We start from the raw sequence: 144,179 nt of genomic DNA, 5'->3' as shown, positions 1-144,179 counted from the left end.
GATGCAGACAGGTCACAGGGGGTGGAACGAAAACAAATTACAAACATTTAGAAAAACGTCCAGTAATTAAGTGTCATAGCAGTTACAGCAAGACATAGCTGGACAAGGTACCTACATGAAATAATGGTTTCTCTCTTTGTGAGAAATGATAGAAGCAATGGACTATAGTCCTTTTTGTATTTTTTTCCTTGATGAATATTTCCAACACCTGCATAAGCATACATGTAATTCTGCCTTTCTGTTATCTCCTTGCATCTTATTCCACCCTCCACCTGCACTGCTCTACTCATTTTAAGGTTAGAGCATAGCTTCACTGCATGAGAGATCTCAGGTTTAACTTCTGCTCCTTCTCCAGGTTCTCATTCATCTTTGCCAGTTTACAGCTCCTCATATTCATGTATCCTGAACAGAGCTGCCTTGCAAAACATTTGTTAAAAACACTACTAGGCAATGCCGATTCCTGATAACGATGTGGGATAAACAGATATTCTCTGTTAAAGAATCACTTGTTTAATATAAAAAATACATAGATTTATATAGTATCTTATATAGAATAAAGAAGCAAACAAGAAAAAAATAATACAGCAGTGAACTGAGGTTAAAAAAAAAGTTTCATTCTGAACTGGAAAGTGGGCTTACTAATTCCTGAATTCAGACTAACTTCATGCAACCTTTTTTTCTAAAGAATAAATCAGTGAGTCTTTAAAGGCTAAGTAAATCAAGGAGTTTCTTTTTTCAAGTGGCGTTATTTTAAGAGTACTGCACTTTTTGTTTTCTTAATACAAACCAATAAGCTGTAGTAAAAGCCTTTGTGCATAGCTAAAGTAGAAGCTTTTTTCACAGAATAGAAAAAAAAATAGATGGAAGTGTTGATCCTGGCAACCGAGAATATGCATTTAATCTGTGAACTTTCAGGCAGTCACCTTTTCAGGTTCAAAAGTACATTTGTTGCCCAGTCAGCGACCATGCAGATTTTTCTAAGGTCCTTCATCTTTGGAGGCCTTTGTCATGAAGACTGTTTTATTTTTCTTCTCTTTCTAACAAATATTTGTTTTATTATAAAACAATAAAACAATGCATATTAGAAAAGGCAACAAAACTTTGTTATTCTTCAATGACTGAACAACTCTCAATCCCAAGGAAGTTGTCTAAACTTAAAATCTTAAATGTAAACCAACAGGCACATGAGCATCTCTGAGACAAAAGACATTATGAGAAAAAGAAAATATTTTGATAGAATCATCTCTGAACCAGAAGATCTACTGTGGTTTTGCAGGAGGGCTAAAAAGGCCATGCATCCTTAGATACATGAATTTGGGTTGACAAAGTCATAAGAACGAGTCATGTGAAGCAGAGGAAGATGCTAATAGGGACAGGTCAAACATGAGGATAAATTCTGTACCAAGTTTCTTTTACAAACATCTGACCGAGTGAAAGATGCTGCAACAGAAAAAGGCTACTTGGGTGGTTTTTGAGGTGATTGCTTAAAGGATGGGGAGAGGAAATCCTGCCTCAAGACTGGCTGTCTCAGGAACTCATCTAAGTAACTATGGGGTTTACTCAGACTTAAGTAGAGTAAATTATAAATGGTAACCTAATAGAAATGAAAGTGTCCTACAAGCTTATTATGCAAATATCATTAATATGGAGTTAAGATAATGGTCATTGACTGTAAAGTATCTAGAACTGGAAACAGCACAGTGCCAAAATACTGTATTATAAGACTGACCTCTGAATTTATTAGCACAAAGATTTACCTAGTCCTGTTGACATATTTGTACAACTTGCATTACTTCTAGTTTTTTTGCATGACACTAAAACATAAAAATGATGACCCACAAACTGACAGAGTTAACTACCACTACATTTCCGACTAACTTGGGAAAATTAACCATCTGCCTATCTGAGCATCATCGTGTTCCATGACCTAGAAGTAGTTCAGATACCACAAAATCACCTGGAACTCCTGTTTATCTGCAAAGGGTATTGGTCATTGGTCTGAATACAAATTACAAATTTGTATTACATAGTACTAGAAAGCAACAGATGGTAGCATTTGTAAATGCCAATGTGTATTCCATGTTGAAGTGTGTAATTCCTGCCTTACACACTGAAATAAGGAATCACGTAGCCTGTATCTATTTTGCAGTACATGTGCTGACTCTCCAAGTGCCCACAAGTTAGGAAATGTATCCTGTGTCACTCTTAGAAGACTAGAGTACACTCTGCATTTCTAGATACTAAACTGTGAAGCAAATATCAAAAGATAAATTATTATCTCATTTCAGCAACAAAGAAAACAGAGGAAAGATATTGCGTGTAATCTGGAGCAACCGAAAAAATCAGGACTGAGACTGAATTTTAATAAACTTGAATCAAATATTTATATAAGAAAATTTCATCATCTCTGTCTCACTGAATTCAGAGAGTATTCAACAACTGGAGTGGAGGTAGACAAAAAGAATCAGATGCGAGTGGCTTGTACTGCTTGTAGCCAAGCTGGTCAGTACACACTGTGTGCACCACCACTGGTGGGGGCTGGCACTGACTCTCTGCAGTCAGAGGGACGAACCTTCTGTTATTGGTAACAGTTTTTGCACTTTTAGTGCTAACTGAAAGAAACAGATGTGGCAGTACCTGATGGCAGGTATATGGCTCTCTGCTAGGGCACCGGAAAAAGCCCATTACTGTTTGTTGTTCATTTTCACCCAAATGCCTTGAAGGCTTTTGCCCTGTCTGAGTATTCAGAATAGTAATACCGGTTTTGTGCTTGAACTAGGCAATAGTACCCTATAGAGACAGGCAACAAATAGGAAAGAGTAACAATACGGGAACAGAGGGCCATGAAACTTCTCTACAAAAAGAGAGTCCTCTTTTCTTCAAAGTAGTGTTTCAAGATGCATTTAGCTTTTTGATGCTGTCCAGTCACACAAAATGTGTGTGTTTAGCCTTTTTCTGTTTCTCAAATTTATTATACTTTGCAGTTTTACAGGTTGTTTCCTCGCAGTGATACTAGCTTGTAGAAAATGTTTTGGACAATACAGGTAATGAGACCTACAATTAAAATTATCCAGTGTTTTCCATTACAATTCCCTGTTACCAGTACAGATTTTAACTTTACTATATTTCTGTGGATTGTATAGTGATTAATTATGCAGAGTATTAATGAAACTAAAAGTGGTGCTTTCTCTTGGAATTATGTTAGATATCTAAGTGATGCTATTGGTGATAAAAGTTTATCCCTTGTATTGGTTCATTTTCTTATTTGGAATCTTTTGGATACATCAAAGTAATAAGAACTGAATAAAAGTGCAGTAGGTACTTATATATTAATTCACTGGCAGGCACTGTGAGGTGCCTCATGGAAAAAATGTACTCAGCAACTGGGGAAACTAAAGCTGCTTTTTTTTTTTTTTGCTGATGGCAGCAAAACTGAATCAGCTAATTGACTCAATCTATATTTTTACAGTTGGCTTCTAACATATTCTGAAATTGTTTTTTACGCTGCTTTTTTGAATTTCTGTTTCTGCTTCAAGACTGCACTGCCTTTGAAAATGGTCTGAAAGCTGTTGTGCTACAAGTAATAATCAATTTACTCTAGGATAGAAACACAAACACAGTCTAAATATACTCTGCAGAATATGAGAGTTCTTTAACCTGGACAGTTTCTCTGCCTCGAACTGAGAAATAACACACAAAAAAAAGAAACTGCAAACAGATGGGATTTGGCATGCCTTTAAATATAAAGATGAAGTAAACACAAGTCATTCATGTGTAAACCAGTGTGAAACTGGGAGATTTGACATTTATAAAGTATTATCTTTGAAATCAGGGTGGGTTTTTTTAATACTTTCATTTTAAGTATTTTTGGTTCAAAACTACAGCAAACAAATGTAATGGCATGCCAGATTTTCTATTTTTTTTTTTTTTGTCGGAGCATTAAAATGACTCCTCAGAGATTCCAGGAAATTATTTATTCACTATAAATTAGAGCTGCTGAAACTGCCAGCCAGACTGTCTGCAGCAAAACTTACAAATGTTTTATTGTCTAGCATCATTGAAGTCTGCCAATAAAATCGGGCTTCTTTCTACAGTCAGTGAAATATTGTACTCCCTGTCTATAGGGCTGTTTCTTTAGTATCCACTCACATTGTGTGTTTGTGTGTGTGTGTGCATGTGCACCTACAAATGTGTTACCTTATAAAGAGGAAAATCAAAACAGTCATAGCTGAAAACAGAGTAAAAGGAACTTATATTAACCTATTTTAATTCTGAATCTTGTTCAGAGACCCAGTAATAGACATTCTTTTCCAGCATTTAGGGTTTACAAACATTCATAGCCTTCACAAAGGTATAGTGGGCTAGTAAGCTGTACAAATTGGCTTTCAATTAAGCCTTTTATTGTCTTCATGCTTTTAACTCCGCTTTCAAATAATGAAAAATCTATTTAGAAAAATAATTTGCAGAGTTCACAGATGAATAAAGAGTGACACCCACAGTATGCCCCCACATATTCTTTGGACAGAAGTACAGGCCTCATCTATATGGTGTTTGTTTCAATATTTATCTGGACATATTGCTCAAAGATTGAAAGAAAGATGTTTTCTAAGTCTTCAAAATAAAAAATATTGACAAGGCACGGAAATCATAATAGAAGTAACTTAACAAGCACACATATCAAGTTTTATTTGATGTGCTTATCCTTCAGCGAGGAAGCAGACTGAAAACAACTCATCAGACACTGGAGATTTTTAACAGTTATAGAGGCTTCTTCAAAAACGCCCCTTGAAATCAACTGGAATCTTTCAACTGGCCACATCAAAGTAGATCAAGCATCCATAGAATTCCCATAATTGCCCCATTCAGACCCAGAGCACAGAGGGAAAAGGTCCATGCAGTGTCTTCTACTGTACCACTGCTTCTGATGAATTGCTTTCCTTTTAGACATTCCTTCTTACTACAAAATTCTCTGAACTCTTTGTAGCTTTTCCTCTTGAAAGTTGAGTCGAAGAACTGTACCAATTTCACTTTTTAATCCAAACATTAAAAATAGGTGAACCTCCAAGCCTGAGTTACAGATTTACCATCTCTGTCAGTGAAGTTGCATTTCCATCACCTCGCTTTGTGCAGAGACAAGTAGATAATCAGCAATGCATTCATGGCAGTGTGAGGATAGAAGTGAGACTTTTGCTCAATTAAGCCCTTTATTACACTGCGTAGCAAAATCTGTGGTTTCTTTAATTTAGGCATATGACTTTCATAAACTGAATTAAGCAGAGGAGGAGACAAAGGTGGAAAGGAGCCTATAAAATATTTATTTTAAGGGAGTGCTCTGATCCTGTCAATGTCAATCAACACTTCTGTCTCCCAGATACCAGAACTTGGTGCAGCTTTGCTGCAGTGTTGTCACAGAATCCTCTAAAAGCCCAGCTGTGAACTTGATAGAGGAAAAGGAGCCTGAATCCTTCTACAACTTGAGCTGCCCGCAGAGTGCTCACTGAAGGTAATTCTATGTGGGACACATCAAAAAGTAATACCTCTCAGAGAATTAGCTCTATTTTCCCCTACAGGTTTAGAGAGGAGTGAATCCAGATAAGCTTGTTTGATTTCCCATTTCAGTGGACCTTCGCAAAAGGTTCCTGAAGGGACTTTGCAAAACCTGGGCAGGCTGGGGGGTGGGAATCAGGCTACAATTCTAGGAAAATAGGGTTTAGCTTCCCCTCCTGGGATGGGGGACTGCTATACACCTGTGAAGAAGAGAGAAAGGGAATGATTAACAGGCTACCCAAATTCCTCTAGTCCTCACTCAATTGAAACCTATTGCCTGGCACTTGTTGCTTAATTTCATACTTCAAAGGATTGAAGCCAACAGTCCCACTTGTTTCAGAGGTCAAACAGACTTCCAGTTGCTTCCCTTTGCCCACTCCTTTTTTTTGTTCCTTTCTCTTTTTTTAAGTTGGACCTTATTGCCTTAGTCAATTTTCAAAGTGAATGAGACCAAAGCTTTTAGGTAGGTGCTTTTTTAGGTAGGTGCAGTTTTCAATGGCTCTTAAGGTGATGCCAAAGCATGATCTGAAAAGTCCCATTACTTTGAGATTAAAATACCGTGTTTTCTGGGGTTCAAAAGCAAGGTGGATGCTTAAAATATATCTGACAGCATATTTTCAGTAATCAGTTTTTTTACCAGTGGCAGTGGGCATAAATATGGTCCTAAGGCTAGAATGACAGTGTGTTTTCTTTCAAATGTGTTGTGTTGAAGCCTCTCTATTTCCTTTTTTGTTAAAAGACATGCATTAAGTTCTTACTTGCTATGCGCTATGATGTTCAGTTCTTTGCCACTCTCATAGTTGGAATTATCTAGTAGTGCAAGTAATCCACCCTGTATGGACTTAGTGACGAGTCAAAAGAACATCCACAATGACAGCAGATTTTGGATTAGGATCTTTCAAAAAGCTTGCTTTGTACATACACCATTGGGAACTTGAGAGATAATGTAATCAAAACAGGACTGATGTGAGTCAGAAGAAACTCCAAGCCTTATTTTGCATTCCTGATCTGTAGAATGCCAGAAGGTACATCCCAGAGTTGCACTACATGTCCACTCCTCAACACAATGTTACCTTTAAAAGGTGTCATTCATGACTAGGTAAGTACAGCAACCTTCCAAAGTAGTATTAACATAATAACAACAACTACTCAAGAGCAGTGTTAATTGTTCATTCATAGCTGATGTTCTAAATTTCGTGTTCTTTGTCATATAAAACACAGCTGAAATTCCATGAAAATACAATTATAGAAAGCTCAGCGAACAGATACACTACACAGAAAAAACCTCATCTGAACACTCTGATTACATTATACTTCTTGTTCAGGAGAAGGTCAAAAACAGTTGCCACCCCCATTATTTTACTAAAGCGTCATAAAACCTTATTGCAGTACAGAGTTATTATTTAACCACAGATTTAAACAAGAATATTGGATAAAACCTTTGTTTTGTGAGTATTTGTCACTCCTCTTAAATGAGTCTTCACACTCCAAAATCATTAATCTGGGATGCTAAATGGACTGCCTTTAACCCACATCATGAATGGTTTTAGAGAAACATATGACTTGCATAATGACTTTGCACAAATTGAATTAGGTGTAACTCTGATAATTTCTGTGGAATTACTTCTATTTTACAAAGCATAAATGAAGGAGATGCCCACTATAGCAATTGGAATTTTTTTGCGTGTTTCTTAACTCTTTACTGTTCAACCTTACTGTTCAACTTTCGAAAGAGGTTACTTGTTTGTTTTTGACAAACAAAATTATCAATATTAGGATCATATTTGACAATTAATATGATGGAAATTACAGATCTCTATAATTCAGTGCTGGACATCTCATAATGGGAGATCAATAAAGTACCTTTGCATTCTTTGGAAAGTATACTACTTGTTCTGTGAAGCTAGCAAGAAATGTAGTATTTGATTGTCATTTGCTAAGCCATTACCAGTATATTCCAACTAAAAACATGACTGACAGTATAATAAGAATTCTAAATAGTTTTTTTCTTGGACAGTAATGCAACTTTCCTTGTAGTTTCATTATAATGAATTTTTATACTAGCTGTTTTGAAAAGAGAGACACTCCAATACTTAACTAATCATGACGCAGTTTCTACTCTTGACAAAGAATGAAGTTCAGTCAAAATGTCCTTGGGCTTTTCGAATAAAGTGAGGCTGTTTTACATCTGAAAATGATTTGGAGATTGTTTATGTATTAATATTTCATTCCTGCAGAGGGATAAGAGGATTTTAGTCTGATGTTGTTTGATGAAAATTGCTCTGTGGATCAGCTGTGTCCTGCTAGTTCTTTCTAGGCCTATTGTCTGGGCAGGGTGTAATTGCTCTAACAGATTTCCCAGTGTTACCAACAGCTCAGAATTAACGAATGCTTTTTTTACCCCTTCTTTTCTTTCCAGTTTGTTGTTTTCTGAGAGGGATGTTTTTGCAAGGCTTCATATCTAAGCCTGACGTAGGAGATAGGTACCACTTGTAGGGTACCAGTGCAAATCTGAATGGGAATTAGTCAACAAAGCAAAAATACTCACTCCTGATGAAAAGCTGTATGAAAAGCAGATCTGTACGTGTTAGATAACACCTACCCTGGTTCTCTGCTGAGGATGTGGCAGGAAGGAAGCATTTATTTCCCTTCCCTTCTTCTTCCTTCCTTGCTAAAGGCTGCTTCACTTGGTTCATTTAGCACTCGCTCAAGGACACACCATACATTTCCTTACCTCTCCCACCCACTACCATGTCGGGTTACAAGTACAGAATTTGCTGAGGAGGCTACTACTATCACTTGTCTGAAGAAACATTTTCTGAACCAGAGCAATTACTCTACACAACAACTTTGAAAGAAAACCTCCAATCCTGTATTTTCTGCTACAGATTGTCTAGAATCCAGTTTTCTAAGAGCTGAAGATACCCAGCAAAATTGGTAAACATTAACAGGACCATAATTACTGTGCTCCCTGCCTTATCATCAGTGTTGATTTCATGTATGGCTTCCAATGAGGAAAGGAAGTAAAGAATGAGGACAGGAAAAGTAAGGGAAAAATAGAAAGGTATTTTAAGCTTTAAAGCATCTCAGTAAGAAGAGAGCCGGTCTTGTGAGCAGAACACGTTTTTGTTTGCTTATGGCCAAAGTGTTATCCACATGTAAGTTGAATAATAGGCTTTGGATGATACAATCTTAGACTAGACACTTCTCCAGGACAGTGTTATTAAAATTTTTACTGTTGCTCAGATTAAGCCTATCTCTGCCTACATACACATGCAGGCAGACACTATCCCATGATGCAAAGAGCCTTTAGATTAACACATTAAATAATACACAAAGAGAAAGAAGGACTGACAATGTAAGTACAGGGTGATGATGGAATATATAGTGCAATGTTTGAAAAATGCCTATGTATGTTTAAGCTCTAAGACACGACTGGAGAAATCTAATGGCAACTAGATCCAATGGGAGTTTTGCCACTGACTTTAAGCTTCATGGAAGGATAAAAAGTAATATACAGTAAAAAGGGTGCCAGTTTGCACATGTAGGGTATGGCTTTTTCATCATTAGCATGGTGGTTAGCACTGTAGGAGGTATCATTACATAGTGGGAGTTTTTTATAACTTTCAGAATTCTTTCTGTCTCCGTTGTATGAATAGCCCTATTTACTCCACCAAGAGCTGGGGAAAGCTGGGGTGGGAGGTGGGGAAAGGAGGGCATATTTCAGGTTTGAGCAGCAAACACTCAGCCCCAGCATTTTGAGGTTCTGTACAGGTCATATTTCATGTGGCTATTTTGGTACTCTTTAAAGGTAATGGGTACTACAAATTTAGTCCATCTCTAGTGGTTGGCACTCAAAAGTGAGAATAGCTGCTCCTGGGTAGCCCAGTGAAGGAAAATATCCAAAGTATTTGCTAACACACAGGAATTGTGTGTCTCACTGAGAATGCTAATATACAGTAAATTCTTTCAAAGCCAGTACTGATATCATTGATGATATTTGTCTTACTCTTCCTAGTTATAATTCCTAAAAAACTTGAACATAGCCTTTTCAGTGTTTAAAACTATTTCTCCTTCTTTTAAGGAAACAAACAAAACAACACTCTTTTCTATTACGGAAAAGGAAAAGGAAAAGGAAAAGGAAACCTGTTTGCAGTAAGCCGCTTTCTAAAATAGTGAGGATTTCATTCTCTAATTGATGAGCCTTACTAAAACATATAGCATTGACAAGATATATAATCTGTCCCATGCTTCTGCAGTAGTGGGAACTTGTGAAAACAATAAAAATAAGGAGATAAATATGTTCCTTTAAGCAAAGTTCAGCATAATCTTTCCAGTTAGTCTTGCCTGTAAGAAGGAGCCAATTAGAGTTTAGCTGCTAATCAGGAAGATATATCATGGGAGTTTTTAAAAGCATCCTATGGTGTTTGTTTTCCCTGAAAAGAGTAGACTACAGTGAACCTTCTATTTCTGTTTTATCCATTTCTGAACCTACATTTGTTCTAATAAAAAGTATAATGCTGCCAGCTCAAATAGCAGTGTGGGAAACAGAGCTCCAGTAAACAAGCAAAAACCAGCTTCCACAGTACAAATCAAGAAACTGAATGGGACTAATGATACTCCAAATAGCAAGGTACTCCTCCTCCTGCTTTCTACAGAGTCACAAGCCATCAACAGCTCAAACTCAGTACTGAAACAGAACCTTGTAGAAAAACTGAAAGGGAATTCCAAGGTGTGACGATGGAAAGATTTTGAGGATTTCTTGTGGTGAAGCAAGACCAAGGCTGCCAAAAGAGCTGCTCAGGTTATTCTAAACCCCTTTGTTCTACCCAATATCATAGTTATTAAATTCAGTTCTCTAACAAAAAGAGACAGTATTCCAACACCATTCTTTGCCTCACATACCTCTGCAAGTGCTTCCAGCCTTTTCAGTCAGACTTGCCCCAAGGAGAGCTGACCACCAACTAGTCCTTCCCTGTGCCAATAAGCCCCATTTCTCTGCCAGTATGGGTGGAGCACCCGGGTAGAACAATCTTCTCCCTGCAGGAGACTGCACCAGTCATTGTGAGGGTGGCATGATTAACCCACTTTCTTTGGAAAGCACCTCAGCGTAAGTCCTGTGAGCACATTCCAGAGCTCCCTTGTTCCCTGTTCACCCAAGAAGCAACTCCTTGGCAGCTTTCTCCACGCTTCAGCCTGCCCACACTGACTGTCTCTCTCGGGGCCTCCTTCTGAGTATGCTGCTGCTAAGCCTAATGATCTGGAGGCCACGGTCAGTAATGGCAAAAGAAGCCTGGGGTGTGATTTTCAGCATTTTGGTGTCCAAGAAATTAGGCAGGAAGGCAGATATATTTTTCCAGTAACAGCCAAGTATGCTGAGAAGAGCTCAAGGAATACAAGATCAAATATAATAATTGTCCGGGTACTCAGCAATGGTAACGTACGCACCACTGATGATGTTGCTGGTATCCTCACAACAGCAAAACTAACTGCTGAGAATGTGCGGCGTAGGTCTAGCAACATTTTAACCTGCACTATCAGGCCTGAGGTAGGGCAGTATGCCTATCCCATGTTTACCGAAATGTATATTCTTTACATAGCAATGAGCACCAATGAACACCTCTTCCCCACCGATTTTGTCTAAAAGGATCAAAAAAGGCCATACGCATGTATGCCGTGTGAGAAGAGGAAATGAAGGATGGAAATAGGAAACAGTAAGTTATAGAAGTTTTGCTTCCCTTCAGAAATTCTTCTTGGTAGTTACAGTGCATCTCGGTGAAATGCCTGTAAGTAGTTATGATGTAAAACCAATATGGACTTAAAATGGAAAAATATCCTCCACATGTTAAGTACAAAACTGTTCCTAATTCCTATGAGTTACACAAGCTAATGGCTTCTCATCTTAGTCACATGAATTGCCTCAGGTTTTCTCTTTAACTATTCCTGGATTGGATAACCTATGAACTTTTTCCTGAGGAGAAAAGGGAATTATTCTGTTAAGCACATGGACTGGGAAAATGAAGAGCTAGACCTTCGTTTTGTTGAAGAGCAAAATTTAGACTCAAGATGGAAATGCAGGTTGTCCATAGTGTTAAAATGACTTTTAGTTAAGCTAATAATTTTTCATTTTTCTTTACACTTGAGAAAATGGGTTTCTTTATTGATTCTCACAAAGAACCGTTAGGTAAGAATCTGTTCCCTGGCAGTAAGTTGAATTTTTTTATAGCAGAAAAGCAATGAAATACTAGTTTTCATTATGGTACAAAGACAGAAAGTGAGGGCAAATCTGAAGGAAGTTTTCCTTGTAATACTAGGAAATAGCCAAATCAAAATTAAAATTGAATAAAACCAAGGCAATGTTCCCCTGCCTGGATGAGTTGGTTCAGAGGCATGTATGAAATATCGGTCTCCTACTTACTAGTCAATTATTATTTGGCTTGTCTCAAGAATGTATATTGCCCCCTTGCTGGTACTTCTGCTTATCAAATGACCTGGTTAACTCACCTGGGTTTGCTCTCAGAAAGGAGTTCAAATTTGAACTCTTTAATGAGTTTCAGTATCCAAGTAACCTTCAAGTTCTCCTTAAAGAAGATCAAGAAGCACAGTATTCCCTATAACATGCTGTAGGCAGAGAGTGAATATGTTATCTGGATTTTAGAGGCAAAATACTTCTCAGTATAACAATTGCTAAACTGAGTAGACGTGTTTTTTTTCTGTTCGTTTTTTAGACTATGGGAAGAAAAGAATCTCCTGTAACATAAATTGTTGAAACATTCCTGCTTAAGAACTGCTAATTCTAGATATTTGCCTCCTATCCCTCAAATCATCCGGGAGGCTTCTGTAATTCTGCTGTTCTCCTCACAGAACGGAGAGCCCTTGTGTCCCATCAGAATACTGTATTTGGATGTTTGGAGTACAGGGGGTCTGCAAATCTAATATTTTTGGAACTACTGTGATATGCTTGTCTTTCTGAAATAAGGCCACTAAAGAACATTTCAAAGCCTGAATTTGTGTATTTGTAAGTGTTCTCCATGTGCAATACTGTATCCCAGCAATGGCTTCCTTTAATTTGTACTTTCCCAAAATGAAGTTCTGGCTAAAGGAAGCATAAAAGCTGCCACTCCAAAGCATGTGATACAATTTAGAAACCTGTCTCCTGAGCTCCGTAGGCTGTATAACCCATGCTTGAAAAAAGTTTGAGAAAGAAGTTGTAGCGTGAGGTAAAAGACAAACTGATTTATGCTTCACAGGGGTCTCCTAAGCTGTGGGTCTAGGTTGCCTTTTTCTGTCACTAACTAGTTTTGCCAGTGCTTCGATGATAGACTCTGTCTTCTCTTTTTAAAATGCTAACAGGCTCCTTGTGGATGGGATCAAGTGACTGCCCTGTTCCCTTCACCTGTGAAATTTCAGAGAGGATTTGAAAAGCACCATTGTTTCCAGGAATGCCAGGCCTAGTCCAGGAAAGAAAGTCTTCATTTCAGTAGGAATTTTGAGTCTGCTTGAGAAGGCCTTGCAGTTAGTAGGTGAAAGCTATGGCACATTCATTAAACAGCTGAACGCTTACAGTGACTGGGCCTCACCTTTTCTGGGTTCTTTTGCTCACCCCTGCTGAGTGGGTGGGAAGGAGAAGGAAGGCTTCACCACTAAAACCATTAGGCTTGAACTATGATTAGCTCTCCACACACAGGTTTCTCTGTTCTTGGCTCTATCCTAAGCATTTATAGCACTTGTGTGCTTTCATGTGAATAAGCCTGTATGTTTAATGAGCATTTTGAAAAACATTTCTAATAGAATATATCTGTTATTGAATACAAGGAAAAGATACAGTGAGTATATTCAAGTTCAGACAGAGGATGCTTGATTCAACAAATTAAAAGTCACTTCTAGGGTGAAAACTGGGAATAGAAGCTGTGAGAATACTCTGGTATTTTTAAAACCATTTGAAATACAAGCACATAGACAAACCACTTTTACGAGAACATTCTGGGACTGGCCACCAGTTTTACTATCTAAGAGTCCTACTTGTCGAATTTCTCAGGTGTTTTCTAGAGAATGAGTTGACAGTGTTGCCAGGATGGACTGACGATGCTAATAAGGTGTATACATTTTCATAATTCTTATTAAGAGTATTTGATTTACTGTCATGAAATCTTTAATGCATTGCACAGTAGATGCAGAACATGCAAATACAAAACACAAAGTAATGATGAATACTACTAGTAAATTTGTAACCAAACGGGTAAGAGGAAGATGGGAGAAGTCTTCAAAAGGGTTTTCAACCTGTTTTTCAAAGGAAGGAGGAATCTGACCTGAATATGAACTGATGATAAGTACTGTGCTCAGTGAGCTGAAGTGCTGGAAATTTTATTTTTTGTACAAATACATTTCTTCTCTGTGTCAGCTTCAGACCTCATTTAATCTCCAAATGGTAGCACTCTATTGACATTAAATACTCAGATTATAATAAACTGACTGTGACTGCTTTCTGAAGGTACAGACCAGGATGTAATAATAAAGCTAATAAATAACGTATCTGAAAAATGCTCAGGAATGTAATTTATGACATTTTTGATTTTATTTCTTTTCTTTTTAAAGATGTTTCCTGTGATCTAGCTGGGGAAAGGGAAAAAAAAAAGCAAAACCAAACGTTGTAGCACTGTGTGTCCTTAGACCCTGGTATGGATGGCACACAAAAGGAAGCTTGTCCTTTTGGGACCTGGCTCTGAATCAATTACAGACGACAGAGAAATACTCTTTTGTGGCTGCTAAAGTTCAGGAATGAATTCTGGCAGGCTTAGCCAATTCCCTAATGTAGCATCCACATTACCAACATCAAATTGGCAGCTTTTGCTTGTCCCAATGGGGACAGGGTAATGAATGGATTTAGTTAAGGTGTCCTGACTCATCTACAAAGTGCCTGGTATATGCACCAAGGCTCTCCTGTATAACTTCCAAAAAGCTGTCATTCAAAGAAAGTTTGCTGGCTAGCACTAGTATAGCACACGACTGGGTTCCAGTCTGCTCTGAGCGCCTTAGAAAAAGCTACTGTTCATTCTCCTTTTAACTGGTAGATACTAAGGCACTATAAGAGAAATAAATTTTTCATAATCTGTGATTTTTTTTGCTACATTTTTAATAATATACACTACGCCAAAAGACTGCTTGGCCTAATGATAATTTTAAGTGATTTTCCCTGGAATAAGATGCTGTCATTCTTGAGTCCCCAGGCAGTGTGTTTATGAACTTCCAGAGAGTGACACAAATATACTTTCCTGTCAGGCTCTCACCCCTACCAGACTATGCAGTAATAGTTGACAGTGAATCCAAAAGTAAACACATCAGAAGGACAAATGAAATCCAGATTCTACAGGCATAATCTGCCTCTTCTTCTATTTTCTTTCCATGAGTATCTCTTTTTTTTTTTTTTTTTCTAAGAGCATATTCCTAAAATGCCATTACGTTTATTTTTAATGCAAACACCAAGAAATTGGGAATTTTTAAACTCCATTTGTATTTCAGTTTTTCTGTCCTCACCCATGTCCCTAAAACCCATGCTAATGTTCAGGAGAAAAAAGTTAATAAAACAAGAGTAAGAATTTGGCCTCCTTATACACACTTTGCTATTTAACCTTTTTCTTCGCTGAGAAAAATGAAAGAGAATAAAATAACCAAGGTTAAGTTCAAGTTTCCTTGTTTATTTTGTTGCTTCAGCAAAGACTGGTAACATTCATGGACTCTGAAGGTACAGGTGATCAAGTGCAATAGAAAGATATTTTTTTAAAAAACCCTAATTTGAGTCATTTGGATGATTTATTTGACTGCTCATTCAATATGAAATTGCACTCTGACTTTTTGAAGGGCTTGTGTCAGACAGAAATGAATTCTCATCTCCACACTGCTGTAAATTAGGTTATATTTCACTGCACAAAATTGCATTGGACCGGAGTCTAACATGTTAGGAACTGAGCCCATGTGCACGATTATAAATATGTATATATATGTATGTATCCTTTCTATAGGGTTTGTTTGTTCTTTCAGTACTTCCAAATTAGTAATTGGTTTGCTGCCATGCATAAGTTCCCCAATGAATTACATCAGAAAATAATTTAAAATATTTGCAGAACCTCCCAAGCAGAACATGCTATAAATGTTAAATGCATAGAGAGATATCACCCATTTTTCACCCTGGCTATGATAAGCAACATGGAAAAGAAAAAAAAAAAAAAGAGAGAGGGAGAGAGAAGTCTCAATAACAAAATCCACACTGAAAAGTTAGGCACTTTGAACTTTCCCATCACCTTACCAGTGTTTCCCCACAGGCTGTCTAAAAGACAACTCAGCAATGTCTGAATGGAACTGCACACAATAGCTCCTTCACAAGTAGGTCTTTAATTGATTACGGCTGTGTTTATAGAAGCAGAAGAGAATTTACTCAAAATGACAGATTGCCTTTAGTGTTAAAATAGTTTAGTAATGTTAATGGTAAAAGAGGTCCCCGCTACCTCCTCTTCAGCTGCATGACGTCCTAAAGATGAGTTCTTTGTTACTTCAGCCTCCAATTGCTTTTTTTCTTTCCCTCCTCCCCTACCCACTTTTTGCGTCCTTTCAAAGCAGTGATATTCCTAACCTCACGGAATGCATGAGCTGTGCAGTTTTACATAGAGAGTAGCAACTGACTGCCTTTCGCACAGTTGAAATCCTCCAAAATTGCAGATTCAAATTTTAAATATGAGAAAGTAGAAGAATAAACAATACAAACCTACGGGAACTCATCCCCACTGCACCCCTGCCTGTGTCAATTTGCTCAGATAATCACAAAGGCAGTGTTTGAGAGTACAGTCAAAAGGTTAATCCAAATCAAGTAGTGGGAGTAAATTCCTTTTTTCCTATTTATATTAAAAGCTCCCGCCTAACGAGCTGGCGGAGCAGCGGGCGGAGGAGGCGGTGAAGGGCGCGGGGGAGGCGCTGGCGCAGCCCCCGCCACCCGCCGGGCTCCGGGGCCAGGCGCATTTCCCTGCCAACACTGACCTCTGATGGCTGCCGCTGGGACGGCACGGGCCTGGCCAGCCAACAGGATTGGCCCGATAGAAAAGATGATCGTGCTTTTGGAACACGGGGTTTAGCGTCAAGACAGATGTCTAGTTTCAGAACTGCAAAACTTCTCCAAGCCTTATCACGCCTTCCAAGCCTGGAGAATCCTTACTTTTATTCACTTTATTTAATACAGTATATTCTGTAGAGCTGACTCAGGGTACCTGTAGGATAAGAGCTGGTGCGATTTTTCTGAAACAGTCATTTTGTCACATTAAAGTTATCAAAGGCAGTAAACCTTAATATAGATACAAAACCTAGGAATTTAAAAAATAAATTTATTATATCTTATTCAGATAAATAACATCTTTAAGATATATATCTCACATATACCTTATATATGAGAGATATATGTTTAAATATCTTATTTAAATGAATTTACTAGACTGTATTTATTGATTTTTAGGTAAAATATTTATTTTTTATTGTAACGCTTGTAAAACACAATAGCACACAACTTTAATTTCTTTTTTTGAGGAAAAGTATATTGTAAATTGTTTCTACTCAATATACAATAAAGCATCATAATTGCAGAAATTCCAAGGACATGTCTGCAGCTGATTAAACTAGTAACAGACTGTAAACAGATCAGAGGTCGGTGCTTCTGTGGGCATATTTGGTACCTGAATTTCTGTTTTGTCAGTCAGTCCTGAAAGCACCATTATATCTTGTCTTTAACATTCTGTGCTGTTCTCTTTTAAACTGTGCTTTGGAAGACATCTGGATGTGCTAGTCATTATGATCTGTGCTTTTTGTAGAATATTGAATAAGAATCTTTAGCAATGAATTGTAAATGAACTTAAATTACAAGTTGTAGATGCAGGAATAATTTGCTCTAAAGAGAAACTATTATGAGATAATGTTATAGAACATAGCACTTCTGTACTTTGTACCCAACTTCGTAGGATAATTTTGAGGTTTCGGTGCTTCAGAAATAAACTGCTTACATTAAGGCATATTATTGGTTATATTACTCAATAGAAACAATACTTGGTCTTGAATATGGCTTCATTTTACACATATTCCTTACTCAAACAAAACCTTTAGTTTTAAACTTTATTACAAATTAATTTCAGACTCTTAAAAAAAGCTCTGAAATATTTTTCATTTAAAGAACAGGGAGGCCATTTGTGACTTTAAGACCTAGCTCATATGAAAATTGAAAAGCAAAGCTTTTCTCCCCACACAAAATGTTAGATGAAAGACAGATGTTATTTGGCTTTGGTCTTGGTTGGTGCATAGTACCTAGTTCAAGAGGTGCCAGTGTGGGAGCCAGTCTATAATAATGGCCACAATACAATAAGATTCAACATGGTAGCAGGAGAGAGCAAACTGCATAAATCTGTTCAGTCACTGGAAAGGAACTAGGTCAAATGAGGTAATTAGTCAAAAAATCTACAAGACATCCAGAAATCAATAATTCAAGTCAGAAGGCTGTTATAAATGTTGTATATAGAAGAACAGATAAAATATATATCACAATTTAAAATCGTATCAAATGGATCAAACTTTTGCCTTAACATATGGATCAATATAAAATTAAAGGTGGCTAATGCAGGAAAAAAGTTGGCATTCTCACAGCTTTGTTGCAGTCAGCAGACCATTTTGAAGTAAATAATCTCAGCGCAAATATATAAATTAGAAATTGATAGATAAGCAGGACTTAATGGCACTCATGTAGGAGTATTGAAGGAATCCAGATATGAAATTGCAGACCAGCTGACCAAAGTGCATAACCTGTTATTAAAAGTTGCCACCACACCAGAGGAGTGGAAGGCTGTCAGCACAACTTCCATTTGCAGAAAGAGCTCTTTGAAAGGTTTGCAAGAGCTACAGACAGATGAGACTGGTTCTCTCCCCAGTGAAGTGTCAAGTTAATTAAGATGAGTAGGAACAGTGAATGTACAGATTAACATAGTCTATTGGGGAAAGCCAGCATGCCTTCTGTAAGGGAAAATCCTGCCTCAATAACCTGCTGTTGTTCAATGACAGTGTCAAAGGCATATGCGCAAGGGAGGTCCAGTGGATATAACACACTTTGATTTTTCAGAAAGCCTTTGATAAAGTTCATTGGCAAAGATTATTAGGGAAATTAGGTGGCCAGAGGAAGGGCAACACCTTTTATAGATGTTAACGGACAGAGGGGGCTTAATGGTCACTTGCCAGGATAGAGAATAGTCAGCAGTGGAGTTTTCTATGGATCACTGCTGACACTGGTTCTGTTCGATGCCTTCACTGATAATCGAAGGAGAGTGCATAACTGAATCTCCACATCTGTAGATGACAGTATGCTACAAAGGAGTTGGGTAGAAACTGTGCTGCTGGTGAGTCACTCCACACAAACGTCACAAAAGTGATTGCATGGATAAAACAGCCCATGTGGTTCAATATGTGTAAAGGGAAAGTAAAGAAAAAATAACTTAGACTGTGGTTATGGGCTGTTGATTGTAGAAATGGTAATTACAGTTCAGGAAAGAAGTCTCAGTTATCACTGTCAGCTGCCTGAAATCATTGAATCAGTGTGAAAGAGAAGTCAACAAATGTTGGCTTCACTTTGAATAGGACAGATCTATGTATTTTGGCTCTAAGTAAGCCTTTGCTGTATCTGCATCTTGTGATAGTGCGTGCAGATCTTATGTCTACTCCAGAGAGGCATAAAGAAGCTAAGAAGGTACAGAGAAAGGCACCTAAAGGGATCAAGAATAGGTCAGCAGATACTTAAGGAGAAACACTAACAGAAGTGCAGCTTCTCAGTGTGCAGAATATAAAGCTGAGGGTGCAAGAACAAGGTTTGCAAAACCATGACAGTGCTGAATAAGGTGAATAAAACCTGTTTTTTTTACCAAATGCCACAATACATGATAAAAAATACTAGCAGACTAAAGAAAACACTTCTCAATGTACTGGGTAGTAACTTCTTGTTACTATTTTAGAATATTGACACCTCTTTTTTGATTAATCAACGTATTCTTGGAAATGAAGACTAAATTGATCTTAGTAATCACAGAAAATACAAATATTTTTATGAATTTGCTTTCTTCAAGGTGGCTCTTCAAAAGCCTCTTATAAGCAAGAGATGAAACTATTTCCTCTGATTTCATAGCATTACTAATATTTTTGTCTTTGCCCACCTATAGTATTCCTGGTGTTAGGAAAAAACAGCCTGCTACTGAACTTCTTTTCCTACCCATACACTGGTTAGCACCCTGACACAGGACTCATCCTGGTTGGAGAATAAAATGATTTGGTACTTTCTTAACTTGAAGATACAGTATCTAATAAATGTTCTCAGAGCAGACCTCTCTGAAAAGTATCTGAATGAAGAGATACAGGAAAAACCCTTCTTTCTGCCTGATTCCATTCTCATGGTCTCGTTTTTATTTTTTTTTGTTCTTTTAATAAAAAACAGGTAGCAATCACAATTGTTTTGCCTTTACTTATTGCACGACAACAGTTTCAGTTGATTAGTATGGCTGAATTTAAAGGCTGAATTTTGAACATACTTATTGAAAAAATATCCCCAGATCCTGCTAAATTTTAGGGATTTTAAACTCAGAAGGGCATCAACAATCTTAAAGACTCACTTTAGATTAACACACTTCCATTACACTAACTTACATTTAGTCTTTGAGGTACCTTCAAATTTTAATTTGTCTCTCCCAAAGAAAGGCTTAATAGTATTTACAAATAGGTTTGTCATTAAAAAATGTGTAATAACTAGTGAAATATGGATACTTGCTGTTATCTCATTTAGCAGGATATGACCAATCAAATTTTTTTTGGTGACAGATTGAGCTTCTTGTCTTAACAAAAGTAATATACTAAATATACTAAAAATAACACAACTTTGGGTATGTCTGTTAATTAGTCTCAATTTAAAACCAGGAAACCAGGACATATTCAGCAATTATGTACTTACACAGTACTTCATTTTCATTGCAACTTTACATCTTGAGTGCACCTGCTGTTGGAGTTCCCTGAAAGGAAAAAGATGAAAGACAAAAACATACCATAAGTGTAGTAGAGCCAGATCTTCTGGCAGTATTAAGTTGGCACAGATCCATTGACAAAACAATTTCAATACATACCAGCATTGTAAATCAGCTGAGTAACCAAGATTTTAAAGTAAAACCAATAAACCACAATACAATTGTGTTTCAATAAATAATCCTTTTCTGTTTTGCTACGGTTAACAAACACTATAAGATTAATATTCATGAAACACAACAGAAATATTGACTGGCAACATACCTTATATATTTATATATGTCTAATTGGTAGCTGCTGTGCATAAAAATAATTTCCTTTTTCTTCCAAACTGCTAGTATACTTTTATCATTATTATTAGAAATCTGTTTCAAAGCTTTATAGGATACACGGAGTGAAGACATAGAAAGCAGGAAACTTTACATGTTACAGGATGATTGAATTTTGTTTGCACATTGTGAAACAATTCAATTTACTAGATTGGCACTAGCTTTAAATAATTTGATCTGGTGATTACACATCTGCAGTCAGTACTTCAACTTGTGAAATTATAATACAACTATGTTTTAATCTAAACAGTTAGAAAATAATTACATAGTAAAATTTTAATCACAGTTCATTAGGTTTTCAAATTCTATGAACAGTCCTGTGAAAACATCAAGATGCAACTTCAGAATAGCAAACAGCAATCACCTGAAGCCAAAAAGTTGAATACAGATGTATTTTTTTTTGTATTTTGTATTTTTTTCTTCCTATAGCTCATGAAACAAGATCTCCCAGTGCTCAAATCAAGCCCATAAGAATTTTACTGTTTGAATAAAATGGTATAGATGTTCTGGCCTCAAATGCAGAATTATATCCTGAACACAGAGAAGACTATAGGCTTCCCTTTGGACATGAGGGAACAAGTGGGTTTGCCATGCATCTCTTCAGCTACTTATACAGACAAAAGAGTCGCCTCCCAAAAGATGGGGAGGTAAACAAAGAGAAATCAGCATTTTTTGAAAGATCAAAAATCATTCTGAAGAAAAAATACTGAGCATATAAATATATTAGAATGGTTGTACAGATTAGTCTGCTAGTGGTAAATTAGCAGTGAAAAGTGTTACAGAACTCATTGCTATAAAATCACATATTTTGTTCTAAGAATACATGATAGTTGTCTGATGCAGATGTTAATTCAGATAGTATCTTTAATAATGAGGCTATTTTGGATTAAAATCCAACAGCATGGTCTTCGTTCCAGTGTAGCAGATTAAATAAACTGGACAGTTCTCTGTGTGAGTTTTCAGGTGATACACAAAACAACCTTGCAGAATGTATAGTTACTTGTCCTCTGCCATCACAGTTGATGATACTGAAGAAAACAGGTTTGTTTTTTTTTTATTTCTCTGCCAAATGTATGTATCTGCTTGACTGGTTGTTCTAGGCTTAAAGCAGAACTGAGAAAAAAAATAACAGGAAGACTTCTTTTCCCAGTCAGCACTTTTGCATACTTGAGGTAAAACTGTATTTCACAAAAGCTCTGATAAAGTTGCTAAGATACTTTCTTAAATCTTCCAGAGAGTCAAGATTAACTTGCTTTAGGTCCCTCAGGTTATTTAATTGTATTAGAAATTAGCTGAAACATTTAATCCATATTTACACTAGTCTTTTATAAAGGCTGAATCTTCTTCTTGTTAGGTGCTTATGTAATGCAAAGGTGATGAAAGTAGGAATAATTCTGTCTTCTATAGATGGTGGGTGTCCTGGAACACAGGCAGCATCCTTCAGTTTGCCCAGCAATATGTAAAGTGATGGTGCTCAGTAAATATTTTTCATTAGTAATGTTTGATTGGTCGGTTGATAGAAAACCAGTTGCTGTCATAGACTATGTGGAATACTTTTTATAGTCATATAAAGCCAATGACTGTTTGTTGGGTTTTTTGTTTGGTTGGTTGTTTTTTTCTTTTCCTTCCATTTCTCTGTCTTTTGCAGTAAGAGAACTTGTACGAAGAGTGCTGCAAACCCTTCAGGGATTGAGGTCTCCCATCCCACAGACATTAGTTTCCCTATGAAACAAGTCTTATTGGTCCTATAAAATTTACTGTTTATTTTGTTGCCTACAAAGAGTCCTAAGCTCCCAATGTAAGTACCTAAGATAGATTCATAAACACAAGTGATAATGATCCCAAAGTGTGTCTCTAATAACAGAAGCTATTCCTTAGTTGGAATCTTTATTCACGTAATTACTTGGTGTTTTCATAGTTTGAGATACTAATTTTAAACACCAGAGCAGTTTAGGTACATCACTGGACACAGATGTTTTCCATTCTACACATCCTCTGCAGGCTTTATTAAATTGTCTGTACTGAACAGTAGGACTGAGACTCCTAGTTGTGTCAGGCTTTTTGTTTGCTTGTTCTGACTGGTGTATCTTGGTGGTACGCCTCAGGTAGACACACTTTGGGCAAACCTGGAACACAGGGAAGCCTGATGTGGTCCCATCCCCTCCCAACCCCCTCCCCCATTTTCTTTCTACTTGCTACACACCATGGAGGAAACTTCAGGGCTGAGAATTCATATCCCAATGCGCACAATGGCTAGTCTTTTTTCCATATAATAGTTATGTAACCTGTATGAGCATCAGAATCCTGTTGTGCACACAGCCCTAATTAAAATAAAAGCTTGCTGTTGGCTTATAGCTGGCTTGTGATCTCCTCGCATATCCATTGACCTACCTTCTGTATTTTGTTTTTATTTGCCACTTCTTGCACATTCTGCTTTGCCAATAGATGCCACTGGTAGGTTGCCAAAATGCTACTTGGAAATTGCATTTGCATTTTCCAAATTATATGTTAGGTTTTGTAATGTCTTAAATAGACCAATGTTTGAAGAAAATCCAAACAATATGTTCTTTATAATTTCCTGCCTAATGAGGTAATTTTGCCAAGTAAACTGGGAAAATACAAGGGTTTTGGATACAAATCAGATCTTTGTCATTTACATAACTAATGTCCTTGGTCCGCTTTTTCATGTAAAACTGTTGTGGTTTAACCCAGCAGGCAGCTAAACACCACACAGCTGTTCACTCACTCCCCCACAGTGGGATGGGGGAGAGAATCAGAAAAGAAAGGTAAAACTCACGGGTTAAGAGAAAGTTTAATAAGACAGAAAGGGAAAAACAACAACAACAAACAAAACCATACAATGTAATTGCTCACCACTCACTGACCGATGCCCAGCCAGTTCCTGAGCAGCGGCTCTCTGGCTACCTTTTCCCCTAGTTTATATACTGAGCATGACATCATATGGTATGGACCATCCCTTTGGTCAGTTGGGGTCAGCTGTCCCAGCTGTGTCCCCTCCCAACTCCTTGTGCATTCCCAGCCTCCTTGCTGGAGGGGCAGTATGGGAAGCTAAAAAGTCCCTGATTTAGTGTGAGCACTGCTTAGCAACAAGTAAAACATCAGTGTGTTATCATCACATCATAGTAAATACGAAACACACACTATGACAGCTACTAGGAAGAAAATTAACTCTATCCCAGATAAAACCAGGACAAATGCCTAAAGTTATGCAGGCATAAAAAAATAAAGACAATATATTTCAGTGGAAACATGCCTAATCCCAAGCATATTTCCAATGTGATGACATTTTGTACATGGAAGAAAGGGAAAGCTCATTTACCAACAATATTTTACTTACATGAATCTATCTATACACTGTATTAATTGGAAATCTACTGACTTCAATATGAATATCATCAGATGCAGTAAAGCCATGTCAATTATAGGAAGATTAGGACTGTAATAAATTTGCTAAGAAGTGTTAAAATGAGAAATTTTGGTTCATCATAATGAATGCAGTCGTTTATGTCCTGATTTGATGCTACCAAAAATCACTGAGAAAGAGGTCATTCATGGTCAGAAAATTCAAAGATTATTTTCTCCTTCTGTGGCTTATAAGCCTTTCATTTTTGGATCAGGAAAACCACTTCTGACAGCTTCTCAGTCCAAATACTCTAGGTAAAGAAATTTAATTTCTCTTTTGTCATTTTGACAGGAAAATTATTTTCTGTGGTTCTCAAAGTCCTACTCTAGTGAGTTGAATAGCATAAAATGTGAAGATATTACAGTTTGTCCTAATGGGACTGACTGTTCTCTTGCTACCACGGGTATGTGATATGAGTCTTAATAAAAGGGAACTGGAGTATATAAATTATAACAACATTTCTCTATGTTTCTCTATAAAAGAGTGAAAAAATTCATAATGGGAAACAATGGCTATTTTTTTCAAAACAAAATGAGCAGAGAAAAACACCTTTATGTCACCTGCTTAGATGACTGCAGATATGCTCATGTTTTTAATGCACCATTATAAGTGTGTCAGGATGTCTTTTATCTCTTAAACCTTTATAGCTCAGTTTTAACTGCAGAAGCTTTGAGCTTTGTGAATGTGGATGAACATGAATCATCCATATACAAGACTCATGTATATGTTCTTGTGAAAGATTATATCACAGATATAAACTGATAATGAACCTGAACGAATAAGTGAAGTCAAACAAACAATGCAGGATTCTACAGTGAGTAGAACAGAGACGTACTGTTAATTGAGAAAACCACTGGGAATTCTCAGAACTGGACCACCCTGCTGTGGATAGATTTAGATACTTGTCTCAGTACCAACTGTATTGGATTGGATGGATAAGTGTTATTTGCAGTAGCTCAAGACATCTTTGGTCTTTATCACTATGTACCTGGTCAGCAAAAGAGAAGCATCAGCAAGACACAACTTTCCTCGCAGACTTTTTGGCTGATGCTACATTTTAGAAAATGGTATCTGTTCTGTCTGGTTTCACTCAGATAACTGCTTCCTGATGCCTTCCTTAGCTCTCAGATGTAATGTTACTTTAGGCAAGGCCACAGACCCAATATCCTGTCATTTCTGGATGCCTGCAGCATAAAGGAAGGGAAAACCAGCTTTTTTTCCTGGACGAACTAGAAAATATTGTTTAATTGTATTTTTGATGCAAAAGCAGCAAAGTTCAATGATGATTCAGTCCTGTATTAAAGCAAGATGAAGACCTATTCTAGACTACTTGGTGACTTGTTAGTTGTAGCATGCTTTTGCTGAAGAACGCAAACAGAGACCGTTTTCTGAGTGTTTTAAAATTAAATTATAAAAGCACAGCCCATACTAGACACTTTTCAGGAGAACAGCTTAGCACAATCTAATGATCAGGGAAAGCACAGCTGTCCAAGATAATTAAGAAAATCCTAGCAGATCTGCAGCACGGTCAGTCTGGTGTACGCTCAGGACTTTACAGCACTGCTTCTAAAGGTTAATCATGTTCACACTCTTGTCCTCACACTTCCCATTTAAATAGTAATCAGGAGGCGGAAGAGTTTATTAGAAAGTTGGAAATCAAATTATTTCTGTTCCTCTGTTTTCTAGTAATATAGCACCAACGTGAGACATAATGCTTTCTAGACTCCTGCTTTTCTCTAATTTTCTGTACTATTAGCTTTTACTGTAGAAAATAATAGGGAACTACACCATTTTTACTTAACTGACTGTTAGGCTTCTGTGAATTACTTTTATTTCTCTCATTGAATGAATTTGCAGTGTGTACAATATAAGTAATAAAAGAAATACTTTTCTATATCAAGCTATTTGAAAGATCTTAATTTTGGATTTCCTTTTTATTTAAACATAATCATATCATAAAAATAATAATAAAAAAAAAATCCTGTAACTCATTTCCATGTTGTATTTTTAAGCCAAGCAAACTTGTCATATTATACTTACCAAAAATTTTTGTTCAATGGTAACTTCCACAGTTAGCAAGTTCATTCCTGCTGTTGCATAGAACTATAGTGTTAAGTGCCAATGACAGAATTATTTCACAGTATAATACACCAGGCAATTACTCTAGTTCGGTGATATTCACTGGGAATTACCCTTCTTCAGTGGTGAAGGATTAAGACCATGTATTATGCCATGTTAATGAATAAGATTGTTCCTAACTAGCTAATGTCATAAGATGTGCTATACCAATATACTCCTCAAGGAAAATATACATTTTCTTAACTTGAAAACTACTGTTTGAATTTAAAAGATACAACTTCTTCTAAGCCTTACAATGTCTGTGGCATAGTAAGCTTTTTCTGTTTTTCCAACTAGATGTTTTTATAATACTACAATAAAACAAGCCAAATTAACGGATTCATAATAGGAAGGTACAAATTTGTCTATAGAGAGTGCTGGCATGAAATAAAAATTAAGCTAACAGAGACTTTTTTTCACTGCATAGTTTTCTGAAACTCAACGTTAATGGATGTGGATCATCTATCTCCACTGGTATTTTCTGGGCTTTTTGGCTTACATTGTGTATGCACTGTTCTGAGAGATTTTTGGTTTTGTTTCTGTTTTTTTCACTGAGACTAATATAGCTTGTAAAAATACACCCGGTGAACCAGCAAACACATTTGAATATATTTGGTAAAATCTATGTGGTCACTTCCTGAAATATTAATCTCTTAAAGGCTGTGGGGATGGCTGAAAGCAAGGACACAACATGAACTGTTTTTAGTTTTTTCCAAGGTAAGGGGACATAGTGCTATAAGAAATTCAGACAGATTTGCAACAAAAATGTTGAGCTATTGTCTACTGTAATCAAACACCAGGTCACAAAATTCATAAGTGGGTCTTATTCTTATCCACAGTTATGCACAGAATCCAAGCAACTTGATCAGTGTTTTATTATTCACTGTTTGCTATTTATTAAAAAACAATTGTTCAGAGGTAGAAGGTTACCTCAGCTTTTTACATTTGTACTGTAGGATATGTTCCCTGTCTGGGAGATATTACAGCTTAACAGATGTCTCCCAGATGGTCATCTGATACAAAGTCATACACAGAAGTCAGGTCAGCAACTTTGGAAATAAAATCCAACTCACAGGAAATATTTATAGTTGATTCAGCAGGCAGCAATATGACCTTTATTAATGTTTAAGGAAAAACAAGAGAAAAAGTTCACATACTTAGACTAGAAAACTTTCGGTAAAATATCGGTTTAACATACTTAGAATGGCAAACTTTTCAGTAAAAATATTAGTGAAACCTTTAGTTTGCTATCCTGAGGCCTACTCAATGTAAAATAAACAAAAACCACAAACCAAAACCAAAACAAACCAACAAACAAAAAAACCCCAAACAAGCAAAAACCCAAACCCAAACAAAACCACCTCACAATATAATATCATGACATCTGCTCAAAACAGATGGATTAAATGGATTGTAGAAAACTTATGAATTGGAAACAAAATACATTTTCTTTCACATACTCTAAGTAGCTGCCCATAGTTATCCAATTATTTCTCCAAAAGCCATTCAAGCCATTTGGAGTTCTGATACACAATGACCTATTATTTCTATCAGTTAATAGCCAAATAATCATCTTTCTTCATGAGCAGACGCAAAGGCTTACAGCAGGAGGAGAACATATGATTTGTCTGTTCAACTTTCATGGAAAACTGAAACAACTGCCAAGGGACAAACAACATTAACATGGAATAATTTTATCTCAGAAGAGTTCTGTCTGCTTTTTAACATGTAGACACCTCACTTAGGCACTCTGCAAACACCATATTCAAAATGAAAATAAATATTAATATTCACAGTTATCTATATTAGGGGTTATTTGCAATGACTAACATTATGATGCCTAAAGCCAATGTAGAAAAAAGCTACTAACTTAAAATGGTCTGCATTACCCCAAGAGGGGTTATACATCTCTTCTTGGACAGGGAAGCTTTTTTCATAGCAAAAGCATCTCAGGCGCATGTCTAAAGTTAAACAATTCTGGTCTTGTTGGGTTAGCTTTCAGCCAGATCAGCGGGCAGAAATATCCAGTGGTATGATGGTACCAGCAGTCTGCCAGCACAGGGGAGACAGCAGAACATGTACCTGAGGGGGAGGGAACGCCACTTCTGACAGCAGCATTAGTCAGCTCTGGCTGATTATGACACTACAATCCTTTCTTGCCAGCCTGCCAAAACAATCATCTAAATTGCACTAGAGTACTTCCAGATATTACACTGGAACTCTCCTTTCAACATCAGAGATCCAGCCAGACAACAGCTATAACAGCTATATCAGCTATAACAGCTATAACAGTTCCTTTACTCTGCTTTGGATTGCATAGGAAGTTTCTATTTTTCTCCTGGCAGTTGCATGTCACTAATTTGTGTAGAATATTTCATTCACAAAACCAAAACTATATGATGACTTCACAGATTTGAAAAAGTACTTGAAGAATGAAAAATGTGGATTATAAGTGATTTCCAAGTCTGATTCTCACACTAGTTTTCACAGTTTGTTATTCTGCACACAGTATATTTTGCTTCAGTCTTCTATAAGTGCTCAGAAAAGCATTTATCAGGAGACTGCTGTAACACCATTTCAGGTGACATAACTTCTTACTGTGATCAGCATGCTGGTTTTAAGGCAGGTTTACACTATACTGCAGTAACCTCCTTGACTACAACAGCCAGGGGGGCTGAATGTCATCTGGGCACTCCCAGAAACCTGGAGAAAAACTCTTAGGGCTTTCAACACTTTATCAATTCTAAATTGGTCTTAGTCCTGTTTAGAGTTTGAAATAATTTATTTAACACAATTTTTGAATTACGGTGCCTGGTAAGGTGCTTCTGTTTCACACAACTTTAGTGCTCTCTATCTGCCTTTATAAAAGGGACTACAGGATTTCAGGCACAAGAGGCCGTTTCTCAGTTTATTCTTGTGTAAGGTGCAGTGATCTGTTTTCTAGGATCTGGATGAAGAATTTATTTTGGTTCTGGTTTTGTTTTTTATTGCTATTTGTCAAATACACAGGATGCAAAGCCAAAGTGTCTTCTACTTTCCCTGGGGGACCATCTGTGGTTCGTGGCAGTCCATAGTTAATGGAAGAACAGCATGAAGCACAGACCAGACACCTGGGTTGTGCCATGACTTTTACATTCTTTCTACTTATAAAGATTTCAGAATAGAATAGAATAGAATAGAATAGAATAGAATAGAATAGAATAGAATAGAATAGAATAGAATAGAATAATATTTCAGTTGGAAAGGACCTACAAAAATCATCTAGTCCAACTGCCTGACCACTTAGAATTAAATAATCTAGTTTTACCATACAGACTCAAACCCCATTAAGAAATATATTTGCCCCAGATTCACACATTTCAGGTCCAGTTCCACTGTCATTACGTGCTCTCAGTGGGAATACTGCCCGAGCAAGGAGAGAAGTCTTCCGCTTTCAATGATATGCTTGCAACATAAACAATAAAGACACAGAAGAAAACAGATGACTAAAACTTGCACTTGTATACAGTTTCAGTCACTATCACTAGTATATTAATTTCAATGCCATTTGATATGTGTCCCAGTTTTTAGGATGCTTTGAAGCATTCTTGCTAAACACCAAATTCATTTTAAATTGGCTAGAGTGGTGCCTATTAGTGCCTAATGTAAAAATTAGTTCTAAAATGGATTTTTATATCCTAAGGGTAGACGGTACATTTTAAAGGGTTTGTAAATGTCAAGGTCACTGTAGCTTTTTATTTGTCAAAGTCAGTTTGGGAAGTAGAACATGTTTTCCTGGAGGTGTTCCAGCTTTTTGTAACAGTATTTTTGAATAGAAATTTAGCTTTGATGTTACAAGATTCTATAAAATAGAAAGGAAAGGAAAGTAAGATTACTTCTTGACAGCAGAAGCGTTACTTGGGAGTTTTGCTATGCTACATCAGTTTAAATTAATCTTTCTTAGAACAAATGTTGCTTGAAATTTAAAACAGATTGAAACAAAAATCAAATGGAATAATCCTTAGAAAAACGGACATATTCCATAACTAAGAGTCATGTTATTTTTTACTCTGTTATCATTAAGGGGCAAAGAGTTATTTGTACAGCATTCAAATATAAGCATATTATATAACCAAACAACACAATGCCAATTCCATTTCCCTACTGTAGCCTGCAACTTTTTCAGTTGGTCCAGTTCTCCTTCAATGTGTAGTATATTTAAATTGCAGTTTTACCCATGGGTTTCAAGTTCCAACTATATTGAATACTTAGACCTCAATCCAGCCAGTAATTAATGAGACTGATGTGCTTACAGCTTCTGCTTGAAGTGCTTTACTTGAGGCAGAGTGCTCAGCACCAGGCATGTAGAAGCTTTTGGCAAAGTGAGCAATCCATGGGTGACACTTCCTGCAACTACTAGGATTCAGTGAAACTGCAGGGAATGGTCTTGGCCTAAGGTAGCTTGGTCTGAAAATTATTAAACTTATAGGAAAAAAGGTCTAGTAAGACAATGATCTTTCACTTGAAGACCTCTGACAGCTCATTCTGAAAGCATACAGATGAAGGCATTGTGATGCTTTGCTGCACAGATTTATCAAAGTTGCACTACAAAATTATTGTTCTAAATGTATAAAATGTTTTGTTAGCCCTATAGCTTTTTCAGCTATTGTGCAAAAAGTAAAAAAAAATGTTTATCTCAAGGGGAGAATTAATACTTAAATATCATCATACATGTAAAAAAAATTTGCTTTCTAAAAGCCAGAAAAAAACAAGCGTACTTAGGAGAGAGTGTGTACTCGAAAGCCTTCCACAACAGTCAAGCTCTTATTCAGTAGAGTCAGAACAATAACGCACTGGATAAAAATTCTAATTAGGGTACAAGGAGAAGAACCTAGAGGGAATTACAGCCTTTTATAGCTGTGTCTTAAATGAAGCAGAGCTGCAAAAGAACTTTTATAGACACTACACTGGAAGGAATGTAACCACTACTGAATATTCCTTATGTTTTGCAGTTTGGCTTAAGATAGTGTTCTCTCATTCTTCTCTGTTCCTGCCTTTAAACATGACCTGACTCCAATCTCAGGCTGACTTTGGTACTAATACATAAAGTAAATGTACACATCTAATATTAATGGGTGAAATCCACTATATTCCTATATGAAATCTGTCATCCACTTCTGTGATTTACACAAAGCCTTAGTAACAAGTGAGCTGCTGTAATTCAAGTCAATAAATCTCCAGATGACTTGTTAAAGTTATCAAAGAAAATTGTTTTGGCAGCAGGGAGGCTTTTTCTGACCAATAAAGTTCTGCCAGACTGGAAACATATACACCTACTAGCATCTAAAAACAGAGTTGAAACACAAAAAAAAAAAAATAAAAAAAAAAGGTAAAAAAAAAATCACTCTTAAACCAAATAGGAGTGTGTTACAACCCAAGACTCTTCAGTGTCTGGGAAATACATACATTTATTTGAATGGATGAAGCCTTTTGTAACAGTTTCAAACCTTACAGTTGTACATCAATAGTTTTAAGACCAGGTAAAGTCCAGTTATAATGCTGATATCCTCACTAATACTGAATAAATACTTCATGCAGTACCTGGATATCAGTGGGACCACCAGTGAAATACGGGTCTAAGCTTCCCAGTCACGGAGTGGAAAAAGAAAAACAAGTGGCTTTGTCATTCTCTAGAACGTAACACTAGCTTCCACTTAAGCCAGAAGAAAGCCTTATGATTCTCTGCCATGCTGTCTCATTAGAAAGTGTTATTGCATGCACACTGCAAGTGTGTAAGCATACTCTGTAGATTTGAGGTCCCTAACACTGTCATTCCAGTGGCACAGAATTTTCAACAAATTTTAATGGTGAATATTTCACTTAAGGACTTCTACTTCATGTATTTGTTGCCTATATAAGTATATAAGGACTTTTTTGAAGGCAATTTTAGGTGTCTTTGAAGGTGCCAGTAAGCTTATACCTGGAAGTATAAAGAGGAATATCCTATATATTTAGCATAACTACTACAACTTGCTGTCCTTTACATGAGCCTACCTCCAAGTAATTTAGTAGAAACACGCACCAAAACAAGATTTAGCACACTTATGTGACAGGAGCTCAGGTCCAGTATAATCGTTAATGACTTTGCGAAAAGGAAGCTCACTTTTAAAATGAATGTTGAATATACCTCAACTCAGAGCCTGCTGTGGAGATAATGTCACAGTGAAGCTGGCATTGCAGTAGAATGTGGTCATTTCCTGACTAGACCCCAGTGTGACCAGCAGATGCTATTTCAGTGAGGGCAAAATAGACTTTACATACTACTTATTGCTCAAAGAGTGTAGTTTCCTTGCTTACAAATTGAAAACAGGACCCAGATCTCTGACTGGTGGAAGTATACTACATTCATGCCTGGAAGTGTGAAAGGCTAACCAATATTAGGCTAGTTCCAAACCTCTTTTATGCTGGAACTGACCTAACTTACAGGCTTTCTGAACTGTATAACCTGTTTTCATTCCTGCACTGGTTTTGACATATGGGGCTCACCTGAATGGAGCTGCGCCTTTAACACCTATACAGGAGGCAGCTAGTTGAGTATGTATGTTTTGTCTGCTGCAATGAATTTAACCTTATTGTAGTTAACATTTCCCATAAGAAGATTAAAGAATTACTGAAGAAATTAAAAAGTGTTTGTAGGGGTTCACAGAAATGACAAATGGTGAAAAACAATTAGCTCACGTGAAAGAATTATGTTATTCTGAAATCACTTTGAGGAGACCATCAGTAAAACGGTGTCATCTTTGAAAGTCTAATGGAGCTCTTGGCTACAGAGACCCAACAGTGAGGATCAAAACACCACACTTTTTGATATACAAAGGGGAAATGCCTTATGGCAACAGAAATCAGAAATAATGCCTATGGAAATAAGTAAGATAATCTCATTTTTTTAACAATATTTGCAAAATAGAAATGTCACTCTTAATTCTAGATGCAGTGACAGCACAGGAAAAAAGAATAAACTGAAACTAAAAGGATCATTCTAACTAATGACATAGGAGACACAAACAGAATGAAATATAAATATAAATCTGAATTAAATATATCAAATCTCTTCTCAGTATACTTTCGAATTTCTGCAAAAATCTTTACTCAAAGGACCATGCATCTGCATATATGGAGAATATCTATATATGTACATCTCCTAGAATAGTGATGTTTTCAGTACTAGAAGAAAGAGCTACTGCTAAGACGTGATCTACACGGGTTTGTGTAAAATATAACTAGTCTATATATGGTAACAGCTATAATGCATGTAAGAACAAGAAAGAAAATACCAATTTTTCATGTAAGAAAACGCTGCAGCTGTATAAAATGAAAGAATAACAACAAAATGTTAACAGTACAGTATCATCTGCAACTGAGTCACAGCATCATCTAGTGGCCAAATATGAAAAGCAGAATTCTAAGTGAATTATCCATTGTTTCATCTGTTTATTCAAATAAAAACAATCAAAAGCATGAAGAAAATGGCTCCTTACACTTCAGGGAGCATTGTAGGCAAAAGCCAGGAAAGCAGTGAACTGATTTAGGGCTTTTAAAAGGGCTACTTTCTCTTTTCTTTTCACAGAAAAGAAATTTAATAAAGCACACTAACAGAGTAATGTACTCTTACTTGCTTTTTCTTTAACTGTATTCAGATATACTCCAAATTGAACTAAAATCCTCCACAAAATGTACAAGTCAAATAAATGACATTTAGCAATCATTTTTCAGTCTCTTTGAGCTTATATATATATGCTTACATGGTACCTAAAAAAATACAGCTCTTGTCCATGCCTGAAGCTTTTGTAACATCTATACAGGATGCTAATAGTCACAGATATTGTCAGCGGTATCCTGGTCCTCTGTGACCTTATTTCTAAGGCTATTTTGTTACACTACACTATTCATATTAATATGAAGAAAGTTATAGAACTACCACCATGATAATCAGATTTTCCCCATCCGTTTTGCCTTTTATGTCTCAAAGCTGCTCTTGTAGTTTTCTTTTTTACGTTAATAATTAAAACACTTTGTCCTGAGGCTTCTAAAACTTAAAAAATGCCTTGCTAGCCTTCTCTAGCTCACAAGAAATTTGTCAGAAAAAATATTTTTGGGAAGTGAATCTGAAAAACATGTAATGCCACCTTTACCTCCTATAATTTTGATCTACAGAGTTGTTACTGCAATAACGACCTGGTAATAGAGGATGTTACCCTGTAGGCCAATAAATACAGTATTGGCATTACTAATAATAAGCCACAGGGTTTCAGAGTTTGCAAAGCCTCAGGACTGAGGCACATCAGACTTGCTTTGCTTGAATCCACCTAGCATCCTACACAGTATTTGTAACCTGTATTTTTAATCTATTGAGAAAAGTAAAAGCAGACTTCACTCAGAAAACCAGTCAATCAAGTCCTGGCTGCACATTACACAGTTCTGCAAGTCACTGTATAGTTACAGATCAGCTGTTGCATGTGGAGTTTGAGAGCTAAGATGGAACTTGTACTTTGAAGTTATATCAGTCTTTCTTCAACACTAGTCCCAAGAATAAGGCTGAGTACCCTAGCATTGGATATGGTTTGACAGAGAGACTTGTGATGAAGGCATCTTTGAGAACTACATGGTTTATTTTCCCATGAGGTACTCCTGCCTTTCCATAGAGGAAATCTATTTACTTATCAGCCAGTTGATGGAATCTACGCTGTGCCATGATCCACAAACTGAGAAGTTCTGCTTTAAAGGATGCAACTGCAGAAACAGCAAAGTCAACATTTATCACCCTAAAGTACAGCTAATGCTGAACAGGTCAACATTTTTGGTATTTTGAGAAAATCCACATATCAACATACAAATGGAATGCAATGAAATTTATGTATAGCTTTGAATGTCTTGTGCCAAATACTCGGCATACAAATATTAATCACTAGACACTTCTAACACTGAAGTCAGAGTAATGATGTCACCAAATCCTTTATGGTGTATTAATTCTGATTCACAGGTAACAAATGCCCTATAATAGACAATCTTTCATTAAATCAAGTCTCTTTTAATAACTTTTTGAAGTAAGGCAGAAAATACATGAATTAAAAACCCAGGATGAGAGTAAAAAAGTGAATTTTGACAAATGCCAAATTTGTAGCTATGGAGAACTAAAATATTCCTGTGGAATAAGCCATTTGCTTGTTACACATTCCTCTTTCTGAAGGAAAGCAAAGATTCTTCCTTCCCTAGATATTTTTTTTCACTTATAACGATTTCTCACATAGCTACAGATATCATTCCACAGAGCAGGAGGAACAGAAGTAAGAGAAATTGCAGATTGCAATTGCGAGATCTTTCAGTGTCAAACGGCTTGCTGAAAGTAACATGTCAGCTACTTCTGGAATGACAGTGTATAACTGAGTGTCCAGGCTCTTCATCTCAATGTAAAGCAGCATGTCTGAAGCCCCATAGCCCAATGATCTAGAGTGAAGTTGTACTTGCGTATAAAGTATTGATTTAGTGGAAAAGACACTGTCTTACATAGAAGTATAACATGCAGTAAGGCATTGGTCCTGAACCTGACACTCTGTGGGTAAAAAAAGCAGGCTCTCAGCTTATGTAGAGGTGGATTTTATGCTTTCACCTGAAAGGTTCTTGACACTTGCTTTAAGATATGAAATCCATCTCCTTACCATTAGACATATTACCTGAGAACTAACTTTGAAAACAGATGAAATGTAGCGTGTAGTTCTTCCCCTCAACACACTGAGTGACAGGTAATTTGTTTTGATTGACACTTCACTTTAACAGTAGCACTTCATAATAAAGTGTTAACACTACATGGTTTCTTACTCTTATGCTGCAAGACGCGCTTTAATGTGCAGATGCTGTTAAAATAAATTTATTCAAAGGCTTGGAGGAAAAGCAACCAGAACCTAACTGCATAAGGAAAGAAAGGCAAAAAGCACCACTGTTAGAACAAACTCTGTGAACTTTGTTTAAAAGGTTAAAGAAATTATTAGAACTTGCTGCTGAGGCTTCTCAGTGTGCAGGGACAACTCTTTCCTTATTCTGATACTGGAGTTCCAGTTGTCACAGTCTGAGTAATGTACAGAATATATGGAGAGTAACAAAAGTCTTTCAAGCGCTTCATTAAAGGCAGAAAAAGCAAGCAAACAAACAAACAAACAAAACAAAACCTGAAAAAAAACAAGAACAAGGAAAGCAATTTTTCTTCCCTTTAGTGAAGAGATTGTTTTATTTTAAAAAGCTTTTCTGACAGCCTTTCAAATTATATTAAAAGTTCTGACTGTTCTTTCAGTGGGAAGGAACTTGAATTAAGGTTATTTGGAACTGCTGCTGTTGTAATCCGAAGGTTTTTTCTTGTGTCAGTAGAGGCTGAATGCAAAACCAGAAGAGTCAATAAATTCAAATGTACAGTCTTTCTGTAGTGCTAACTATAACATGCAATTTCATTAATGAAAGAATGTGACCCCATTATGCTGTGTTATTTATTCTGTGGACTATGCAACCAGTTTGGGGAGCTATTTAAAACCCTGCTTCTGGTGGCCTTCTGGTCCTAGCCATGCAAGAGAGTTCAAAACTGTTAGGTTGCTCTTGGAAAGTAATTTAAGTACATGGCTATACAGTATTTTGTAGACAAGGTAAAACAAGGAATACTACCTTGGGCTTATCTTCTTGCTAACACAGCGATTTACCTCCTCAAGTAGAGCTTGATTGTGTACAGTCAAGTGGAACATCTACTGGAGACAACAGAAAATACCTAGAGGTGTATATTAAAAAAAAAAAAAATAAAAAAAGACAATCAATAATGATAAGAGCAAAGTCTAGAAATCACACACTGAAGCTTTTCTTCAATGTTTAGCCTCATTCTAGTCTCACTTTATCAGGATGATGATCTAACAGAATCTTTGTGTATCTTAATTGTTCCAAGAAACAGTAGCATTGCTGCTTTCATAATAAAGCTCGTCTTTCCCTGTCTAAGGATGCAACAAAATTGTGAGCCTCCCTACTCACACCATCCAAAAGTAAACTGAACTGTTTCAAGTGGACCCTTACATACTTTTAAAATCAATTTAAATAAACCAGTTTATTTTTCAGTGTATCACAGATTTGATACTTCCATTAATAACTGTAAAGGACAGGCTTAGTTGGGTTTCTGTTACTTTGGACAACTATATCTGCCCCTGGCTACTGCTGATTTGATGTCACTAATGTCAACCTTATGGGGTGGGTAATGAATGGTGTGCAAAACGTCAGGATATTCTGCAAAGCTGGCTCTCTTGATCTTTTTCAAAAGTGTTCTCTTTACCAACTCAAAAGATTTTAATTGAGAATTTGGAATTTTGTCTTCATTAAGTTACACACATTTATACAGTCACTTCCAAGTGGATAAAATGGGAAAAAGAATCGCTGGGAGGTTAATTAATGAGTAGAAAAGCTTGTATGTCAAAGCTTTAGAACCTTCACTCTTAGTGCCTTAGGCTGGAGAAGGTCCCCAGTGATGTGGTTGGAATTCGGTGTTGACCCTGCTTTGAGCAGGAGCCTGTACTAGAGATCTCTACATAAGGTTCTCCTTCCTCTCCAACCTGATCGAGTCTGTATTTCTGACTCATAGGGATATTACTAAAACACTTGAAGTTGCATTGACATTTCCCTCTGTGTAAGCAAAGAACCCCTAAACCTAGAATTTCAACAAAACATGATGCACTTGTGTTGTTTGAGTATCTCCAAATTTAACATCGTGGAAAAGAAAAATTAAAAAAAAAAAAAAAATTAGTCTCCTATTTTGAATGTGAAGATGAGGGAGAAAGGATTTTTTTTTCTTATTTTTTTCTTTATGCATCTTAGAGAAGAAAATCCTGTGCATTTGTATCACCCTGACTTGCATGATACTCTGTTAACCTTCTGCTCTAGGGATGTTCAGCTTCAGTTCCGTGGTCCAACAGGGTGACCAGACTTTAAAAAAATTATCTTTCTTTGTGCTGAGAAGGAGAGGTGGGTTGAACAGCCATGAGATATTAGGGTTGTTTCTAGTGAAACTGGTCTTGTCACTTTAGTGTCCAATGTCACTAAGAAAATACATGTTTTTCTCAGCCTACTCTGATTGGAATTGAGAACAGTGTTTCTTAGTTCTGAGGGAAAAACATATTTGAAGTTATATCATTATTTCACCATCTGGTGACTGATGTGCAGATTAATAATGGGAATGTACGAGAGAGGTATAAAGGAAACAGAGAAGTTTGTTTTGCCTACAAGTTTCACAGACCTGCTGCACAAAATGTTCTCCTGTGTCATTAGCAAGGAGTGAACTGAAAGTCAGGCCAATTGAAACAGGATGCAGCAGCAAAGCCACCACAGCCTTGCTTTGCAATCCTGATGCTCCCATCTGCTACAATTGCATGTTGACTAGCATATTCCATGAAGTCTAGACTTTATACAAATGACAGGCACACATGGAACTTACTAGGCTGGATGGTGTCACTTCTAAAGTTCAACAGGCTCAGAAAAAAAACAGTACCACTGGTATCATCAAGAGAGAAAGAACACTGTCATATTTGCATACTGTGGCAATTCTTCCACCTGTTTCCAAGTTCATAGATATTTCCTAGCTTATACAAATGACAACAACGAAAAAAGCAGTAATGGATCCTGTAAGAAATTGTTGCTAAATTGCTGCTTTTCTCTGAGATCGTTCTTGAACATCCTGTGTTCCCACAGTCTTTTTTCTCAACTCCTTCCCAAGCCCATCTGGATGAACTTGGACTGTCATGTGATCTACCCAGCGAGACCACTGCGACCACCCATGATGGCCAGATCCTTCCCCAAATTATCAGTGTTCAGTCACCAAATGAGCACAGCCCAAGAGCCTTCATGTGTACTGCCGTACAGCACCAGGTCCATCATGACTCTTCAAGGAAAAGCAGCGGTCTTGAGGACTTTATGGACTGAAGGACTTATTTGTTCTGTTGAAAGATTCAATAAACATTCCTATTCACCAGGTACACTGCACAGCCTACAGAACATGTTTTCTCTGAGGCTGGCCTCGGTGCACCCTGGCAGTCCCAGCCCCTGGGTGTCACTCAGGGGTCTGCTGCCTAGGGGCAGGGCAGGTCCCGCAGGCTCTGTGGCTCCTCTGTCTGGCCCAGAGCCCATGGCAATTGGGATACAGGCAGGTGGTGGATCTACCAGCCAGCAAACAGCTAATTAGATTCGGTAAAACCTGAGATTTCAGCAGTCATGTGTGGAGATAACTTTTCCCCCTTTTGAGTCCATGGCCTGTGGCCTCAGAAAAAGCACCTGGCTCTGGATTATTCTGTCTGGTTTGGATAGCAGCTGGCTGGTGGCTGGCTCTGTGCTCACTGCTCATGCTGCAGAATCCCGCTCAGGCCCACTATTACAGTTTGTAACTAGGGCTGTGCCTCAGCCCTGCTGCTTGCCTTTGCCACTCAGCAGCTGCTACCCCGAAGCAGCATGTTCAGGTGAAGTGGCAATTTGAAAAGAGAAGCCTCTTGAGCTAAATGCTTACGAGAATGGTATTTTGAAAGCAATAAAACTTGTTACAATTTAGCCAGAAAGCAAGCGCATAACTGCCGACGAACAAGCGCGCAACCGCCGCCTGCGCGCGCACTTCCCAGCCCAGACACCCCATCCCCAAGCCTCGCCAGTCTCGCGAGACTTGAAGCCCAAGCGGCTGCCTCAACTCTCGCGACATTTGTCCTTTTGCTTCCGGGTGCGCGCGGCGGTCGCGCGGGCTCGGCGGGCTGTCATGGCGGCGCCGGGCTGTGAGGAGACACGGGCAGCCGGTCCGGGGCTAGGGGTGGTCCCGCCTCACCCCGGCGTCCCGCCTCACCCCGGCGTGGCTCGGCGGCGGGGCCGGACGCTGCTGGTGCGGCACCTGCCCGCTGAGCTGACGGCGGCAGAGAAGGAGGATCTGTTGAAGCACTTCGGGGCGGTGTCCGTGCGCGTCCTGTCGGACCACGGGCGGCTGGTGAGGGCCGGGACCTGAGGAGGCTCCGGGCGGTGGGACGGGAGTAGAGATTTGCCGCTGGCACGGGCCGTTTGTCGCCCCCCAGAAGCGCGAAGTGGCCGCAGGGTCAGCGTTCTTCCTTCTCCCCGGCCGGTCCGGAGCGCGCTGCGGCGCGGTGGCCCCGCGGGCGGGAATGCACCGCCGGGCCGAGGGGAGCGGTCGGGAGGGGTCTGACACGGGGGCCCGTCTCCCGCTGGCTGCCCGTTCCGTGCCCTTGGCCGCAGCTTTGGCCTTGCCTGTCGTTGGCAGTAAGGCTGTGGAAAAGCAATGTGGGAGGGTCTGTTGGTAGGTGTTGGGATGCAGTTTCACAGGTCTGTCTCTTGAAATCTTTATTTTTCTTTCTCAAAATCACAAAAACGTGTGAATGTCTGTCAGGCAACAGATGCTGTTTGGAAAGAGCTTGGGATTACTCCGGATAAATGATGTCCACATCCCATGTCAGGGCCATGCTTTCTTTTATAGGTATTAAAAATACAGACTTCATTACAATGATTTTCCTGTTGGCTGCTCTTATAAAAGTGTTATGGTTTGGGTTTTTAATACCAAATCATGTGGTGGCAAAATGAAGTAACAAAGTTTGTTAAAACAAATTGAAGTGTAAGATGAACTATGTATTCTGTGAGGATTTGGTCTAACTTGGAAAGTAAGAGAAAATGTTAGTTAGAAACCTTCTGAACTTTCATAGCACTACAATAGTTATGACTTGTGTAGCGGGAAAAGTACTACTAGGAGTTGCTTTGATGAAAATCTTCTGCCGAGAGGTGCTGAAATAAATTTCCTTTTTTTGAAAAGAGGATTAAACTATTTTATTGATATGTTCTTTCTTGCAGTTTAGGATGGGTTTTGTTAACTAGAAAAGAAATACTGTTTTCCTGTGTTTCTCAAACTGCTGAGTTTCTATCTCGACAATTTTTGTTTTGTTTGTTTTCTAGAAACATACTGCTTTTGCTACCTTTCCCGGTGAAAATGCAGCTGTGAAGGTTTGTATTGGGTTTTGAATGTTTTAGCAAAGCACTTTTCCGAATTGCCAGTTGTTCTCTAAATATTTTACACGACATCTAGTAGTCAGTGTTGGGGAAAAAAATGCAGAGCAATGTAATATTACAGTTCTGTTTCAGTAGGTTCTTGAAGGATTTGATAAAATGAACACTTCTGTAGAGTCATAAGAAAGGTGGGTTGGAAGTGGCTTGTGAAAGTCATTTGCTCCAACCTGTCACTTAGAGCATGGCAAACTTACATGAATTGAGACTGATCAGAGCCCTGCCTAGTGTGTGTGCAAGTTTATGCATAAACTATAAATCAAATGTAATTTACTTGTCTCCTGCTTAATTGCATATTTGCCATAAAATTCAGACATACTGATGTACTGAATTCGAGACTGCCTTGAATGCCCAGCTTTTATAAGAAAAAGAAAACTACCATGTTAATGTAGGACATGAATGCTGAAAAGATGATACTAATAATACTTTTAAAATATTAATCTAGTAAAAAGCTTGTGTTCTGAATTTCTCTATTATGCTCTGTTGTTTTTTTTTTTTTTTTTGGTGTGGCTTTTTTTTTTTTAGGCCGTGCTGTAAAGTACTGCTCAGAAAGTTACAAAGACTACACAAGTTGAACAACGTTGAATTTAGGTTGCTTTGTGTCAGTTGTTAGCAACCTATGAGGATCTGGACTTGCAAAATGCTCCTAGTGTCACTGTTCAGAATCTTGATTTCAAAATTCCCAGCTGTTACTAGTGGACTTTGTTAAGGCTGCAGTCCTGCTACTGTGTTCCGATGACCTAAGTCTCTGCAATGATTCTAGCTGTGCAGCCTCATCTTTTTCCTTTCTGCTAACCCAAAAGAGGCTGCTGAAAGCAGGGCTGTGAAGGCAGGTGCAGAACCACCTCTGTCTTTAGTGGCCCACACTTCACAGAAAGCAGTTGGGACTGCTTTGTCTGGCTAGTTTACAAACCAAAGAAAGTTACACTTTGAAGTAATTCTCATGTTTTTCTTCTTCACTTTCTTTATTTTCTCCATTATAATTATTTGAAGGCTTTGTCAAGACTGCATCAGCTGAAACTTTTAGGTCACACCTTAGTTGTTGAATTTGCGAAGGAGCAAGATAGTGTGCAAGTACTTAGCCAGCCTTCTGTCTCAGAGAATTGTAAAAGGTATGTGCATTATAATTTAGTTTCTATGTTTGTGGCCAAGGAAAGGAAATTCTGTATTCATGATACTTTACTGTTGAGTCAAAGGATAACCATTTAGAAGTGTTAACAAGGAGGTTCAGTTTTACAGATGAGTGGCTACATTCCTCTCATTAGTATTGTTTCATTCAGTATCGTCGTGAAATAATTCCCATCTTTATTCCTGCAGTTATTAACATCTTTAATCAGCAGATGGTCCTGTTTGTTCTCATTTACAGAGCAAGACTACAATGTGTGTAAGCTGACCTCTGTTGCACAGGTTCCCTGTGTTTAAAAAAAGACTATTCTACTTTTTTTGGTGTGTGTCAGGATTATACTTGTCTTTTGCTGTTAAGACCAGGAAAGCATTGCATGCACTGTTTTCTTTCTAATCTAATCAAGAGTCAGGCAGGATTGACACCTAGCATAACTGTAAGACTGTACTATTATAGCCACTGGCTTCTAGGCTGGAACTGATTTTCATCTATCTAGCTTGAAGCATGAGGAGAACAAACATAAAACCATCCAAGTCTCTCTTCAAATAATTAAAGGATATGTAATATTTAAAACTAAATTAATGCGTCTGAATGCTAGTGTGACCAAGAACTGCGATAGTTTGGATTTCAATTGTCTGTCAAATACTTAATTAAAAAATTAAGTTGCATAGTTAGGCTTCAAGTTTACCTGAGTAATATGTAACTAAGTGATAGAAACTATGTGGTAGTCTTTAATTAAAATCAGCTACCAAGGTTTTAAGTTATTTATTCCATTCTGAATATTAACAAAACCATTATTTAATACCTTTGATTTTTTTACAGTCTCTGAACAGAGAGTAACATGAAATAATTTTAGTTCTTTTCCTGTGAGTAGATTTAAGTCAGGAGTGTTTGAATACAGGGATAGTTACTTAAATCTGAATAAAGATTTATTTTAGTCTGGCTACTATAATTATCCACATGCATTAATTCTTAAGAATTAATAATGGCTGTAGTAATGTCTTGGATAAAAGACTTATATATTTATTTTATTTTAAATAGATGAGGTTAAACATATTGCATATGTTAGGCACTTAAATTTTGCCCTGTTTTAATTAATGCTAAATTAATTTTCAGTTCAGAAGAACCAGTGAAAGAAGAAGAGAAGAAAGAACCAAGCTGTGTTAAAATAGAGAATGGAATTGCACCCAACCATGGGTTAGTGTGTTTTTTTTGGTCTTAATTATTTTATTCTGTTACAGTTCATTTTGAAGGAAGTGTTATGCAGTGTTCTGTTTCATACCATACTGCTTTTCCGCGTGCATATCTATAGTAATTGCGATAAAAATGACATTTCAGTTCTTCGAGTTTAGAACCCTTGTAGTGCCTGGTGTTTTGAGCTGTGAAGTTGTGGGCTGCAGAATAGCCTTCTAGCACTATACATTGCTTTCTCAGGAGGAGCGTGAGGACTGGGTAGGTTGTCCCAGTGTTAACAACAGAATACTGTTAACTTCTGTCTTTCCAGACGTTTCTTGTTCTTTTTTCCCTCATTTGCATTTTTGCATACATGAAGAATAAATTTATTTTGGGTCTAGTAAATCCAGCACTTTGAGCATTTAATTTATGATGGTTGTACAGCATGCTATGCTGTGGTTTTATTTTTGGACATGTTGATTGTTTCTGTATGCTGTAGGCTTTCTGCATGTGTTGGTACTTTCCTTGTGCCCAAGCCCAGTAAGTGTGTCATGCATTAGGGGACTGTTCCCTGATGTTAGAGACATGATGTAAGTGGCCCAAAACTGTTCAAGGGGAAACAATATTTCAGTGATACTTTTGATGTAATGAATACTTAAACCTCTAGTAATCATCAATTGTTATCAGTCATTGTGGCAGTGGTGCTAAGATGTCTTGGTTTTCATCTTTTTTTCCTCAGCCTCACCTTTCCCATCAATTCTTGCCTTAAATACTTGTATCCACCACCTTCAAGTACAATTCTAGCAAATATAGCAAATGCCTTGGCAAGTGTGCCCAAATTTTACGTCCAGGTAAGTGGAAAATGGCAAAAAAAAAAAAAAGTATAAAAATAAGAACATCTCCTTTTTCCTCTTTTAGTTATCTACAGAAATAATTTTTGTTGTAGTAAATACTAAGTTAGCTTTGCTGTGATACTGTTAAAATGTTAGATTTTTATTATGTTGAGAAAGTAAGATTTCATTAATACTGAAGACTTAACTGGCTATGATCTTCCTAATTAGATGTGAACTGGGTACTTGAAATTTCGTTCTGAGAAGATGCTTTACTTTTTTTGATTAGCCTTTTTAGGGTGTTTGGGATATTTGCTATTAGTGTTGGATCTCCAGTGCAGACTTTCACATTGTTTAGTAACCAATGTAGTTATGTCTTCATTAAAACTATGCAAAAAGTTATCAGCTATGATACCTAGCATATTTTCATTTATATATTTAGGTATTTATTTATTTGAAGGAAATCTTAATTATCTTGCATAATTTCAGGTACTTCATCTTATGAATAAAATGAATCTTCCTCCACCTTTTGGACCAATTACTGCTCGCCCTCCCATGGTAACTTTTTAAAATATATGTTTTAAGTACTGTAAAATGGATTCACAATTTAAAATGTTAGCAACATGGTGGGAGATCAAAGTTAAACTTCTCAAAGTTGGAGAAATCTCTAGAGGATAGCAAATACTGCTGCATTTCATTGCGTAAGATGCACATGTTAATCTTATAAAGAAATCTTTTTCACTGTACATACAACAAAGAAATATGGCCGCATGACAGCAGCACTGGAATATGTCAAGCTGTTGGATATTAAAAAAAGAAGAGGGAGGTTATAACATCATATTACTGACGCAGGAAATAAAGAATACCATTAGCCCATTGCCTTACAAAGATGTACTAAGTTCTTTTATTTGTGTGTTTGTTTGGAGTTCTCATTAGATTCAGATTGATAGTGAGATCATACAACACTTTTGTACTTAACTTGCTCTGTCTCCAGGATGTTTTTTCAATGAGGCAGGGCTGAGGGAAACTGACAGAGGCTTATGGGGAGCTCTTTCTGAAGGGAAATAGAAATACCAGCTCTGTGGTCTGAGTTGTCTGTTGCAGTGATAGAGTAGTTTGACTGCCAGCAGTAAACAGAGCAAGTGAGGACTTAAATGAGTAGTGCTGTCTACAGTATTTGAATATAGCGAAGTTGTGCTCCACTGCACTTGGTGTTTGCCCTAACAAAACACTTACTTCTAATAAGAGGGAAGCTGACTGGTAAAGAAAACTATGAAATAAGTCTGTCAAATAAGTGAATTCACACTGATTTTCTGGGAATAATTTTATTTGTTGCCTGGTATTGGGACAGGTTAAGCACTGTGAATTTAATGGTCACGCAAAAAAGAGTAGTAAGGTGAGAAACCTCAGAATTCTTGGAGCAGTTTCTAAAAGGCACAGAGCATTTCTAAAACCAGAAGGCATCAGTGCCTAATGGAACTGATGGTGCATAGAAGTAGCTGTTAAGTGTAGTTAAGACTGTTGAAAGTGAGGCTGGACGTGATATTGTACATAGGGAATTCCTAATATGTGTTTTTTGCAGTCTGGGTGAAAAAAAGATTCATTTCATGAAATCCTCTCTCCTTACAGAAATAGAACTGTAGCTTGGATAGGTTCAGTGTAGAAACTGAGATGGCTTGGGAGCTTAGGCCACCTACCGTATGTTTTGACCATATTCTTCTCAGGAACGTCCTTAAAGCTGAATGCAAAGTAAAAACCCAGGGCTGTGGTTGCTTTTTTGTTTTAAACTCCTCAAGTTAGAATGAGAATATTCAGTGTTACACTTTCTTGTGGCAAGTTTTCGGTAGTGATGTAGTTTAGCAAAGTAGCATCTAGATCCCTAAAAACATACTTTAAAAAACCCTGCTTCTTGTCATCTTCTGATTTAGTGATTTGGCTATTTTTATTATGGAGAGGAAAAAATGTTTAATTACCTTTTTAAAACTTTTTCCCCTTAATTAGTATGAGGAGTATTTATCGGTGCCTGTGCCACCTCCCCCAGTCCCACCTCTGCCTCCTGAAGAGCCTCCTTTGCCTGATGAGGAAGAAGAGCAACTATCTAGTGGAGATGAATCAGAATATGAAAGTGATGATGAGGAGGAAAAGGAGAGGTATGCATTTTACAGCCATTTGTGAGAATTTTGGCTTTTTTAAAGTGGTGTTTTTACTTTTCTACCTTCTAGTTCAGCAAATGGTAGAGGCTGTTAATATTTGCAGTACATAGATAATCTTTCCAGGTGCTTAGGGAAGCTCCAGTGACTGAAAAGCGGGAGGGCAATGCTGTTCTGAATCATAGAAAGAGAAGGAAAATGGCCAAATGGTATGCGAATCGTCGTTTGTTCCCATGTCCAAAAACCTAACAAAACAAAAACTCAGAATGAAGATAGAGTGCAGATATAAGGAATTAATAATTAGCTTGTTTTTGGGAGTCTTCATTTTTTTGCAACCTGAATCATACGTGCATTCTGACTTCCAAAGCGTTCTTTGTACATCAGTGTGTGTTGCTAGGAGTAGTAATAATGAGAGATTTCATGTGCTGAGGATTCCCTTGCAGTTTTGAGACTGAGTTACATTGTAGCTGTTGTTTTTTGTTGTGTGTGATTTTGTTTTATTTTTTTAAGCTTTATATTCATACTAAATGAAGAAGTGATTTTCTTTGTTTGCTATTTAAACTGAAAAGTCTATCAGAAAGTCCCTATGCTATATTCAGAAAAATACATGCGTGTGGAAATAGTATTATGAAAAAAGAATCATAGAACACCTTGAGTTGGAAGGGACCAACAAGGATCATCGAGTCCAACTCCTGTCCCTGCATATGACAACTCCACAGTTCACCTCATGTGTCTGAGGGTGTTGTCCAGTCTCTTCTTGAACACTGTCAGGCTTGGGGCTGTGACACCTCCCTGGGCAGCTTGTTCCAGTGCTCCACCACCCTCTGGGTGAAGAACCTTTTCCTGATGTTCAACCTCAGCCTCCCCTGGGACATCTTCCTGCCATTCCCTTGGATTCTGTCATGGGTCTCTCTGCCCTCAAGAGTGTTGACAGCTCTCCCCAATTTTGTGTCATCAGCAAACTTACTAAGCAATCCCTTAAGTCCTGAGTCCAAGTTGTTTATAAAGTCACTGAAGAATGCTGGCCCCAAGATGGATCCCTCCAGAACCCTGCTAGTGACTGGTCACCAGCCCAACATTACCCCATTTACTAGAACCCTTTGAGCCTGGCGTGTCAGCCAGTTGCTCACCCACTGCATTGTGTGCTTACCCAGCTGTGTGCTGGACATCTTATCCAGGAGGATACTGTGAGAACCAGTATCAAAGGCTTTACTGAATCCAAAAGATCACATCGACAGGCTTCCCTTGGTCAACTAGGTGGGTAACCTTGTCGTAGAATAAAATGAAGTTTGTCAAGCAAGACTTTCTCCTCATGAACCTGTGTTGGCTGAGACCAATGACTGCATTTTCATTCAGATGTTTTTCAATAACTCCCAGAGCAATCTTTTCCATGATTTTACCAGCAACAGAAGTGAGGCTGACAGGCCTGTAGTTGCCAGGGTCATCCGTGTTGCCCTTGTTGTAGGCTGGGACGATGTTTGCCAGCTTCCTGTCATCCAGGACTTCTCCAGATACCCAGAAGCATTGAAAAATCACAGAGAAAGGTCTCGCTATGATGTCAGCCAGCTCTTTAAGCACCCTTGGATGAATCCCGTCAGACCCCATTGACTTGTAGGGATCTAGCTGGAGTAGCAAATCCCGTACAAATTCTGGATTGATTGGGAGTTTATCGTTCTCACAGCCATGATTTTCCAGCCCAAGGTTATGGGAGCCCCCAAGTCCATTATCGGTGTTGGAGACTGAGACGAATAAACCATTAAACATCTCAGCTTTGTCTGTGTCCCTGTTAGTAAGGTGACCAAGCTCATCAAGCAATGTGCCAATGTTATTTCTAGTTTGCCTTTTGCAATTAATATATTTTAAAAAGCCTTTTTTATTGTCCTTCACAGTACTGGCCAGCTTCAATTCTGATTGAGCTTTGACAGCATGTATTTCCTCCGTACAGTGGCGAGCAGCATCTCTGTAGTCCTTCCATGTTGCCTGACCTTGCTTCCACTGACCATGGAATTTCTTTGTTCGCTGTATTTCAAGCTGTCGTTTTGCCTCATCTGCTATATTTTCGGCATTTTGGAATTGCCTGGTCCTGTGCTCTTAGTAGGTGGTACTTCAAAAACAACCAACACTGGGGGACCCCAACACCTTCGAAAGCTTCTTCCCCGAAAGGTTCAGCTTCTTAGCATTCCTACAGCTTCAGTGTCCTAATTAGGTGCATGCTTGGGAAAGGAAAGGGCATCATGGAACTCATTATAATTTTGATTGTCACTTAAGTGTTTTGTGTATATTGGTTTGCTGTGTTATAGTTTATTAATGTAGTGTCAGTCTTAAGGCAGCTTTATTTATAACCATATTTGGAAAAGTTGTATTTCAAGGGCTTTAAAGAAGAGGGAAAGTTTTTCAAAATTGGTATTTTCAAATAAACTGTAAACCACTTTGGTTCTTTTTTAAATGTTGTTTTAAACAGAATGACCAAGTTGATGGAATTAGCAACACTTCAGCCTAAAAGACCAATAAACACAAAGAAGCGTGGTGTTAGAAAAAGGCAAAGAATTAAAGACTTATTGAATGTTCCAGTGTGTACTCCTCACAGGTTTGTATTATTTCTGTGGGTTTTGAACTTTTTCAGAAGATTATTCCTTTTACTACATGGTGTTCTCCATATCATGTTGCTTCATTGTTGCTGTTTTAAAACAAGTATTCTTCACTGATATGTAAATTTGGTAGTGGAGTTGATCTTCCCTTATCCTCATGCTTGGTTGTATTGCTTTAAAGGTCAAAACTTTCATGTGATTTGTACTCAAGTCTGCTCAAAAACCTTTATCTGTAAAGTGTAGCTGGTTCAAGCTCTGTGTTTCTCTCTCTATCACACTGATAAAAATCCCTTTTTCATAAAAAAAGAAAAACAATTTTCATATCACAACCCTGACAGAAGCCATCTGGGTTTGTTGTCTGAGATACTTCTTAAAATAAAAATCTAAAATAAAAATAGGATGATTTGGTTTAAAATAAGTTTTTGGATTTTGAAACTGCAGTACTGTAGCACAGCAGGCACCAGTGTAGTATTTCTTTGTAGTGATGATCTATAGTGAATGCATTTTTGCTAATAGCTGCATTCTTTCTCCATGTGATTTGCTATATTTTTTGAACACTTTGTATATTTTCTACACTACCTGAGAGCAGCAGCAAGGCCAGTTCTTTTTCATATTCAAGTTAGTGTGGTATGTCTTTTTTTTTTTTAGCTCTGATTGTCAGCCTTCTGTATTTGCAATGTTTTAATCAACCTGAACTGTATTCGGTGAAATTTATGAAACAGAGAACTTACATATTTGTGGTAAACAACAGCATAAAATTACCTGGAAAAAATCATGTACACTATGCATTCATTAGTGTCTGAATCTTAATTAACATTGTTGTTTTAAACAGTAATTTGCACCCTACACTGTCACCTTCAGATGTCTTTGATCAGCCACAGCATGTAGGTCATAAGAAAATCGAGTTCCATATTACTACTGACATCCCAGCTGTTCTTCAGATAAACTCAGAAAAAGAAGAAAAAAATGGTAAGAGTGTTCATACTTCAAATGTATTTGATACTGAATTCATGTGGTTTCAGTGTGTAGGAGGCTGCTGAAATTTAGGTCTGGGAATAATTTTCTTCTTTTGTATTGGAACTTTTGTAAATAGTATACATCAGGGTTTAAGAACACCCACTTGTGTCTTGTCTGCATTTGCTGTTTTTCCCATGTTAAAGCACAGAGCTCTGTGCTTTGGTATAGTAAAGGATCCAGAGGATCTTAAAGGTCTCTTTCTCTCTGACATGATCTGTGGGTTTATGGTGAATTGCACTCTCTTTTAAATGTTAAGGTTATTTTAGCAAATATGTTGCAAATGCATTCTCGGTATTATATAGTGCAATTGAATATATCAGGCTAATTTCCGATTTTCCTTTTCTAGCTTTTAAAAAGCATAGTTCAGGTGATTGCCAGCTCCTTCTCTGGGATGCTCTAAAAATGCTGGGTCATAATAGCAATGAGGTGTGATCGTTTCTTATAGGTTTATGGTCAGTCTGTGTTTCTTGGTACTTTACAGGTCTATACAGCTTCTTTGAATGAAAGTGAGATAAACTATTGAAATGGATGGAGGCTTGAACAGCAAGGCTAGCTTTACCTTAACTGGCATGTGCAATGGCTTTTCTTTGTACTACAGTTGATTTTGTAGGCCTATATAGAGCAGTTGTGTTTGTCAGACCAGGGATTAAGATGCACTTCTTTAAGGATATGTCCAAATTGCTTCACAAAGTAAAACTATAACTATATTAAAATGTTACTGAAAGGAGTATAATTTTTTGCTTGCTGTTGATCCTCTTGTGAATAACATATAAATCACTTCCATAATGTGTTGAAATTTCAGACCTTTATGCAACCACAGAAGAAATCAATAATACAGGCTTTGGAAGGATTTTCCCAGCTCCTAGCTCAAATGATAAAATGGAAACTGAAGAGGAGGAAGATGAAATACCATCAGAATTTATTTCTAGAAGGGATCTAGAAAAAAACAGGCTTTCTAGAGAAGGTATAACTGTGAGAATATATTATCTAATAATAGTTCTTTGATTTGTTGCAAGAAATATTAAAATCAGTATTTCCTTTGTTAATTGATCATATATTAAATGTATTTATTTTATACTGAGCAAAAATAAAAAGTAACTAAGCTAAAACAGTCTGTTTTTCTGTCTTCTTCAAGAAATGGAAAAATTTTCTGTTTTCAAAAACTACGAGCCAGGTGATCCAAATTGCAGGATATATGTGAAGAATTTAGCTAAACAAGTTCAAGAAAAGGTAGGTAAACAAGCAAATGAAATATTTATCAAAAGGGCTTTTTATCAGCTTTCATCTTATACCTACCATTTAATTTCAGGATCTCAAGTTCATTTTTGGAAGATACGTTAACTTCCAGTCAGAAGAGGAACGAAATATGTAAGTTAATTTGGTCCCTGGTTAAAATTAAGCCTTTTAGGTTAAATTCTATAATACTGTTGAAAATTGTGATTTGAATCTAGTCATCTGTACTTTCTTCTTTATGCTCCTGCATAAAGAAAAGTGTGTTCCATCTGAAAACCTTAGTTTATCACAAGTACAGAAATAGAGTTATTTTTTGAACAGTGTCTGAAAACCCTATTTTGCCCTTATATTTTTTTTGTTGCCAAATATACAGTTCATCGGCTGAGCAACACAGAATGAACAGTGTAGATGATTGTTTGTTTCTGATTATTTTGCATATGTCATACTTACCATAGTTGCACACCAATTTGCTGTCCTGCAGTCTAATGTCACTTTTTATTAAATGGTTTCCCCAGGCAAAATGGTCTACAATGACATAATTCCTGCTTGTAGGCTCTGCTCCTGTTTCTGCTATTTCTCCAACTGGAAGCATTAGAATTACATTTGTACTGTGAAATACGAAAGTGCGGTTAAACATGAGTCATTCCCCATTCTCAATTTTGCCTCTAGGTTTGATATACGTTTGATGAAAGAAGGTCGTATGAAGGGACAGGCTTTCATTGGACTTCCTAATGAAAAAGCAGCTGCTAAAGCTTTAAAAGAAGCAAATGGATATGTCTTATTTGAAAAACCCATGGTGGTTGTATCTTTTTCTTCAAACATTTACATTATATTATTTGTAATCTGTCTGTCAATCTGTAGTTTTGCTGTCATAATGTTCTACCAATTGGAAATCTATAGAAAGAGGAAATACCTTAAAACCAGGCAGCATAGCACAATGTGCTATTGTCAAGTTTAAGATAACTGAAAAATGTATAGAAGCACCTCTTCTGATATAGGGAAGTAAATGTGCTTTATTTAAGACAATAAAATTGTCTCTTCTGGTGTTAGCTCTTTGATCCTGCACGCACAGTATACAAGACAATTTAGCTTGTATGACCATTGTATTTAAATTAAGTAGGCTTTTGACTTAGTTAAGCCTGTGTTTGCAGAAATAATAATACAAAGAAGTGGTTCCTCTCAGTGGTCTCTGTTTAGACTGCTTCTCCAGCTGGAACTGTCAGTTACCTTTTGGGCCTGTGTAATATGTTGGGATTTCTACACTTTTTAATTACATTGCCCTGTTTTGTGTCTGTGAGTCCTTTTTTATTTTTCACTTAAATGTTTCATAGTTTATTTCTTTGTACTGTTGTTCATTCCGACCTCTGTTCCTTTTAGCTTTTTTTTTTCTCTCAACTACCTACTGAGACATCAAAGTTATGGAATTAACATGCTGGGGTGGAGGATTGTAAATATCAAGCATTTATCCTATAGTTGCTCTGCTTGCACCCAACCCATTCCCACTTAGTCCTCCTTATTTATCAGTATTGTAAACTCTTGGACAGGGTCTCTTAAAATTGTTTTGTACTTCAAATTAGTGTAGACTTAATCTTTGACTAATAGACACTATTGTTATAATATTGAATACTGTAGTGGAACTGATTCACAGATAAAGGCCACTTTTTAAACTCTTGCTTAAATAATACTTGTCTTTTACTTCTGATTGACGTCCTTTTATCATTGACACTTTTAGTCCTTAACAGAATCTTAGCAATTTGCTCGTTCAGCTAGACCAAAACAGGATGCCAATGAAGGGAAAAGAAAAAAGTAGAACACTGCACAAGGTATGGATTCTCTGCCTGAAAATACAAATAAACAAATTGTTCATTTGTTTTGTTGGGGTTTTTTCGTTTGGTTTTATTTATTATATTTTTAGTGGCATCTTTAGGAATAGTGATGGTTGGGGGGGAAATGTTCCATACAATTTTTTTTCCTTAAATGTGCAGTCACATCAGAATACCAGAATGCAAGGTATATAGTTGGTGTAAGTTTAAGATGTTGCATCCTCCTCTGTTTAGAAAATTGGAGACTGCCATTTCCCTAATCCTGATATCCAAGGGTAGTTGTCAGTTTCTCTAATCCTTAATGTGGGGAATTTAATGAGAATAATTCTGTGTAATCGGACCACTTACCTTTTAGTAATCTGGGGCTTTGGCTTTGAAAAAACTTGTTCCTTTCTCCTTCCCTTCTGTCCCTACTGTTGTAAAGTGAACCTTCAGAACTGTTTCCAGGAATTAACCCACTTTTGCTAGCTCTGTAAATGGACCCGTGGCTTTGCTAACTTTGGAAAAATGAGATTTTAGTGCTGTTGCAGTGTGCCTTAGACTTGTGTGATTTAGGAAAGGTTATTGTGTCAGAAAGTGCTATTTAATAATTAATCATTTGATCGAGGCTTCCTTTGCTGTGGAATGCATAGGTCTTGATTTTTTCCATTTTTGTCTAAACTTGATGGGAAAGTAACTGTTAGCAGAAAGTAGCCACCATTTAACTATTCCTGTTATATAGCTTTACTTCATTGCTGCTTACTCTAGGTATTTGCTTTATACGAGAGTAACTCAAGCCAAATCAGCTCTGCTTTAACTGTGAGGGGTTTCATGGACTAAAAACATTTGAGTAGTGAACTGTCTCAAATTATTGTGTGAAATAACTGGTGCAAGAATTAGAAGCACTTATTTCTTATTCTGCACCTTCTGATAGATCAGCTCAAATTTAAAGGGCATTTAACTTAATTATGGATTACAATTCGGCATCACTCTGGTTATGCCTCCACGTAAGACCAAATGAACTCAAAGTTTAGGCTGAACGCTTCTGAAACATTCTACTTAATCCATTATGTGTTTTTATTCTGGATGTTTTGATCATTGTTTGGAAAAAAAAAACCCTGAAGTTTGTAATAAAGAATGTGAACAGCTAGTTTTTATTTTCAGAAATTTGTTGGAGACCCCACAGTATGGCTATTGTGAGGGTAGTACTTTTCTGTATAATAACTAATTCAATTGTAGGATTCTTGTTCTGCCAGTTGTCTAAGGATTTTTTCTTCAGATATGTTTGAGATGGTTTCCTTCATTTCTGAGATGCTGTTTGGTTTTACCAGTTCCTATTTTGAGTTATTGATTTGTGGTTTGCAAAAATCTTTATTTTATCAAATTAAAGATCAGGTTTTTTACAGGCATTCTTCTGTATTGGTTGTTAAAAAAGACAAATGAGCCTTGGCTAAAGTATTGCATAAGGAACAAGGATTTATAAGAATGTTTGTCTTGTTTCTTACTCCTTCCGTGTTAGAAATAACCTTGCATTTATATTATCTAGTATCTCATAAGAAGAAATTAGTAAGGTTTCTTTAAATGCAAAAAAGAAACTTGAAGTATTTTAGCTGTTGGAAAGGCTTATAAATGAACTCTGGACACTTTTAGGAGTTCCATGTCCTTCCAGCTAGTTTTCTACATTAAATCTAATTCTGACTTTACTAAACATGCTAAATAATACTTGAATTACATAAAGAAAATAATGAGGTGTTTAGTTGGTTATTAATCATGTTGGTGGTCAACTCGGAAGCTTTTTTTGAGTGAGCAAACACATACTTGTGCAAGACTTGTGAACTTGAAAGTCTTCATGAGTTACCTTGGTGTCACTGGTTTAATGTGTCATGGGGTAGAACTTCTTCCTTACCTTGATCATTTATATGTAAAGATCACAATATGTGCCATAGACTAATAGAGATCTCTAGGGATACATGAGGTTTAATTAAAAATACTTATTTCCCAAATAATGATGAAACTGAACCCTCTGTCTGCATGACTATGTTTTCCTGCTCCTGATGGAATATTGTGATGGATGTTGATTTATGATGCAAAATTCCATGATAGAAATCTGAGTCTATAAGGAAGAACAGTGACAGAAGAATCGCATTGAAAAATAAATATGCCTATAGACAAGTTAATGCAAACATTTGAGGGACTTAAAATTGATCTGTATCCTGTGTCTCAATTTTTTTTGTTGTTTGATTGGGGTTTTTTAACAACTAATTTGACAAAAGTTAAACAACTGGTTATTTTTAAACAGGAAGAAGCTGTGTTAAATTAATGAATGTTGTTATTTTTAGTATTTTCTCTACAAAGGTTTCATCCTTTTTAGAGACAATAATATATATGGTTTATAAAAATACTGTGTAACTCCTTGCTGGCTGAAATAGCTTTTTCTTGATGGACTAGCAAAAATTTCAGTTAGTATTTGGGGTGCCTGTTTTTTCTGTAGCTAAAAATACAGCTTTTTGGGAGAAAGGTTATGTAGAAGAAACTGATGTTGAGAGGTCTCCAGCTTCTTCATAGGGAAGAAGTGACTTGAAAGCCTGCATTGAGTGGAAACGCGATTGGGTTTTGGACCTGGTGGAAAAAGTGAGTCTGTAAAATGGCAGACTTGAAGGAGAATTAATGAGACAGAAAAATCTGGTGTTGTCCTAGTAGTTCAAGTTATCAAAAATGTATTTACTTTTGGATATGGAGTTTAGTGTTGGTGGACTCATCAGCCCTCATGAAATCTCTTAAGGGGTCAAAACTGTATCTTGTCGAAGAAGCATATTTACTTTTGGTAGGTAGCATAAAGTTGTGTATGCAATACTGAGAATCAAGTAAAATTAAACCACATTCTGCTGTTCTTCTTTAGAAACATTCCTGCGTAAATACTGCAGTAATACTGTCATGCAGAGTGTATCCTTTCTTGTTGTATCCTTTTTTTGCGCGATGTTTCCCATAGCACTCAACTACATCTAAGTTTTCATATAGAGTAGGTGTGGGGAGGAGTTTACATATTTTAGAACTCGAACTAACCCAGTAATTTTAAAAGCAAAGGGCACTTTTTGGGGGGCGGGGGGAAAGAAAGTCAATGAGTTATCTGTCTTGTGTGAATAGACACAAAGAAGTTTCCTTGTTTTGAAATGTGGCCTCTACCTCGTTTGTCAAAGGTCATATAACTTGCTAATTTGTGGTCCAATTCTCTAGCTTGTATGAGCTAGAAGTGTTCCACTGATATGTGTGGAGCTGTGCTGAGCATACACGGAGGATGTCTTTTTCTTTAAATAAATATAATAATAATACATTGGTTAAAATATGTTGCAGAGCAATTCTTAATAATATGAAAGGTTTGACTGGTAATTTAGATCTCTTGATGATTACTGTTGTCCTGATATATGAGAAACAATCTGTAGTTGACTTAGATTGTACATTCCTTACTCTTACCTTTTTTATTAGAGGAGAAAATCTAACAATATCTTGCAATGAAGTAATTGGAATTGAACTAATAATCAACTATTAATCAATCCTACCTTTTTGCTGGTTCTTTTTTTTAGACTGTTCTTGTTCTCTGTACTGCAATAGTGTTAGCTTATTGTAACATAAAATTAATAATATCTGTTGTCAGATTTTTTTCAGACATTCTGCACTTTTCTAAATACTAAGGATTTTTCAATTTAGTTGTCAAAAAGAAAGCGTAACAGTACTATTTTTCTAGTTGTTCTTACTTTTAACATGCCTTTGTGATGTTCCAGGTCCCTTTTGTGTTCCATCTCTTTCAAGTATTATCAAGCTGGGGAAGAAGCAGTGTAATCATCGGGACTCTTGAACTGTGCGTAGTAGCAGTTCTAAAGTATTTAAGGCAGAGTATGAATTTTCTCATCTTAAAAATTCCAGGTATCTTTAAACTGTCACAAGACTTACATGATGAATGTATGTTACTTTGCTTGTAAAATCTCTAATAAATTATTTCCATGGTCTTCATTTTGCCTTTTTTCTTCGTTTTGACTTTTGTCGTGGGATTTGGGAGGGGGAAGGTGGAGGAAGACACTGTATTTTTTTAAAAGATGAACAGTCCAATTATAACTGTGCAGCATGTTCTAGATGATTCAGAATGTATACTCATGTGCACCTACTTGAGTGTGATGTTTAGCTGTTAGCTGTTACCTGTTTCAAGGTAAAAAGATAAGAAAATCTAAGAATAATCTCATTTTAGTGTAAATATTTTTCTTGTTTTGGAAACTAAGCAGGAGGACTAGTGCACTGGCATGAATTTGTACTGTGAAATTAGGCACTTTTTTCCTCAGTGATAACTTCCATTGTTCAGCCACATCTTCAAAAATATCACTACTGAGACTAAAGTAATTAAAACAAGAGTAGCAGTTAAAACTGTTAAACCAGTGTAGGTGTAGTCCTTGCCCTTTTGAACTGTGTGTAGTAAAAATCAATGCTGTGGAGGTCACATAGTAAGATTTGTTACATCCTAGGAAGATCAGCATAACTTCCTAAAACCACATGGGAAACGTTGCAGTGATGTTTACTTTGCAAGAGAGTCCAATTGATTTAAGGAGAAAATTGTTCCATAAAATATTAATTCATGTTTGAGGGTGTGGTAACAGGATGGTTTAAAGACCTTTGTCATCATTCCAGCTGCAAACAGCCTAAATCACTAGTATTGATTGCTGACCAAAATAAGTATATCTTTGCTGTTTTTTCAATATGAACTGGTTTAGCAGATTACTTTTAAATGCTTTTACTGGAATTCTTCTTATTTGCTGCATTCCCATGTGGACTGTGTATTTGTTCATTAGTTTATCTTGTCTGCATTTGTAGTAGGCCAAGAAAAATACACTGAGGATGTTTTATGAGAACTTCTGAGAAGTTTATGATGCTTGGAAGAGAAAAAAGTGGCTTAAAAAAATGACTGTTCTGTGGCTGTTCATTATGATTAAAGCTGAGCTGTGTTCTTGGTGGGGTTATATTATTAAAGAATAAATAAAGCATACTCCCCACCATCATGTACTAAGTATCTGTCAAGGAAGCTGCTTTTGCAGTCTAGTTGGTAGAACTTGCTTAAAATGGGAAGGCAAAGCTTTTGTTCCCTTGAATCAACTGGTTTTATGTTTTGTTTTGGGTTGGTGGTGTGGGTTTTCTTGTTTGGTGGTTGATTAGTTTGTTTGGAGTTTGCTTGTTTTGTATGTGTTTTTTGTTGTTGTTCTTCTTGTGGGTTTTTTGGTTTTGTTTTCCCCTCAGAACCTTTGGTCTGATATTTCAGGTCAAATGACCTCTATTTTTTAAGAAGTCACTAGGGCTGGCTTTTGAGATTGCCTATAAGCAGTGAGTGCAGGCGTATTTCACAAATTTTCTTCATTAGCTAATGACATATAGAGACAGCAACCTTTCTCATTTAATAAAATGTTGAACATACATCACTATAATTTTCAAGGTGAGGCTGACTCAGATAATCTAAATAATGAATTTTACTATAGGGCTGTCATATAAATTGACTCCTTGATATAGCAAAGATCTTGTGATAGCAGAAGCTAAATTAACTTTATTTTCTACCTGTAAATGTGAGTTGTGTGCCTTGTTGGAATTCTCTGTGAAAGCCAAATTCAGGTCGTTGTAATATGCTTTTAATTCTAAAGAGATGGATTTTAAAAAGCATGCACATTTCTCCAGTGTCCCTGCTATGAGTTTGATACATAAGGCTCATCTCTAGTTCGAGTCTTTGGAGTGGTTTTTGGTTTGTTTTTTATTTTTTTTCCTCCACAAAAACTGTGAATTTTGTGGACTTCAGTATATGGTAGTGAAAAGAAATTTTGGGGTTGAGAGGGTAAAAATAAAATAATGTGGAGTTAACATGCATTTACTAATGGGCTGTTTCTGGCTAATTTATCCTTATGACACTAGTGACTTGAAAAATTCACTAGAGACATTCCACATGTTACATAGTTTGCATCTTTGTTATCCCTTCATGTTGTTGGAAGCTGGCACCTAAAGGGATCTGATCTGAAACTGGGAATCACTTTTTCCTTTATTATTTTCTAGGACATTTCCAACTGCTTCCAGTTTATTCATTAAATGTATCTTCCTACTGGATACAAGGCTGCAGGGAACAGCCTTGTCGTTGTCAATACACAGGTTATGTTCAGTAGCTGGAGAGTTGCCTCTGTTGCTGTTGTAGGACAAACACTTGAGTCCTAGAGCTCGTACCTGAATCTTTTACTCCAGCCTAGCAAGCAGCTTCTGGTGTGAGATCCTCTTATATTTTGTATAGGGAAACATATACTGTAGCTGTGTTTTTGACTGGTCCCAGAGAATAAAAACATTCTGATAATGCAAACTCTATTTGTTGTCTAGCAAAGCCACTCTAGCAACATTAAAGTAGAAAACTTGAGTTAATTCATGGTAGCCTTCAAAGATGCAGAACCCTTCCTTGTGCTACTGTATTTTTACTCTGTATAGGGACGGAGACACTTTACAAACCTTTGTGACTCAGTTTATTGCACATAAAGAGGTATATAATAGAGGAAATGCGCAGTATGTCCTAACATCCACAATGAGTTACAAGTACGGAACCAAGCTATTGAAACATTACATAGAAGGCCACAAAGTAGATTTGCAAAGCAGTGAAGTAGCGTGACAGCAGGGTGGTGCTATACTCAAAAGACAAATATCCTTTAACAATAGAAAAAAAGAGATAAATGCACTTGCAGAGATCTTTCTCAAGTCTCGAGCCTCAGTGTCTTCCAGAATGTAATTTTATCTTGATTCGACATGATCTCGTGTGCTGCGAAGCTGTTAGACGAGCCCGTTCCCCTTAAGCTAACGCAGGCGGAAGGGGCGGGGCTGCCGGCGCCGCCGCGGCGCTGGGCGGGCGGCGGCCACTGCTGGAGCCGTTGGAGCTGGCGCGGGGGCCCCGAAACGTGCGTGTTGCGTTCCCTGCTCGCTCTCGGGGTGTTCGTGGCCTGTCTGTGCTCAAGAGGCGCGGCAGGACGTGGGGAGGTAGAGCGATTCACGGCGAGGGTTGTGCGAGGGGTAGTGTTGCGTCTCTAAAGGAGGCGCCGAAGCAGAGTTGCTTCGTCTGCATGAAATATGCAGCTGCTGAGCGGACTTGTGTGGGCGGTGACTACAACTGCTTTCCTATATCAGCCTTTTACCACCTGCGGATTCAACAGGCCTGCCTCAAACTTCTCGCGAATTTAAATAGTGTTGCCAGTATTCTGTAGATAGCAGCTGAGTGTCATACCACGGACTAACTCAGCAGAAGACGAGCTGACCTGAGCTCTCAGGTTGCCCAAGACAGCAATAGTGTTCTCCAGAAACAGTTCTCTCCCATGGTCTTTGACTTGCAATCAGCGGTGCTTTCTTCCATACAGGAATATGGGCCTAATCCTTTTTTCCAAGTTTCAAAAGCGTTTTGAAGCTAGAGCCTTCAGAGTGCATTGAGCATTTCAACATCTCCGTTCTCTTACCATGGCTTCTGCTGAAGCCAAAGCAGCAATAAACCTGTTTCAAATACATTAAAAACTATGTTGAGTTGTCTCTTCAAGCCCTAGGCCTTGGAGCTGGTTAGGTCAACATGTATTATTCTTACTGCTTTGTGTACTTACTGCTGTAAGTAAAAATTGCCAATCTGATAAATGACTTCCCTCACGAGGGAAGACTGAACTTTTTTAGCTTGTTTTCTGTTAATTTGTGTTCTTCCTATCAGGGCAAATAAGCATTCTTCCATGAAAATGAAAGCGCACAGAACAGCTGCTTACAGCTGAAATTTATCTGTATATTCTGCCAAAGAGCTACAAGTAAATAAGTTAATTAAAATAGTTTTGTTCACAAGCAGAAAAACAATCTAAAATTATCAAATGATTCGTTCTAAATAACTCTGGCGGCGTGTGAAGTGCGGTGACAGATGATATTAACAGGCTGTGGAAGGCAGGCTCCATACTTTATAAACTGGCATAGTTTTGTGCTTTAATTAGCTCCAAAGAGTGCAGCTTGACCGACTGAGAGATAGGGATCGTACATTTCCTAAAATAAAAATGAGAGAAGGAGGGTAGTTTTGTAGAAATCATTAAGATATTATATAAACTTTTGTTTGTTTGTTTTTTGTATCGGTGTGATAGCAGGTTGGAGTGTTCAGAAGTGCACTCCTAAATGTGTATTGAATCAGGAAAGGTTGCATGTTTATTTCATGTAACAAACCTGAAGACACATGTATTCATGTTTAAACCTTCACTGAGGTGTTTGCTGTCCCCTGTGACAGCACTTGGGAATCTTCTTATTCCCTCCTTGTCCTGTGTTGTTTTTGTGTTACGATAGATTTTTTTCTTTTTTGCAACATGTAGAGACTTAGAGGAAAGAAAGAGGATTCTATATTTTGTTATTCAGGGGAAGCAATCATTCAGCCTTTTGTTTGCAAAAGATGTTCTTCTAGGACTTCTTTGTATCTCAGGCTCTCTAAATCAACTTCTGAACATAAGGAATGCAGAGTGGCATCCTAAATAGTGTAGTGTAAACTTTAATCATTGTTTAACTTCTGGTTTGTTATATCTCTCTTTAGATGAGAAAAAGGAGAGGCAATTTCAATAGGCCTGTCATCTGTGTTGGTATATAAGTAAGTACAAATACGATATGAATTGCGAAGTATAGTTCCTAGCCTGGCTTGTCAGAAGGTAAGGCAGCTGTTTTTCTTCCTTCGGAAAGCTCCTTCAGTGCCTTTGCAGAACTCTGTACCTGGGCACTGAGGAGAGTTCTTGGCTATGGAGCTTCACGGCACCTCTAACCTCTGCATGCCATTGGGCTGTGTCCTTGGGGAGAAGAATACCTCCACACAAATTGCACAGGTCTACAGAGATTAACCATTTAGCGTTTCTGGTTTTGGGTCAGTATGGTCACTTCTGTACCTGAGAGATCTTCCAAGATTAGGGCTGTTGTTTGAATGGTAGATGTCATGCGTATCACAAATGACAGACTCACATATGTTACACCTCCAAAGTATCTGGGGTTTCATGGCAACTCATGATGAGAAACATGCTTCTTCTCCAAGTCCTTGTCTAAATATGCACAAGTCATAGTAACACAGATTGGAAGATGACTCTCAAGGATAAATAGGAATGTAAAGTATTATACATTAAAATGAGACATAAAATGTCCATTTCAATCTATATAATTACTCCTTTGCCATTTGGGGTTATTCACGCACTAGAGAGAGCCTGTATTAGACAACGTCTGAATTTTAACTTCAGAAAAACACAGTTACCGTTAGTATGGGAGGCTGGTATGGCTTAAGTAGAATCCAATTCTCAAACAAAATGACAATCAAGTAAAGTTAAATAAATATGATGCCAGAGTTGGGCATTTATTTTTTAATGTGTATTTTGTAATGTGTACTTTACCCTCTTGCAGGTAGACAAATAGGCAGTAAGAAGAATGCAACCAATCACAGAGCACAGGATGGGTATCTATTTTCTTCTGCTAATTGTAGGCTTTTGCTGGGCACAGTACAACCCTAACGCTCTCTCTGGAAGGACGTCTATTGTACATCTCTTTGAATGGCGCTGGGCTGATATTGCTCTTGAGTGTGAACGCTATTTAGCTCCTAATGGATTTGGAGGAGTTCAGGTATGTCTATTCCTATCAGTAGGTAGTGAAATTGCTACACAGATGATAATTTGTTTTCCAGAGAAAATGTTCAATTTACTAAAGGACAGGTACTGAGAAAGAAAAATAGAAATTGGTAATGGAAGTAGTAAATGATGACAAATATATTCTTCAGCCATCATCGTGTAAGCCTGAATTTATTTCATTGCTCCGAAGTGCATGTTTCATGCTCTGTGCTATTGCATTTAGATGAATTAGAATTGTGTATCACTGACTAAATCTTTATTTTACTGCTGTGAGGAATAACCTATGTTTATCTGCTTGATTTTATTTAAATCAAGGGAAGCTCTTAAGAGCTAGATAAACATGAAATGAAACTATGAATGGAAAAAAAAGGGGCTCCCAGAGAGAATACCAAAGTGCTGAAGGTTTAAAATAAATAAATAAATATTAAAGTCTGCTAATTGCATTCACCCAGAGTGGCGGGTTTCTCTCTATAAAGCCTAGTGTCAGAGTAAGCCATTAGGAGACCCTTCTTTGCAGGAACCTGGGGTGAGCAGGCAGAAATGAACGGAACGCAGATTCTGGTGCAGATGTGTGGATGTGAGTCCACTCTGTTTGAACAACAGACACTGGTTCCGGTGGAACCAGTAGTGTCAGATGGTGGGGTGGTATGGCTGGCAAGCAGTTCGCTATTAAACTATTTCAGTTTGTTTGTCAGATTGCTCAGGAAAAATTGGTGAGAGAAGTCTGCCTGTCTCTTGTAGCTCAGGAGCTGACGTGAGAACTTGCCCATAATTTTCAAATAACACATCTTTTCTTTGCAGCCTTCTTTCCAGGCACACAGGCCTGAACGATTTCTCAGACTATAGTATGTGCCTGGATATTTTTTTAATCCATGCTGTGACAGGGTCATGGAAAGGAAGGTTTTTCAGATGCAGACTTGCTGAGCTGGTCACAAAGGCCTGGCAGCTACATAGGCTGCAGCCTGGGCATCTTTGTGAGAAGTGGTGGGATCAGGTCGTTATGTCCAGAGACTTAGAGGTAGCAGCAAAAGCTTGTTGCCTGAAAAATATCCTTAAAAGAGTCTATAAAAGGAAGAGGTATAGCTTATCTGGAAACGGTGGCAAGTCGGATCGATTTTAGAGGCAGGACGTTATGTCAGTTGTTCTGCTGTCAGTTCCTTCCTGATTCTGGGCTACCTCTATGGACCTAGTCCTTCAGATTTCAGACTCTACTTTTGATCTTTGAGGCTGCATTCACAAAGATAATGAGGATGCTATGTCCATGAACATAATTTTCATAGTATGTTTCTACCTGCTGAAGTTCCAGGCCCAAGTCTTTTATTTCCAGCCCACTACAGTGTAGGCAGAGGATACAGGGGATCTACATGGGTTAGGTATTATGAGCATCTTCCATTAAATGGACCAGATTTTCTACTTTTATATTCTTTCTCTTACAACACTGGATGAACAAATAGACCATTACCAGTATCTTGTTACCAAGAGACTCCATCTTATTCACAGATTTCGCCTCCAAATGAAAATGTTATCATTACTGACCCCTGGCAACCATGGTGGGAAAGATACCAGCCTGTCAGCTACAAGCTGTGCACACGATCTGGAAATGAAACTGAATTTAGAGATATGGTGACCAGGTGCAACGATGTTGGAGTAAGTGCTCTGAAAACCTTCTGGTGTGAGCAATGCAAGGATGTAGACAACCACTAATTTAGAAGGGAAGACGTGGTAGCGCTGGCGTGAAGATGAAGATTTTTTCTGCCTGTTAAGATAGAATACATGTTATATCACCATTGCTATATGTTAATAAAAGAGAAATATCTAAAATAAAATGTTGGGGGAAGCAAGTGAACAGAAATAAGGGAATAAGGCAAGAGGTGAGAGAGAGAGAATGTTAATTAGTGGTGGCATGGGAAGTAGCTTTCTCAAAATTGAAATGTTAATGCTGTTCTCTAGGTACATGTCTATGTGGATGCAGTAATCAACCATATGTGTGGAGCTAATGCTGGTGCTGGCAACCATGCTACTTGTAGAAGCTATTTCAATGCAAAGACTGAAGATTTTCCAGCTGTGCCATATTCTGCCTTGGACTTTAATGATGCTAAATGTAAATCTAGAAGTGGAAACATTGAGAATTATCAGGATGTATCTCAGGTAAACCTTGAAACACAAATATATTCTTCATGTACATCCATTCCTGGGCTGTGGTTTCTTTGCTGCCCTTTACTAGCAGATATTTTTTTTTTAAAAAAACAAAGCAAAACAAAAACCTTAATGAAAAACTGTACAAATTGATAATAGAAGTTAGTGTTTCTATCAGGAACACCACTTCCTAACGGTATAGCTCTGCTTGAGCCAGTGGCTCCATTTCAGATTTAGACAAATGTGCTTGGGTATTTTATAAACACAGTTTTAAATCTCATAAAATCTGTTTAGGGATTATCTTGTGGTTTGGGCTTTTTGTGGTGGTGGTGGTAGTGGTGGGATTTTTGTTTGTTTTGTTTTGTTTGGGGTTTTGTTTGTTTGGTTTTTAAATAAGAGTTATTTTTTGCCTTTTATTGTAATTTGGAAGTTTTCTTTGCTCTCAATTTCAGAAGAGAGAGACTAGGATTTCATAAAGAAAAAAAGCAAGGCTAAAAATCTTGAAAATCTTGAAAATCAACCTTCTGTTTAGAGATTTCTCTTCCTAGTAGTCTATCTGTTCTTCTGTATCAGATTATGAGGAATTTCAGGAATTTGAAAGTACCACAGAATGAAAAATTATTTAATAAAGAGAAATACCTGTCTTTCTTGAATAATGTATTATGCCTTCCAAATGCATTTGATACTTCCTGAATCTAAGTTGAGGGGAGAGGGGTTTTGGAGAAATGGCCATGAAAATCCATTGTAAGTGTTACTAAACCAGCCAACCAAACGATTCAGTATATACAGTGTGTATTTAAAGTATTCATTTAATGAAAGCCAATGCCCATTATTTTGTATTTACAAGAAACAAAAGCAAAAATGGAACAGAAAACAAGAGTTTAATGTTTTGTAAGGCTATAATAACTGAGGTTTTTATAAGATTTAGAAATGTAATTTCTAGAAATCTCTCCTACATCAGAGAAGAAATGAGTGCACTTAAAATAATAAGGAATCTATTTCCTAGCATACTGGAGTAAAAATAATGTACAATATTTTTGCAATGTACTTGAATTAAAATGCTAATTTTAGATTTAAGGGTTTGACTCTGTTATAATCCTTCAGCACCTACAGCCGTGTAAGCCAGGTTAATGCAGATTTCTTAGTGTTCCTTCTGTGTGGACAACTGTTCAAGGCAAAGATATGCATGTGAACAATGGCTAGTGAAGGTTTTATTTTGGCATTGTAAAGTAGGTAATAAAATTCAAAATGTATGTAGAACACTACATTCAGTTTATTAGATGAAAAATGTTTAATTTCAGAATTTTTATATAGGTTCGAAACTGCCGCTTGGTTAGTCTTCTTGATCTGGCCCTGGAGAAGGATTATGTGCGCTCAAAAGTTGCTGAGTACCTGAACTACCTCATTGATATTGGTGTAGCAGGCTTCCGAATTGATGCTGCCAAGCATATGTGGCCTGAAGATGTGAAGGCGATTTTGGAAAAGCTGAAAGACCTAAATACTAAATGGTTTTCTGCAGGAACTAAACCTGTCATTTACCAGGAGGTGATTTCTTTTTTCCTTTCTTTTTTTTTTTTTTTTTTTTTTAATGTACTTTACAAACACATTTCTTGCAGGCAGAGTGTATTGACTCAATCCCACACTGGAAGCCATGCTTTGCTTGAGCTGGGCCCAAGCAGTTTTCAGGCTCAAGATGTATAGAAATCAACACTGAGATTTAATAACCCTATTTACAAATATCTGAACTGTCCACAAATGGTAGTTGATATGCAAAATGTCCCAGTTGTTTTGGACCTTCTGGAAGTAGGTAACCTGGAAGTTTTGCTTGAGATGAAGTTAGTGTAAACATTGTATTGGTTTAAAAAGAGATTTCACTCCCTGAATTTTAAATTCTGGATAATTTTGAAAATATAAATGGTGATTACAGTCTGAAACTTTGTTTTCCAATGGCATAACCAATGTTACTTGACATTCCAAATTTGTGGTTTATGTTTGAATAACAAATCCTAACAAGACCTAAGAAACAGGTAATTATTGGCTTCAGTCATGAGCAGCTAAAGCTTCCAGGCACATTTTATTAAATCAGTATGTTGCCTGCAAGTTCTAGGGCAAATATTGAAACATTCCTGAGCTGCATAGTGAAATGAGGTTGCCCATGTGCTGGAAGCAGAGACATTGGTGACTAGACTAAATATAAAGTTGGTACAGCCCAGGCTTTAATTGTGTGGTAATGATCAAATAAGGTGAGGAGATTTAGGGTGGAGATGGAAAAAAATTCACAGCTAGGGTGAAAGAAAATGAAAAAATAGCTTTAAATACAATTTTGCAAATAACCCAAATAATATACTTAGCTCAAGTAGTGCCTGTTCCTTAAAAAAAGTGTCTAGAGCAATGTCTTTTACTTGTTTGACTTTTTTAAGTAGAAAGGAATACCTTCTCTTTCCTGTACCAGGTAATTGACTTGGGCGGAGAGCCGATCACAGGCAGTGAGTACTTTGGAAATGGCCGAGTGACAGAGTTCAAATACGGTGCAAAACTGGGGACAGTGATCCGCAAGTGGAACGGAGAAAAGCTGTCCTACTTAAAGTAAGGATGAAGATCCTGTGACTTTTTTGGGAATAAGCTGGGTGCTCCAGTTGACTGAGTAGCTTCAAGTATTTGTGTTTTTGTCTAGGAACTGGGGAGAAGGCTGGGGCTTTGTGCCTTCTGACAGAGCCCTGGTCTTTGTGGATAATCACGACAACCAGCGTGGGCACGGCGCCGGCGGAGCTTCCATTCTAACCTTCTGGGATGCCAGGTAAAGGTTGCTCATGTCTGGGTGATGCTTCTTCCTTTTGCTTGTTTGTCTGTCTGTTTTCTGGCATGGTTTCTCTTTCCACAACTCATGATTGTTTTTTTGTTTGTCTAACGAACAGGCTTTATAAAATGGCAGTTGGTTTCATGCTTGCTCATCCATATGGGTTCACCCGTGTGATGTCAAGTTATCGCTGGCCAAGATCTTTTGTAAATGGACAGGTAAGCTTGTGATGCTGAAGATATATTAGTGGTGAGTAAGGATCAGAACAGCGACAGGGAAGCCGTCCAGTGCATGCAAATTTGTTAAGTGATTTCCGTGTCCCACGCTGAATCTAGCAGGTGGAAACTGGTTGCTCCATCTTGCTTTTCTCCAGAGACGGGCTCTCTGTATTTCTAGTAAGAAGTTTTAAACTTCTCTTTTCAATCACAGGACGTCAATGACTGGATTGGACCCCCAAGCTACTCAGATGGAACCACGAAGCCTGTTACGATCAATGCAGACACTACCTGTGGCAACGACTGGGTTTGTGAACATCGCTGGCATGAAATAAGGTAGGAGACTGTGGAGGAAGAAGAAGAAGTAAAGGCAGTTCCTTTGATTCGTGTTGCTGGTGGCTTTAGAGCTCGTGCAGCCACAGTGACAGACGTTCCTTGCATTTTCAGGAACATGGTTGTCTTCCGTAATGTGGTGGACGGTCAGCCTTTCTCCAACTGGTGGGACAACGGCAGCAATCAAGTAGCTTTTGGCCGTGGTAGTAAAGGCTTCATCGTTTTCAACAATGATGACTGGTAAGTAATAGAGGAACAAATTATAATACTTGTGGTTAGAACAGAAGACTTTTAAAGTTTTGTGAACTCCAAGAGATCTTTGTAACAGATGTTTTCTCTGTCTTGGTTGTTGATAGTTTAAATTCGCAGTCCAAGGTTAGACCTTGTGCTGTGCTCTTGTTGTTGCCCAGTTCTGGAATTGGCTGTGTCACTGAAGAGCATGGTCAGCCAGCAATAGCTGAACTTAAAGGAATGAGGGAACTTGGCAAATTGGGGCTATGGTCAAAAAGTGACCCCTTTAAAAACTGTCTGGCAATCCTGTGTGCAAGAGTGAGATGATTTAAGAGAATGTGAGTTTGTCAGATCTGTAATAATTAAAAGTAACTTGGGGTCATTAGCAACTTGAAGTATGTAGTGGCTCACAGTTAACTGTCTTCCAGCCTACTGTGCTGTCTACCACAACAGTGTCTTTTGGACACCCTTCAAACATGTGAGAGGAGTTTTATTAGGGCTGACAGTTTTTTAGACTATTTTGCTATGTTCTTCTAGAGCACTGTAATGTCAGGAATACAGTATTTGCATGGAATCTGGCATTTCTCAAGTACCTTTAAGCTCCTTAAAAAAAACCAGGTTACTAGTAGACATTTCCAAGAACTGGTTATGTGATAATCTAAAAAAGCTATCTGGGGTTTGGTGGGGAGAAAAGGAAAATTTCACTAGAGCACAATTTGAAGTTCTGGAGTTGAAGTCCTAAAGTTCCTGGAGAGTGAGAACACCTAAGCTTCATGTCATTGCTGGTAAATGCTTAAATAGTACTATTTATTTATGTAATTATTTTTCTTAACTGTAAAGAGGTGTAATTCTGTGTGATTAGAACCAAATTCCTTTAAGTGTCATAATGTAAAAGAGCTCACATGAAAAATTATTTTTCCTAGTGTGTGTTGAGCAGCCTTACAAGGCCTGAGCACAACATGAACCTTTGATATTTCTCTAGGCTTCTCACTCAGTAGCACTAGACTATTGTCATTTTGTGGGAGAATAGATTTTGGAGTTTTCCAGAGAAGTGCTGCAGAATAGTAATTCCAGAATTACCTAACGTCTAGAAGGTCTCGAATGTGAGTTGCAAAGCATTTGAGAGTCCAATAATCCTTGTTGCATTTCAATATTTTCCAAAGGTCTTTGAATGTAACTCTGCAGACTGGTCTGCCTGCTGGCACTTACTGCGATGTCATTTCTGGCCAAAAGAAAGGTGACTACTGTACAGCAGTTGAAGTTCATGTTGCTGCTGATGGCATGGCTAATTTCCTGATCAGTAATGAGAATGAAGACCCATTCATTGCAATTCATGTTGATGCTAAATTGTAACTACATCCGTTGTGCACATGTTGTTTCTTTTCTTTTTTTGCTAATAGCATACATGGTGGTCTGATTGTCTTGGCTCTTCAGCACTGAATGAACTGTGACAGAGCAAAGTGCATTAGCTTACATTAATTAAATACTGAGTAGCTGCTATACAGAGACAGGAGCTAGTGCTGCTAGTGCAGATCTGGAACAGGCAGTATACACCTGTTTGCCTTTGTAATTGTGCTTTATTTGGTTAAAGTACAAAAAAACTATGAAAGGAGAAAATGGAAATTACTTAATTTTAAATTTTGCTGCTCTGTGCGTAAGTGGAAATGTGGTTCTCTCTATTTGGAAGCTGTACTGGGAATTAACAGCATGTCCAGAGATCAAGAGAAGACACCTTTGTGCTGAACCATGGTGGAATTCAAGATGATACCAAGTTATAACTCAGTTGAAAATCTGTTTCTTCTGTTGCTCTGTACATCTACTATTTCCCCTATATGTGATTCCCTGGTATTGGAGCATGAGTGATTCTCTGTATTTAGTGAATAATAAATGGCAATCAAATTCAAGAGTAATGCTTTTTCCCCTCATGAACTGGATTGTAAATTACTCACTTCATAACTACTGGCAAAGCAGTGATAGGTTTTAAGGCAATGCAGCACTGCATTTCCCAGATCAAAGAAACATGGAAGAAAATAAAATAGATAAAAAGAACTCAAACTAACACCTGGGTGAGTTACAATGTAGTATTTCCAAAGAGGATCCTTACACACACATCTGTATCCCAGAGCAGCCACATTGTGTGCTGCACCTACCAGAGCTGCCTACATGCACAGACAGTTTATCTCATTCTTGTGACAAACCAGACCCAAGGTGTACTTCTAAAGGCTGTTTCCCTTCTGTGGCAGAGAGTGCACGGGTGTTGGGGTGGATATTGGCTCTTGATGTGCCCAAGGGGTCAAAGTGTCTGGCAAGGCCATGATGCTGAGGGAGGAAGGGGCAGGTAGTGCCCCTGGCCTATGGGCTGGATCTGCCGCCTGTCTGCCTCGCTGGCTGTGGCCAGCACTGCCTTGCTGAGAGCAGGAGCCTGCTGCCAAAACACAGTCAATGGATCTGCTCACTGGAGCAGTGTCAGAGATTGGGAGGCCCATGTGGCTGGATGTTAATAGCCATTGTAACCATGTGGCTTGGCCCCAGGATCAGGACAGAGGGACCCCTCCTGCCACTCTGACACAGACCGGCTCCACTTGTCTGAGCAAGCTGGGGTGGCAGAGGGATGGATTCACATCCATGTTGTGCTGGAACATTCCTTGAATCAATTTTTAGGAAAGCTGATATAAAAGCGTGACATCTGATGCAGTGAACGTGTGTGCTCCTCCCTGTGCTGGTCTGGGTAAACTGGGGGCCATTCACACTCTTTGAATGACCTCAGGGACAAACAGATACACGACCAGCTGAGGCACTCAGCTGCCACAGCTGCTTATCTAAAAGGCCACACTCCAGCTCTCCTTTTTGATGAAATAAAGTCAGCATTCCTTGCAACACCTGTGGACAGTCACAGCCTGTGTTATTCCCTGAGCTGCAAGGGCCAGTCACTCTTGCCTGTCTCCTCTGAGCCTTCTTGCTTTGGAGGGGTGTGTTGGTCACGTGTGGGTAGGCCTTGTGTACACATTGATGCCGCACCAGTGTATTAGGACAACGCTGCCTTTGCAGCAGGGTGTTGGTTGTGTCTTTGATTGACAGGTCTGTACTATAACCACACAGGGAAGCATAGGGGTGGGCCTCCTTTTTTAGGTTTGCAGTGTAAAAGCTTGCAAATGAAAGGGTCTTATTTCCGTAGCTAGAACCCACATGCTCCAGTGCTTCACAACCAGGTGTCCAAGGACACTGGGGGATGAAATGACGTAAAACAAGGGATTTCAAAACAAAGTCCCCTGAAAATCAGAAGCAATTTGTTAGGCACCTGACTTTTTTAACGTACCAAAAGAGATGCCGTGTCAGAAACTGTACGTTGAAGACTTTCTGCTTGGGGTTTTACTTCAGAGAGGCTCATAAACCATCAGTGCTGCAAGACCACCTCCTCTCCTGCCCTCGTGCGTTTCCTCAGCACGCTAAAACACTGCAGCCTCTTCCGCTTGAGCTGCTGAATAGCTTGTCATGTGAGGGCTCCCAGTCCCCTTGCCAGTGGGTTGGCCATCAAGGATGGGTGCTTACTCTCCTTGGCTGATAGCAGGGTATTTCAGTGGAAAGCACGTGTCAGTGAAACTGAGCGTTATGCAGTGACGTGCCATCACATCAGTGCAACCCCTTGGAGAATGGAGAGGGTGGTTGGCCTCAGGCACGTTTGGTTGCTCTCGGTAATGCCGAGGAATGGGGGGGCTCGTTCTCGCTGAGTTGGTAGTCACAAGGTGCAGTGAACTCACTGGTTCTTTGCTGTTGGCGAGCAGGCAAGGTCATTTTGAGTAATTTACTATTTCATTGTTGTAGTGGAAAAAGAGACCTTGGATAAGGTGTGTGATATGAAAATGAACAGGTGGGCAAATGGGACCTGTTTCTGCGTTTTGTCCTTGAAGAGAAATTCTGGGTAAGAGAAGGATGCATGTGACATAATCAGTGGCCTGGGTAGTTTCAGAGAGAACACACTAGAGGCAGTTCAGGTACAAAGTGAACTGAGGTTTCTTTTCTCTTGGAGTGGATGTGCCATTTTGTGGGCTTTTTGTTTTTCTCACAGGTGTTCATCAAACGTCAGGGGTTTTCTGGCCTTTGTGTTCTCTCCGAGTGTTCTTGAGTGGGACTCAAGCTTATTCATGGAATGTTGTTCCCGAGACATTGATCCTGTGAGTCAGTTCCAAACGAAGACATGAAATTATGTCAGAGGCCAAAGTCAGGAGGTTTTTGTTTTTTTTTTTTTTTGAGGGAGGAGATTGTAGGAAAAGCCAGAAGGGACTTGGGCAACAGCTCTGGCCTTCAATTTGCTTTTATGTCAGGCAGCTCAACCTCATCTGCAGTGTCACTTTACCTCTGCTTTTGGGTTTCCTTCCTCGACTCAGATGAATTGTCGGTCGTCTAAGGTGAGATGAAACGTGGTGCAGAGTCCCTGTTGGAGAGGCAAACACTTGCAGCTCTGGTCACTTTCAATCAGGCAATGCAACAGTTGCTCTGCACGACCATGTGAAGAAAACTGATAGCAGCTCCCAGCAGGGACTGGACAATGACACTGGGAGAACTGCAAGCATGATAAGGTGTCAGTTTCTGGTTACCAATGTGATTTGCCTGGTGAAGACCCAGGAGGTGTTGTGTGATACATCTGCTATTGCCTGAGAGTGGCTGATCAGGTACTGTGGACCGAGCTGCGACTAATCCTGAGAGCTTGATGCCTCTGAATGCTGGCACACACCTTCATTCTCGTAGAGCGGTTAGATGTCCCGCTGTCTCTTAATCACCCTCCTTTCCTTTTACTTTCCAGAGCCCCCTTTGAGGGTCTGTGTGTTACGTTTTGGGATAGTTTTGATGAAGTATCTTTGCTTATGTGGTTGGAAAGAGTAGAATTCTGAGTTTGGGTGCCCTGCTCACAGACGGCTTGGTTTGTGATAAGTTATTATCGTTGTGAAAAGATACTTTATCTTCAGCTGTTGGGCAATCCAGGAAGAAACAAAACAGAAGAATGATAATGAGCTAGCTAGCCACATCAGAACTGATAGCGTTGATCTGTGTGAATTTTGACGGCTGCAGTAGGAACTTTGTCATCCTGCAGGAGTATAAATTGGCAGTGGAGAGACCACAGCTTTATACTGAAGGCACCATGCAAGTCCTTCTGCTGCTCGCAGCTGTGGGGGTGTGCTGGGGTCAGTACAACCCCAACGTTCAGGCCGGGACGACATCTATCGTACATCTCTTTGAATGGCGCTGGGCCGACATTGCTCTTGAGTGTGAACGCTATTTAGCTCCTTATGGATTTGGAGGAGTTCAGGTAAGTTGTTTCCTGTAAGTAGGTAGAAAAGTGGCATTGTAGCATTCAACTAGTAAATCAAAATGCCTGATTCGGAGACAGCCGGCTGCAAGTAACTTTGCTGCTGGAAAGTGGGGGATGGAAAGTAGTGGCTGCTGCTAGACGCAACCCTAGACCCTGCAGGGCCAATGAAAGATAGATATTGTGTCTCTAGCAGATTTTGCCCTTAAAATGTTGAAATAAAACCAGTGGATTTCTGATCAGAGTACATCATTTTGTCTGCAGGTTTCTCCTCCAAATGAAAATATTGTCATTACTAGCCCTTACAGACCCTGGTGGGAAAGATACCAGCCCATCAGCTACAAGATCTGTACCCGATCGGGAAACGAAGATGAATTCAGGGACATGGTGAGCAGATGCAACAACGTTGGGGTAAGTGTCTTGAATTTCGGCATCCGATACAGCAAGAAGTGCTGTTCCAGCAGAGGGGAGGTTACTGCTGCTGTCCTCAAAGGAGGCATAAACTGAGAGCAAAGTGAAGGGGAAAAAGGTCAAATGGAAAGGGATGTTCTAAAGCTCTGGCTCTCACTTTGCCATCCTGACGAGACATACTGAAATGCAGTTATTTCTTTTCCAGGTTCGTATTTATGTGGATGCTGTTGTCAACCACATGTGTGGGTCTGCAGGTGGCTCAGGCACCCATTCCACCTGTGGGAGCTATTTTAATGCTGGGAGTGAAGATTTTCCAGCTGTGCCGTACTCAGGCTGGGATTTCAATGATGGCAAATGTCACACTGGAAATGGAGAAATTCAGAATTACGGTGATATATATCAGGTAAGTTTCTCTGGCAAAAGTTTGCCTTTTTATTTCCTTTTCTTCCCTTTCTCCTTCCCTTTCCCCTTCCCTTTCCCCTTTCCCTTCCCTTTCCCCTTCCCCTTCCCTTTCCCCTTCCCTTTCCCCTTCCCTTTCCCCTTCCCTTTCCCTTTCCCTTTCCCTTTCCCTTTCCCTTTCCCCTTCCCTTCCCTTCCCTTCCCTTCCCTTCCCTTCCCTTCCCTTCCCTTCCCTTCCCTTCCCTTCCCTTCCCTTCCCTTCCCTTCCCTTCCCTTCCCTTTTTTTCTTTTTTTTCTTTTCTTTTCTCTCTCTTTTTTTTTAAGCTGATAGTAGTTGCTCACAGAACCTGTACTTAGTAACCTGACAGCTGAATGAAGTAGAGACTGTAGGTACAGAAAAGATAGATACCCATGGTGCAAAAATATTCTAAGCACTAAGAAATCAAGAACCCTCCCGACATATTTCAAGTGGGCATGTGCAGGAGTTTGCTCCTGAACTGAGCCCAGTGTACTCAGCGCAGCTGGTGACCTCTTTCTTGTAGCTTGTAAATTCAGCTGATCTTGACAAGAGTCCCCTTGCAACATTCAGAGCAGTGCAAGGCAGTAGCCTAGTAGAGCAACTGTTTTTTGTCAATGGGATGTGTGGCAGTTCTTTCTCAAGGTTAATGTTCTTCCTTAGACCACTTTGCAATGATACACCATGCTGTTTCTCATCTTCAGTTCTGATGACATCTGCACAGGAGCTGCTATCCTTCCCCAACTGTCCTAACTTACGTATGGAGCTGTATAGTAGATATACCAGTATCTTGGTGCAGACCTTGGCATAACTCTCTTCTGTGCCCGTTAGATATCCAAACAGAATTGATTTTACAGCTGAAAACATGTCATTGCAAAGTTTTACAAGCTGAGAGAGTGGCACCTCAAAACTCTCTGTTTGTTTTCTTTTCTTCCCTATCGCCTAGGTTCGGGACTGTCGCTTGTCTGGCCTTCTTGATCTGGCCCTGGAGAAGGACTATGTGCGCACAAAAATTGCCGATTACATGAACCATCTCATCGATATTGGTGTAGCAGGCTTCCGAATTGATGCTGCCAAGCATATGTGGCCTGGGGACATAAAAGCATTTCTGGACAAGCTGAACAATCTAAATACTAGATGGTTTTCTGAAGGAACGAGACCTTTCATTTTCCAGGAGGTAATCTCCATGATTTTTCCTTTATGTTTGTCTTTGGTATCTGTTTTACCATCCTCCTGCAGAGGAATGGCAGCGATACATCTTCACCCAACGTTATCCCAGAAAGAGGTAGCCATGTCCTTGGAGCAGCATTGCAGACATAAGTAGTTTGCTTTTTAAAAATGCCTCCACAACAGATTGTCATTCAGCTTTACTTTTTCTTTGCTCAGTCTTGTTTTTACCCATGTCCGTCACGTATCATATCGACTTATCTCACCTGGAGTACTGTGTGCAGTTCTGGGTGCCACAATATAAAAAAGATATTAAGCTACTAGAGAGTGTCGAGCAGAGGGCTACAAAGTTGGTGAAGGGTTTGGAGCGGAAGCCATTTGGGGAGGGGCTAAAGTCACTTGGTTTGTTCATCCTGGAGAACAGGAGACTAAGGAGGAACCTCATCCCAGTTGGCAGCTTCCTCACAAGTGTAGGAGGAAGAGTAGGCGCTAAACTCTTCTCTTTAGTGACCCATGACAGAACCCAAGGGAATGGCAGGAAGATGTCCCAGGGGAGGTTGAGGTTGAACATCAGGAAAAGGTTCATCACCCAGAGGGTGGTGGAGCACTGGAACAGGGAGGTGTCATGGCTCCAAGCCTGACAGTGTTCAAGAAGAGACTGGACAACACGCTCAGACACATGGTGTGAACCGTGGGGTTGTCATATGCATGGGCGGGAGCTGGACTCGATGATCCTTGTGGGTCCCTTCCAACTCAGGACATTTTATGATTCTATGTCTTTGCCTTGATCTACACAGAAGAAATAAACGTACTTTAGTATGTTTTCTCTCAGCGTAAAGCAAGAGCTCATGTTGAGGACTGTAGGCTGCATGTTTTGTCTCTGTGAGACAAGAAGAGATGCACAGTTTTTCATTCCTGTACCAGGTAATTGACTTGGGCGGAGAGCCGATCACAAGCAGTGAGTACTTTGGAAATGGCCGAGTGACAGAGTTCAAATACGGTGCAAAACTGGGGACAGTGATCCGCAAGTGGAACGGAGAAAAGCTGTCCTACTTAAAGTAAGGATGAAGATCCTGTGACTTTTTTGGGAATAAGCTGGGTGCTCCAGTTGACTGAGTAGCTTCAAGTATTTGTGTTTTTGTCTAGGAACTGGGGAGAAGGCTGGGGCTTTGTGCCTTCTGACAGAGCCCTGGTCTTTGTGGATAATCACGACAACCAGCGTGGGCACGGCGCCGGCGGAGCTTCCATTCTAACCTTCTGGGATGCCAGGTAAAGGCTGCTCATGTCTGGGTGATGCTTCTTCCTTTTGCTTGTTTGTCTGTCTGTTTTCTGGCATGGTTTCTCTTTCCACAACTCATGATTGTTTTTTTGTTTGTCTAACGAACAGGCTTTATAAAATGGCAGTTGGTTTCATGCTTGCTCATCCATATGGGTTCACCCGTGTGATGTCAAGTTATCGCTGGTCAAGATCTTTTGTAAATGGACAGGTAAGCTTGTGATGCTGAAGATATATTAGTGGTGAGTAAGGATCAGAACAGCGACAGGGAAGCTGTCCAGTGCATGCAAATTTGTTATGTGATTTCTGTGTCCCACGCTGAATCTAGCAGGTGGAAACTGGTTGCTCCATCTTGCTTTTCTCCAGAGACGGGCTCTCTGTATTTCTAGTAAGAAGTTTTAAACTTCTCTTTTCAATCACAGGACGTCAATGACTGGATTGGACCCCCAAGCTACTCAGATGGAACCACGAAGCCTGTTACGATCAATGCAGACACTACCTGTGGCAACGACTGGGTTTGTGAACATCGCTGGCGTCAAATAAGGTAGGAGACTGTGGAGGAAGAAGAAGAAGTAAAGGCAGTTCCTTTGATTCGTGTTGCTGGTGGCTTTAGAGCTCGTGCAGCCACAGTGACAGACGTTCCTTGCATTTTCAGGAACATGGTTGTCTTCCGTAATGTGGTGGACGGTCAGCCTTTCTCCAACTGGTGGGACAACGGCAGCAATCAAGTAGCTTTTGGCCGTGGTAGTAAAGGCTTCATCGTTTTCAACAATGATGACTGGTAAGTCAGAGGGAAAGATGGCATCCCCAGAGGGAAGCGTAGCGTTCCTCTGTAGCAATACCGATGGGGAGGGTAATGTCCTCTTCTCCTGATGCGCGCAATCACTACAGCCTGAGCGAGAGTCATGCAGGTGCGTGTCAGGTCTTCAGAGCCAAAATGGAAGCGTAAGGAGCAAAGCCAGGATAGGGTCTGCAAGCTCCCACTTTACATTGTCCTACAAAGTAAGGGAGTAGCATCAGGTCTAAAAATGCAAAATGCCTGTTTTGAAAACAATGGTTAAATAGCGTTCACTTACTTTCACATAGGCATCTGAACACCGATTTGCAAACTGGCCTGCCTGCTGGTACCTACTGTGATGTTATTTCTGGAGACAAAGAGGGCAACAGATGTACTGGAACACAGGTGTACGTTTCTGGTGATGGGATGGCTAATTTCCAGATTAGCAACAGTGCTGAAGATCCATTCATTGCAATTCACGTTGGTGCCAAGTTATAACTCAGGAGAAATGTCCTTCTCCGTTTGGTCTGTGCATTTCTGTTTCCCCCATATGTGATTTCCTGGTATTTGAGCATAAGTGATTCTCTGTATTGACTTAATAATAAATGGTAATCAAATTGAAGAGTAATGCTTTTTCCCCTCAAGATTTGGATTGTAACTTTATTGCATGATAAGGCAATGCAGTGGTGGGGTTTGAGGCAACGCAGCAATGTGTTTCCCAGATCACAGAAAGAAGGTAGAAAATAAAATAAACAAAAAGGCCAAACCAACACCTGGGTGAATTAAAATGCAGAATTTCCAAGGTCAATACATACACACGCGTCTGTATCCACGAGCAGCCGCATTGTGGGCAGTCGCCTACGAGCGGTGCCTATGCATGCAGAGGGTTTACCTGTTCCTTGTGACAAAGCAAACCCAAGCTGTGAGTCAACAGAGGAAGCTGGGCTGTGCCCATTAGTTATTTCAGCCTATGACAACAGTCAAGCCAGCGTGTTTCCTGGTTCCTGGTCAGTTGTGCCGGTATGTTGTGGTTTAACCCCAGCTGGCAGCTAAGCACCACACAGATAAGAACAGTTTAATAGTTGAAAGAAAATAGAATACTAGTGGTACTAGTGTTACTACTACCACTAAATTGTAACGACAAGGAAAATAAGGGAGATAAATAAAACACAAGAATGACAAGTGATGCAAATGAAAACAACTGCTCACAAGCAACCGACTGATGCCTAGCCAGTCCCTGAGCAGTGGGGGCTATTATTGTGACATTACCTAATCCCAAATGTAATAGTCAGTTGCTCTCAAAATTGCAAATCTGCCCCCAGCTCCCCTTCACTATTGTGGCAAATGATTGAAATGACATACATTGATGTGAGGTGTCCAGAAGGTGCTGAATATGGAGAAGGATATGTCTGTTTCTGTGACCATATGTGGATTCACTTTTCAATTACATTGGAGTGCCTTGAGTGTTTTGCTTGATGTAGATTCCATCTTAGCTGTGCATTCAACAATGGAATCAAACCCAACATAGAAAAAAAGAAATCATGAACCAGTTTCCTTAAGTTTAAGTAAAACTTCGTGGGCCAGATGTTCACTGCTTCAAGAGGACCAAACCTGCATCCAGACTTTGGTTTTTATTCTTTTATATCAAGCTTTTTGGCACGTTGCCTTATAATTTGAGCACAAAGAAGCTGAAGAAAGCAACAGCATCATCCAGAGAAACACCAAGTCTTTCATATGAGTAATTAAGTATTTTCAAAAATTATTAGCACTATGAAATTATTATCATTTGTATTACTACTCTTCTATATGTAAAGTGATGTCACTCAGGCCGTAATTTTGTATGACAGTAATGAATGAAAATTTGAAATCCTCTTATAAAATTTATCAAATTTAAAGTCAGGTATTTGCTGGAGCACAACAGGATTTCAAACAGATTTGCTGAAGTGTAAGGTTTTGACTTTTTTGGACATTATGCAACATTTAATTTTCCATAGCAAAGTATTGCTCACTTTCATTGGCCAAACAGTGAATTTGAGTAATGTCAAAACCTTTTTACAGGCTAATATTCTAAAGTTTTGTTGTAATAATTCCAGTCTGAAGCCTTCCAAAATAACATCGCAAACCTTCGAAATTCTGAGATTTAAAATAAATTAGAGCTGAGGTTTGAGTTTTCTAGGTACACTCTCTTCTTGTTTTTATATTTGATTTTGAAATTTAGTATAGAATTTAAACACGGGAAAAGCCCCTAAAACCTAATCACCTGGGATTAAACACATAACATAACATATATATTTCCATTTCTAGGAATATGCCATGTAGCTGATTGGAAGAAATTTGACTGCAAGCAAAGGTAAATACTGTTACCTTTTCACAGACTATCAGGTTATCAGACTGGTTTTGTAAAGGGAATGGAAGAAAGATGATGCCTGGTAATAGACTGGACTATTCTTCCTTTGGGATCTCTGAGATTTCTTTTCCAGATAAATTTAACTAGTTCTGTTTTACAATTTCCTTTTCTGTTCCTTCACTGCAGAAGACCATGAATACAGTTGCTGGTTCAAGCATGGTTTGTTTTGTGCTGTACAACATAGGGAGTCATTTAAGGGAAGCAGACTGGAACAGAAGGAAGATCAATGAAGAGATAATTAACTTGCAGTGTAGGTATGAGAAAAATTCCTTGACTTATTTTACCCAGATGGTCTATAAGTATCCATTATTGGCAATAGTATCCCTTAGAGAACATTTTAGGGACCGTAGTTAAACAGTTTTACAGATAAAGTTTAAGACTCTACCAATTTGTGTTGTAAACTTTATTATGGTCCTCTAGTTGAGCATCTTTTACTTCTGTTTTCTTCTCCCTCTTTTTCTTACTTCTTCTTTAATTCTTCATTCTTTTTTTTTTTTTTTTTTCCTTTCTCTTTTCATTTCTTACTGTAGTTCTGGCTCCATGAGGATCTTTCAGCATAATAGTGATCAGAATTTACTGCAAGTGATGCACAATGAAGCCAAGTGAATGGCTACATTGTATATGTAACTGCTCGTGAACACTAAGTTACATATAGAGACACATTGAGGCAGTAAACACTTCCACAGTCACCTGATCAGAAAAGAGAAAGGATGAGTCTGATACATCACAAGATGTTTTGTCCTTTTAGTGGTTTTAGTCCATAGAGTTGAAATTATGTATTTGTCAGAGAAGGTGAAATAAATAGTGCAGCTAGAAAAAAACGTGAACTTCTAGTGGATTGTCTATGAGTGGACCAGCAGGTTAAGTTTACTGAATTACTAATGGAAATTTAATTGTTCAGCTCAATGCAACAGCAAAAAATGAAAACTTCAGTTCAGCTCTGCATGCCTCATGTGTCAGCTTATTATTTCCCTGAATCACTGTTATACTTCTAGCAGAAGAGTTCTGTAAAGAGAAGCTAGCAGTCTACATTTTTTTTTTAAGAGACACTGAAAATTTTATTCCAGTTATCATTTTGTTTTAAGGGGAAACGAATGAAAAACTCAACACATAACACTAACTTTTTAACTGCTGATCATGTGTTTGTTTCCTTTATCTGCAATCTGTGCTTGTAACAGTCTCATTCTATTAGTCTCACTGCACAACGTATTCTGAGCAATATACAGATATTTCCTCTGCAAATGTTTTCAAGACATGGCAATTTTCAGTTTGCCTTAACGTTAAATCAAAATGGTGGTAAGAAAGACCAGTATTAGAAGTAATGCTACTAAATATGTTGCCTTTCAGGTGGCATTTAATACAAAAGTCTTGGTCATAAATATTCTGGTGACATTGTTTGAGATAATAGTGGTGCATTATCTCTACTTACTGCAGTCAAAGTGTTTGGGTTTTCACCCAGTTGGCACACCAAGTGCTCTGGGATAAACAGCCAGAGCATTTAATGTATGATTAAGAAAGCTACTTACACCCTATAGGAGAGCAGTAATGTGTAAGAGATTCTGTGGCACTTGTGAGCTGAAAATGGAAATACCAAACATTTTTCAGGGAATGAAATTCTGTTGTCTTCCTTGATCTTAAACTAAGAATTAATATTTTCATTATCCAGCCACCAGGACTGAAAAGTAGACAGCTTAATTAACTGCATTATATTTCTTTATTATTCTTAGTATATATATATATATATATATATGTTTATTTGTTTGGGTTTTTTTGTTTTGTTGTTTTTGTTGGTTTGGTTTTGTTATTTTTTTTTTCTCTGAGAAAAATAAAGGGTGATGTCAAGGTAAATATACACCACTACCTTCATATTTTATTTTTCATTCCAGTTGTGAAGAAAGCCTTTTGAAGCTTAGCAATTTCTGTGTGTTTGTAGTTGATGGTTAATAACTGTGGATGCTGATTTTTGCAGTGTTCTGAATACTCTATGGAACATGAAGTCTGTCAGAAGACCCTTGAAGAAAGTTAACCTTTAGAATTTGGGTGAGATGACTACAGGAAAGTCATTATGTTTACAATAATGAACATTCAGCTATCAGCATAATTTCCATTGGTATCATTTGCGAGCTGTTCCCTTACAGTGTGTGTGGGAGGCAGTCACTAAGATTTTGATTCATTATCTTACAGGACCTCATGGTATATTTCAAGTATTGGAATTCATTTCTATTTAAGATGAGCTGTTTGTTACACCATTATTGTCCAAAGTCTTCTGTCTTTAAGGTTTCGTAAAGTATATCTGTGTCTTTGGAATTGTCAAGATTAAGCTCAAATAATTGCTGAGATCATGTGATAAAAACATTCACTTGCTAAATAGCCATTGGCTGATTTTAGGCCATTTAGATACAAATCATAGAATAGGTTGTGTTGGAAGGGACCTTAAAAACTCATCTAGTCCACACCCCCACCCCCCAGCCACCATGAGCAGGGACATCTTCACCCAGATCAGGTTGCTCAGAGCCCTGTCCAGCCTGGCCTTGAATGTTTCCAGGGATGGGGCATGTACCACCTCTCTAGGCAACCTGGGCCAATGTTTTACCACCCTCATTGTAAAATGTTTCCTCCTCATGTGTAGCCTGAATCTCCCCTCTCCTTTAGTTTAAAATATAGATTCATAGAATAATCTCAGAATAATCAAAGAGTATATCAGGGAACAGAAAATGCAATAGGGCTGCTCCTCTTCTTCTTGCAAAGGGGAGCACTTCTGGGTGCATGTTTTTCCCCTGGCTAGCCCAGCCTGTTAAGAAGCAGAGCTGTCACCTGCGTTTGCTGGTAACTGTGCACAGCTGCAGCTCCTGATGCACCATCCTCATCCCAGGTGTATGTGAGGGGGCTCCTCCTATTCTTCCAGCAAAGCATGGGCTTTGTGTGCTTCTTGGAGGTCTCACATTGATCCACTGAGCCTTTTTCGAGTGTTTCAACAGTGTGGATGGGGCTTCAGGCTGGTGGGATGTGGCTTTGTGCTCACTATGGCTGAGTTGGGTCTCATGTTTGCTGTTCCTCATTTCTTGGGAAGGTGCAGAAAAGGGACAACCTGTAAATGTGTGCTCATGTTGATGTTAGTTGGGATTGCCTTTTGGCCTGGGAGTGAGAGTTACATACAGGTGTCTTTAAAATGTATGAATTCCTTTGTTTTTAAAATACAGGGGAGGGGTTAAGAGGTACTGGAGTGAAGCTCCTTGCAGGCAGGCAGGAAAGCAGAGGTGTGTGTGTATTTATGTATAGGCATGTGTGTGGGAGAGCTCATGTGAGATCTGGTCTGTGCATAGCTGTTGAATCAGCCTGGATGCTGTCTTGAGAAGTCCTTTATGTTTTAGATGTTGGAGGCATGAGGCTCTAGCCTCTTCATGAGAGAAGGTGCATATTGCCTCTGCTGATATTCCCTTGTGGCACTGTGAGAGTATCAGAAAGTCATCGTATAGCTAGTCAAGGCCTCTCTCACCTTACATGAGACTGGAGAAGGTTTTTCTTAACAAGTATGCAGGTTGTTTACAAAGTTAATAAATTGGAGAAGTGATATTAATACCCTGTGCAGGGCTGCATTTTTCTAGATGAAGGAAACCACATAATTCAGCTTTGAATTACTACTACTATCTTCTGATTTGTTATGGATGCAATACAATTGCTCTATGTCTGCTGACTTTGGAAAAACATTCCTCTCCTAGTGTTACAGGTGGCTTTCTGTTCATTTGATGTTCACACTCAAATGCCATGTTCTCTTTATCCCACACTTAGAGATCAGAAGGTTGAATAAGACCATTGGGACCATTTCAGAGGCACTATAATTACAAGATGATCCTCTCCACTTAAGTGTTTCATCTGGTCTACTTTGAACATAGCTTTGTTGATGCATCAGCAACTTCTTCTGAAAAGCTACTCTACTGCCTAGTGGACTGTACGGGTAGATTTCTTTTTATCAGTAAGCTAAAATGTACATGCTTATATTATAGCTTATTACTCTTTAATCACCTTAAATAATGTCTTCTGTTTTCCTGATGGTATTTCATATCAGTAGATGAGAAATTATGTGTTTGCTGAATGTCAGTGTATGCTAGTGGTGTGTAGAATAATTCTAATCAAGTCCACTGTCACAAAATGAAAGCCACTTTCATTTTTCCCTTCCTCATTTTTATCTAAGAAGACACAAAAATCTAGTAATAGAATTTTTCTGCTCATGAATGATTCAGTAGATTTTTGGCCTCACATGATCTGGTACTTATAGACTTATAAACTTCGCTGGCTAACCTGTAGTCATTGCAGTTATAACCTTGTTCCAATCTATTTGTCTACCCTGAAAAGATTAGGCAACAGGTGGTGTGACTAATATAAAATCAGTAGCACATAAGTATATGTGTGCATGTATCCATACACACACATCTACATCTATTTGTGTGTATTTTTTTCATCCCTTATGCCTGCAGGACATTACTTAGGCACTTAGCTGGAGATTATATGAAATATTTATAGATCCCATTATGTTCAATTTCTACCATAACTGTTTAGGTATCCTGGTTAGCAAATAAGGTTTTATTTATGGGTCCAATCTCATACTTCTTGTGCATACAGAATTTTCATTGAGATCAAGTAGATGTCAGTATGAAAACAAAACAAAACAAAAAGCACAGAGACTGCAATGATCAGTTAAAGCAATCTTTTTGGTTTAGGCATTTTCCCTTAAAATGTGTGGAATACTGAGTCTTGTTTTTATACTGAGCTCTAATCTCATCTTTTAAGATGCTTGTATGATTTTGCAGTTAGTTTAGTTCACCCTTATCCTAACAAATGAGTGAATAAGTGGAGAATTTTCTACTGAAGCCCAGTGTCCGTTATACAGTAAAATACCTGCAGTTGCTAGTCTCCCTACTTCCTATTCTATTCCTCAAAAAAGGCCAAAATGGCAGTTTTTCTTCACATTTGTATTTATGGGTCTTTTAAGCAAACCTGATTTCTATCCTTTCCCCTTCACTAATTTCCCAGTATATACTCTGTTTCTACATGGCTACTTGAAATATTCACTGTGGTGGTGTGGTGGGAAGTGACTTCAGGTTTGGAAGAATGAAAAGCAAATAGAAATATTTTATTTCTTGCCTTCTGTGTGTGCTGGTGGCAGACACAAGACCAGTCAGGGGCCATAGGCTGTGCTTCAGGATGCCTTTGAGTTCAGGGATTGCACCAGGAGACACCAACGCTCCTGCGGCACTAAACAGCATCGTGGCTCTTTCTGGTCTGCGGTCCAGAGCCAGAGACTTGCTTTGCAAGTGTTTGTAATGCTGATACTGTGGTTGGGAAATAGCACATGGAGGCCAAGTGGAAAAGTCTCATAAAGAAAGCATGAGAGCTGACAGCTCTGTTTGGTGTCTGATTACAAGGCAGTCACATACGGAATGAAATAATTAATTAAAGCAATACTTGTCCTAAACTGAGCTCAGTTTAAGGCTGAGTATGGAATAAGGCTGCATCTATTCATCTTTGTATTTATATTTCATCCCTTCTTTCTTCTCCTAATACGTAAATACCTGAAAAGTTTGAATGAATTTATCATCATGGCAACTTGTGTTGGGGAAAGACTTGTGTTACAGAAGGGTAACTGAGGCATTTGAAGCCTGGATCTGCTTGGTCTTCAGCCTCCCAAATTAAAGACTTGGTCAGGACAGACTCAGGGAGGAACAGGTCAGTGTTGTGAAAGCCTTAGAACAGCTCACTAAGCCCAGAAAATTACTACCTGTATGGAATAATAATGCAAAACATTTTACGTCATCAGTGGCAAGATATTAGTCACAACCATTTCAACAAAATGTGCTTTGTTTTTAGGGAATAGATGTTCAGTAAGTTGACCACAGTGATAGATAAAGCTGCAATCTAAACACCAAAGGCAACAATAAAAAATAAATATCAACTCAACACCAAGAAATTAAACTTATGAGAATGAGACAGTTATTTTATCACAATGGTCTATTCTCGTGACTTTATTGCTTCTTGACTAATTGATTAAGTATATATATATATAACCTCATTGTTTTGTTCCCATGTTCTTAACAATGCTTCAAAACAATGTGCCTTTTTTATACTTTAACTGTTGTGCAATAAACTGTATGTTTTCAAGTCAGTTTTAGAGTAGATCTAGTGAAAAAATTTCAAGGAAATTACAGGTCAATTCTTCTGTTATTAAAAAACTGTCTTGTGATTGAAAACACAAGTATTTTATAGGCATCTTTGCCCACCAGAAACAGATACTTAATAAGTCTATTATTTTACAATTATGTTTTATAAATGAGACAGGTGAAGAATTTTGTCCCTAAGAAATTCCTAGGAAACACTACTCATTTAGTTTATATGTGAGCAAAGTGACCACTTCCTAGCATTTGCAGGCTCATGATAAAATTTTTCATCTGTTCAAAAAACATTTGTGCTGCTACTAACTAAAATTATTTTGGAGTTTTAGGAATGCACTGCTGTAGAGCACCTTAGCAACAGTTTTTCAGTCCATGGTTCCATGCATTTTTCTGTCATTCTTGAAAAAATAATAATGGCATTCTGCTCACAAAAAAATAAGCCATCCAAAAATAAAAATTCCTTGTGTCATGTCATTAGGAAATGATTTTGTTCACAACTATGTTTAATTACTTCTATAATAACAGTGATAATATGAAATTAAATCTGTGTGGGATTTCCAGTCTGCGGTAGCTCAAGCACTAACTGAATTTTCTCAGCACTACACTATATAAAAAGAGAAAAAAAGATACTCTACATTCATGACATCTTGTGCTTGTTTTTAGCTTGCAGCCGTAACACACAGCTCCACAAATGCTTGTATCAGCAAAACTGAGAAGTTCCCAAGCGTTTAATATATGGGAATGAACAAATTATCTAAAACAAATATCTGGAGAAGCTGTCCGTGCTGCTATTGAGGTCATGGTTACAATTTTGCTATTTGAAAACATGCTGCTATTTACTTTAGAAACAATATGCACTAAACCAGATATAGTGTATAAAACCACACTTCTGCTGCTCTCTAATTTGAAAGTATTTAAATTGTGCAAAATAAATATCTTACCCTAGCTACTAATCTGTATATATTGTACATACACATATATACACAGAAGCAGTATTGTATCCATGTTTATAATATAGATGACATCATCTGTGTGTTCAGGAGACATTTCTACAGAAAGTAACAGAATTGTAAGATATGCTGAGTATCTCACTGAATTGAAATATATAGCTTAGGCTCTTCAAATTCCATTTTTGTGCTCAACAAACTGTCACCAAAGAAGTAGTTTTGCATGCTTTATGACAGCTTCAAGAGATTTGCACTTGTGCCCTGAATGCATTCAATTATACTTAATATCAGCCTTCAAAATTACTTTTTACCATTACCTGGACAACTTTAGTGCAGAGGAAAGAGCTTTGTTCAGAGATACTATGCTAATGACATCTATTTGAACATCTGATATATTCAAACAAGCCATTCCACATGGAGAAAAAGTTGCATCAAGTATATGTCCAATATCATAGGCCTTTTTCCCGCAGTATTATCGGGCTGAGCAGTTAACTGCAGTGACTGGGCCCGAGACTGCGGACAGGCTGAGTCCTGGGGAAGCCCCTGCTGCTGTGGCAGAGCTTGGGTACCAGGGACTGCACATGGACCTCGTACATCAGGAACTACCTCTTCTTTGTCACTTGACTGTGGCTTCAGTCTCTAGAAAATTTAAGAGAACAGGTTATTAAAACACTACTTGAAAAAAACCCACAGGGTTTCTGCCTCCCCCTGCTTTGGACAAGGCAGATGGTCTCTCACCCGTGGACTCGGGTCAGAAACGTCTCCACTGGTCCTGTGCATTGGGTTTTACCAGATTAACCTCATGTAACTGCCCCTGCAACTGTTGCTGATGACAGGCAGCCAACATCTGTTTATTCCACATGCATTATTAAGCAGTCACCCCTGTTCTGTGTTTGCAGCTGTGGAAGGCCCAAAACTCTTTAAAGCTAAATACTGGATCTGCTGTCCTTTGGTCACTGAAGCCAGTCAGTACTGTGACCACAAAAACATAAATATTAAAACATACATGTTGTTATCATGGACAGAAAAGCAGTGCCTTAGAGTGTGTGTTTTGGGGTATAGCACTTAAAAGGACTCTGAGGGGTGAGTGGTTGAGTGGTGAGGTGCTGGCAGGGGGGCTGCTGGGGCAGCCTGTGAGAAGAGGCCAGAGCCTGCCCTGTGGTGGGCACAGCCATTTCCAGATGGTTCCTCAACAGCGCACAGCTGAGCCCATTGGTGAAAAGTAACGATGTCTTTGTAAGAGTGTATTTAAGAAAGGACAAAAATGCTGTACCGGCCAAGGAGTGAGTAAAAAAGTGTGAGGAATAGCCCTGTGACCACCGAGGTCAAAGAAGGAAGGAGAGGATGAGGTGGCTCCATGTGCCAGAGCAGAAATTCCTCCGCAGCCTGTGGAACAGACCATGGTGGAGCAGTCATCCATGCAGGTTCTGCAGAACCGGCCCCAGGTCCCCTTGCCATGACATGCAGTCCTGCGGGTAGACCTGGTGAATGTGCAGAGTAAGAGACATTGTAAGTTCATATGAAAGAAAAGATATTTGCTTTCATCAGAAGTCAATATCATGCTTAATCTGTTACCTCTACTAATCTACAGCCTAAGTTTACATGTAGCAAAGCACTTTTTTTTTTTTTAATTTCAGATAATCTCCACTCCTTGAATGCAATCCTGTGATAGTTCAATTAAGAAATATTTCAAAAAGATGACATGCAACTCAGAGATAAGGCCTGGTTGCTAGGTGTTTCTTCTGACAGAACGTGATGTGTCAGTAAGGCTAATGAGACTCTAACAAAAAAAATAAAAAAATTGAAAAGACTGTCTACAAAAGAGTAATCTTATGTAGACATGCTGATGTGCCTAATTAAAGAAGCTGAATCATGGTTATCAGGATAATCTAAGTACTAATAATGTAATAGTTTAGCTTAATCTAAATTGGCCTGTTCTGGAAAATAACCACTAATTTGTATTGAGACTGATGAAGTCATGTAATTTTTGCTAATAATACTATGCTTAGCACACAGAAACAAGTTCGATGCTAGACAAAAGAGTTCTAGTGAATTGCAAATAAGCATATAACATAAATGCTGCCTTTTTGTTAAGTGCTAAGCATCAATAATGTACTGTTATCTGCAGCCTCAATTAGAGAAAACTTTCTGTTTTGACAGCGGTGACAAACCATTGTATAATACGTGTTGGCAGCAGCCTGCAGGCCCGGGATCAGCCAGGCTGGGCTGCAGCAGGACATGGAGTTTCCTTCAGTACAGCTCCTCTGGCAACCTGAGCTGGGGGCCTGGCAGGGCTGGCTCGGGCCGGTGTCCTGCTATGAGAAACTAACACCTTACTCAAGTCTTTACAGTCCTGCAAAGCTTCCACTTCTTGTTAGAACTGACACAGTATAATTCTGCAAGGCCAGTGATGGCTATGCAAGCAATATAAAAGCCCATTAGCTAACTCAAATGATATGATAATAGCCTCTAACATTTTTATTTTCTGTTAGTGAGCACTGAAGTCATGTAAAGGTTCTAACACCTAGCTCTTATTTTCCCTCATTTTGGCAGGGAGTGAAACAAGAGAAAAGGTAAAAAATGGAATGTTCTATTTTGTAGTTAGAGCAATTATATAAAAAATCAGAACACTACAAAACTTAGTTTCTCATATTAAGCACTAATTTGGCAATTTGTTATATTATTGTATTTTATATTTATGCAGTGATAGAATCTTTGTGTTATTGTGTACCCTGAAATATAAAAAGAGTACAAGTTCAACAGTTTCACTGAAGACTGCAAAATCATCTTGAGGAAAATTTGTATATTTTGTGTCACTGGCTTTTATGGATGCCTGAAGATTCTGAATTACAATTATACAGAGTGACTGTTTTTAGTAGTACACCTAGTTTCATGCCTTTTAGTTATTGATAAAGTCTAAACATTTTAATTGTTATTCTGCTTACTACAACTCCAACTGCTAATTTTGACTCAAATGAGCGTGTACCTGCTCCAGGTCACCATCATACCTACAGATGGATACCATTAGAATTTTGTCAGTGTTAAGTGAGAACAAGGTGCACAAGACAGGTGATCTTTTGATTTAGCTTTTAGAACAAGATCTATGCTGATGACAGAGCAGATGGTCAACTTTATTGAAATGGAGCATTAAAATAACTAGGTAGATTTTTGGCAGATGTTCACTACATTCATGCATAAGCAAACATAATCCTCATCCCTTATCTCTCCTATCTGGGTTCTAGGTGTAAAGGATGTCATCTTCTGAAACCTGAACCGTGATATCTCTTTTCTAGTATCACTACAGTTAAAGAATGAAGCTTTTTTTTTCCCCCCATCAGAAGACATAAGGATTATTAAAATTTGAATTTATATTCATATATTTACTTTATGGGGTTTTACAGAGAGAAAGTTTGTTACCAATCAAAATGGTATTGTCAGGATAGGCTGTTCAATTTTATGAGTAAAAATAGGAACTATGTAGCACAGGTCCTCTAGCAGTGTTCACTACTCAAGCAAAAATAATGAATGTCAATAAGTATTATGACTCAGCCCTGAAATTCATGCAAATACAGATCTTGTTGTTTGTGTTTAGCTTACTTCTATTAGAAGGGTCCTCATCTTGGGACTTTCCACTCTAAAGATACTTCATTCACAAACTCATCTTTTTAGATTTAGCACCAGGAAAGTTAAACCAGAATGCTTCAACTTGAACCAGCCTGACCAAAAATCATCATGGTGAGAGTAAAGTGACTATCAGTATGGTGTAAGACTGGTAGTACAGCCTGAGAAGTCACCACTGTATGGCAGCATTTGAATGTCATATATACCTGGTGCTTGTCAGGGGAGATAGGGGATATATGTTGTCTTCTTTTTTGAACAGACTTCACACATCACACTGTAAATTAAGGAATGCCTAATTTCTGAGTCTATGGGGAATTTTCATGAGAAGATATTATTCACCAAAAGCAAAATACTTCACAGACATGTACAGCTTTGATAAGCTGTCATATAGAGGAAAGTTTGTCAGGAATCCTTGGTTTATCAAGAAAAGCTCTTTGTCAGTAAACTTCCCTCCCTGACAATGTCATGTCCCCAGAATTTACCTGCAAAATGGGAAATCCTTGGTCACAGGCTCAACCTGAAACAGCGTCCTGAAAGAAAAAAAGCAAGTTCCTGAGTTCACGTACATGATGCAGTGTTTCACATAGGAGGGATTTTCAGAAATACCTGCTCAGTACATGGAAGATTTCTACATGACCTCAAACATAATATTGAAACCCAGTGATTTTACATCAGGTATGACAATTCCAAGATGAGTGGGAGAGAGCAAAGCCCCAGGAAAGCCATCACTTGTTTACAAGGCCTTGGCTTCAGATATGTAAAGGCCTTGCTCTGGGCGTGATGGGCGATACTCCCTTTGGATCACCAAGATATTGAATACCAATAATATAAGTAGTTCTGATATGATACTTGCTATTTTCTATGGAAGTTTGAGCACACAAAAAACAGCTTGACATTTTTCATAGAAAAGGGAAAAAAATCCTGCCTGTCTCTTAAGTTCCAGCAGAAGTAACAGCCTCTTTCTTTCAGTGGGACCATGTAACATCACGTGCTCTGCAACTCAGCTGACAAGGCAGAGGTCTTGAGTTATCTGACTGGTACGGTAAAAAGGCTTGAGCCTTTCCTGTCACAAAGGTGATAAAGGCATCGTATCTTCAGCCTTCTGGATGAAGAGGCTAATTGCATTCACTCTTTGAATTCACTACCAGGTGGTCCTGTCCATTGCCAAATGGGTTGTGTGTCTTGAGCTCCGACAGGGCCAGCTCTGAGGAACTCTGAAGCCAGTGACAGTGGTGCACTATTATTAACATTGTCCACAAGTGAATCAGAGCACAGTTCCTTAGTACAAACATCGTGCAAAGACAGAAAACAATGATTTTTCTTTTTTTTTTTGAGGGGGGGGGGGAAAAAAGGAACTTCTTCCATTGTGAATTCAAAACATTTTTCTGAGCCCTTATTATTAACATCTGAAATAAAAGTACTCTTAAGAGAGTACAGGTTTCATTTTGGACTGTGGATGATCTTGCAGACTATCAGTGATCCAGGAGACACAGATAAAAATTTGAACACTTGCTGGAGGAAGTGTTTGGAAAAAACTCCATTTCAAAAGTGGGCAATGATTAATCAGGCAGCTCTTAAAATCAGGTGCCTCACAACAGCCCTTCTAATAAAAAACTTTCATTGGAAGGAGATAAGTTATCTTGTTGAAAGACTGATATAATAATTTATGACATGCAGATATAGCTTTAGGTTTTTTTTTCTGTGAATGTTTTGCAACTGGGGCAATATAAATTCTGTTGCATGTGCCATGGCATTTTAGGAATTCTTGCCAACACAATAAAGAAAAATAGGGTTGCAAAAAGAAATAGAATGATAAAACTTGTCAGAACCACAAGATGGCAATACTGTTTAAAATATAAAGCTTACTCAACTAAACCAATAATTTTGTGACCATTCATAGCAGATAGCATGCATACCACTTGTTTACAACTAGAATTTAAGATGGATATTTTCAAGGAAGATAATCACAAGTTAGCAGTATCTGCAGGCTTTGTTTTAATTCTCCTTTCAACAAGTATTGGAGAACAGGTTCTTGTTCAATATCACGTCTCAGACTCCAGTGGAACAATGCTGCTGGATTTTAATACAAAATGTGTAAAAGAGAAGAATGAACATATTGCAATCAGTGAACATATTGCGTACTCATTTTCTCTTTCATATCCTCAGTTTCTGGAGAAGAGAAATTTGAGGCCATTAAATAGTGTCTGGCAGCTATTTTTGTTGATTAGCTATCATGTTAATAATTACAGCCACTTTCAGGCAGCAGAGAGAGCAGATGCAGAAGCTGCTGTGACACTGCTTCATCAATATAAAATGTGTTGCATACAAAAGGTGTCATTCAGAGCAAGCAGATAAAATGATACTATATACTCAAGGGTAAACATCATATTCCCATTTCTGGGGCACTGTCTGGTTATGTTGTTAAATAGTTATTGATATTGTCTCTTATAACAAAGAATCACATCAAACCAAAGTGCTTATGCAGCAGCTGCTTGAAGAAGATAGGTGGCAAGCTTCACTAGCAGAATCATAGAATCATTTTGGTTGGAAAAGAGTAAGAACTAGATGGTCTCAGAGCCAGGCAAAGTGGTTTGTCAAAGACATATAAACTCATTGAGAAATATGCATAAATACACACATGCATGCTTATGCAGTGCTAAAAGGGATGATGGAAAATTATGAAGAGATTCTATTGCAGGGACACACTTAATGATATAAGAATAGAAAATCCGGTCTTGTCTACACACTGTATAGTGGCAAGAGCAGGCCTAGACATACACGTGCCTCCAGAATCAAGAGGGAACTCACTTCAGCAGGTAAGCACTGCCTGGTTTAGCCTCAGACAGGACTCTGCGAGAGAGCTGGCAGCTGCAGAACTGCTCATTTGCCACGCTAAAGATTTGTCACGGCACAGTAAGAACTTGTTGTTACTCTACCAATTGCCATGACAAACTCAGTATATCTATTTCTGTTTACACTGACAGATGCAAATAACTACATGAATCGCTAGTTCAGCGCCTCATTCAAGGTACATTTCTCAGCAATGTGAACACAGAGCCCAGTACTAGTCTATGAAGAGGAATGTTATTATATTTAACTGCAGGGTATATCTTTTTCCTTGATGCATACTATAGCATGTAACTCCCATTAACTTTAAAGGGCTATAGACTCTAGGAACATCAAAGTAGAGCATACCCTGAGGAAAAAGAGTCTGTCCTTGGATGCTCATGCACAGCTACTATTGACGTTAATATAAGAGTGCAGCTCTTAGCCCTAAGTATGCCCATTTCTGCTGGAACTGAGCTCAATTCTCATGGAAAGTCTTACAGTATTTCCAGGAAAATAGCAGCTCCTAAGAATGTGTTTTAAACCAAACTATTAAAACAAAAATCTTATTAGCCAATGAGATACTTACTGTATTACATGCAACTAATTTAAAAATAACCAACAGCAAGTATCTCACCCTACTTATTTCTGTGGGCCTCATCTGTCTCTTATCTTGAATTGCACAGTCTCACTCTTGCAGCTAGAATTCTTTTTTAGTAGATGATATAAAGTGGCAGATGCATCTACATTTGCTGCTTGCCTAAATATTTGCCTAAATATTTGCTCAGGTGTGATTTTTAGCCTAGATGATAATGCATTATTATCATCAGTAGCCATTAGTATCTACTCTTCATGAAAGCAAAACCTCTGCATTGATCTCAATGTAACTTCTCTGTCATAATTCAAGTTTTCCTGAGAAAGAAGTAACAGTTCACCACACAAGTATGAGAAATAGAATGTTCTCCTATATGTCTAGCATTCAGGTTAGACATTCCCACCTAGTTACATGTTTGCATGTCCTATGGAGAATTCTGCCCTTACAGGTGATTAGGCAAAGAGTTGTCTTAGCACCCTTCCAACTCAAATTCTCAACCTATATGCAGTAAAATAGAGATGAAGGATATGTACGCACCAGGCGGAGAACGTCAAGCCCAGTGTCAAGTGTATCTAACACTGCATGGCCCTGGTACTTAAAAACAACCTTCCATGATGTATCATAACAGGCCACGTCTGCTACAGGTCAGGATGCAAAAGGTCCACTGAATCAGTGGATATCAGGAAGGTCAGAACAGGAAAGGTTTTATCAGAACTTTTAGTATTTTCCTGTGTAAATATGGAAACACACTGTGGCCCAAACTGTGTATGTATGTGTGTGTATATATATATATATATATATATATATATATGTATGTGTGTATTTTTATACATTTTCAAAAAACAGTAGGAAACACACCTAAAAAGATAACCATATCTGATATTATTACTTTATTCACTCTGTACTGCGACATTACCTAGCTCTCCTGAAACTCAGAATCTCTGCTGCAATTTTGGTAGCATGACAGTGTGGGAAGAAAGCATAAATAAATAATAAAGTGACCTGTAGACTAATATGCTCCCTAGTTCAAAAGTATTTTAAAGTATATATTTTAAAATGACACGCCATTAAAATAAAAAATTAATAAACAGAAGCAACAAAAAGCAACGTATTTCATTTCACATTAAATACATCTAGGTGACTTGTCACTCTACTATACCTTGCCAGAGAATGACAGAGGCTGCAGGACCAAAGGACAACAGCTGTGCTGCAAGCCATCTTGAATTTGAGCACTGGATCTGCTGTGCCAGAGCAGAAGCACCGCAGGTCTTTTCCAATATTCTGTTTTTGAAAGGGACCAGATTCTCTAGAAAGTGCAAGAAGAGGATGTAAGGGAATATTACAGGATAACCTCTTTAGACGTGAGAAACTGCTTATTTAAGTAAAACATTAACTGATTTATGCCTCAAAGCACAAAGATTTCTAGCCTTTACTTTATCTTACCTTAAATATAATCCAGATCATTTCTTCATTATGTATTCAGGTTAAAGAATCCTTATTACAGTAATAAACATTTTTGTTACAATTTTTATTTGCTATTAAAGGGTGACAGTGCTGCCACGGAGGCAAGAAGCATGGCTTTTATTTTTGTTTTGAGAGATGGCAGGAGACACTTGACCTTGAAAAGACAGGGCAAAGTAGAAGAGACAGAAGGGTCAGATTGCCTTTGCTTTTGAGTGTCTTTCATCCTCTGGAGGTCCCAACACACTGGCTGAAAAATAGATGGGTGTATGTTTGTGGTTGTGTGTGTTCCTTTATGTGCATACTCTGCAGGTGACATGGAACTCAAACCTATTTGTGGACATAAGCTTTAAGCTCTGGCATAATTGAATAATCAATGCCCAAAGGTTTCCAGCAAGGCATATATCTGGGAGTGATTTCAGAATGTACCCATTGCCTAATGTTGTAGTGTCATTTGGGGAAGAGCTGTCTTTTGCAAAGAGTACTCCTGGGAACCATGAAATATCCTATAATCTGCTCTGACTACCTTACACTGAACAAGATGAGCAAATGTAAAGAATGGATAATGTAGCATGGAGAAAATAACAAAATCTAAATTGAGGTTTCTGTTGTAATGGTGTTGGTAGAGGGGGCTGAGTTACTAAAATACATCACTGTTTGCTGCTTCCTAGCACGAACAGAAAATTAGAACAATGCTAGGGCCACAAGACTGGCCAGAGTTACACAAAGTAACACACATGTGGGCATTAGGGTACAGAAGGTGGCTGTTATGTACATTCAAGATGCAACAGCTGCCTCTCGTAGGTAATATTAAAAGTATAAAGGTTTTCTCACCTTCCTTTTCAGAAAACTAAGAAACGAACAATAGGAAAGATGAATTTTCGAAACCCACAGTGGAGACTTAAAAATGGACAAAGAAGGGTTCAGCCAAAGCTCTAACATCACAGTTGATGAAGGCAGAAAGTCTGATTTTTGTCATACGTATTAAAAAGTCAATAGACTATTATCTCATAATTTCAACATCTTTGCACAATGAAAGATTTAGTAAGAAAACATTCTAATTTTATAAAAGAAAATATGGCACTGTAGATTTAATTTCTCGACAGGTTATCGAAATCTTGACCAGAAGAGAAGACAGACGAGTAAGTGAGCAGGTGAGCTGTCTCTTTGAACGCCCAGTAGGTACCCTGAACAGCCCTACAAAGATGTGCCAGCTTCAAAAGTTTAATACACATTTGCAAACTGCATAGCCCAGAGAACACTTCAGACAGAGTTCTCTAGGGGCTACTTTTGTGATTATAACTATTCAGCTGAATTTCTAAATCATAAGAATGGAAGCTTGCATTTAGCAGAAGGGTTCTCGGGAGTATTGACACTTTAATGTTCAATCTTAATGACTGAGCAAGAAACTTAATGGAAATAGAGAAATCTGCTATGGCAGTTTTACCGCCCAGTTTAATAAAACCAAAATTTCATCACTTCATATTTACAGTAATGGAAATAGCTTAAAATCTGTTTAAAGCATCAAAGAGATTTAATATTAGAGCCTTCTTACTCTTCTTTCTGTAAAAGAAACACATTATCTCCTTTTAGGAGAAAGCATTAGTTCTTGAAACTCACACTAATCACAATATTAATTTTTTCCTGTTCTATGTCAGATGAGCTCTCTAAGTGCTTTCTAGCTTTTATTAAACATGAGCAGCAAACTTACAAAACATTGATCGATAATATTTGCTCTAACAGAAGAAAGGTGAGGAATAAGGGAGAAAGGTGGTTTTTTTTCTTTTTTTTTTTTTTTCCCCTAGAGTTTGGGTCTATTAGTTTATAAGTAGTGAAGAGGATATGGAGTGCCAGTATAGCATTGTTTCCTACAGAAAGCAGGTTACTGACAATATTTCATTTATGGGATAGCAGTGTAATATCCCTGAATTTGTCATGCATAGAAAGCATGAGAAAATGCTGCTTACATCATCAAAACAAGCTCTCATAGAAATTTTATAAGCCAACAAAGCACAGAAAGCATATGTTGGATCACTATTATAGTTTTATTTGCTTAGGCAGACTTTCTCAGCTCAGGTCCCAAAAAGTTTCTCTTAGAAATCCAAATGAACATGCAAAATAAATTATGCAGCATATCTTTATATAAAAGACTTTTCAGACCCATATAAGTACTTACCCAACTAAAAATGAGATTGAAACTGCTTTAGAATAATAAAAACATCCATTATTAACACCTGCTTATTCTAGTTTCTTCTGTAGTATACTTTTGTTTCAATAGGCAAAGCCAAAGCACAAATCACTAAAGTAATCTTATATTACAATACCCCATGTTAGATAAACATGTAATCAAGGGCCATTTCTTTTAAAGATTCTGCAGCTTTTTAGTAAAAAAACGCATTTCTGTAAATGAGTTTGTGACTTTATGTGCTGTTTTGTAGTAAAAAAGACAATTTGAAAAACAAACTTTTGCTTTACCATTCAGAATTGTTCTTGCACCCTAACTTTTACAGATTCACATGAACAATTTGTGGATTAAAATAAAAAATGTTAGCCAATGCTATTTTTCCAGCAAGCAATGTATGATGGTAGGAGGGAGGAAAATTTTGAGCCAGTTTATGGGCCAAACAGGATTCAGGCAAGCTTAGAATTCCCTAGTATCACTTTGGGTGCCAAAACTGATCCCCCAAATCTGGGTTTTCACATCCAGATTTAGCCAGCAAGTTGCAAACTATTGTTAAAACTACATGGTGGCCTGAATTTAGGGAAAACATTATTTACCTTTCAGCTGTGCAGGTCTTCAGGGTTCTTATATCTGACCGACACTTTGACAAACACTTCCGTCATAGCACTGGTCTACCAGAAGTCTCCAAGTCACTGCTTTAGCCCATGGTCTTCCTGGGACATGGCTGAAACACACAATTCCTCATTGTTACTATGCAACTGTCAACATCAATATACTTTGGATAAAACCTCATAAAGGATTTTTTTTCAGTCAGCGTTTACAGAACCTGAAAGCCTCAGCTGTTTAGCCTGTATGAAATTTCTTCAAGTATTCTATTTCACAAAGTGCTGTAAAAAATGGAGTGGAGAAATAAGGGACCCCAAGTATGATACCACTTCTGCCACCTCTCAGGCTGACAGTACTCTAGAAAAAAAAATAAATTCCAACCAGTGCTGAAGCTTTAAGGCCTTCCTAACTAGACAGAAACACTACTTCCACATGAAGCTTGGGAAGCCCTGGTTGTCCCTCTGTGTGTGGTTGCTTACCTGCGTACACATGCGCATGCAGGCACACACACACTGCATGGAGCAAGATGCCCTCTGGAAGACGTGGACCCCATTGAGCAATTTCTGTCCTGCCTTTGTGGCCACAGAAGTCAGACTTTTCTTTTTCTGCCTAGCACATGGAGCCATACACACTAATAGCTACCACATAGGGTTAACTTTCCTCTAACCAGAGTCTTAACAGGTCAAATTTAAAAGATCTTTAGACATTGACAAGACCTGCAAATAAGATGTGACTCAAGCAAAGTCACAATCCCTTAATGTAAAAAGCAGTCCAGGTGTGATGTACCCTACCCATGCCCAGATGAGCTTTTTCTCTCCCAAAAGTGATAGAAAGGAAGTATTTTTGAAGACACACAGAGTATGCACCGTCTGCTCTGAACATAATTAGAAAAGTGACAGGTTCAGCTCTTGTCTTGTTTTCCTCTGTTTAAATCTGAAATGCTTTCATTACAAAAGCATGGGTCTGAATTTTGATACATGATCCTTCTCTCTCTTCCCACGATAATATTGACATTGTTTTAATCTGGTTTTAAAGGAAATACTAATATGCATCCAAAGTCAAACAGATTCTAGGTTCTGGCTAGAAGATCAATAGACAGCTCTTGCGTTACTGTTGATTTGTACCAAGGACAAAAAGATCAAAAATATGCCTATGCTTGACATTTGTAAGTAATACAATCTTTGTATTCCGGTAACTATTGAAGACTCTATTACTATCAGATTATCGTATTCACCTTTGGCATCAGAAATAATAAATAAATGAAGAGGTAAGTCCTTCAGTAACTTACTGTACTACAGTAATATTGTCTATAATAAAACGAAATATTGTAGAAGTAATATAACCCGGTTCCTATTAAAGTATTAAGGACATTCTACCTCTATGACAGCACCAGAATTTAAGAGTGAGACATAGAGAAAAATCAATATTGGGTTAAGTTGATAGAACAGTATTACTGGACCTCAAAAAATCCCTCCACAGATGTTGTAAATCATGGCATAGTATACAAGACCATCTGTTAGAAAGGATTGTTAAAAGGATCACTACATCAGTTTATTAAAAGCTTCCTATTATACTTATGTAACAGCAACTAAATGAACAATTCAGTATTATTGAAATGCATTCCTGAGGTGAGGACCATTTCAAGGTGTATAATGGTGCCTCAAACCTGGGAAAAGGTGCCATTTTAAAAACCTGGAAGTATTTTCCAAGGTTTGTGCCAAAGTCTGAAACCTCATTCTGCTCTGGCAAGACGGTTTAAATAGTCGAAGTCACAGGCACTTGAGCCTAGATCATCTTATCTTTAAGAGAAAAGCAAACAGAAAAATGAACAATAAACTCCCTCTTCATCCCTTGCAAACCCCCAGTTGCCAGATCCCCTACACCAGGGGTGTCAAACGTGGTCCCAAGATAACCAATTCCAATTGTGTTTTTTTTATTTCCCCCCTTGAGAGGCAGTACAAAGGTCTTTGATAAACAGTGTAATACTCTGATAAACAGTGTAATACTCTGTCTAACTCTCATGCACATGCTCTGGAAAGACTGAACATTTCCCATTATTGCAAAGTATTGCAAAACCTGGCAAAATCTGGCAATATGCAAAAAAGTATGGAAGAAAGAAGACCACAAGATTTAAATGGCCAAAATTTCCCATCAGGTCAATAACCTTCAACAGACTTAAAAACTCCTGCCTTCAACTTGCTAAATGCAAGGTGTTAATGGGACCCCTGGAGAGACTGAGAAGATGACACATGTGCCTTTCCTCCTCATTCACCTCAACTGGCCTTTAGCAGTTATTCTTATGTTGCCCTGAACCAGATTCTTTCCTTTAACTGGAAGATTATAAAGAGCATCAGCAAAAATGCTCCCTAGATTTCTGCAGACAATATACATTTATCAGAAGTCCATTCTTCCCATTTTAGTGTGAAGTGTCCTAGAAATGTGTTGTACAGTTCAACACCGTACTGCCTACAGCCTCCCTGTGCATGAAGCTCTGGTCCTGTACTGTTATCGGCATCTTTGCTTACCTGCTCTTTCTTCATAAAGACAGGACACACAATATTTTTGGATATCCCTCATTTGTTTATAGGACTGGAAGCTGAGTATTTGTTTTCACACAGTGTTGAACATAGTCTGCAAATAGCTTAAGCTTTATGTTAACATATGGTATAATTGAAGAAGATTAGAAGAAGGTGGCTAATGATATAATCATTCAAAAGTGTTTGTAAATTAATTTTTTTAGCTGAAGTTTGCAGTCCTTGTTTCTAACCAACAGCTGGTTGATGCCTTTTCCTGGTACTTTTGCGGAAAGCCCATTTCATTGCTCTAATCTGAAATTTGTGGCTGACCACCTCGTGAGTGAGTAGGTGAGAAAAAAACCCCAAATCACTGTTTGGCACTCACAGCTAAACAAAACAACATGAACTGGAGATCACACTGAAGAGGAAACAACTTTTAAAAATATTTGGAGAATATATTCAGATAGTAAATGAATCTGGGAAAAATCTCTATCTGCCTATAAGTGTTTCTTGAGCACAAACAGGCTAGATGAATCAAATAAATTGTTGAGCATGAATTATCTCCTCATTACTAGGAAAAGTAAAGGAACTTCCTCTTCCAACTTTTCACAAATAACTTACTGTGTAAATGTATTTTTCTGAATGTCTGCCTTTTCTGGGACATCTGACTGTAATCAGAGCAACATACAAAAATATGCAAAGCTATTCTCATGCTTAAATTACTCTCCTAGTAAAATGACATTCATTTTAAACTGAAGATGGAAATAGTGAAGTCAAAGGCAAACATAAGCTATCAATGTCTCAGGCTAATATTATATTTAACTGTCCCTTTGGATGAACATTTTTGGTTCTGACTTTCTATAGATAATTCAAATTAATTAAATAGACCTCCTGACAAAAATAAGTAAAGCACTCCCAAGAATTTTTTTAAGATGGGAATATGTGGTATTGTTAAGGAATTAAAAAATAACAGAAATTTTAATCAGCCCATGAAATGCTGACTGTATGCCCAAAGCATTATGTTCCTTAATTTTCATAGCTTCAGAACAGCATATATCATCAATACTTTGGTAATCACCTCAACTTAGTAACTAGGTCACAAAGTCATTTGCCATTCCAGGAAAGAATTGGCATGGTACAGATTTTCATTCATCTATTATTTCTGCTGTGTGGAAAGCACATGAAAATCTTGCTTGCCTCATCAGATACAGCATTTGAACTCTCATGTACTGTAGCAGTTTGAAATTAATGAGGAATTCACAAGCTAAAATCATTTGGTGTTGAACAAACTGGTGGAAGCTGTTCACTACTGGGTATGTATTAACTATGCCAAGCAAAGCAAATTTTAAGTTGACAAATTACAAAATAGTTTCATTATGGCTTCTGCTCAGCTTCCCTCCTCCTTTGTCTGTTTCCTCCTCTCCCTCTGCCTCTCTCCCTCTGCCTCTCCCTCTCCTCTCCATTCATGTCCCAAATTTATTTGCAGCATGACTGAAATGAAAAAAGACAGATTTCCTTTAGAAAGTTTCCATGAACCAAAATGAACTTTTAATAATGTCTTAGTTAACAAGTGGTGTTTGGTTCATTCCCTCTAAGTCCTTCCCCACAACAGCCAGCTCACCAGATGATCAGGTGGAAGGACAGCACATCAGCCAAATTTTTCTGGAAAACCTTCTAACACATTCATGGTGATTTTTACAGGAGGAAACTAACCCCCAAACAACACAGGGGTGCATTAACTCTTTCAAAACTTATAACACAGTAGCTTGTTGCTTTCATTTTCTGTAGTGGTTGTAGCACATCAGGAACTTTTATGTTACTATGCCTATAATCTTTCACTTTCTTAAAATAAGTCATGGTTAGAATGGCCATACTAATCACTCTCTTATTTGCTTGTAATTATATCTCTTACATCTATCATCATTCAAATTGCACTTTCAGACTGTAGAGATGCCCCTTGATGTGCATATCTCAGCTACTAAGCTATCCTAAAATCTGCTTAGAAAATAGCTGTCAATAACGGTTGTACACCAATCCAATATAATCATTCCACAATAGCCACTCTGAGGTTATGTACAAAACCCCTCTGTTTATATATATTCATACCCAGACCATTTGCAGCACGTAAACTGTTGGAGTACTGATTCCTTACCAGTCAAGATAAAACTCAACATTTCAGTAAATCTGTAATCTGCTTTATGTATTTCTCTCTACATTTTCATAGGAAAATTACCATCTTAAACAATCAAGAAAGAGGCATTACTGGAGGATATTCTTAAATTAAATAATCAACACTTAATTAGGTATTTCCAATTTTCCAGATACGAAGATGGAAGCACGCCAAACTGAAAAATACAAAGTCTTCAAAAGTAAGCATTTTTTTCTTTCTTTTCTGTCAATCGGCTTCATAACATAGAAGCTTCTCTCCACGTCATAATACATTTGATGTGTTTAAGACTGTTTCACAGAGAAAAAATATATAGCTGCTGTACAGCTCCCAATCTACCACTCTGTTGAGAGGGGCTGCAAGTGGAAGCAACACAAAAGACTGTAAGGAAAACAGTCTGAAAAAATGCAAAGAAGCACTGAGTGAGTGGAGTATCTATGTATGAAAAAATGTAAGAAATGGACTGCAAAAATGGCAAGGTTTTTGTTTGTTTGTTTGTTTGTTTGTTTTTCCCCGAAGGTGACAAGAGGGGTTTGAACTAAAACATTAATTCTGAACAGGTAGAAGTACAAATTGCCCACTCCTGATTAAATAGCAAAAATGTGCTGGAATTGAAGAGCAGGTAGCTTTCAGAAAATACAAACCTTCTGGGAAGTAGGAAGAAAGAAAAAAAAAAGTCAAGCTAACAGATAAATACAGCTAAAAAAGAATTTCCTAAGTTAAGAAGTTGAATGTTTTAACTCAGCTTGAAAAGGCTTATCAAAAATGTCTAAAATGGAGATAAATGCTTTCGCTTTAAATACAGCCCACATGAAAGGGACATTGAGGACTGAAAGACAAAGGATAAAAAATTGCAGATTTATTTAATTTTTGTTTCTGATTTGGTTCAGTTAGAAGTCAAAATGAAAGGATCACAAACTGTATTTCTTCATGTGATAAAGCTGAAATTTGGAGAGGTTTCCGGTAGAAGTATACATCTGTGCATTTTATTTAAAATATCTAAGAAGAGAATGACAATTAATTTTGCCTTGTGGATTCTTGAATTCATATGGACTACATTTCAAAATACATAATTTAAAAAAACATTCTTATGATGCTTAAAACTGTATTTAATTTACTTTTCTTAATTCTTTATTTTCAAGGTCATTTACACTCACATAGACGTACACACACATTGTGTTACTTAAAGCTAATTTACTTTTGTTGATTATTCAGCACTGGAAGTCATATGCTTCTCCCAGTAGCATCATTACCATGAATTAATAGCACTGTTCACTGTTATTTTTATTGGAAAAAATGACTTTCAACTATTATGTCTCAGCTGGAGCAATCATATGATATCTTAGGTTATCTTATTCATGCCACATCTTAAAAATAACTTGAGTGCTAACCTTAATTGGATGAATATTGTAGGATATAATAAGAGAACATAATGAAACACTTTATTTCTTTAGACATTTCCCAATATGGGTTTAATTAAACTCTCTTTTTTGTTGTTCTCGTTAATTCTGATCAAGTTTTATGAATCAGTCTTAAAGAAAAGCTAAATAGGAGACATTTTCTGTCCTAGAGGCCCAATTCTGCATTCATTATTTTTGACACTTCTATGATATTCTGCCAGAAATTTCAGCGTGTAGGGAGAGAGGGATTGCGCCTTGGCAAAGAATAGATAAAGATCAATCATTTTGCCTCTCCTGAGGACCTGATAACAAGGACTAAGAATGTATGGATTGCTGGGGCAAAGACCAGAGCACAGCAGGGGAAAAGGGATGCCAGACACTCCCTGTCCCCACCCCACGCTCCGCGGGGCTCCACGGCACACCTGGACCTGCTCCCCGGTGGTGTCCAGCCTGCAGGCCTGGGGCAGTGCGGGGCCTGGGTGTGTGAGGAGGAGCTGCCTGGATGCCCACAGCCCTGGCCTCGGCGTGGCAATGCTTCCATCTGCCTTATTCTGGGCTTTCATAACTCCCACCTAAAGGACTGAGGAAAATTATTTAGGAGGGAAACAGTGCTATAAAATAAGTCACATAAGCCCATACACTTATTTATGGCAACTAAAGGGTAAATGGGTTTGATTTCTATTCCTTTGCATGAGACAAAATGTGCCCTGATGAGCCCTTGTCCATTAGAGGTAATGGCTTCTTTCTTGCTGGCTCCTGTGGCAATGTATTCTCAGTTCCATGTCTGTCGCAAGAGTAACCATGACATAAGCCACACTAATGCAATTAAGAACCGGAAACAAAGCAAAACAAAGCAGCTTTCCTTTCAGCAAAATAAAAACAAACTTTTGTTTTTCACCTTATTCTTGGGCTTTTTTTTTTATAAAGTGGTCACAAGTTTAAACACAGAGGAAAATTGCTCACAAATCCAATAAAATTTGGAATCTGCAGCTACCAGCAATACCAGGGGATTTCCAGCCAATATATTTGCTAACAAATCAATAACAAGAGTAAATCCTTCTGCATTGAGGGCAATCAAATGCTCACTAACAGGTACTATTCACCTAAATTAATATAATCCCCCAAGTGCTCTGTATGTGTCGAAGTTAATACCAAAAGAAGCTTATGCTTCACATGTGATCAACTGAAGGATATTTCTTAATAATGGTTTAAATAAGAGGAAATTACATGGAGATGTTGAATTACACGATCCCGAACTGACTTCTACCAAAGTCTCTTCTTTCTGGAAATGTTATGTTTTCTTATCTCAGAGAGCATGCTGGTCCATCAGGACTGTTATGCTAAACCTGAAATGGATTCAGAATGTCTTTCATCTAGAGGATGTCTAAAAGTGGCTTCCTTCATTTTTCAGGATGTTTGCATGCAAATTCTCTCCTGACCTGTGGAAGTAATTCATTCCAGTGTTTATTTCACAGCCAGTCAGCTATGTAAACTTGCAGCTTTGCAGAATGGATTTAATATTAGTATTTAGACCAAACACTTGCTTATAATTATTTCTTATCTGGATTGTGATTAAATAAGAATAATTTGGGATTTTGTTCTCTTCATTTTAAAGAGCCCACTGGGGATATGTTATATTTTGGTTTTGGTTTGGGGGAAGCAGTAATTTTTTTATTTTTTATGTTCCTATGTAGTTCCAACTCCAGGGTCAGGCCAGTTTCTCTGTTTCTCCTGGGTGACTTGTTTTTGGGATGTTCCTCTCTCCTAGACTGGTTAAGTGCCAGTTCTCATATCAAAATGTACATAACAAACAAATAATATAAAAACAGCTAAAGCAACCCTGAACTATACTCCCTGCTGCCTCAAATCAGTTAGAGATAGGTAGGTAAATTTGCCCTTACCTTTGGTAATAAACATTTTTCAGCAGTTAATGACTGGCTTAGAGGCGTTACCTTTTCAGGAGGACTTGTGTTGAAGATTTCACTTTCAGATTTATTGCAAGTCCTGAGAAAGCGTACCTGATTTCTCTTTGTTTTGCTGATCCGCACTGAGGGAGAGAAAAATACATTATCTCCTATATCACTTAACAAAACACATAGCTGAGCTGCATTTCTGAGCTGGCTTAGACCCTATAAGTTAACGATAGCAAGTGATGTTATTCCTGCATATGCCACAACACTCAGTCTGAATTCAGCAGCCTACAAAAGAACATTCAGGACTTTGCAGAGGCATGTGGAAAACTGGCCATGTGCAAACTGATTTAATAAACTAAGTGGCAGAAAGCAATGAAACACGAGACGTCGCAGTTTGCCAGGAGAAGCAGTATTCTCTTCCTAAATAGGTGTTATTATTATGGTAGTAACGAGCAAGATCAGTATTTTGTAATTAGCAGGAGGGAATTTGAGATGCCAGACTGATGAGTCACAAGTTCAAAGAGTGGGCGATTGAAGGATATTTATTATATACAGCAATAACAAGCTGCCTTTCACAAAATGCTTCACACCTTAATAATGGCACTCTAAAATTGGTATAGGATAGACGTATTTACTGAGCAGCATGTTAATAAATTGAAAGGTGTGTCTCAGGTATAGTCAGAAAAGGGGATATGGGAAATAGCTGCTCCTTTGCAGTAACACCTTTCTAGACAGAAAAAAGGGATTTCTGGTTGCAGAATGCAATACAAATAAGATGGGGTTTTATATGTGCGTTGGTGAGGATGAGTAGTTTGAGACAGAAAGTCTGCTATTTAAGGAAGAAGTCAAAAAGATTTAATATGCCAATTCTAAACTGACTGTGTTGGCATGTTGGCTTCTAGTACCATGAGGGAGAGAAAAAGCAAAATGGCTAGTTAAGAAATGATGAAGACTTTGCATTTCATTCCATATCTGAAAGCATGCATCCATCAACATGCTTCAGGTTAACACTGATTTTCACTGCTCTTCATATTGTCAAAAATCTAATGCCTAGATCATTGTTGAAAAGCTGGTTAAAAAATGCATGGAAAAACCTTAATACAGGCCTATTAGCACTTCTGTGTGAAGTACACTGCAGTGTTCGTGCTAATTACTTTATGTGATTAACCAAAGAAATCTTTTAAAAGTATTTTATGGCCTAGTCCTGCAAGAGTTATCTATATGCCTGGCTCAAAAAACATGAGCAATCTCCTTTGCATCATTAGGATTCACATACTTAAAATTAGCTGTGTAATTTTTTTTTCCTTTGTAGGCTAGGGCTTTTGCAGAACTAATGAGACACCAGATGGCTGGATGGCACTGATCTTTAGAAGATGAATAAAGAGTAATCGTGGAAATTATCATCTGGTAAATCACATTACAATCCCTAGGAAAATAACGGAAGTGAGGGTTTTTTTAAAAAGGAAAGTAAGCAGCTGACAGCAGAAACATGAGCAATAAACAGCAATGAGTGAAATTATGATCCTAGATATATGTGCTGAAATACAGGGTGACTACAGTGGGGGTCACAGATTTGTAACAAAGAGCAATTTTTGATCTTGTATCCAGCATCAGTAGACATCAGATGCAACGCCTCAGAAATCACACTTGAAAAATTAATCTCAGTTGGGCTTTAAATGAGCACTGTCTCATGGATTTAAAATTGGTTGACAAGCTATAAATGAAAGGCAATGGCAGATGGTAAGATATTGAACTTAGGGTGGGGGGAAGAGAAGCAATACTAATATTTAAGCACCAGAACCATTTGACTTATAAGACCATTTAGGAGAATTATGTAGTGTAGCTGAACATTGACCAAGGGTGGTACAGTAGCTATCACCACATTGGAAGAGGAACTTAAGAGAGTAGGGCTGAGAGACTAATGGAATATAGAAGTTAGAAATAATAGGATGTTACAAAAGCAAATGGGCATGAAGGAAAGTGTCCTGTCTAGGAACCATTTTTAATTAGAAATGTTCTCTGGAAAGAAAACTTGCATGATCTTTAGAGCAATTAAAAAAGCTTTTAGATGCCAAGAAACTTCATGGACCAACTCTCTTTACAGATGTGGAAGCTGAGGCAGAGAAGCCTCATTCCTTGCCATGACATGACATGACACAACTACACGTTTACTTGTCTGATCACATTTTGTTTGTGAAGGATTAAATTTATCTTTATTCTAGAGTTATTAGTTCTTCATCTGTTTACTTCCATGATGTTACTGCTCACTACTACCATGAGAGCAAGCAAAGAAATTTAGCTTTGTACCAGCCACTGGCCGTGTATCTCCATGTGGCCATTCACCATTTTCTGCCTTTCTGAAGAAAAAACAGGTTGGCTGCAATGCTAAGGAGCCCTCTGTACTCAAAAAGAACCAGGATTTAACTCAGTAATGCAGGTCAAACAGAGAATGAACATTCATTGATTAGCCATGTCATCATATAATAAGTGCATTGACCCTTTCACTTATTCATTAATCCACATTGAAAACTAATTATCCTCCACACCCTCTGTCTTCTATTAATCATATTATCATGTTGTTGGCTTAAAAACACTAAAGAAGAAACTATTATTAAAGCTCACAGAAAGCCATTGGTGCATACTTTTGTGTTGCAAATAAGTGTAGTAAGATATTCCCATCCAACAATTTAGCAGGGCCTTCATAACCAAAGGACTTTTCCAAACACAGTGGGTAGCTGTGATTCAAGCCTACAAGTGCTGTCAAGGTGATGGTATCTGGCCAAACCAGGAGTCACAACTACTTTTACAATTTAAAAATTTGGGGTAAAAACAAATCAATAAATTGATTGAGGCTATTTCTGAGAAAGAAGAAAGGAAGAAACAAAAAGTACAGAGCTGAAATTTCACAAGGTAGATTACTAACAACTACAAGGCAGCCTCTAGCTAGTTTTCATCCCTAGCTACACTTTCTCAGTTCTGCACACTAATACTGAAACATCATTTATTGATTCATGCTTCATTCAGATTTAAAACAAGAACAATAAGATCACAGGCTACACTTCCCACTCTGATGCTAACTAGATGTTTTTTCTTACTGTATTTCAAAAAGTAACTAACTTCAACATCCAATTGGTCAGAAAAGTTACAGGAAGACTGCAGTGGATTTAATTACTTTAACTGGCCAAAAGTCAAATTCTGGTAATCTAGCATAGAAGTTTTTTTCTCATTGCATAGCCACAGTCTGAGAGCATATCTGTTACTATTACTAAATGGTATTTTAGTTTTAGGAGGGTACTAATACTGCCAGAAGACCCATTTTTCAGGTTCTGAATCTAAATGCCAACAGATCTAAACAAACAGCATGTCTGAAAGCCTTAACATTTTGCCTTCCTCCAGAAGGCTGAATATTTTTCCTGGAGAGAAGTAGAATTATATTTCCCATTTTCCATGTATCCCTAAAACTTCCACAGCTGCACTAGTTTTCAAACAGGAATTCTGACTGGTTTGCTATCAAAATCCATATAAGCATCAGCCACTATTAAAAAGCTTTTGTTCACTAACAGTTTGCATAAGCAATGCAAACTTCCAAAGGCCTAAAGTTGATAAAGTTCTTGGATCATTAAACTCAGACGAATGTCCAAGTACTCATGATTTTTACTCTGCTTCACTACTTGACTGGGCAGGCTGTGGGCCAGGGTCAGATAATAATTTCTTGCCAGAAGAAGATGGTCTGGGGGGACTTTTTCCCTCTTCAGGGTCATTGGCGTCACCAACACCTCCTGCACACCTGGAGGAGCCAGCCTAGGTTTCAAAATGGCCATACAAAACTCTCACGACAAACAACAGATTTTCGCATCTGAGAAAGACCACACAACACAGAAAGGCAGTTTCTCTGCTAGCGTGAGGTGTGCCTTCTCCGTATCCCACTAATGAAGTATCTTTTCCTCACAGTTTCACCCATCCTAATGGGTCTCTATTATGTATTTTACATGCAGCCCTCCTATTCTTCTGTATTTGCTCTTCTGCTCTCTCTCCCCCTTTTTAATGAATTCCTTTCAGTCACTCAGAGGCTGCTGCCTTGCATGAAGTCAGAAAGGAGTCCTTCAACAAGCCAGCCATGTCACACAGTTTGGTTTCGCAAAGAGCCTGTCCATAAGCCCTCTGAATTCAAGACAACTTTTTCCGGCAGCTCTGTCTTGTAGTGCAAATCAACCACCTGTTGTCTTGTGAGTCTGCCAGGACATTTGGGATTCCAAAGACGGAGTCCTCGACTTTTGTTTACAGGGGCTGCACTCAGAGCGAGGCAGGTAAAGCAGCCCCCAGCGTGCCGTGTACTGTATCCCAGCATGATATGCAGTAATGACCTGTCAGGGAAGCAGGCTGTGTACACCACACTGTGAAATGTCCTGGGGGACTCTCTTTATGAATTCAGCATGCCTTCAGGCAAGAATGAAGTAACACATCATTTCAATATTGTTTCATGCTTTCCTTTTAGGCTTTCTCATCCCTTTCTTTAGTCTGTTCTAATCTATATTTCTAAAAATTATCAAAATAAAGAGGAAGCCCTGAAAAGACTATTCCAACCTTCCCACAAAAGGGCTGTGTCTTGAGAGGTTTCAGAGTTTTTCACACACATCCCCCCTTTTATCTCCATAGGGGTATGAAAAGGCAGCCAGAAAAAAATGTTTTTGCTAACTATTATCTGACTATTTTAAACAGGAACTTGGCAGCCATTTCCAAGTAAGAAGCGTGTCTTGATACAGTACTCAGGAGCAGCTTGCAAATAGTCCTGGAAAAGAAAGGAAATTTAATTTCACGTCCTTAGTATAATAGGACAGCGCACAATACAAGGACAGCGAAATCTCCACTGGAGGTAGGTAGCAACAAACCTGGAGTCCTTTACTTGCCAATGCTTTTGTTTGCTGATTTTATTTTTCCTTTAAGCAGAGTAGCTCTGCCATTTTAGTGATCTTACCCTTTTTTTCTTTCTTTTTTTTTTTTTTTTTTTTTATTTTTTTTCTTTTTTTTTTTTTTTTTTTTTTTTTCCCCTGCAGTACTGATATTTGTTCCCAGGTACGAAGTGTTGTCTTACAGGGTCACTAATGATCTCTGCTGCTCTGTCCTCACCGCCAGCTACTGCTCTGGCACTGAGCACACCCAGCCTGTGCAGGGCTGAGGAGTCTGCCCTGCCACTGTGTGAATCCTGAGGCTTTTGTTCAACCCTGGGGCCATATGAAATCTAGGGTTGCCAAGATTACATGATTTGTCAAGGTCACATATGAAGGGGCAAACCAGATTTCCTTAATTACGATGAAATGTAATAAACACGGGTAAGAAGCTGCTCCTATTTAGAAATTGTTTGTGCTTACAATAGGAAGGGATTTCCATTTTCTAATCATTGTTCTTTCTGTAATTGTAAAGTATTGTCCAGCAGGAACATTTTTCCTTGTGTGCCCAGCCTCTGTTACAAAGAAGGGCTTAAGTATACTCAAAGTATACTCAGCAAAAATAGCCTAAAAAATCTCTCTGCATATGAAAGTGCTTTAAAGACCTCACAGACCCATGAGTCAGATGGAAAAAATACAGTTCAGATATCTGTAAAGGCCTGCATGCAGGGCCTAAAATGGTTTTAATTTCCATGGAATATAAAATAGAAGTGTAGACACGCACTTCATTTTCGCAGCAAGCTCTCACTGATAACAGCAATTCATAAACTTTGTCACTTGGAGCTGTACATTGTTCCACTCACTTGAGAGCTAAAAACCAGTGTCATAGACAAGAGCCACCTCTACCAGAAAACTCACCACTATATATTTATATATTTTTTTAAAAATAATTCTAACATGAACAATTGCATCATTATAACACTGAATTGACAGCCTTCCTACAGAGAGCACTGCAGAATAATGGTTACACAGGGAATCAATACAAAAAGGGAAAAAGTCAAACAACTTTGACCCAAAAATTCAGTGTCTCTGTTTCTTGAAATGGGCTCATGGACCAGGAATACATGGCTTGTCAAATAAATATATGTATTTTATTGAATAGCACAGCACAAAATCTACATAGCTTGTTGAAATATTGAGTGAGTCACTCCTGCCCTGCAAGTGCATTATTATATCCTCTCATCCAAAATACAAAGACAAACAGCTGCAGAGAGATTTTTGCCATGTTTCACATATATCAAGCACAGCAGATGTAGCAGCCTCATTTTGGTAGTGTACATTCTGTCCTGTATTTGGACTGTCTCTTAGGTATATAAATGAAGATGGGATTGTGTCTTTGCTGGGGCAGCAGGTAAATGAATCACAAAAAAGACCCAGTCAGGCTGTGGATAAAACATGGTCATTTACCAGGCTTTGTGCCTTAATAAAGAGCTGTGAAAAAAAGGCCTGATTTGAGAAAGTGGTGGAAAGAAAGGAACGAGTGGAAGGATGCTCATTTTTTTAATCCATTGATTCACTGCCTAATTTAACTTTTGTTAAGTGCTCCTCGCTATTCTTGCCTATTCATATAAGCAAGCAAAAGTGTGATTGTGAAGGGGGTAAAGATGACAGTTCTGTTTCATAATGTATTTGGCCAAGGTGCCCTTATTCATGTATTATACACATGGGCATTTTTAATATGCAGGTTGCAGCTGCTATTTAAAACCTTGCTAATGCTTCATGGAAAAAAATGAATCCATCTACTGAGATTTCACCTATACAGCATGTCTTTTTTTGCCCCTCACTATTTTATAACTAGTGGTATTTGCACTAATGCTGAATTTTTGTCACTAAAGAGTTTGTCTGATTTGGCTCTGAGATGCTTGACTGAAGTTATAGCCCTCACTGATATAACTTCCCGTGTCTGTTGTGATGATACAAACTGGTTTACGTTTTCAGAGAGACCACTTCTAGGTTTCTGACAGTGGCAAAAATGTCCCACTCTCCCTCAGGTTGAGCAGTGTGGTTGGCAAGAAATACGGGTTTGGTCTACTCCAAAATTAACAAATATAAATCCTTCAGATTTGAATTAGTGTTGTATTCACATTGACTGTTTCCAAAAAGAGCATAGAAATCAATGGCTAACCTGCTCTTCCCAATACTGTTTAATCAGAAAGGAGGGTTTTTTTTTCTTGCTTGTTGTAAACTGCGTTGCATCAAATTTCTGAAAACAAGAACATTCAAAGCTCATCTGTTTGATACTGTTGCAGTGACAAATGCATATAGATGCTCTCTTTCATTTCTATGAACCACTTTCTAGGCAACAGATATTTGCTTATTGATACTATTTAGCAAGGTAATTAAAGCATTTACAAGTAATTGTCTGCAACTTGCAAAACTACTAAGGTTATTAACATTGTATCCCTTTTCAGGGAATTACTCTGATACAAAAATAAAGAGAGTGGCTGATGTTAAAGATGACACACAGCTGAAGATTAAGAGGACAATGTGCACTGAAATGGTTCTCAGTCTATTCCACAGACAAATGGTGAACTCTGTTCTTACATGAAAGAGCTTTGGGGCATCAGCATATGAATTTTGTTAATATCACAACTCCTCTGCCTCTTTGACTACCTGTGGGTACTATAGTACCCACAAGAAATAAGATACCATGACCTATCTTCAATTATAGGTTAGATATGCACTGTTTGTTTGAACAGCAGTGATCTGCTGGGTTCAAAGTCTTATACTCATCTCTGCTTGCCCTCTACTAAAAGTGTCCTAAAATAAATGCATTTAAAGTTTGTTATGGCCCTTACACAGGCTTTTCCTTTTAGGATAGGAATTTGAATTCACCACAGGCCAGCAGAAAGGAGCTGGAATTATCCTCCTAAACGGGCAGTTTGTAGCAGCTGGAAGAAGGAGGTCACAGGTCTGGCTGTGCTTCCCAGGCCACCGCTGCTCCTGCCATGGGTGACCGCTGCCAATTACCAGACTTAGTGGGCATCTCAGCAGAAGGGGGAGAAAGAGAATTAAAGGGTGACTGAGTATTTATTGTCTTAGGAAGAGTCATTCTTTATTCTACAGCAGTGAAGCCTATGAGAATTTTTCTCCCTCAGTAGCAAAGAATCACCCTGTGCTGCAGGTGTTGATTTTTTTTTCCCCAGAATAAGGCAATCTGAGGCACCTTTTTTTTTTTAAATGTTATACAAATTTTGGGGAATATAACAGTACCTGACTAAACCTCTGCTGTAATGTGATATTGCAAACATCATGGTTATTGTACACATGACAAAGCTGATATCTGGCTCATGCGTTTTCACATTTGAATCAGCTATGGATAGAGCTCATGTGCTGACACACAAGCAATACCACACTGTAATATACTTCAACACCCCAACTCAGCCAACTGTGTCCTCAGGCCTATAAAAATTTGTTAATCAAATAGCACGAGGTGTTTCCAATAATGCAATTGAACATAAAAGCTAAATGCTGCTTTAATTCAGTGTAAGCATAATAAGTAATGAACCATGTTTTCAATTCTGATGCTTCTTAATGCAGGTTGAAATTCCATTTTTTTTTTTTTTTTTAGAGAAATGGTATAGGACTATGACTAAAACATATGGTCAGCCTTTTTGTTTCTGTCACAAAAATTACTTCTGTTAATTATCAGTGTTCTTGGCAGGCTCAGCAAAGAGTCGAGGAAGATATCTTCAAGAGCCATCAAATTTTCATACTAAATGCATTTTAGATGATAAACAGCACACATGGATTGCCCAAAAAATAGGCTTTGTTTTTGTTCTTTTTTTTTTCCTCCCAAATGTACATATTGTCATCGAATTAGATGGCAAAGAGTACAGCTGAATTAGAATCATAAATACCAGAAATGTACATGACATGGAGCTATGTGATAGTTACAAGATTTAACGTAAAGCCAAGGTGGGGGGTCCCATTCCTGATTTCATCACTTAACTCTCACATGGATTTGAGGAAGTACCTGGTCTGTACTTTGTCTCAGTCTCACCATGTAACCTGAGGATAATAGTAATACACAAAATACTTTGAAATCTTCCTGATAAAAATGTTAAGCAATGTAAAACCTTTCAAAACATTCTGATATTCTTCTCTCTTGCTGCCTGGGGTTTGATGCATTCTTAAAATAGCAGCAAGTCAGCAGCTGCAGCTCAGTTTCCAGGACAAGGGACCTACACATGCTGCACATTTCAAGTGACAGAATGAACACTGGGTTTTTGTGCAGAACCTTCTTTTAGGTCACTATAATCAGGCACTGTCACAACTGCTCTAAGGAAAGGCTTACTGTTACCAGGTGAACCCGGGCTTCATGTGTTAGTAAACTTGGCTGAGGTCTGGTTTATAAGGCACAAGATTGCCTGGTCCTGTCTAAATGATTGGCAGGAAGCTTGGCCTCTGCCCTGAGAAGCGACCTGAAGAGAAGCTGGTAAAGCACAGCTTGCTCTACAACCATGATTATGACTGTAGCTGTGACACACCATGCTTAGCAGTATTCATTTGGGGCAGAAATAGTAAACAGAGTCTGTCTTGTAAGGTACAGGGAGTCCTTATCACAACTGCAGCAGCGAAGCTGTATTTGCAGGCCATTACTACTGTGCTGAAAACAGAAGTTCCAGTTCAGCAAAATAATGCGCACTAAATTTTCACATATCACAGAAAAGTTTGTTCAAACTTCTGAGTGACTTCTTAATAAATAAATCAATTGCTAGCATCCATTCATCTGGCAAGCCAACCTCTTATGGTAACCACAAGTAAGAGAAAATATCACAGTGCTGAGATGGTTACTTAGCATGCAAAGTGTCCTTGCACCCTTTTCCCATCTGTGTTGATATCCTTGTGTTGCTTTTTGTCTTCTACCCAGATTGTAAGTTTTCTAAGACATTGACTAAATGGAAAAGCTAGACAATGCTCATGTCTCTTGAGTGCTATAATGTATGAATAATAATGATACTAATAGTATCTGCTCAAGAAAAAAGGTGGGACTGGAAATCAGAGACCGATGTAGTCAGAAGAGCAAATATTATAGTGATACTTTAAAATGACACTGATGTTCTGCCAGGGCAATGTTAGTAAAATCAAAGAAAAACTTAATGCAACTCTAGCAAGTAAGACAGAAAGAAAGCAGAGGATAAAACCTTGAACTGGAAAATCAGGAAATATTTTCTCAGCTTAGCCATCACAAGCAGAGTATTGAAAAGCAGTGAAGAAAGGCATTGTAGCTGATCCACAGGCGTTCATGTAATACATCGCTATTTTACTTTGATTGAATTGCAAAGAGAAATCAAAACACTAAAGGGAAAAAATTCAGATTGCAGTAAAAAATTATATGCATTATTTTATTTCTTTTGTGTCATACAGCTTCTGGGATACAGAGTTTTAAATTCTGATTATATTAGTTGTACTTTCTTGGCATGCATTATTCATTAGTGTACCCTGAAATATTAGCCCTTTCCACTGGTGGTGCTCCATAAGGAGAGATGAACTGATCTGCAAAGTTCAAACTGAAGGACTGTGACTTAAGTTTGCATTTACTACCCCTTTTCATCTGAATTTCTGAGATGCTACCACTGTGAAATTCAGATATAGATAACAGATTTGTAATCTATTTTTGAAAGATGCAGGAGAGATATATAAAATGAAAACTTTTAATCCCAGTGAGTGATGTAAAGTTAGAATTTTTTATTTTTTATTTTTTTCCTCTCCTGGGATACGTCCTAGAAGTTTAACTGGGAAAACTGGGATGACAATAAAGATTAAGAGGGAAGGGAGAGACCCAGTTCAGGGATGGAATCATGATGGCAGTGTCACAACCTAAACCCAGCCTCTTAAATCTGGTAACTGGCTTAGCTCTGGGCATATTGCTGAGATGTGAGATAGATATTTTCAGCTTCTGTTGTGGCATATTTCATCACTTAACCTCAACTAACTTCAAGAGAAGGAGAATTGATTTGGTCATCTAGTTAACTGAAATGCTTAAACAAAAGTTTCTGTTAACAATGGAAGCAAGGCTTTCATGAAAAGCTTTGTCCATCTTAAAAGAGAGTTCACAAAGCAAGGGAGATGTGATGGTGGCCACTAGAGAGTGTGAGGATGAATGTAAAGTGAAGTGCTGCTTGTGAAGTGCTGCTTTGCCCGTCTCAGGAGAGCAGCTGCCAAGCACACTTGAGAAAGAAATCTGAAATCAGACATCTGTATGTGCATTGCGTCCACCATGTTTGCTCTGAGGAGAGAGAACCATATGAAGCAAGACAGCAAAGGTGAAATCCAGCAAGACATCCTACTTTATTGCCATGGCAACCCCACCCTGATGAAAAGTAGAAAAACAATAAAACATCTTTAGGAAAAAAAAAAAAAATCAGTGCTATCTACCAAGGGAATTGAGGAAGATGCACTTTAAGGAAGAGCTTGACGTTTCCACCATTTGGTGACTCTTTGAAACAAAGGTATGGCTAAAGCTTTTGCAAGCTGCAGAGTTAGAACATATTGTACTTGATAAATTATTTACTTTGTTTAGCAGCTGAATTCTGAATTATAAGTGAAAGCTGTAGTTACAGATTAGAATCTTTAATGCCGCTGTAGCCAGACAGAAAATTATTGTTGTGATTTTCCTTGATGTCTTCTGACATCTGTCACCCTTTAGCACTAGAATCACCTTTCCCACATTAGACTTTCCAGGATGGGTGAATGTGAGTGCAGATAAGTATGTGTGTGTGTGTGTGTCTTATGCAAGCAGATGTCTGAATCTGTATGTTTGTGCTTATGAAGAGTTTTATGCTGTTATGCTTGCTATATCTAAATGTGTTGATTTTCAAGCAAATTGAAGTAGATTATATACAAGGCCCATATAGACCCCACTGGGTTCAGGAAGCCCAGCAGTTAAACATCTGCTGGTAAAGAAAGCAGTGACATGTCTTACAGTATTCTAATGATGAGGAACCAATATGCCCCAGAAGACTGCTCAACGTGAGCTGCCGCACGGGCAGAGCTGGGGCAGGTGGAAAAGGCTCATGCGAAGCGGTTTGTCTGCACAACTCTTGTGGGAGTCAAAGCTGCTCTGACACTCTCTCTCCCTGTCTGCAAAAGGCTACTGTGATGGAGCAGCAGCTGCAGCGACACAGCCTGGTGCTCCCCGCATGGAAGCCTTCTTGTACAGGCACAGAAAGGTGCAACATCTACCACCCCCATCCTTAGGGAATCTGATACAGTACAGTTGTGTTTGCCAAAAATAATCCTTTAATTTTCATCTTATTTGCAAACATTGTTTTTTGTAACTAATTTGCATGAACAACGAATATTATAATTCTGTACAGTAATGAGAAAAACAATAAGATTATCTTACCAAAGAGCACTTTTAAAACTAAAGAGATTACTTTCTGTTTTAAAAAGCACACATCAGATGTGGCTGTTAGTGTTAGCATTAACTGTAGCTCAGCCATTACGACGGCATTTCGAGATCCTATTTCAGGTTATATTTCCTGTGTACAAGGTGGTAGGTATATAAAATAATAGAAAAATAAGAATTTATCCTACAGTGGGATACGAAGGTGAGAAGTGATTGCAAATCACTTGATTCCCAGGCCAGAGCTTTATACAATCACCTTCCTTCCCCTATCTCCATATATGTAACTTGGTAGAGAGAACATCATTCTTTCTTAGCCCTGCCTGCTTATCCCTGTTCACACCACGTGCCCTACTGGTGCTGAGCTGCAGGTTCTTCCTGGCTCTCCAGCACACACCCAAAACCATGGAGAGAGGGAAGTCCTCTCCAGGAGCAGACCCCTTGCTGCCCCATCATGTGAAACCCTAAGCTCTGCACCGACACTACGCAATAAGAACACCGAGTGTTTAAAAGGAGATCTAAAATACAGTCCTATAGAAAAGCCTATGGAAACAGTTTGCCAGGTATGAGAACACTTTTTGAAAGGGGCACTGAAGTTTATTCCTTTTGTAACTGGAAGGATAAAAAACTCATTACTCTAGCAAATTAATATCTTTCTTGCTCCAAAGGGAAGCTGTGACCTTCAGTCTCTACTACGTTCATCAGGAACCACGTCAGAGTTTAATGCAACATTGCATTAGTGCATGATGTAAAATGGAGTTATGATCACAAGAACTTACAATAAATTTTCTGTGCCTATGAGCAATAACTCAGCAGCTGGTGTGTGCCACCTCTATGCTGTGAAAAGCATATACAGGCTTTTCTTTGAAATAGCAGCAATTCAGAAATAAGTTTGCTTAAAAATACCCACAGAGATGACATGCTGTCTGGTACCAAAGAAAAGAATGTTAGGGCTTTTTCAGAAATAGTTCACTCATGTGGGCAGGAAGCCTGTGCCATGTGGCCAAGGCCATGGAGACCTTGGATATTTCAGTGGAACACAGCACAAACTGAAGTTGCTTTAGAATATAATTAACAGCTCAAACTTTCCTCATTGAGGATATGGCAGAAATAGCTTTCTCCTTGCAGTGTGCATCACTCCTACTAATATTAATGAGAGATATGGCTTCCTGTATTTTCCGTCAATATTAATGAGAGATGCACGTGCCACTAATGCTAATGGGAAATAGACATGCGTGTAACTCCCATTAATGTTCATTAGATATCCACAGGAGAACCCTCATTAATGCTAATGAGTGTTGCATGTATATGTAATTCCCATCAGTATTAACCAGAGATCTATATGCATGTATTGCCCATTAGTGTTAATGAGAGATACACATGCGTGTGGCTGGAACTGTCATTAATGTTAATGTGATGTATGCAGGAACTGACAAAAGAAGATACTTTATCTTGATAACAGAAACTTGCCCTTTGTGTTTGGGTTCTAGTTCATCTGTAGGAAATGCATTTCTTTCTATTAATAATCTAGTTTGGGTGTTACTTTGACTGTGTACTAAGTACCATGCAAAATGCAGAGATCCATTTTCCAGATGACGTGAAGTCTCTGTCTATGTCAGATCAGAGTACAGCAATTTGTGCATTTATGCTGGGTCAGTATATGGAGTTTGTGAATGCATGCTTTGATTCTGTGGCTTTTCATCAAAATTCTCTTTCTTAATGGCAATAAATCTCAACCAAGGCTGTACTCTGATAGGCACTTGGGTAGTTGTGATCTGCCTTGAACTTAGGTCCTGCCCACTATGCTTTCATTTGGCCTGTGACATTTGTGGCAATTTCTTTTACAAAAGTTCTTTTATAGTTAGTTACGCTTAATCGATTAGAGGCTGCCTGTGGAGAGCGGGCCGAACTCTATCCTTAAGTGAAACAAGTCAGTGGAATTTACAAACTTGTGACACATTCGCATTGGCCTTTGCTATTTCTGAGGCATCGTCTATCTGTGCAGATACTGAATTTTGCTACATATCTTTCATAAGCCCATAGATACACAGTAAGCAGAAAAGACCTCGAAGTGTTAAAATTAAGATCAATGTAAAAAAAAAAAAAGTCCCTGGAATATTATTTTTTAAAAATGTGAAAAGGCACATCACACCATAGCCTTAGAAAACCTTAGAGCTTCTTACCTGATACAACAGTCTTATTCTCTACTGACTACTACCATATACAGTCACTCCTGCCTTGCAAAGCAAGTGTAATAAAACAGCAGGGAAGAGTATCACACTTACTTTGCACCATATACATGGCATCTTAAGGAAACACCAAGGGAAGATGTGGGTTTGTAAGAGCTACACCAGTGTAAGTATCTTGTATCCTTTTAATTCCCATATCTGTTCCAGGACTGGTCTTATTTGTCAGAACTGGGAGATAACTGACTGATCAAAAAGGGAACTTGGCAGCTCAGTAAGACACATGCTGGTAACGAAAGAAAAACTTCTGCACTGTTACACTGGTTTATGCTTAGAAAAACTTAAGAAAACTGAAATGTAATGCTACTGCCTTTATCAGAGAGGGTCCACCTGCAAAGTATGCTCATGACAGTGGTATACCTAGCCTAAGAAATTCTTCGTCCACAGTTTATCCCTCCACAGCCATTTTTTCCCTGAATCATACCAGGGCTCTCAGTCATGTGTTATGTGCTATGAGTTACACAATCAAAATTATCTGTTTTAGAGAAAGCACACAGTATTAGGGTGCTCTGCTGGGTTTTTTGTTTTTCTTGTGACCAGATCATTTGAATCATCCACTTTACCAAGGACAGTTGTATCAACATAGCTGAGGGAGGCTAAGGACTACTGTGCAAGGACAGCAACAAGCGTTTTGAGAAAGGTGGTTACCACAAGAGAAAATGTCACAACAGATCATATTCTGAGGTCCACCAGTGAATGTCCTCATGACATCTGGAGCCAGCATTCTCTAGATTTTGAAGGACTAAGACCACACACTGGGGGACAATTAGAAAACAAATAAAACACCGTGGCTTCTTTTTCCTGTTAACCACTTTCTCTAGATGCCCCATCACACTCTTCAAGCTACACTGGCTTTTAATTTCTTTATTCCTACCAACCAGAAAGCAAGGGAGTTCCAAGTCAGAGGAGCAAATACAAAATGAAAACAAAACAATCCCAAACCTAAAACCTAAACAAAATAATCACGAAGTGTGCTCCTGGAACAGCATGCACTTGAATCTATGAGTAAGGAGTTAATTTGGCACTGGGCTTCATGTTAACAGAAGATTAAGAACTAACAAAAGTCTGTCACAAAAACACAACTTAGGGCTCCATTTTCGTTTCTGAGTATGTAACCTTTGTTTACATATTTGCAGCTCTGGGGCTCAGCAGTGTAATCAAGTGCTGCTCATTTTAATTAAGGGAGTAAAATTTGCATATGCAAACTCCTCTCTTACTGGTGTTAATGCCTCAGCAATGCCAGCAGCTTTGAGAGAGCTAAGAAAACAAAAAAGGCAGAAATAAAAAAAAAATTCAACAATTAATTCTATTTCACTAAAGCAAGGGAAGAAGCAGAGATGACAATATAAAATATTTCCGGTCACATAGCTAACATGCATTAACTGAGATTCTGGTCCAGCTTTTAACTGAGATGTTTTCACAGCTGACACAGAATACTTGTCCTGTCACAGACTCTGAAGTAAATGACTCAAGCTCAGGTTTTGTTATTCTGTGGGAAATCCAGGCATAGATAAAAACACTTGTAATCTTGAGTGATTGCTATTTACAGAAGAGCTCCTCCTTTATGCAGCCTGGAGAGAAGCTTATGGTTTGAGAAGCAAACACTGCACCTCAGGCTTTCACAGGATGGTCCAGCTTCCTGCTCCGCCTTCCCTTTTGGGTCACTAGAAGCATGCAGACTCTCTGCAGGGGGATGCTGACAAGAATCAGTGCAAGAAAAAGTCAAGTGCCTGCATTAATTTAAAAAGACAATAAATTCCATGTGTTTAAGACAATGCCATTGAGATATTCACAGATACACCAGAAAACTAAGATTTTCAGGCAAGCATGCCAGGGTGACCAGGGGACTGGAAGAAGTTGTGTTTTTTCCATGTTAGTTTAACTATAGGATCATCCAGCAAAATTTAGACAGTGGTATTAATTCCCACTGATTTGCTCACCTCCAAAAGGCAGGTCCCTCTTTTTAAGAGAAAGACAAAAGCTTGGCACAATATAATGCTCCTTGGAGCAATTTCCCTTTCCACACAAGCACCTGAGTGGTTAGAAGGGAATCAGTCCTTTGAGCATACTGAAAGAGTACACCATGGAGATGCATTTGTCTGTATTAATATGGGAACTGCAACATACTACAAAATACTGTACAACAATAACAGGGTCCAGAGGAGCCACTGTGGTCCATTGAGTGAAATATGCCTTTTTAGACTTGCTCAAATACATATTTACATGATAGACCAAAAATACAGAGCTGGTCTGTTGAATAAATGCTGCAGCAAGCTTCAGAGCTGTTACAGTCTCTTGAGTAAATAATAACAACTTTTAAAATGGTCCAAGCATGTACTTCACAATGTGACAGAATAGCTTCAGAGAAAACTATTGTGTCAATTCTTAGGCATGTCCAGGAGTGAATTCCTTTCTTTTCCTATTTGTTTTATGCTTTAGCCTGACTTTACATATGCCACTTGCATAATAATGCACAGTTCTTTTCAGTCCCTGGGCACAAATTATAAGAATCCTGTTGCAAATTCAGCCCATACTAAAGTGATTTAGCTGCTGTGGTTTTAGGCAAGAGCCTCAGTAAATATTTTAATATAAGCTGAGAGTAGGGGGAATGAAAGGTGATGATGAGAGAGGCAAAGATATTTTCTAACAAACTGGGAAGAACTGAAATGGTTTCCACCTACTGCAGACTATAACTTTCCCTTTATTTTCTGTTGTATTTTTCAACATGACTCTTCTTTCCTAAACTAATAATGGATGGTAACCTTTTCTTAATACTCCATTTCATGAGATAGAGAAAAAAAATCATCTTGATCCATGTCCATCTTTAGACTCGATCATAACTTTATTTCATCCTATGACTTGAAAAGGCTTACAGAGAATAAAACTAATCATGAGTCTGGTTTGCCTTCTCTGTGAAGTACAACAAATTAGGACTATGCAAAGAATTGATTCCTACTAGCAGTTAACAAGAAGTTGGTTGTCTAATTATCCAGGGCCAAGCTACGCATAATTGACATTCCTACTGCCTAGGAACAGCTGAGTTAACAGGGTTACATTTTGTTCTCACATCTCTAAATCAGGAGGTAGTCCCCTCAATTATACAACTGCAACTGCGAGTAGAATATTTGCATCTGAAATACTTTTATGACCTGTCCTATGAGCTCTGCTGAGAATTGCCTCGAGGAGGTACCCCTGACTCTTTCCTGGTCCCACAAAAAGCAGTCAGCTGGCTCCATGGAGCTTCTCTGCACTGAAGAAACCCAGTGACCTTCTTCGCTCGGGAAAGAGGTAAGAGACATATTAAATAGTATGCTAGTCTAAAAACAAATTGCAAAGAGAAACAACAAGCAATGCACTATTCTGTTCAAAGACAGACAACAGAAAGAATGCAAAGAGTTACAGAAGCTAAACATAAGGAGGCCAGTTTCAGAAAGAGAAGAGATAATGTTTAGGTTAAGCATGCCAGCCAAAGTCCCTTTCTTTTACTGGAAAGAGAGAGAAAAACATCTCCAGAAAGAGTCTCACACCTCACCTTGTCCTGGAACTCCACTTTAACCAGTTTAAAAGAGTCGCTTTAATTTTCAGACAGTATAAATCAGATGAGATTAATTCTGTACATAATTTCAGCATCTACAGTTTCAAGAAATGCATCAAATATAGCATACAAGGCAGCACAGCTTATAGACAAACAACAATTTTGTAGTCCAGGTTAGAACTGAAGAATATAACATCATAGGGTTCATTCAGCTTTTATGGTGTCTTTCAGTTAAGGATAACACGTAGACCCAAAGTTTTCCGGAGTCCAGAAATTGCTGATAGTATGAAAAGAAAACCATAGAAGCACTGAAACTTTATGGAAATTTTGTGAACTCAGAAGCAAAGTATACTTTGAATGATTTTAATTTTACAATATATATTTCAAGCAGCTATAGTAACACACAGCTTCCAGCAGTTACCAGATCCACTGCACAGGATATTTAAAAGGCTTTATCTCATGGAAAACAATACTTCTAGTATCAAATATTAATTTTGAAAGGTATGCCTAAATAATTTCTGAGATCACCTGCTGGTTTCATGGTGACTTTACAAATTTTACTTGGAAATAATTTAGTATTTTCACAGTTTCTCCATACAGGAGAGATGGTAAATTCTCTTTGGTTCCATGGTAAAATAAAACAGCCCAAGGTGTTTTGTCAGCAAGGCTACATATCATTACAGAGCATCTGTAGGCTTTTCATTTAAATACCCCATTACGAAGACCATAATGATTTGTACCATTTCCTAACATGATTATCTTTCTAACAGAGAAATCAAAGTGTTCCTTTCCTGTGAAGATGACATGTGATTTGTCAGGTGAGAGAAGATCAATATTCTATGGACAAAGGCCTGGACTCATATACTGTTATATTGCAGTTAAGCAAATGGTTTAAAGCTGACAAGACAAAGTGGTAGCACTTCCACATGTGCCAAGTCCATCAAGCCATAGTGCCTCTTAACACTAAAAACTGAATTAGTTCCTCCACAGACTGCTGTTTCATTTAGCAGAATGCCTGCATTGCACTACACAGGACCACAGTCCAAGGAGAGTTACCAAATTCACATGAAAAGGTCTACTCAGGCACTTGCTTGAAGATGCCAAGGAAGAAGTTAAATACCAGACAACTTATTGAAGAGAGCGACACGCTCCCTATACATGTCAAAAGCTCTGATGTCTTCCACCAGATAAAACCTGGGAAGAGGGTGCACCACACGCTCTGGTCAGACCCATAACTGGATGGCGTGACACAGTATTTGCTGTGCAGCTGTTCATGCGGTGCAATGCACATGCTTGTCTGTTGTGAACTACAGAAATGCCAAGCAAGAATCACTGCTGCCAGTGGGCTTCTTAGTGCCAGATCAAAGCGATCTGGTGCGATGCCAACAACTGCTCCTGACCTCTGCCAGCGCCACTGAACTCAGCGTCCTTCACTGAGCTACCCACAGATCTAGGAAAACATTCTGTTTTGTCTTTACTTGGCAACTTGCATATTTAGATCCTTGCAGTTCAGGATTTCACACTTGTCACCTGGTCAAACAGCACTTTATTTAGAAGAAACTAAATCAGACCTCTTAAGCAGAACATATGCCAATACTATCTTGATTAACTAACAATCATTACTATACCCTGTCATCAGTTTCCAGAGACACATCCATTAAAGCAGCTATGCCTATTCAGTATGTCCCAATTAAGTACAGTATACAGTAATAATATTCTGTATTTATATAAGTCATTCATCCTCAAGCACTTTAGAGATTATGCAGTGTTCAGATACCACTTTGATGAGTGTATTATAACTGCCTCCATGGAGCCACATTGAACCGCGGCAGCTTTTCAAGAGCAAGACAGCAGTCAATTGGCATGGCGGTTTCTGAGCTACCACGGATGCAGGAACAACGTTGCAGTTTTCCTGAGATAAACCCATGACATTAAATAAAAAATAAAATTTATTGAGTTTTTGAATCTCCCTTGGGAAGAATGACATTTAGCTTTAGGTCTCATCAGAACAGACTTCAATCAATTTAACTTGAATAAATAGCTAAGACATCTCTTCCTATACATAATTCCACAGATCCTGCAGATTAAATATTTAAAAATCTATTGTTTGGATTGCTAAGCTCCCTTTGCCAATGACTGAATGCTGAATTATTGTTGGATCTGCTTTCCTCCCTTTATTATCTAATTTCACTTTTATTTCCTCTTTCCACTGTAAAAAGTATTTCTGACTAACCATCCACTTCTAGAGCCCTTCATTTTTTGTTATAATTCTCCATTTTATAAACACAGAGAATATCTCATCTTTAGCCACATTGTCTAAATGACAGTGGGAATGAAAATGAGGTACGGAATGATTAGCTATTACCTTATTCTGCAAGTTTTGTGCAATAGTTTATAGACACGGCATGTGCAGCATCTTCTTCAGTCCAGCTGTAACAAATGCAAATACTTCCCTTTCCTTGATAAACCTTTTCCCTTAAGTTCACTTGGGGTTGTACTCAAACTTGAAGCTGTTGAAATGCCTATGGTTAAACAACCAGTCCAGCTACTTACTGAGAACAACCCACCCAGCTACTTATTGTGGACAAACCTTTCCATCTGCCTTATTTATCAAATATTACCTTCAGCTAACAGAGAATTTAAACTATTTGTTTAGGTGGTCCTGTTGTCAGCTGGATGAGGACTGTATTTCCCCAGAAGAAGGTGACTGTTTATATGTCAAGGACGCCAATAAGTCTTTGCAGACCTATCATTTTCTTTTGGAGATGTCAGTTTCCAGTTCTCCTGAACTTCTCCTGTGTTTTGGAAATCCTATTAAAATACCAACAATAAAGTGCCATATTTCAAAATGCTTTTACAAACAGAAGCTCGGTAAGGTTATGTGTTTTATTGCTGTCTTCTCATTATTCAAAAAATGATGAAAAGCTTTTGCTCAAACTTTCTAAAATAAAAATGTTACTTTTGAGAAGGACTAAGTTCAAATAGCTGTATAAGCCCCCGCGTAGCTCCAGCATACGCTTACCACTTGTTGCAAGGGGACTTAGTTCACTCTTACCTAATACATTTGGTTTGAATACAGACATTTCTCTGAACTGACGTTGAAGTACTGTGAAGTTTAGCCTCAGAGGTAAATGTTTTGGAAGGTTAATAGCCTGTGGAAATAGAGGAGCCCTATGTTATGTTTAGTACTCACTATGGCTGAAAGATGAAATAGAGACGCACTTCACTCAGCTGCTGAAAGGCAGCCACCTGTGGGGAGTAATGTGCCAGCTCTTTAGTGCAACACTGCAAAACCATTTAAGTGGGAAGTGAAGCGTTATAGCTCAGGCCAAAGAGAGTGTTTGCCATCGTTGTTACTGGACAGCATGACATTTTTCTCTGGGTGGAAGGCACTGTTTGTGTAATGCTATATTTCAAAAGGATTTGGCTTTGGATACACAGGAAATGGGACCCCGCCATCAGTAATCAATAACTCACTGCCGTGGACCAATCTCCCTACTTAGCACTGCAAGAAACCAGCAGAGGCAAGATCATGGACAAAGCAAATGTTACTTAATGTGAATGCCCTTAAAGAGAGACTCAAATGTTTGGTACAACCAAATAGCTAGAGTTAATTTCTCTTACAAATTCAGGTTTAACTTTGATCTGAATTTCAACCAAGCCAAATCTATTCACTGTACAAAACATCTTCATCCTTTCAGGACAGAGGTAGGAGGAAAATGGGAAAGCTTCGGAGAGGATTTGCAAGAGACAAGACAACAGAAAAGTAAACTGCGTAAGACCAACAAGCATAATTCTAATTCTCTGAGATAATTTGTTAAAAGAAACCACACACTATGAGGATTTAATGTACTAATTGCGGTGCTTTCTTCCTCTCTGCTTTTCTTTGCTTAAGCTCAAGAAATTTATTTTCCCCAAATTCACAATGCTTTTTCAGAAGAAAAAGTACCAGCATGGTTTTAGAAATCATAAACATGCGAAATTGCAAGATTCTGTTTGGAAGAAATTTCCTTAAATGCCTAGATGCACTTTAGCCTCAAGGTGGCAACATTGAATAATATTCTGAAGAAAGAGATGCTTCATACATAGGTGCCTTTAATTAAAGTTTTATGTTTTTAAGTGAATATCCTTCTCTCCCATTTTTTTTCAGAATATGTTGAGAGAAAAATGTGATGAGGTATTATATATGTGCTTCAAACAATCCTGATCACACATTATGCAAAATTATTTGCAATTAAAATGAAAGCAAACAAACATATAATATATACATAAGCTAGCCCTCCCATACCCTCTGTTTAAAAGCAATTAAAAAAAAATAAAAAATAATTCCTTTTCACAGTATTACTATCAATATGACCTTAACCCTAAACCAAAACTGGTACTGTTTCTTTCAAACTGGACCGTGCAATTATGCTGCATTACTTCACCTGCACTCAGTAAATGCTGTGATTTAGAATGTAGATCAGGTAAGAGGAGGTGGCATCGCAGGTATTGCACTGCATGGCGGCTTGAGCTGGGTGCCCTGCAGGTCATGGGGCAAAGCACTGTGTGAACTCAAGAGGGGCTGAGAGTCAGTAAAGGAGCTTGGCCCAAAACATTCTGTGGAGAACATGAGGAAAAAAAGGATTTTAAATAACGTTTATAGATGTTACATTTTTTTTCTAAAAAAGAAGAAGCAAATGTAAATCTGTGGGTGGATATCTGTCTTTGGATTATTAAGAAGATAATACATCATTCTATGAATTTCTTAATCTTTCTGTCCTAATTATTTTTTCACTGATTTCCACAGTGCTCAGTGATTTTTGACTTCTGTAAAATCCAGTGTTTTCTGCTATCCCACTGATTACTGTCCTTGTGGCTACATGAAGAAAGGTATTATACATGGAACTGAAATTATGTTTTACACCATCCTCACTGGTGAGGCTACATCTGCACTGCTTTGAGCATTCCCTGCTAGGAAAGCATGGTAGATTTAAAGAAAAAAGAAGACTTAACTAGGGCAGCCAGCAGCAAAAAAAAATCCTCAAAGTTCAGAAGACAGCAACTATTGTATTAAGAGTGGTTAGGCAAGAAAACCAACTGCTGAATCTGCCCTGTCTAGAGAAAAGATGACATGATAACAGGCTGTGAGTACTTAGGAGGAATTAATAAAAAGAAGGTGGAAGGTGGTGTGGGAGGACTGTTGGCAGCATAGGGAAAGCAGGTAGAAGTGTAGTAATAGCTTAAAATTACTGAAGGAAAAAATGGAGATTAAATAGTACAAAATGAGAGAAGAGGGAGGGCAACATGGCAGAGACGGTCACTGATTTCAAGGCAAACACTCATTCCTGATGATCATGTCAACCTACATTGTTTGCAGAGGCTGGAGAAAATGACTCCAGATCTTCTCAGCTCTAATATATGTGAGTGAGAGCACTCCTCTCCATGGCACTAACTCCAGGAGGAGCGTTTCACCCAGAGCCCTGCTGCCAGATGGACTGCGCACCCTGCTGGGCCTTCACCTGCCTGGCAGCCTGGAGCTTCACATGGGATTCTCCAACCTGAACGAAGGAAAGAACGCCTTGCTAACAATTGCTCCTGTTGGCTTTGGAGAGGAGCTGATGTAACATAAAGCATAAACGAGAACTGGAGAACAGTTAGATGGAGTACCATTAGTTCAGCTGGAAAAAGTGACATTGATGAATCAATGACTTAAAAACCAATTAGTTTGCATAATTTCTGACAGAAGGTTGATTTTGACTGCATATCCACCCCTGAGCAAAAGTGAACAGTAAACTATTATCCTTCCAAACCAGAGACAAAGGCCATTTAGGAGGGAAGGAGAAGAAAATAAGGCTGCAGTCCCTTCCTGTCTATTCTTACCCACCCACCTACTTCCCTAGTAGAGTTTGTAAACAGGCAAATTCTCCAATACTGTAATACCTCTAGAAAAGAGATACAAAGCAGCTCCCTCAGGGTATGAAAGGGGTTCCTACTATGTGATACCACAGCTGCAATCGTGCTTTTAAAGATTAGCCGTATTTCTAGAGGGGTTTCAAAAGCTTTTTGGAGGCAAGCTCTCAACTCCTTTTTAATGCATCCACTCCATAATTTTCAATGCACTTTGTCATTAAAGTAGACTCGTTACCTTTGGCATTTCTATTAAAATGGCATGTTCAGAAAAGGAACAGTAGTTGAATGAGTCACTGGCAAGAAAGCACAGGTATCACAGAAGGAAAAAAGGATTATTATTTCTAGGCACATTCTCTTGGAAATTGAATAGACTGGATGAAGAACTGGCGAAGTTGTAAAGAAACCAGAGCACCATGGGGTAACAAGGCAGAAAAGCAAAATTAACAGAATCCCAACCCTATACATTCAGTTCAGACTCCATGTTCTGAAAAAAAATCATAACACAAATAATAGAGTTTCTGTACACTCTGATATCAGATCATTCACTAAAGCAAATATGACACTAAATGTTTGTGAGCAAGTGTACACAGCCTGCTCCTGTGAGACAGCCCAAGCTAGAAAAGGTTTTGAGATTACAGCTGCAGTGGATGAGTAAACAGGATGGTCTCAGTATAAGAATCTTACAACACTACAAGTTAAAATGAATTAAGCAATGAAAATGCAGGAGCAAAATAATGTATAATAGATAAACAAAGCTAGACCACTGCGCCATTTGGAAAGCTTTGCTATAAATAGAAAAGTCTTTATCAAAAACTTTATCAAACACCTCTGGCCCTTTCTGGTTCTGGTGGGATTTCATTTTGCAGGCTTAGATCTGAAGAACAAAGCATCCAGGTACAAGCCCCAGCCACATGGTGCTCACGCTTGGCATACAGAAGAGCAAAGGTAGTGCTGGGTTCCCTAATCCCACAGCTGGCACAGGAATAGATCAGTCCCAGGCACATCACTGTGCAGCCACAGTGTTTGTATCTCCCTCATGGAATCACTGAGCACCGTTATGTCTAGTGCCCTTTTGCCCTCCCTAAGGCACCCTCTAGTTCCTGAGGGAGGGGTGGAGAGAGGCAGCACCAGTGGGTACACACTGCTGCAGAGTTCCCCTGTTCTGGATCTACCCTGAGGCAGTTTAGTATGTCCCATCAATTGACTTGTAGAGTCCGATGGGGCTTTATGCTGCCACACATGGCTCATTTCACTTACCAGCACTGTCTTTGCAAGGTGCAAGATTCCAAAAACCCAGTGCCTCAGGCTAAACACTTAAGGCAAAGCACCTCTAAAGGTATAACAGATTTTACAAAGCATACTATAATAGTAAATTTGAATAGTCACATGCTCTGATGATTTGTGCTTTAATTATTATGCCTCTTCTCTCCTACTCTCCTGAGATATGCCTATTTTATATTCAATAAGGACTCTTGATGAAGATGAATGAAAGCCTGTGATTCTTAACTTTGCTCAGAAAAAAAATATTTGGTGTGTTAGTTCATATTCTGATGTGCTAGATGAAAAGTTCTCACACCCAACAAAATTAAGAGTAGGACAGTCAGCAAAAATCTACCAGGTCCAATTCTGGCTATAATAATTCATGGTTTTGCCAGGGTCTCTTTTACTAAGCAGAATCTTAGAAAACCCTTTTTCTTGATGAAATCATGCTGCGATATACCGTTGGGACAGTGGCTTCATCCTACTTAGTGAGACATACGTCCAATGCACATGTCAGATAGCTAAAATGGGTTTGGAGGGCTGTCGTGTTTTGTTTTGTTTTTCTAAAAAGCCTACACAGAAAAAATCCTTTGCCTTTTGGATTGTCTTGCCAGTTAGTTCAAGGCCCTGGATATGGTTCTACCTTTTACTAGCAAGTCGGTCATATCTATAGTCTCAAATGGAACATGTTGTACCATTTACAGCACTGCCTCTGAATAAATTTTTGGTGTTTCCACATTTTGCCTTTCCTGAAAGAATCCACTATAGGAGAGCAGAAAAAAATGAAATTCATGTTGAGGAAAACTTTCATAAAAAGAAAAAATACTATGGCAGAAGCAGCAGGTCATTCTGTAAGATTAATTTGCTGAATTTTAATGTATGCCAAAAGCAGGATGGCATGAGTCAAATTGGATTTGAAAGCTGTGAGAATCTCCTGTAATAAAAACCATATTTGCTACTGCTACATTATTCCTATTTGGTCTTAGATTCAGGGGACAGCAGAATGAAATAAGGAATAAAAACAGTTATAGTAAATATCCTTCCAAATGACTGTGCAATGCTGTGCAACTTAAAATCACAGCCCCAAAGAACAGGATTTATATTAAGTTTCTTTAAGTTGTCTCCTACCAACAATGTCATATTGATAGAATACCTGAGGGGAAGCTTTAAGGAAGATTAGCAAAATAATCCTTTCATGCTGGGAGTTGCATTTTTCCACTTCAACTGCCATTGCTAGCAATGAAAATGTGGGCAAAACTGACAGTAAAAGATGATATCAACAGAAGTCAGAATCTGAGTGTCTTCTGGAGTCAGCTTAAATTGTGTGTTAACAGACAGCTACTTCGTTCTTTCAGTGAAAATGTATGACCTATATTATATCAGCATTTGTTAATGAAGTCTCACCAATTCAGACAATACTGTATTAATTTAACCTGCTTTATAAATTTTTTTTTTTTTGGTCTGGGGAATAACAATCAAGTGATAGGAAGGTTAGCATTACAATTTTCCATTTATTTTCCATTTAACAAATTTTGAAACATGCAAAGAAATTCTACAAACACTGTCTAAATCTTGTGAGGGACGTAAGGGTTTTCTCACAACACTTAATAAAGCTTATCTTTTTCTCAATCCCACCTGCAATGACAGATCAAGGAGATTTTTCTTGTTAAAAAAAGGCTGCCTCCAGATACATTTCTTTCTTTAAAGGACAACATATGGATAAGAGTTGAGCAGAACTGCTACAGTCAAATGTGTAAACAGCAGTATTTGACCTGGCAGCTGTGCTGAATAGAAACACACAATCTCCTTAAAAGATACCATACACAAGTAGATTTACATGAAAATCACTGGCTTGAGGTTTTTTTTTCCTTCTTTATTTTTTTCCTGTTCCTGCCAGAGATATTTCATGATTTTATTTCTGGTGTAGGATCCTACTTCAAGCACAAACTCTCATGAATAATGTAGCTGCTCTCTTGATGTAGCCATAGGTAATATTCTTATTACCCAATCGTATTTTATATTATCCTTGCTATAAAATAAGTCACAGAGCGAAGAGGGCAAAACATTGCACCACTTAGGATGAAATGCAGCATCAGTCAGCAAAGATCTACAGTCTTTGTGAGAAGTAACATAAGACCTCAGGGACACTCAGAGTGGGTCAACAGACCCTATGTGATACAAACTAGCGTGGTTTCATCAAATGAACCTGAGAGAAGAAAACCTTACTTCATTTCCTTCCTGCACAGGAAATTTTAATCATAGGCTAAAGAGCTGCACCACAGAATTTCTACTGCAGATGGGAGAAAAATATTTTTTTGGGCAGTTTACTGTGAATCCTGAGATGCCCACAATGAGACATTTTCCAAGTAAAAGTGATCATTTGTTGGAAGTTTGTGCATTAGCCCTGCACAAGTCCATTTGACCATAAAGATGCAACACAGTGGGAAAGCAAGCCAATTTCCTCTCTTTTTGAGCATCCAAAATCAAAAGAGAAAAAAAAGAACAGTAACAGCAGACCAGGGACCTGACTATGATCTAACTCTACTTTTTTGTCCTGAGGTGAGTTACTCTACTGCAGCGTACTTTCATCTAGGTCAATATGAGGATGGAATCAAACCAAATGGATTTACATCAGTATATGCCTTTGCAGTTACTACAAAAAAAAGTCCCTCAGTTTCAGAGCAGTTAAAGCTACACTTTGTCATAGAGCTTGAGAGAGGAGGCAGATCCCATCTCCTGTGCCCCTACGTGACACCAGCTAGTGAATTTACAACTTTTTTCTCTGCTATGGAGACTTGTACTCATTGAGAATAGGATCTGAGCCTGATGGTGGCATCCACTGTTGTGTTCCTCACCAAATATAATTTCCACCATTACCATAATGTTAACCTCAACTGCTTTCCAGGGGTTGCTGTTTTTTCAGCCAATGTCAGAAACGGAGACACTGGGCGTTAGTATAGATTGAGCCACCTCCCAAAATGCTCTCTGCTAATCCTAAAATCACTGTAGCTACCCTGTAGATGTAGTAGTACTCAGTCCAGTGTCTCAAAGGCGGTGATATTTGGTACTGAGAAAAATCTCTCCAAAGTTCTCCCATCCTCCACATTTTTCAAAGTTACCAGGATCTCACAGCAGGCAGCTCCAACATCAAGTACTTTCCTGTTTTTGGCCTGGATCTTTTGCTGTCAGTGAACTTTGAAATTGCTTAGCACCTCAGAAGACTAATTACTAATCAACATGCCACCTCTCTATCAGATATAAGCAGTCTCATATATTTTCTGTTAAATAAAAGCTATATTCCACAGAGATTTTTCAGAACATTGTGCTGATACATCTAAATAGCAAAACACTTTTAGGCAAGATAGCCAGTTTTCCAGCTGGCTAACCCCAAGTAATAAAAAACATAATTGTATTAACTCTACTTCTTTTTTGTTCATAACTTAAAGTCTCTTAGCAAATGCATGTATAAAAAGAGACCTCCAGTAATAGCCACAATCTCTAGATAAGTGCATGGAAACTCTTAAGAAAAGATCCTCCTGCACTGTAGATTATTGCTTTTAATGTACCTAAACATTAAAATTCTAATAGCAGACGAGGTGAAATGTGAATAACAACAACAACAACAACAAAGTATTCCTTTGTAAAGATGACTTGGAGGCAAAAAAAATAAAGGCGAGTTTTTTTGTTTGTTTGTTTGTTTTTTTCCCTAACTGATTAGGATGGGGTCCTCATACCTTATGCCCCCAAAATAGCCAGTGACAGATTGCATATGCTTGGATTTGTTGGTGATGTGAGCTCATCTGAATTAAACCAATTATCTCAAAATTACAGTAAACTGAAAAGTATGAATTTTATTTTTTTCCCTTTAAAACATGTATTATTCCTGTGTGTTGCCTCAACTTAGGAAATCCTTCTTGATCTCATTCTTCTTGCAAGGGAGAAGAACAACATGTTTTGTTTCACGTATGTGTAAAACAACTTTTTTCCATCTTTACGATGAATTTGATATAGTTCTGGGAAAAAACAAATTTGCATCTGAGCTAGAAAATCAACAGTATAATAAAAATACTGTTGCTCATAGAATTGTTTAGGTTGGAAAAGACCTTTAAGATCATTGAGTCCAAGTGTTAACCTAACACTGCCAGGTCCACCACTAAATCATGTCCCTACGAACCTCATCTATGCGTCTTTTAAACACCTACAGGGACAGCAATTCAACCACTTCCCTGGGCAGGCTGTTCCAATGCTTCAAAAGCCTTCTTGTGAATAAATTTTTCAAAATACCCAATCTAAAGCTCCTCCAAAGCAACCTGGGGCCAGTCTATCTCATCCTATCACTTGCTGCTTGGGAGGAGAGACCAACCCCCTCCATGCTACAACCTCCTTTCAGGTAGTTGTAGACAGCAATAAGGTCTCCCCTCAGCCTCCTTTTCTCCAGGCTAAACAGACCCAGTTCCCTCAGCTGCTCCTCATCAGACTTGTGCTCCAGACCCCTCACCAGCTTTGTTGCCCTTCTCTGAACTCTCTATCCAGCACCCCAATGTCTTTCTTGTAGTGAGGTGCCCAAAACTGAACACAGGTTTCGAGGTGGGGCCTCACCAGTGCTGAGTACAGCAGGATGATTGCTGCCGTGGTCCTGCTGGCCACACTAGTTCTGATACAAATGGAATGAGAGTGAGAGAGACAGAGGGAGGAACAAGAAGGAAGATAATGACCAAATAGGTAAAACAGTAAATAATCTTCACTCAAAACTGAAGACTAATTGAGAATACATTATATTTCCTTTCATATTTTTATGAAGTAGGATAAAAACATAGATAATTATTACACAACGATCTTTCCACATACGTATATGATCTCATCATTCTGATTTTGATTTAAAGGATGGTACCTTGGTCCAACTCACAGCAGAATAAAATTTCAGGAGAACAGGCATTATCCCCATCACCTGGTATCTAACTGCCTTAGAAGCCTGCTAAACTTCGGGTTTACATCTTTTTGTAGAAAGCAACATAAACAACAGCACCAGTTTACAGGAAGGGAAATGAGGAATATAGCTTTTGAGACCCAGACCTCTCTGAGTTATTGATACATCTAGTCCCCTAAATAAAAATCTAGGCCTGTGTTCAGGATGACACAGATTACTGGTAATAGCACTAGAAATCACAGCTAGATTTAGAAAGCTCCATTCGATTAGTGACTTACCAACAACACAGTGTTGCTCCCTACATTTTCAATGCTGATAGAATTTTTCTAGATAACTTTCATGAAGATGTAAACTAGCTTTTTCAAAATAAATGTGGCTGAATAAAATTTACATATACAAGCTTTAAAATTCCAGAATTACTTATATATTAGAAACAGGAAAGGGTCAAGACATTGATAAGAAAATATTATAATTAAAACTGTAAAGGCATGGGAATGCTATGCTGAACTTCGTTATAGAGGATAACGAGACAATACTTCAATCCCACATAACAAGTGTGATTTTTCTATTATCTGCAAATAAAAAGTCATACAGGACTATTCAGACAAAATTACTTGAAGGCAAGTCAGATCTTATATGCATATTATTTCAATAATGTCCACTGAGGTATTTTTATAAACTTATTGTAATGAATGAATCTGTACTGAACTCTTTCTAGTTTTTGAAAGTTTTTAAATTAAGGAAAGCATCCTAATTTGCACAATCCATGCTTAGCTACATAACTTATTTCTGCTATCATTTCCTCTTCACATTACATGGTAATAAGAGATATTACTATCTGGTTCAAGCTTTCTCCTGATTCAGCAGTTTTAATGCTATGACATTTTAAAGCCACGGATTTCAGAGTCAGTTTGAAGATAAGACAAATAGTTTCAGGCTAAGTGGAGTTTGCCCAACATTGCTTGTCCATCGTTTTAACCAGATATTTAATTGGCATTATAGCAGGAAGGAATACATTGTGAAGGAAATCATAAGGTTATTTCATGATTTATCTGACAGAACAGATTTTTTTAAATGTTCAATGGAAAAGGATATGAAAACTAACTCATAACAAAACTTGGGACTTTCAAAACCAAAACAGAAAAATTATTTTCTTTTTCTTAGAGATGGGAAAAAGAGTATTGGAAAACTTCAAAATGTGATGTGATAAATAATGCCGTATAATTGCCTCACATTAAATGTGGCTTCAACTTACATTAAAATTATTTAGAGATTAGGATTCACTAAAGACCAAAGTTCATCCTAATTTGCCCAACTTTGTGCTTGAAATATGAGATATTGGGCCATGCTGGAATCAGAAGATAGAAAGACAAATTGCTATTATTCTTTCTCTGTTGGACTGTGCTTTAAGAACAACTCAGAACTAGGTCTTACATTAAAAACAGGGAAGAAGTGAATCACAGAATTCAAAAACATCTGAGGCAGGTGATTAGAATTAGGAACATCCCCAGGACTGATCAGTTTGGGTTGGCTACATTATATTGAAAGGCAGAATCAACTGTAGCCTAATTTCAGGCTGTTGCATTTGGACACCATAATCCAAAATAGTTGCTGTGGAAGGTCACACTAAAGGAAGTTTCTTTTGATTTTTCCAAAGGGACTGGTTGCAGGAAATGGTAGAAATCCCACTAAACCTCAGAAGACTAACAGTGTACTAGAAGACCAAAGCTAACTACTCTTTTTTAGGACGCAAAATGGTCTCTCTACCCATTTTGAAGTCTACCTGCACATATGGACATTGATATTAAGGGTTTTTTTGAGTTTTGTTTATAACTATACCAATCCTAAAGAGCTCTGGAGGAATCTAAGGGGAAATATCTCAATTTCATATTGTTTTCAAAATTATTCCTGAAGCCTTCTAAATGTATGTCCATACAGGTTAAGCAATAGACCTACTTCAGATATTTATGATGCAATTATTCACAGTTAAAGTTCTATTCCAAATTGTAATTTTGCCAAGGAGACATAACACCTGTCTTATTATCACCTATATGTTATCATCATTGGGACAGTTTATGATGCTGTAGCATCTCAGTCTCACCAACAGAAATTGCATAGCTTGTTAAACACAATAAATATTCATCAATTGCTCCTTGGCCAAATATAGTGATGCATGCAGAGCTGTTCATCACTAGCTGCCGTTCCATGGTGTGAGATGTGTAGTGTTGTTACTGTAGAAGAATAATAAAATATAAGTAAAACCCCACAATTTGCCAGAAGCTAATAAATATAATTCATTGAATTTCATTAGATTAAGATTCTTGAACGAGAAAGCCATTCACAGATATAAAAAACTTGCATTCAGACAATGTATACTTCCATTTTACAATCCTCTCCCATTTTCCGTAACATCCTGTTTTCTTTCACTGATCTGTCCCATCATTCAACTAACATACCTTCCAAAATCTTTTTCTCTCCATTAGTAATGAACCCTTGCATACCCCGGGAAATCATCTTCTTTATATATAAAAAAATACTTCACCAAAGCCTTTGCTGTCAGTAAGGCTGAAGGGACATCTATTACCTAATAAACACAGAATAGATTTAGCAAGGTGATTCAGAGAAGCAAGTAAAAGCAGTTGAAAATGTAGTACAGCATTGAAAAGGAGAGCCTGGAGACTCACACAGAAGATTAAAGGATTATTTCTACCTTGGAAGTTTTGAGATGAAGGGCCTAGGTAACCTGTGCATCACTATCACTGTTTAACTTTACTGACACGGTTTTATTTTTCTGGCACTTTTGCAACGTAGTTACGTGAACCAGTCATGATAGAATTTAAATAACAGGGCATCTATCAACAAGGCTGGAATAAATTCAAAGATGAGGAGTATAGTCCACTACAGTTTAATGAAACATTATTTTGCTATAATCCAGGTCTCACTTTTATATTTTTTCTAGGAGATACAGCATGTAAGAACTTCCTTTTTGTTTACAAAATGTGTTTTATAGTATAAATATTGTTCCCTAGGAAGCAAATGGTACTCTCCAAAATTTTCAGAATTCATTAAAAGAGCTTATATTAAAGTACAATTGTGCTGTAGATTTCCACCTACATCAGATATCAGAAAAAATGACACTTCAGATTAATATAATGGAGTATAATATGTTAGCTCAGAAGAGTTATTCTTCACTTTCCCACCTTAGTTTCTATTGATATTGATACATCAGGACTTTTCTATATTTAGATTATTAAGGGAATCTGTTAAAAATCTTTTTGTAATTACTCTATTGCCTGTTTTGACATCTTTTTTTTGTATTCATTATTAAAGTTACCCTTCATGTCATCCTTTTTTCTTATTCTCACTTTCTGTAACACAAAATGTCTACAATTTTGGCTAAACAGCTTGTTGAACAAGCTAGTAAGTTAATGGGTACAACTCTGTGAAACAACAGAGATTTGATGGGGAAGCATCCTGGTAAAATAATTTTTTTTGCCCATTTACTTCATGCCTTTCAAGGAAATGGTGTGTCTACATCAACAGAAACGTGCTTTTATCAGCATACTTCACATCCACAATGCACACTGGCAGCATGGCTGTATCAGTATGAGCTTGCAGTGTAGACAACCTGTACGTCCCAGTAATGGAGTTCAAACGCAGGCTGTAGTGCCTGTTATCTGTTTCTCCCAGAGCACTGAGTAAACTCTCTTCAAAGTCAGGAGTATAGAAAGGGTAACAGGGAAACTGGGAGATAAATAACCCATTTCAAAGTGAATTTTGCATTTTGAAGATTTCAGAGACAGATAACCACATCTAAACAGAACAAAAGCACGAAACCACTGCACACACTGGGTAGGAGCTGCAAGCATCAGCCCGTGCGGTGTTGGGTGCCTTCAGCTGCAGAATGAAGCATGAGCCTGCAACACTGAGTGAGTGACATTCAATTGATTGCTGAGTATGGGCTCTAAAAATTGACTCAAAGTTTTGCCTTGTCAAACTGGATGATCTAGTTGTTTTTATTAAACAGGGAAAAAGTCATACAGGAAATTTGAGGGTCAGAGAGATAACTTGCTTCAGTAAATTATATAAGCATAGGACATGGCCCTGAAAACATCTGTAACTCAGTTTCTGAATAGTTTCACTAACAAGTATTGCAATGTCTTTTTCACCTTACCGCTTTTCAAGGACTAGTAAAACTTTAAACATTTACTCTGAACTTCCAGGTCATTTAATTCAACTCAGAAAGAAGCGGGAAGAGCACCGAGGTATCCAAGATGCCAATCGCTAAAGCAGACTCACACGTAAATGTGGTTGGGTTTTCCACCCCATCCCCTCCCCCCTGCCCCCCCCCCCCCCGCTTCTTTTTCCCCCAGCATATTGTAATAGGATTTTATTATGATCATGAGATTTACAAGGAACTGCCTCTGTGGGTAGAAAAGCTGAGAAGTCTGTTTAACCTAAGTTATCATCATGCAAATTAATATAAAGCAATAGTCAAAATTAATTTTCTTGCAAAATGAAGGAGAAAGAAGACTCACTTCATTATATCTTACACACAAAGGTATCAGGCATTCTAGAAATAGCTACCACGTTATTTCTTCCTATATAATAATGAGAAATGAAAAGACTGTGTGTCATTGCGTATGTGCATATGCATCTGTTTTCCTGTAGTTAAAAGTGCTAAGGTATACAGTCAGATAATGTCCTTTTTTCAATTGTGAAGATCCAATGAGTTCACTGAAGTTGCCTTTTATTCATATGAGGTGTGAAAGGAGAACCAGAGTAATCAAAAATGAAAATCATATTAGTGTACTTGGACAAAACTGATCCTTGGGCAAGCCATATTTAATTGTGAAGTTTCCCCCAGTTTAAACTTCACTTAATTTGACTGAAGGCAAAGTCATACTATTGCCTTCATGCCCTACTATCTCATTGAGTACACTGTGAAAACAACTAAAAATATATACAATTAATAGGCTGATCTATGCATTCTGCAGGTCAATAATCTTCAAAGATCAAGAGTGAAAGAAAATTCTCAATTATACCCTGCCAATGAGACTGTCTTGTTTCCAAATGCCAAACCTGCAAAGGGTTATCTCAAATGTCTCAGCTCATCTCAGTTACAAGGGCAGAGCATGCCAAGAGAGGCAGATTTGAAAGATACAAAGAAGAGACTGAAACCAGGAACCTGCATTGAATACGGAAACAGTACATAAAATCTATCTAACGCATGATAGTCTGTTCTGTGTGCACAGTGCTGCTGAACTGAAAAATTAAAATGAACCTTACAAGGTGCTCAACATAATTTAACCTGGGAATGAAAAGCCACAGATAACCATTTTGAGAGGCTTGAACAGAAAAGGGCACAAGTTCTTTGGCAACTGAAGATGGAAAAAGTGTTTTTGGCTGCTGTCTGGGCATCCAGAAGCAGAGGGAATAACCAACAAGACACCTCGACTATGAGCTTTATTAAGAAAATGGTACGCTGCTTGTTCAGATAGTCTTTCTATTAAAGGGAGAAACAACTCATTCCTTATTCACTCCAGTTGTTTGAATTCATAGCTATGATATGTCTGAGTTAGTATATGTACATCATACCAGCAATGCAAAGAAAATCAGAATTTTAACACCAGCATGTGATGGTGTTTCACTGAAAACTTAAATAATAGGAATCCTTAACATCCTCAAAATATTATTCCCTATTAGTCTCAGGAATTACTGGTACCAAAGATCTGACCTAGAGACGTTGTGAAACAGATAATGGAACATTTCCAAGAAACTGGAGAAAGTCAAGTATTGTCAGAACTGTGGAGGACAGCTGAGTGCTCTGAAAGTTCCTCAGGAATAAAATCCTTTTCTTTCACTCTTTAAAAAAAAAATTAGGGACTTCTAGAATGTAGGAAGACATTCTAGGCAAAAGCCTACTCTGTTTCTCCCAATAGCTAACCTAAGATAGCTGGATATCTTTCATTTTAATTAGAGAATAGCTAAAATATTTATGTGGGGGGAAAAAGTGTTTAAATATGACATTTGTATAAATTCTTCTATGAAGAATTAAAATTTCCCTCCCTTTCCTCATCATAATGGTAACCAATGTTTCCATTCATTTTATGAAAGAAAACCCTGTCTTTTGTCTTACACCTTGTGCCCATATCCCCCATTCGTTGCAGTCAGCGAAATTTTTGTTCAATTAGAGTTCTGTCTCATGAATGTTTATTACTAGATATGGTATGTTGTGGAAGAGTTCAGAGGGATTGCTCCATGTAGTAAGAAGTATCTTTGGTATTACGCATTACTGAATTTGCAAAATAAAACTGTAATAAGTACTCCTCAGTGGAAATTATTACAGGTTTGTCACTGAAAGCATACTTTGCACCTAAGAAAGTTAGTCACCTGAAACAAGCATCCTTCAGGGCGGCTTGTCACAAGGGATGTTACAGCAGAGCTGTTTCCTAGCAGTGCCTCGGGGGTTTTCTGCTCATCACACCAGCACAGTTTCCCCAACAGCAGAACTGATACTAAAACTCAAAGCCCAAGAGAACTACTGCTGGTGGCTGTGAATGAGCAGAGACCACCTTGAAGAGCTTTGGTTATATGCAAGTAAAGTTTTTTTCTTTTACATATGGGCCATCTGTATTCACATTTCCCCAAGTCCAACAGGCAGTAAAAATTTAAACAAACTATTAATTTGCTCTGGATGCTACACGTCAGGAATAATTTTTTATGAATATATAAATAGAACTTTAAGTGTCAGATTTCTAGGGAATATGAAAATGTGCTTGCACTTTTTTTTCCTTTTTCTTTTTAATGTTTGACACAGAACTTTCAAACTAGGAACAGAAACACTGCCAGGCAATAACATCCTGATCTAATGCCGAGGACTGTGACAATGCATCAGGCAAAGCACTGATAACCCCTCTGGTAAACAAACCTCTCACCCTGACCAAGTACCTTTATTAAGGAATTCACCCACACACCAAGGAAAACAT

The 144,179-nt window shown here is 38.2% G+C and overlaps 3 protein-coding genes and 2 long non-coding RNA genes across 13 annotated transcripts; 4 read left to right on the top strand and 1 right to left on the bottom strand.

Annotated features, from left to right (window-relative positions):
- Positions 1-36,371: 36,371 nt before the first annotated feature.
- On the bottom strand, positions 36,372-40,254 carry LOC110362018 (uncharacterized). The gene is made up of 3 exons (XR_002418979.2): positions 39,820-40,254; positions 37,183-37,282; positions 36,372-36,897 (listed from the first exon to the last, which is right to left on the bottom strand). It is a non-coding gene; the product is annotated as an uncharacterized LOC110362018 (long non-coding RNA).
- RNPC3 (RNA binding region (RNP1, RRM) containing 3) lies at positions 40,244-57,513 on the top strand. 2 transcript variants are annotated; one of them, XM_065072470.1, is made up of 15 exons: positions 40,244-40,510; positions 41,482-41,529; positions 42,583-42,701; positions 43,829-43,909; positions 44,625-44,736; positions 45,205-45,273; positions 46,717-46,865; positions 49,327-49,452; positions 50,286-50,422; positions 51,273-51,434; positions 51,606-51,700; positions 51,780-51,838; positions 52,373-52,505; positions 53,454-53,526; positions 57,285-57,513. In XM_065072470.1, exons 1-14 carry the CDS (start codon positions 40,289-40,291, stop codon positions 53,511-53,513), a joined length of 1,572 nt encoding a protein of 523 aa, XP_064928542.1. In that variant the 5' UTR covers positions 40,244-40,288; the 3' UTR covers positions 53,514-53,526; positions 57,285-57,513. The 2 variants fall into 2 exon arrangements, with proteins under 2 accessions (XP_064928542.1, XP_021152667.2); XM_021296992.2 differs by having other exon boundaries at positions 56,405-57,513.
- Positions 57,514-60,371: 2,858 nt separating this feature from the next.
- On the top strand, positions 60,372-70,777 carry LOC102086759 (pancreatic alpha-amylase). Of its 8 annotated transcripts, none has more exons than XM_065072471.1 (12): positions 60,372-60,458; positions 62,096-62,149; positions 62,941-63,156; positions 64,662-64,808; positions 65,112-65,309; positions 66,612-66,842; positions 67,750-67,883; positions 67,972-68,094; positions 68,213-68,312; positions 68,524-68,645; positions 68,757-68,882; positions 70,037-70,777. In XM_065072471.1, exons 3-12 carry the CDS (start codon positions 62,965-62,967, stop codon positions 70,224-70,226), a joined length of 1,563 nt encoding a protein of 520 aa, XP_064928543.1. In that variant the 5' UTR covers positions 60,372-60,458; positions 62,096-62,149; positions 62,941-62,964; the 3' UTR covers positions 70,227-70,777. The 8 variants fall into 8 exon arrangements, with proteins under 8 accessions (XP_064928543.1, XP_064928544.1, XP_064928545.1 ...); XM_065072472.1 differs by having other exon boundaries at positions 60,392-60,458; positions 62,096-62,207; XM_065072477.1 differs by having other exon boundaries at positions 60,401-60,458; positions 63,020-63,156.
- Positions 70,778-73,962: 3,185 nt separating this feature from the next.
- Positions 73,963-78,847, top strand: LOC102086952 (pancreatic alpha-amylase). The gene is made up of 10 exons (XM_021293524.2): positions 73,963-74,178; positions 74,443-74,589; positions 74,795-74,992; positions 75,951-76,181; positions 77,096-77,229; positions 77,318-77,440; positions 77,559-77,658; positions 77,870-77,991; positions 78,103-78,228; positions 78,534-78,847. Exons 1-10 carry the CDS (start codon positions 74,011-74,013, stop codon positions 78,721-78,723), a joined length of 1,539 nt encoding a protein of 512 aa, XP_021149199.2. The 5' UTR covers positions 73,963-74,010; the 3' UTR covers positions 78,724-78,847.
- A 17,242-nt stretch (positions 78,848-96,089) lies between these two features.
- Positions 96,090-141,521, top strand: LOC102087140 (uncharacterized). Its single transcript, XR_010474350.1, has 4 exons — positions 96,090-103,922; positions 111,753-111,906; positions 112,088-124,864; positions 125,882-141,521. It is a non-coding gene; the product is annotated as an uncharacterized LOC102087140 (long non-coding RNA).
- Positions 141,522-144,179: the final 2,658 nt, after the last annotated feature.

The sequence above is a fragment of the Columba livia genome, chromosome 8, assembly GCF_036013475.1.
Source record: "Columba livia isolate bColLiv1 breed racing homer chromosome 8, bColLiv1.pat.W.v2, whole genome shotgun sequence".
NCBI lineage: Eukaryota > Metazoa > Chordata > Aves > Columbiformes > Columbidae > Columba > Columba livia.
This window is presented reverse-complemented; position numbering and strand designations above follow the sequence as displayed.

Bases quoted from the DNA above. Each gene is read 5' to 3' on its own strand.
- RNPC3 (XM_065072470.1), top strand. From the start codon at position 40,289: ATGGCGGCGCCGGGCTGTGAGGAGACACGGGCAGCCGGTCCGGGGCTA. The intron at 51,701-51,779 runs GTAGGTAAACAA...ATTTAATTTCAG, and splicing joins CTAAACAAGTTCAAGAAAAG to GATCTCAAGTTCATTTTTGG. The intron at 52,506-53,453 runs GTATCTTTTTCT...ACAGAATCTTAG, and splicing joins TTGAAAAACCCATGGTGGTT to CAATTTGCTCGTTCAGCTAG.
- LOC102086759 (XM_065072471.1), top strand. From the start codon at position 62,965: ATGCAACCAATCACAGAGCACAGGATGGGTATCTATTTTCTTCTGCTA. The intron at 68,095-68,212 runs GTAAAGGTTGCT...TCTAACGAACAG, and splicing joins CTAACCTTCTGGGATGCCAG to GCTTTATAAAATGGCAGTTG. The intron at 68,883-70,036 runs GTAAGTAATAGA...TATTTTCCAAAG, and splicing joins GTTTTCAACAATGATGACTG to GTCTTTGAATGTAACTCTGC.
- LOC102086952 (XM_021293524.2), top strand. From the start codon at position 74,011: ATGCAAGTCCTTCTGCTGCTCGCAGCTGTGGGGGTGTGCTGGGGTCAG. The intron at 76,182-77,095 runs GTAATCTCCATG...TTCCTGTACCAG, and splicing joins GACCTTTCATTTTCCAGGAG to GTAATTGACTTGGGCGGAGA. The intron at 78,229-78,533 runs GTAAGTCAGAGG...ACTTTCACATAG, and splicing joins GTTTTCAACAATGATGACTG to GCATCTGAACACCGATTTGC.